General features: G+C 40.1%; 1 protein-coding gene across 1 annotated transcript; it reads left to right on the top strand.

Moving 5' to 3' along the window:
- Positions 1-9,588: 9,588 nt before the first annotated feature.
- Vav (Vav guanine nucleotide exchange factor) lies at positions 9,589-84,618 on the top strand. The gene is made up of 20 exons (XM_080275448.1): positions 9,589-9,795; positions 15,931-16,050; positions 17,809-17,867; positions 19,817-19,891; positions 27,668-27,797; positions 32,354-32,425; positions 34,157-34,315; positions 34,502-34,717; positions 35,511-35,630; positions 38,788-38,904; positions 42,045-42,154; positions 47,383-47,434; positions 52,139-52,204; positions 59,292-59,491; positions 61,567-61,687; positions 74,841-74,921; positions 77,882-78,006; positions 78,701-78,844; positions 79,394-79,559; positions 84,547-84,618. The coding sequence occupies exons 1-20, from the start codon at positions 9,589-9,591 to the stop codon at positions 84,604-84,606; spliced, it is 2,400 nt and encodes a 799-aa protein (XP_080131574.1). The 3' UTR covers positions 84,607-84,618.
- Positions 84,619-127,009: the final 42,391 nt, after the last annotated feature.

The following is a 127,009-nucleotide window of genomic DNA, read 5'->3' as shown; positions in this document are numbered from 1 at the left end:
AACATCACACTCGGTCTTGCATCGGGAGAGCGGGTGTAAATATAGGAGACGTCATGGCGCTGAATATGTTTAGCGGACACAGTAGCTAACCTCTTTGCTAAGACAGACCCGTCCTATTCCAAGTAAAAGTATTCTCACAAGACCAAGAATAGAACCAGAAAACCATCTTACTGAAGGGGTTAGAGTGAGGGATGGCATTGCTAACCCCTTCTCAGTCTCTTTCACCCTGAGTAGTACGCTTTTTTTTTCTTTTTCATTTTACTCCTGCTCCCTCCCGACGATTTTCTTCTCCCCATTATTATTTCTGGTTCTGAAAGGGATAGCAGTGCCGTTTTCTTTCATGCCCTTACCTCTTATTCTCGATATATTCATCCCACCGCCAGACGATTTCATTTAGCCAGATAGGAAAGTGTTAATGAAAACTACAACAAAACCTCTTAAGTTCGGAAAGTCTCCCCTAAGCTGAATAAAATCGTCTGCTGTCAGCAAGAATAAAACTTTTAAAAACGGAATGGTACGCAACGGGTTTATCCTCGTGTTTACCTCTTCTTCCTGACCACACACCCGTCCAACACACCTGCTCTACACACCTGTCCTATCTGTACTCATCTACTCTACCTGTACACATCTGTTCTACCTGTACACAACTATCCTATACACCTGTTCCACAAACCTACACACCTACCCCATGCCCAACACACCTGTCCTATACACCTACCTCACACACCATACCTGCCCTCTGCCCACACACACCTGTCCTACACACCTGTCTCACATTTTATATCAGCCCTATGCCCTACACATCTGTCCTACACGCCTGCAATACACACCTGAACACACCTGCCCTACACACCTGCCTGATACACCTGCATTACACTCCTGAACACACCTGTCCTACACACCTGCCCTACACACCTGTCCTACATACCTGTCCTACACACCTGTCCTACATACTTGGCCTACGCACCTACACACCTGGCAGGCCTTGTATCACACACCTGCCCTACACACCTGGCGAACACACACACCGACGTCACTGGCTGTCAAAACCGCACTGACCCCTCTACCACACGCGACCCTACTAACCACGCCACACCACGCCACACCTGGATGCACCACCACACTTCATTATACCACCCTCACACACCACATCACACCACCACACTTGACTATACCATCTTCACACACCACACCACACCACCACACCTGACTACTCCTTTCTCAACCTACACCATCAAATGCCACGCCTTCTCCTCTCCACCACAACACCTTCACACCATGACATCACACTCACACCACTACATCATCTTCACATCACAGCACCATACCTTTCTCCTATATGACCCTCACATCATACCAGCTCATACCACAACACCACAAGTTTTGATTATGTTACGCTCACACCACAACAGTTAACACCACAACTCTCCTAACCACTTCATAATCACATCAATTTAAGCTTTCCTTCACAGTTTTTACACTACACACCCCACCAGTATTTCACACAACCCTACCAACACAACCACGCCACGCTCACACCAACGCACCACACCTGACTACACCAACTTTACAGCAAATCACTATACCACACTCCAGACTACTGTACCCTTACACTACACCACACCACACCACAGCACCTTCACATCACATTCGAACCAAGCCACACTACTCAACCTTCACACTACACCATTCTCACATCACACCATATCTCAGCTTAACCCACTGATGTCCAGGATCCTTTTAAAACAGAAGGAATTTGGTATATTCAAAAATTAATAAAGGGGAGAACCCCAAGATGCCTACCTATGAGCTTCACGACTGTGAACCGATTGGCGAAAGGAGGTACGCTAAATACCCTTCACGAAAATCCCTCACACATTAACCCTAGGCAAAAATGGGCTAAAATAATATATTTTCCCGTCAACTACACGAGAGTCGTATCCTTGCAGTATTTTCACTTTCAAACCAACATCAACCCTGCTACGAGATCGTTTGGAAATGTGAACCATGGCGTCTCTCTCCTTACCTAAATATAAAAGACTGGCGGTAGCAAGAAAAAAAAAATTGAAAACAAATGTCACCATACTGAGAGAATTAACACTATTTACCTCATTAACCTCATCACTTGTAGGTTGTCTTTTAATTTTCTCACTATCTCCAGACGATTTCTTTCAGCTTCGGGGAGACTTTTCGAACTGGATGGGTTAGATGAACTGTACTCTACCGAAACTCCTTTAGTACAAAAGGTCCCTCTTAGGCTGAATATCATCGTCTGGTGCTGGGCTGAATAAAATATAAAGGACGTCATAGGACTGAAGATGATGATGTACAGCCATGAGTAAAAGTTCGTCTACAATCCATTTCTAGCACTGCATCCTTACTTCCATATTTCTCATATCTCCTCAAGCGAAAATGAGGATTCTTCCTCCTCAACCATTTTATCTTCATATTGATATCACAAAAACAGTTCATGTAACGCCTTTCATCGACACAATCGTCATCGCAGTGTTGTCGAACTTTTACTCACTGCTGGACAGTCGGAAGAAAAGGAATAGCTGGGTACACTGGAATTCAGAATTGCCACTAAGACTTATGTCATCTCGGCAATTGCTAGTATGTCTGGTTACGAGGTAAATCTTTTGATGATTCCGTGGTGGCATGTATGACAACAAAATAGCACGGGGACAGGGCGACATGAAGGCGATTTGTTTTTGGTCACTCCTTGCGGGATAAAGGAGATCAAGGCTTCCGGCTGTAGACATAGATAGAGAGATCGACAGATAGATGGCTTGTCCTTATGGCAGTCACGGTTGAAAATTCCATTCACCTTGGACTCCATATCTTCAACGACCAAGCTTCATAGACTTTCTTTTATTTTGTCTTAAAAGAAACGCGAACAACATCAACTTTCGCTGAGAAACCATCGATCACCTAGTTGAAAATACTCATGTTACAGTGTACCTAACTTGTAAAAAAGACTGGTTTGGAATGCGGAGGGTTGGTTTAAAGACTGGTTGAATTAAAATAGGTCAGGAAGTTGGATAATGCTGGTTTGTGCTAAGGCTGGATGGGTCAGACTGGACTCATCTTAGTTAGCTTGGGTTGAGATTGGTGGGTTGCGGCTGCTTGGGTTAGTTTCGATTCGCTTGGGTTGGGTTCCACTGAGATGGTTTTGACTGGTTTGGCTTGGGTTACACTGGGTTGGTTTGCTTTGGTCTGGGTTGGGTTTTGCTGGTTTGATTTGGATTGCACTGGGTTGGTTAGGGTTGGTTTGGGGTGGGTTACGATGGGATGGTTTGGATTGGTTTGGGGTGGGTTACGATGGGATGGTTTGGATTGGGGTTATGCTGGGTTGTTTGGATTGGTTTGGGTTGAGTTGCACTGAGTATGCTTGGATTGCTTTGGTTTTGGTTGTGCTGCGTTTGCTTGCATTGGTTTGGACTGAATTCCACTTGGTAAGACTGGAGTGGTTTGGACTGGGTTGTGCTGGGTTGATTTGTCTGGACTGGGTTGCACTGCGTTAATTTGGATTGGGATGTGCTGGGTTGGTTTGGTTTTTTATGGGTTGGGTTGCTGTGGGTTGATATTGGATTGGTTTGGGTTGGGTTTCATTAGGTTAGTTTGGATTGATTTTGGTTGGGTTATGCTGGGTTTGCCTGGATTGGTTTGCACTGGGTTGTGGTTGGTTGACTTGCAATGGTTTGAATTGGGTTGTGCTGGGTTGGTAGATGTTGGGCTGCACTGGGTTGGTTTGAACTGATTTGGGTTGGGTTGCACTTGGTTAGCTTGGATTGGTTTTGGCTGAGTTATGCCCGGTTGGTTTGAACTGGTGTGGGTTGAGTTGAGCTGGGTTGTTTTGGATTGGTTTGAGTTGGTGTGGGTTATATTTCACTGGGTTCGGATTGAGTTTCGCTGAGTTGGATCTGGTAGGACTGGTCTGGGTCAGATTGGCTTAGATTGGATTGAAATGGGTTGGACTGATCTGAGTTGGGTCGGATTTCGTTGGGTTGGATCTTCTTTAGTTAAATCAGACTGGTTTGGACTGGGTCGGGCTGGGTTGAGTAGGGCTGGGTCGGCATGTCTCAAGGAAAACCTCTGTAAGTGAACTAATCAGAGTCTATCTCCATTAACCCCTCAAAATGAAGTCTTCTCTCAGTGTCACATTCCACTGCTAGGCAATTTATTCCTCATAGGGAAAAACATAGTTACTAAGGAGCCTCCAAAACCTAAGAAAATTTGACCTACAAGATCGTACTGTATTCCTGGCTGCGTGGGAGGCTTCGTAACACTTTTTCCAGTTATTTGTTTTGTATATTGCACCATGACATTATTCCGTGTGTTATGTATATCACTTCAATATCGATACAGTTTGCATCATTGACACAGACTCGTAGAAGGCTTCGTAGCACCTCTTCCTTGGCGATTAATTTGTATATTACTCCATGACAGAATAAATGGCAACGGAAGAGACGTTACGGAATCTCCAAAGCCATCAAAACTACAAAGCACAGAGTCATCTTCCATTCGTGACCGTGGGCAGTGTTCTCGTGGGCTGAAAAGACTCACAAACAATTTTTCTTTGTTTGACCACGCATTTTTTCAGCATACCATAGGCTAGTAATTTTCGTGTATATTTATGCAACTAGCTTATGTCGATATAAACACGACACCATAAGGGATTAAGTTGGAGAGAGAGAGAGAGAGAGAGAGAGAGAGAGAGAGAGAGAGAGAGAGAGAGAGAGAGATTCTGTGTATATGTGTATGTATGTATGTGCGTATGTATGCATATGTATGTGTGTATGTATGCATATGTATGTGTGTATTCTTGGCATGAACTGCACATTTCTATACGTGTAGTTCTGCCATTTCCCCCTGTAAATATAATCATATGGTGTTACAAAACACACACACACACACACACACACACACACACACACACACACACACACACACACACACACACACACACAGAATCACTTGGTGGTCGAGTGGACAGAACACCCCAGATGGAGTGAATGTGTGTGTGTGTGTGTGTGTGTGTGTGTGTGTGTGTGTGTGTGTGTGTTTGCTATTGCCACCAAAAGCATGATAAACTACAATCATGCGTTAAATCGTTTCGTCTTTTCAGTCACCAGAATTTTAATACATATTTTTCAAAAAGTCCTCGGCCTGAAGGAGTTACATTTTTGGACTCCATTATCCTAGCCTCGGGTCCCTACACCTTGCAAGGAGAAGTAACAGACTGCTTGTTGCTATTTTATCTGTCTTTCATTGTCTATCTAGCCATCTGTGTTTTTATGTCAAGCTGTCTATCGTTTGTGAGTCAGTTCTCCCATCAGTGGTATTAATCCTTCTCATCTGTTTACTTTTCTAGCTCATCTGTCTTTCCATCCATCTATCTAGTTATGTCTGTCTATCTATCTACCTATCAATCTGTCTGTCTGTCTGTCTGTCTGTTATCTTCCTATCCATCCAAAAGCGGGTAAAATCGTCTGGTACCAGCAAGAAAACCATCAAAAAACGCACTCAGACTTAACAAGACTTAGGCTACTAATAAATCCTAACAATTTTCACTCACCCGAAAGGACTTTCAATTATCAAAAGGTTAGGCTAACCCATGTTTCGAGCACATCCGGTTTAGCAATATCTCACTGTTCTCGTCTTTTATTTTTGTAGCAGCAGCAGCAACGGCAGCGAGTAGTAGTAGTAGTAGTGGCAGTAGCAGCTGTTGCTGTTGTTATTATAGCAGCAGCAGTGGTGGTGGCGACAGCAGCAGCAGCAGCAGAAGCGGCAGCAGAAGCGGCAACTGCAGCAGTGGTGGTGGTAGTAGCAGTAGTAGTAGTAGTAGTACTAGTACCTGGTAGTAGTGGTAGCGGTGGTGGTGGTGGTGGTGGTGGTGGTAGTAGTAGTAGTAGTAGTAGTAGTAGTAATTGTTGTTGTTGTCATTGTTGTTGTTGTTATTGTTGTTGTTGTTATTGTTGTTGTTGTTATTGTTGTTGTTCCTGCTGCTGCTGCTACTACTACTATTACTGCTACTGATACTGCTGCTGCTGTTGTACTTGTAGCCCCAAGTTCATCTGAAATGTGAACCCAGTGGACCGCAGGTTATAGTCCTCCTCCTTTCTCAGACCACCCTCTCCTCTGGGGGAGACTGGGAGGGAGCTGAGGGACGTTTGTTTATCCTGGCAGTGGAGCCGCCCACTTATATCGCTGCCATCACGTGAAGGCGTCCCTCTCCACCACCAATGTCGATACAGAGTCTGTTAATATTATGCAAAAGAATAATGATCAGCCATTAAAAAAAAAAAAATAGTAATGAAGAGGTGCTTGAAAATCTCCAGAGCAAAGCTAAAGCCGGTATTTTAGTACGATAACTTTGGAGATTTCGTAATATCTCTTTTTAAGCGATTTATTCTGCACATTAAACCCCAATATCCTCGTGTGTCTTTTTGAGGAAAAAAAATTCTGCGTTTGCATGTACAGTACCAAAGGATGCCAGATGGTTTAGTGGACTAAGGCTCTCCAACTGGTTTGGGCCAATAAGGGTTTATATCTGAGGCAAGTTTGGGATTTACTGCTCACATAATGCCGCTCATGGGAAAGCAGAAATGGTCACCTTCGCTTTAAATGTCAAGGCCGTACGCTCCTGATGGGGAAAGTGGTGATAAATAGGCAGACTACACTTTAACATCAGCATGTATGTTACTGAGGTAAACTCTATCAGAAAGAAAGGGCACAAGAGACAAGATATTAATTACTGATATGGCTTAAAGTAAATAACTGATGGAGAGATGCTAAACTTACGAATTCCTATTCCAACGAGAATAGGAGCAATGAGCCGAATTCTCGCGAGCTTAGTAGGCATTCTAGCACATCTTTAGCCATTAATTTCGCACGTACAGATTATTTTTTCTATGTTATTATTCCCTTCTAAGATAAATACATCTTTTACACTCAGCAGAAATATTAATGTGCATTGTACAGAAAAAACGAGCACTGAAAGAGTTGATCACCAGCACCCACTAACTGGTCTGACTGAATATTTGACATTGCCCTGTGACCTTGCCCATCGGCAGACTACTCTAAATATCGATTACTTCTTTTTTGCCGAGCCCTTAACTCTTCCACCAACTTTGCTGCAGATCAGATCAAAACTGTCTGAGTCGACTTTGCCCAGTGTCCTTGACCTATGGCATTTCCGTGTAACTTTGACCTTTAATTGATTGCTTCCAAAATGAAAAAATATATATCCTTGTTTTAACCTGAACTCTTCGACAAGGTTTAGTCTATATCACCTAAGGCTGATTAAGTTGCCTTTGCCATGTGACCTTGATCTTTGACCTATTGTTCACAAAAACTATAGGTCAACCTCGGAGTGATCCTCAATTCATCCACCAAGTTTGCTTCGAATCATATAAAATCTGCTGCAGTTATTTTGTCCATACACAGACATACGGGTCCAACTTTGAGCTTGCTCTGTGGCTCTGACCTCTAATTGCTCTCAAAACTGAATCCCTTCGTTCATGCCTGATTCTTAACCCTTCCACCAAGCTTGGTTCAGATCAGATAAAAACTGATTTGAACTTACCCTGTGACCTTTGTCTTTAGCCTTTCCCACTGACCTTTGCCTTTGACTTCTCAAAATCGTACCCTTTTTTTCTCCCCTTATCTCCAACCCTTTCACAAAGTTTGGTACAAATCAGCTAAAAACTGTTTAAGCTGACCTTCCCCTGTGACCTTGGTTTTTGTTCTGTTGTTCCCAACGACAATAGGTTTACTCCTTAATTGACCCACAACCCTTCCACCATGTCTGGCTGAAATCAGATCGAGACTTTATTTGTTAAAGACACACTAGGGTTGAGCTTTGCCCCTGACCCATCACTGATTGTTCTCAAAATTGAATCACTTCATTCTTGCCTTACTCTCAGTTCTTCCCCCAGGTTTGATCTAAACTGGATAAAGACTGTGTAAGTTTATTTTACTATGTCAGTGTTTGACTTAGCCTTGAGACCTTGGCCGTTGACCTATTGTTCTAAAAAGAAAAAAAAGTTTACTTGTCGGTCCATCAGTCCCTCCACAGTTTGGCTAAAATGGGATAAAGTGTTTATTTTCACACACACACACACACACACACACACACACACACACACACACACACACACACACACACACACACACACACACACACCACACCGCTCGCTGGTGCAGTGGTAACGCTCTCGCTTGCCAACTGGTGGACGGGAGTTCACGCCTCGCTCAGGTTGCGAAAAGTTTCACTGACGAAGTGGGTGGTTACTGTCCCCCTTGAGCAAGGGGACGGGTGTGTGCATGTGTGAAGGTCACAGCCTTGCCCTTAGATCGGACTATATGAGCTCTCAGCTCCCTTCCGGGAGGGTAAAAGCTGACGATCACGACCATCAAGTGATCCTGACCGACCCGGTGAATTACAATGTGTTCAAAAGTAACATCCACTCCCGTTCCGCGAGCGCGGAAAAGAAAGAAAAGAAAAAAAAGAACAGCACGTGCGCCCTACGAATGGACTAAAGGACAATCATCTGAATTTGCCCTTTTTCCTTGACCTGCGACCGATCGTTAGTAAGCTTGCCTTGATTTTCATACTCTACCCCTAATGGGCACAGAAAGATCTCTATAATTTATGTTTTGCAGTGATTGCATCCAGTCAAGTTGCCCTACTGACCTACACAAACGATCAGTTTCGTTCAGAATCAACGCGAGTCTCACATCATGCAAAAATTCTTTCCTCAGGCATAGGTGAGTGCAATCACTTTTCCTGTTCCGAAAAATGTTTTTAGGTCATTTACTCGTTCCAACAAGTTAGGCTGTTTTATTCAGGTGACTGAACCCTACACTGAATACTCAGATCCTTAGTATTTCAGTGGATGGTTAGAGGGTAATTTCTTACGATCTAATTATTTTTGCAAGGAGATACATACGTTGAGTTAAAACACAGTATTAATGTGGACAGCCAAAGAAACAATTATTCGCAGTTCAGTCTGAGGAAAACTTTTAACTGGTGAAACACAAGTATCCGTTACCAATGTGTGTTTGGGGTGTTTCAATTTTCTGCAGGCATTCGTAAAACCTTAAGATAATAATACGTATTTTTCTGACTGTCCGTCCTTTCCTAGACACGAGAAAGCCAAACGTAACAGCTTACTTGCATACTGTAGGCCTACATTATGCGTTTAACTTACTTGTATAGAAGAGTACATACCGGATGAGATCAGCTTTCAGTGATGCCTTGTCCATTCTTTACCTGTGGAGCACACCCCACCCACTACTACTACTACTACTACTACTACCCAGTGTAAAATGAATGAATGACTGTGCGGGGTGGTCGATTTAAATGCACCTCTTTTCCGCTTGCAGGGAAGTGTATTCAAGAGATTAAATTTTCTTTGGCGAGTACGTTGCCTTCTTACACTGTATGATGCACCGTAAAATCACATGAATATGCTAACGTGAATAGCCACGTCCTGAATGAAAATATACAAGTGTTGCCAACACGTGGCGGCGTGAAGCTGAGGTAAACAAACTGCAGGTTGTGGCAATAGTGATTCAGTCAACATGGGGGAGGAGTGGAGAGAATGTACTGACTGGCTCGCACGAATTGGCCTAATTAGTCGTGATCATGTACTCAACACTCCCTTTGCTAAACTCCAAAACTTGTGTAAATTCCTTAGGGATGGCGTGATGATATGTAAGCTGCTCCACATCATCGACGAGGACAGTATAGATCTCAGGAGTATCAATCAGCGTCCGCAGAATGCTCAGGTATCGTAGTGTTGTGTTTGTTAGTCTTGTTGATGCGTGGACAAACCTTATTCATGGATTATGATGAAAAGATGAACATATGATGATGATCTTTGGACTGTAATATGGCGCAGAAGGTACACTAATGTGTTGACAGCTCATAATGCAGGACTGGTAGTAGGCTATCCACAGTGTTTGAGAGGCCTAAGGTAGTGCTTTCAGAAGTTCCCTTGGTAGGGGAAAGAAGGCGGCTTTGGAAGATATTATGGAGGAATTTGATATTTATGAACTCTGATAGCAAAGTGCAGGAAGCTGAGCCCAGTCAAAAATGCGGTAAATTTTTAGAAGTAACCAACGTTTTCTTTTATAATATTTTTTATGGTTTCCAATGCAAAATACTGTGCTTTAATTAGTTTTGACCCTCATTTTTGGGGGAAAATCCCCCTTTTGGAATTTTGAGTAACATTTCCAAAAGTGGGTTTATCCCCCAAAATCAAGATCAAGATTAATTAAAAATACACTATTTTGCATTAAACTAACCCAAACTAACCTAACCTAACCTAACCTAACCTATGCCTGATCTAGAGCCTGACATAGACCGAATGCACACGCCTGCACCAGCCAATATGGCGCAACATTCATCCGTTACTGAGCGACAGCCTAAGTCACTATATGACTATCCCTACAAAATTTGCTCCCCCAACTGAAACTAGGCTTAAAGGGTAAGTCTTAGTTAGAATAGTTCAGGGACGTAATATAATGAAAATTGGTAACGTTGGTTACTTCTAAAGTTATACCAAAAAATGCACAGTATTCATGCACTTTGGGTTCAGTTAAATGCATCATTATCCTAGTCTGTATGCCATATATATATATATATATATATAGGTGGTGGCGACCATCATCCACTCACTTGATGTAGTGCTGCCTACTTCTTTCTTAGCCTTTATCATTCTTTTTCTGTGCCTCCCCTCCTCTCTTCCTATTTCTTGCATCTTTCCTTTCACTTCTTATTGCTTTTCTTTCCTTTACAGGTGGCTTTACATTGAGTGACAAGCCAAATGGTTTCCTGTAAGCCAAGAAACCATTTACAACGCTGGGTGGTAACCATATAACCAAACCATACGTGCTCCCTATGTGTGAACAAGTGGGTTGGTGGAGGGTTAGTGCCCCTCCCCTTAAAACAAATAACTCAAAGTCAAATGGCCACCCCTTAAGGGATTATGGTGTCTGGCAATAGATATATATATATATATATATATATATATATATATATATATATATATATATACTGTACGTACACACATTAGGTTAATGTCCCTGTAATGAGCATTATTAAACTGTTCTCACAGAAATAATGGAAAATCTATAAGAGTGTACATTCAAGAATTTTGGTGTTTTGATGCAAAGCAATGTGTTTGCTAAATAATATCACTAATTCTTCTTCTGTGCATTACTCTCATAAGTCAGTTTTAATTAATTTAGAACCCACTGTGTAATATGTCAGGTTCAGTTTAGGTCAGGTGCCTGACATCCCTTTTTATTATTATTTGTTTGTGTGTTTTTTTTTTTATGGTACCATTCGTGATATTTGGTGGACAGTTTTCTTCATACATGCTGTACATTTGTCCTGGCTGTGTAATGGCACCTTTGATCAGGTGGCTAGCTGTTGCTAGCAACTATAACAGGAATACCGGTACAGTTTACATGAAAAAATGGTACCGGTACGGTACATACTCTTACTGGTATACGGTTATACTTATTGGCTGGGTAACAGTAAGAAAACATGGTTTGTGTACTTTACAGTAAGAAGAAAGAACTACTGTACTAGATAATTATCTTTTCTTGTAAATGTGCCATCATTTTTATTTTAAATGCTCAAACATGCATGCTTGCTTCGGCCTCGGTCACCTAATGGCGGCTTTTCATGCTGCTTGATCTCTGGCATCCTCCCTGTTCAGTCCCTTATCCCTGAGTCACACTGTATGACCACATCCAAGTCTTTTTTTAGCCTGTCTCTCGCAGCCCTACCCCTGATGTTCACACTTCCCTCCATCCGCACCCAATTGTCATCCTCAATCTCCGCAACTTGTCCAGACCATCTCAATCTACCCCTCCTTGTCACAACACCATTACATTCCAGTCCCATCGTAACAACTTTTCAGTTGTAATCCTAGGTCCCCCAGCCCTTAGAGTCAAGGATGCACTACACATCCATGTAATCATAGTCATTTCTGTATGTTTAATCCTACAAATATCTTCTTCTACTGCTCACGTGACCAAGTCTCACTACCATACAGCATTACACTTCTAATAAGTGCTGCATACAGAGATGCCTTAGCATGGAGAGAAAGCCCCCTCAATGTTAGAAGAGGTAACAGCTCCCTAAACTTTCTCATTCCACTCCATATCCTAGCCACAGAGGTAGCAGCAAACCCACCTCCAGCACATACCGGTATCATGTCCCCCAAACAGCAAAACTCCTCCATACACTTAATCCTTTCATGCCTGACAGTCTCTGTATGCTGTTCCCAAGACAACATAACTACACACAAAATCAGCATTACTTTGCAGTCTGCCTCTACTGCCACTACATCTCTTATTCACTCTTTAATCACAAACACCGCACAAGATGGAGTTGCATCCCACACCATGTGGCAAACTGCACATGGCCACACTCCCTCTGCTTTAATAGCCCACCCCAACCAATTAGGTAAAAGATGAGTTGGCTGTTCCTACACCAGCCATAGATATCATCACTTTTGGTTTTTCCACATTTACTCTCAAACCCCTTGCCCCATTCATCCTTCATTTCCTGTCTTTCCTCTGCCTCCCTTTCTTTCTCTGCAGTCAACCAAGTCATCAGCATAGGCCTACAACATCTCCCATCGAGTCCAATTCTGATGCCACATGAGAGAGTTTTGTGCATCATGATAAACAAAAAGAAGCTCATGACAGACCCGTAATGTACATCAATATTCACAGAAAACTCATCACTCAAATCAACATTCATTATCACCTGGGTGCGAGCGTCTACATACATTGCCATAACCACTCTATCTAGCCATTCCTCAATCCCAAGCTTTCTCATTGTCCACCTCACCACCTCACAAGTCTGTTAAAGGCCTTCTCCAAATCAGGAAAAACAAAGTACGGTACAGCTCGCTTTTTATCCTATAGCTATACCTGTACTTTTCCTGAAGCTGTCAGTAACCAAACCCACTCCTATATCTACTGAGGCCTTCAGCATTTCAGCAGTCAAGCCAGACAAACCTGCTGCCCTCCCCAACTCCATCCTGCCTGCTGTTCTGCTCACAGTAGCAGCATAAATTAAAGGCCAAGGGCCATGTGTGTATGTAACCACGGGAGACAGCTGGAGGAATTTTTGGTCATGCATTGCTGGTCACCTGCCATTAAATGTCCTGAACTATTGTAACCAGTCCTCAAGTTTCATATCCCTACAGCGTGAATGTGAGACAGAACATTACCAGGTACGGTATCATAAAGAGAGAATTTAGGTGAGTATCCATAGCTATTTACTGTTCACTTTTCCTTGATTACTTAATGATGAACTTGGCCTGTATTGTTGGGATAGCTAAATGAGAGGAATACCATAATGATGTGCACCTGGCTGAATGAGAAATCTTGCTCTCTTTGTGTGGATGGTAGATATTGTTTTTGTACATTCATGAGCCATAGGTTTCATCACCTTCTGCTCCTTCCCCTGGCAGAAAGTAAGTTTTAACCAAGGGTTTACACCAAGTGAAGACCTGTTGTTGATAGTTTGATGAATCCCCAGCAGCACAAGTAATTATGCAGTCTAGCAAAGCTTTGAATACTAACTTAACCCCATGAATGTGTGTGATGGCCTTTTTAGCTTATTCTTGCTGCCAGAGTACAGTTTTATTCAATTACAGGAAGGTCCCCTGAATTGAAGGGTTTTGTTAATGCTGTAGCTAATATCTCCAGTTCTAAAAGCTCATACTATGCTGAAGAAAACCATCAGGAAGTGGCAAAAATAAAATGAAAAAGGCATCTCGTGGGCTTAGTGGGTTAACACAGGACAGCAGGTCTTTCTGTGATGTAAAATTTTGGCTGTGATTTTCCTCCATTTAGGAGTAAGATTGGAGGATCAGCAGAAACAATGGCTCACAGATTTACCCACAATGAACATTTGAATTGAGTCACAGAGACTTGTACTTGATAACCTGCATCATGTGGAAAGGAAGAATATGATATTTAAGGTGGCTATTCAGATAAAGAGGGAGAAGAGGGATATCATAGGTGAGCAGTGTGTGAAGAATAATGAATAAGAACAGTGGTGAACAGTGGGGATATTAAAGGTGCATGGAGAGAGCATTAAAACCAGTTGTTGAATGAGGAGTTTGACTGGGACAGGGAAGGCTTAGAGCCAGCAGATCCAGTGTTTCGCCCATGGCCTTTGATTGACACTGCTACTGTGAGCGGGGCAGTAGGCAGGATGCAGGTGGGGAGAGCAGCGGGTGTGTCTGGTTTGCCTGCTGAAATGTTGAAAGTCTCAGGAGATATGGGAGTGTGGTTAGTCGCTGACCTGATAAATACGATTATACTGTATATGAGTGTGTTGTCCCGGATGATTGGTTAAAGAGTGTGACTGTAAATGTGTTCAAGGGGAAGGGTGAAGCCCTGGAAAGAGGAAAATATAGAGGCATAAAGCTTTTAGACCAGATAATGAAGGTACTGTACCATAATGGGGAGAGTTCTAGAAGGTATGATTAGAGAAAGAGTGAATATTAATGAGATGCAGTTTGGGTTTATTCCGGGCAAAGGTACCACTGATGCCATATTCATTGTTTGACAGCTTCAGGAAAAATATTTAGGAGGAAAAAGGGACTACTTTGTTTTTGTTGATTTGGAGAAGGCCTTTGACAGAATTCCTAGAGAGCTGATGAAGTGGGCAATGAGAAAGCCTGGGATTGAGGAGTGGCTGGTTAGAGTGGTTATGGCAATGTATGTGGTGCTTGCACCCAGGCAAGGGTGAATGGAGATATGAGCAATGAGTTTTCCATGAATTTTGGTGTGCACCAGGGGTCAGTTTTGAACCCCTTATTTATCATGGTACTTGACACCCTCTCCCGTGGCTTCAGAAATGGACTCCCGAGGGAGATGTTGTATGCTAATGATTTGGTGCTGATTGCAGAGGATGAAAGGGAGGCGGAGGAAAGATTTAAGAAGTGGAGATATGGTATGGGGCACAAAGGCTTAAGAGTAAATGCAGATAAAACAAAAGTGATGGTATCTAGGGCTGGTGGCGGTGTTGTCAAAGAAGAGGGAGAGTGGCCATGTGCAATTTGCCACAAGGGCATGGGACATAATTCCATCTTGTGCAGTGTCTGTGATTAGTGGGTGCATAAGAGATATAGTGGTATTAGGGGCAGACTGTGAGATAGTGCTGATTTCATGTGTATGGTGTGTCAGGGAGAGCAGGTGGATATTGTCAGGTGTGAAAGGATTGAACTTACTGGTGAGTCTTTTGAATATGTGGAAGAGTTCCGTAATTTGGGAGACATGTTATGTGCTGGAGGTGGGGCTGGAGCTAGCTCTGTGGCTAGAGTGAAGAGTGGTTGGAAGAAGTTCAAGGAGCTGTTGCCTCTCCTAACATTGAGAGGGGTCTCCCTCTGTGCTAAGGGATCTTTTGTGTGCAGCATGTGTTAGGAGTGTAATTCTGTTTGGTAATGAGACTTGGGCAGTAAAGGAAGAGGATATTCACAGGCTCAAACGTACAGAAATGACAATAATTAGGTGGATATGCAGTGTGTCCCTGAGTGTGAAGCCTGGGGGGGCTAGGCTTGCAATGAAAGAGTTGAGGGGTAGATGGGACTGGAGTGTATTGGTGTTATGATGAGGAGAGGTAGATTGAGATGGTTTGTGCGTGTCGAGAGGATGGGGGATGATAATTGGATGCAGAATGAGAGAGGTGTTAATGTCAGGGGGAGTTGGCTTGGAACCCAGAACCAATTAACCTATTTTCCATAGGATCATAGCCCCAACTTTAGCAGTTTCATGGTTTGCAGTACTTTTCACGGAACCAATTAGGCGTGAAACTTGGGGCTTTACTGTATTTGGCAGTATAACTAAAAACTACAGCACTAATATATATGGCATCTATTGTTTCAGTTCTTGTGTATGAAAAATATTGGCATCTTCCTACAAACGTGTGAGAAGAAGTTCAGCCTCAATAAAGACAATGACTTGTTTGAGCCTCAAATGCTGTTCGAGTTCTCGGACTTTGGGAGGGTAAGTGTCAATTCTCCTATGCTGCAGTTGTAATGATAAGCCTAGAGCATGTCATAAAGCTTCATATTTTCTTGGCTCAGTGCATTCCCAGAACTTCCTGAAGTTGTGCTGTATAAGTATGCCATTGAATTTCACAAGGGTTAGGTAAGAGAAAAATTGTGAATACCAAAAACCATGAATACGTCTCACAGCCCTCAGGCAGCTCTTCACTGAATGACAATCCAGATGGTTTTTTTGTACCGGTAGCCCAGGAAACTATTTACAAGTACTGCTGTACATTAGGTGTTAACTGTAATAACCAATGAATGCCAGTGGTCCAGTGGGTTAAGGAATGCCAGTTTGATGTTGCCGTTAAGGATTTGCATCTGGGAGGTGGTTAGGGTTTATTGTTTGCATGATATCAGTCAGAGGGGAGCAGCTGGTCACTCTTGCCTTGAATGTTAGAAGTAAATAATGTAGCTCTGACCCTTTATTCTTCTGCTGGGAATATAAAGGATTGAATGTAAACAGATGGATAGTTTATGTTACTGTAGCACTAAATGAGTTTGTTCTTTAGCTAATGTTTATCTTAATTTCTTCAAGAGTGACATCACATATCAGTACCATATTCTGACCACTGCCAAATAATTATATTAACCTTCGGGAACTTTCTCATCCTCAGTTGGTTAAAGCTGTCAGTGAAGCCATTTTATGAATGATGTGGGACTTAATCCGTTTAATCTGATGATGTGTTTGATACTGTGTTCTTGCAGTCTCGAGACCTTTTTTTTTTTTTTCAGTTGAGGAGAGACTTTTTAGAAATGGAAGGGCTAGACATAGCCTTCATTCATCCACTCAATATCATTGCCAAGTGTACTAAAATCATCTGGAGGTAGCAAGAACAAATTTATAATGATACATCATTGGAGTGAAGAATTAACAGTGTTAGGTATCATGTAGGTGGTGGTGACCATCATCCACGTACTTGATGTAGTGCTGTCTACTTCTTTCTTCACCTTTAGTATTCTTTTTGTGTTGGCCCTCTTCTCTTCCTATTTCTCCCATCTTTCGTGTCACTTTTTACTACTGTACACTTTCCTTTACAGGTGGCTTTACTTTGAGTGACAAGCCTAATGGTTTCCTGTAAGCCAGGAAACCATTTACAGTGCTGGATGGTATCATTGCCAAGTGTACTAAAATCATCTGGAGGTAGCAAGAACAAATTTATAATGATACATCATTGGAGTGAAGAATTAACAGTGTTAGGTATCATGTAGGTGGTGGTGACCATCATCCACGTACTTGATGTAGTGCTGTCTACTTCTTTCTTCACCTTTAGTATTCTTTTTGTGTTGGCCCTCTTCTCTTCCTATTTCTCCCATCTTTCGTGTCACTTTTTACTACTGTACTCTTTCCTTTACAGGTGGCTTTACTTTGAGTGACAAGCCTAATGGTTTCCTGTAAGCCAGGAAACCATTTACAGTGCTGGATGGTAACTATATAACCAACCCATACATGTTCCCTACATGTCAACTAGTGGGTTGGCAGAGGGGTAGTGCCCCTCTTTGTAAATTGACTAACTCAAAGACAAATGGCCACCCCTTATGAGATTATGGCATCTGGCTGTACAGTAGATAGATAGATAGATAGATAAGTATCATATTCAGGCTGATGCAAGATACAGTAATTTCATTTTGAGAAAATTTATGCTCCTCAGATGATTAAACCATATAACTTCCATAATGCATCTTAACAACTTTTGTTTTGTTTTTTCCCCAGGTACTCCAAACACTATCCAAACTTAGCAAATCGCCGAAAGCATTACGGCTGGGAGTGGAGTAAGTCTGACATCCTTTTCTGTCAGTAATTACATATCCTCTAATGACTTGATGTGTTTTCCTTTGTGATTGTACAGCATATCAGGTCCTTTTTCTATGTATCTCTAAATGCTTGCTTAATATGGGTTATTTTAATGGCTTTGGTTTTGAGTCTCATATTATACTTACTGATATAACATAATCCGTGTCAGGTCACTGCATTGTAGTGCTGATTTTATTCCATCATTATATTCAAAGTTCTGTTCATTTCCTGTTCAGTGTTTATACCAGGGTGTCTCAATCTTGGAGAGGGTGGCCACAGATAAAGCACATCCACCTAACCCTGTCCTTCACCATCAGATCACCCTCCCTCCCCCCCCATCTTACAACACCCACATTCAAATACCTCTCCACCCTGTCTCATAATTGTTACAAAGGTAGTCACAGGTGTTACAGGTGGGTTCTGGTGTTGGGGATAAAGCATACTCGGGGGGACAGTCTACTTGTCCCCCTTTGCAACACTCACATACACTCTCCTACTCGCTCTCTCATTCTCTGTGGTATTTACTACACATGGCCACACTCTCTGGGGCACTTCTCCTAAAACTTTGCATCACAACTTCCACATCAACACCACAGTGCTCCTGAGCTTCCTTTTTTGTTTGTCTTCTTCACGTAACTCCACGTTCAACTGTCAGATAATTCATTTCCACTTTCACTCATGACTGAGTGTCCTTCCAGCAGAGTGACTCAGTAAAATTTTCACTTCTTCTGTTTCACTTTCTCTATCATTGCTCAAAAATTTTTGTCTTTCACTAATAGCTATCTCCTCAATCACCTTCTGTTACTTTCTTGACCTGCTTCCAAAGTAGTTTCTTAACATTCCTTTCACCTACACTCAAGCTTCTTCCTCATCCCTTTCCACCACCCCCTTCCCCTTACTGGTGTCCTTACTGCTTTCTTTATCTCAACATACAGCACATTTGTGTTTTCTGGTCTCCTGGTAAACTGTTCTACAACCAAAGTACTGTACTTCGAAGACAGAAACAGTCAAACTTTTCTAACTTTGGATCACTGAGAATGAAAATGATGCTTAAAATGTCTGATTGACTCTAGTTTTTTAAAATATTCTACATGTTCAGTATCTGCGACCAGTGTTAATAGTGTAGGATAATTGAGTACTAATTAAACTGTACCTTAGAGTATATCTTACATGATATAAGAGAGGTAAACAATGGCTGGAGCCCAACCACCATCTAGTCACCACTGTCAAAGATTGAACTCCACACCAAAGGGGTTGGTTGGATTTGGTATTTTGGCTAGTTGCTCAAAGTAAATTGTAAATGCCCAAGTAGTAGGTTATTGACTGCCATCAACCTTTGGAGCTACTACTGCAAGCTATGGCTGTCAGCTTGGTAACTAGTGACAATTGTCACTCCTAGTTAGGAACTTATCCACAATTAAACAGTCCAGATTTGAGATGAGACTGTCACACTATTACAGTTCTTGTTACATGTGTGTGATATCATTCTCCCAATATTTCCTGCCATGTTTTGGGATGTAACCCATAGAAAACTCCAACTGAACAATGGCCAACCCCTGTTTGGGTGTTATATAAAAAAATATAACACTTTTGACTGCACAATACTTGATTTATTCTGGACTGTCCAGTACTGTACCGAGCACTGTTTCAGCACCTCTTAATGCTGCTTTTACAGTATCTGCATCCTCTGTCTCTTGTTTATTGTGATGAATTAGAAGTTTCTGTCATTGGAACAGGCTTTAATAATATTGCAGTTGCTTCATAAAAGGAGCTGTGATTCTGTTGCAGTAAATTTAGATATTCAGACTTATCCTAGAAACTGCCAGAACTGAAGTTAGGACCACAGTATTATTGGTTCGCTTACATACCATTAAGTCAACACTTCTTCATGCCTTTTTCATACATTAAAATTTCTTGTATATTTCAGAGGATTTCCCAAAGAAAGAGCGGAAGACAAGTATGACAGTGAAATCTATGAAACTTTATCAAAGGATATGGCAAAGTAAGTTTTATTCACTAAGACTTTTTTTTTTTTTTTTTTTTTTTTTTTTAGCAAAAGTTACTGGATTTTTTTTTTGTTTCAGTGCTTGAGTCACCTTGCACTAGGAACCTCGCATTTTTTAAGCAGTCGATCCTGGGTGGTACTTTGTGTTTACTTAACCCTTTGAGTGTAGCTGGGACCTTGTGGTATTTTTTACAGAATATTACTAGATTATTTGATATCTGAGGGGAGCTCCATGGCCCCCCCCCAAATTAAAAGTCATAAGGTTATGTTGCATTATTGCCATCAAAAAGAATCAGTATTTTATTATTAGTACTGGATTTTGCAATTATATTAGATGTTATGAATGAGATATCAGTACTGTACAGCATTTGGTTGAAAGGTTTTGTTGATTTGTGAGAATTATTAAGTTTTATTTTGTTGTTGTTCCATTTACACTTTGCTGGAGGAATGGTTAATTAAATTTTGCCATAAGGAAATGAGATACTGATACTTTTTTTTTTTTTTTTTTTAACAGGACACTTCAAATATCCTGTTTAATACTAACCTAGTGCCTTCATGAGAATGTAACCCATTTGACCATGGAAAAAAAAAAAAAAAAAATTCACATCTGTTGTCCTTCATTCCATATCAGTCACCCTCCATCTTATTATTTTCAGCTTTTAGGACAGTGGTATTACAAGAATTGAGATATAACAAACTTGAAGCAGTTTTTGAATGTATAGTAATTAATTTGTATAAGTTATTGGTTAAGGGGTACAGTACATGAATGGTATTCAGGTTTATGCCAGACTTTATTTCTGTGAATGTGTTAAGGAGTCCTTGGACATATGGATTTGCATTAGATACTGCAGGGCAATGTTTGACTAAGCTAGGTAATCTGGTTGATAGTTAAGCTTTAATGAAAAATCAGTAGTACAGAGGGTAAGGGTTATAGAGAAGTCTAATTTGATAAGTGTCTATATCTCCCCCACTCTCTGTTACTGTCATGCCCCACTACTCAGCCACAATGTGGAGAGTGCAGAGGCCCCGAGTATATCCTCCAATGGGAATCTCCACTTCCTTGGGAATCACACACCCCTCAGTGTCCTTCCCCGCCGCCATGCCAGCCCTGAAGAGGCAGTGTACGAGTCTCTGTGTTATGTCACCCTCCAACCTAAGGAGGTACTGACCCAGACTCAACCCACAGTTGTCATGATCCACCACAGGAAATGAAAGTGTTCATATGTGCAGAGCGGTACCATAATCATGACATGGCATCTTCATCTTATTTGTGTGACATATAAATTAAATGATGCTTTAATTTTATTTATCAGTATTGTACACTGTTTCAGTGTACTGTACACATGTCACCTTCTTTCCAGGTACCTGTAATTGTACTTAAATTTTTCTGACTAATTTGCATATCATGTAATTACATATACAGTATACCAGTTTGGAATACTAAGAGTACCCCAGTTCATTGCCATTACCAGTTTACAGTATGCTGCACTTTTCCAACCTTGCATTTCCAGTGGTATTGAGCAGGCTACTTGCCATTTGTGCCATTCGTTGCAGTGCATCGGTTGTATATAACAGCACGGGTCTTTGTTATGTGGTTAGTGTGATTGATGCTTGATCAACATCACACCCAACCTGTTTGTTGCACTTTTGTTTTCACTCGTGTTCATTTTATTTGTGGTCTTTGCTCATGTGTAAGTGCGTTTTGTTTTGTTTGTGCGAAATCGTTTATGATAGTTATGTGTAATTATTTTATCTTACTCTTTGTGGTGGATGATCTCTTGTTATGATGGGCTTTCTGTCTTGGATGCAATTGCTTTTCCAGTGAATTTTGTTTGGGAAAGTTTGTATACCAGTACATTTTTGTCTTATAAATATACCTTTCTAAAAGATCCCACGGAATAAAAGAAAAGGATTTGCCCTTATTGTAGTGTAATGTTTTAGCGAACAGTTTTTGGTAGAAGTTAATTGCTCTATTTCATTTTCTCAGTTGCTTTGTAGTGTATGTTGCTAGTGGCTGAATAGCTTCACCAGTGATCTACAGCAAAAGACAGATAATTAAATCACTTCCTAACATCCTTAAAATTCTTTAGGAGAGACTGAAATGCAAGAGCAGCTACATTTCATAACAGTTTGGAACAGTTAGTATAAGTAACTCCATCTTGTGCAGTACGGTATTTATGATTAATGGGTGAATAAGAGATGTAGTGATATTAAAGGTAGACTGCAAAATAAGGCTGATTTCATGTGCGAAGCTATGTATATATACTGTATATACGGTATATATATTTTTTAATCCATCCATCATCCAATCTTACGTTGCCCCATGAGGAGCGTAGAAGCCCGGGGCTAGGCAGTTGGTCCTGACATTTAAGATGAGAGTGACCAGCCTCACTCATCCCTGAGTGGCATTACATGAGCAATAAACCCCAATCACCCCTTGGATATAAACCTTCACCGGTTCAATCCGACTGAAGCACAATAATTACCCACTAAACCACCAGACGCCAAAATTTGGTTATATGGTTACCACCCAGCATAGTAAATGGTTTCCTGGCATACAGGAAACCATTAGGCTTGTCACTCAGTGTAGAGTCACCCACAGGCAGAAGGGAGAGGAAAGAATGAAGGAATGAAAGACAGAAGAGGGAGTGTAAAGTCACCCGTAGGCAGAAGGAAGAGAAAAGAATGAAGGAAAAAAAGACAGAAGATGGAAGGAAACAAGGATGGAGGAGAGGACAGGGCAGACACCTGAGAGCAGCACTACATTGAGTGAGTGGATGGTGGGTGCCCCCACTTACCTATATATATATATACCCTGGTTTAGTGACACAGTTGGTTAAGTAAAAACCCATCATTAGGGGAGGTATCGTATCTCGGGATAGATTTAAAATGTAAAGCTTAGGGATGCTTTTTTGAGCCTTGGGTTTCTCCCCAGCCACATCCTAAAACCACCCAAATGTGTCCAAAAACAAATTTTAAGCCAATCTAAAAGGCCTGACAGCCGTAAAAGAAGCTAACTTAAGCCTAACATCTGTAAATAACACACTAAAACCAACAAATATAATCTGAAAATCGTCATATATAAGTCTGGAAAAAATCAAGCTTAGTAAACTGTAACCCAAAATGACAATGTTCACCCCACCTGTGGCTAAAACACATTAATCTAAGTTTAAAAACAGTTCATAAATCAACCTAAACACAGAATTTTAGTCTAAAATATAATCAAAATCGGTAAAAAAATTATCAAAACCCATCATTAAACCGGGGTTTGGCCATTATTAGGCAGGGTATGATGGTATTTCTACCCCCATCGTTAAGCCGGGGTATCGCATCTAGGGGTATCATGTATACCTATCTATCTATCTGTCTATCCATCTATCTATCTATCTATCTGTATCTCTCTCTCTCTCTGTATGTATATACAGTATATATATATATATATATATATATATATATATATACTATATATATATATATATATATATACTGTATATATAGATAGATATATATAGATATATATATATATATATATATATATATAGTCAGGTCAGGTGCGGGTAAGGGGATGGGTCTGTTATGATGTGGCAGGGGTAAACCAGTTCTGCTGTCGGGCCATGCTGCGGATGTCACTGATTGCATTGCGCAGTTGACCCTTGTGTGGTGTGGTGCGGTGAGGATCTGTCCGTTCTCCCCTTTGGGGCTAAGATGCGAATGAATGTGTTTAAATGGATGAGTAAATGGGGAGTGTGTCGTCCTGTCTCGGCTACCTCCCTTTCCTCGGGGGAAGCAGCCTAGGTTTATAGATAGATATATATATATATATATATATATATATATATATATATATATATCCATCCATCCATCATCCAATTCTACTTTGCCCCAATAGGAGTGTAGAAGCCTGGGGCTAGGCAATTCGGTCCTGATATTTAAGATGAGAGTGACCAGCCTCACTCATCCCTGAGTGGCATTACATGAGCAATAACCCCAACCACCCCTTGGATTTAAACCTTCACCGGCTCAATCCGATTGGAGCTTTGTAATTACCCACTAAACCACCAGGCGCCATAATTTGGTTATATGGTTACCACCCAGCGTAGTAAATGGTTTGCTGGTGTACAGGAACCCATTAGGCTTGTCACTTAGTGTAGAGTCACCCATCGGCAGAAGGAAGAGGAAAGAATGAAGGAAAGAAAGACAAAAGAGGGAATGTAAAGTCACCCGTAGGCAGAAGGACGAGGAAAGAATGAAGTAAAGAAAGACAGAAGAGGAAGGAAGGAATGGAGAGAGGAGAGGAAAGGGCAGACACCCAAGAGCAACACTACATTGAGTGAGTGGATGGTGAGCACCCCCACCTACCATATATCTATCTATCTATCTATCTATCTATCTATATATATATGCACACACAGTAGAATCCCGATTTAACGGACTAATTCAGCCAGCCCCCATTCTGTTATCTTGAATTTTCTCCAAACTCAATCTCCGTAACCAAGGCTTAATATAAGGGAAACTTTTCCAGCATTTTGAGGTACTTTCCACTAAATCCTTGAAGGCAGCGGTCAAGCCGAGTTCCTGACAATGTGCACCCAAACCTAGCAAGCTATGCTACTTCTCAGTGCTACACACAGTGGTCTGAATCCATAATTAATACCCCCACTTAAATTAATCATTGTGTACATGTTAACAGTGATACATACAGTAATGGCTTAGTAATAAAATATGCACACATAAAGAATAAGGTGAGGATAGTAGTGAGCCACATTGTATAGTAAATAGGGATAGTAAACTACATCCATGCTTACCTTCAAAAGTAGGGGTTCTGCACTTGTTGCAGAAATGTGCCTGGCACAGATAGCCATACTGGCATCCCTCAAACCTGTGTCAGGCCAATGGGTGGTTTAGTCATTGTTAGAGTCTCCCTCCATCAGCACTCGAGGCAGTACAGGGGCAACAGAGGGGCTGGGGAGCATCAGGGATGGTGCTCCATCTTCTCAATTATTCCAGTTTCTGGGCAAGAGAAAGCCTTACCCTCTCCTTCATTTCCTGAACCTTAGGCATGGTTCATAAAAGTTTTGTTTCACAAAAAAATAAAAAAAAAATAATAAGGCCGCAATACCATGGCAAGGCCTCACACGTGCGGAGCAATTGTTTACAGTTGGGGGATTACGTGAAGACTGCATGAGCCGAGTGACGTCGCTGAGTCCCCACTGCTACCCAGGCAGCTTGGCAGGGACATTTGGCAACACTACATACCACCATAATGGGAGTGTTTTCCGGTATGGGCTCGATGACCTGCTTGATTTACCAGACTTTTTTTTTGGTAATTTAGTGGTTTTTGGAACAGAATTTCCTGAATGGAATTATACTCATTTTAATGGAAATTTTCCTTTAAATTGGACAAAAAATACTGGGAAAAAATTATTCCATTATCACGGACTTCCGCTAAATCAATGTTTGCTAAATCGAGCTTCTACTGTATTTTTTAAGTACACTAAACAGTGCTATAATGTGCTCCTTAGTCATCAGACTTTACCTTTATCTTCTTCGTATGAACCAGGCTATCCAATGGTGTTTTGGAAAAATGTCTGGTAGATCATTAGACATTCTACACAAATCTCATACTTATCATCCTAATTACATTTTCTGTTACAGTCTTAAAAAGAAGTTGGGCAGGATCCAGTATTAAAGGAAATACAAAATTTAGATTTGCTCTCAGCAGATACATAATGGATAAAAAGCTAGTGTTTCTCATAAAATCTATGAAACTCAACTATGTTCAGACCTGGGTATATATATGTACGATATGTGTATGTATATAGATTGACAGATACAGTATGTATATTATTGTACCAAATCCTTACTCAATAAATCCATTGTAGTGAAGTTTACTGTACTGTGTTGTACATCTGTGCAAAACAGTTTGGAGAAATTGATGGCCTTTATAAAGATGCCACTAGATAAAGCACTAGTTCTATACTGACATCCCATATGCAAATAATACACTCACATTATATGATCGCTCAGTATATACCAGTAATCATCCATGTATGTGAGTCTTTTGAAAAAGAAACCGAACTTTTAAATAGCGCACCAACTAACCAGTGTAGCATGATTACGATGGGAGAGCTATGTAGCAGCGACTTTGAGATTTAATCTAACACTAGCCGCACCCCACCATGTCACTTAGTCATCAAGGTACCTACACTTGAGTTAATGTGTGTTTTGTGCAATTGGCATATTTTCCTGTCTCCTCAGTTGTCTGAAATTGGCAGCCTTTCAGGGTGGATTTCAATTTTGGGAACCAAAAAAAGTTTGCAGGGACCAAATCCAGAGAGTAGGATGGCTGGGGGACGATAGTCGTCTCATGCTTCGCCCAAAAGTCACAGATATGTAACGCTGCTTGAGCAGGCACATTGTCACAATGTAGCATCCGGGTTTTGTTTGTCTATGCCTCAGGCCTCTTCCATCACACTGCCTCCTTCAAATGCTTCAGGACATCCAAGTAAAACACTTTATTGACTGCCTGACCACGTGGAACAAACTCATTACAAATAGCACCCTTCCAATAAAATGACAGCATCACCTTCACATTTGAGTGACTCTGATGTGCTTTTTTATTTTTGGTTGCAGTGGCGATGTTCCACCCCACTGCGATGACTGTGTTTTTATTTTGACATCATAGCCATACACCCACATTTCATTACCTGGTCTGACATTTTTTGGAAAGCTTTCATAAGCATTCAGACAGTCAAACAGCTCCTGACTGACTATGACATGGTTCTCTTTTTGCTCATCTGTCAGCAGATGCGGCACAGATTTTCTGGCAACATGAAGCATCTTCAGTTTTTTGGTTAAAATCGTGTGGCACGAACTTTTACAAATGCCTCCTACTTCTTCGGAAACTTCACAGACAGTCAGGTGACGATTGTCATGCATCACAGCACACACTTTCTCAGCATGATTGTTGTGTCTTGACATGGAATGCCATTCAGATTTGGGATTATCTTCGGTGGATGTTCTTCCTGATTGGAACAGCTGGAACCACTTGTGATACTGCGTACGGCTCAAGCAGTCCTCCCCATAAGCCTGTTGCAACATTTGAAAACTCTCCATAAAAGTTTTTCCCAGTGTGAAACAGAATTTCACGTAAACACATTGCTCTTCAAGGTCCATCATTGTTCAGCTTGCAACAAATCGCCAAGTGCACTAAACACATGTTCACTCAAGTGCGTGTATCTCGATGACTAAGTGGCATGGTGTGATGCAGTTAGTGTTAGACTTAAGGTCAGAGTCACTGTTAAACAGTACTCCCTTCGTAATCATGCTACGCCAGCTGATTGATGTGCTACTTAAAAAGTTTCTTTTTGGACAAATCACATACATTGTACAGTGAATAGGAATTTAAAACCTTTTCTTCATTTTGCAATTGTTTTCCATTTATGCAATTGCTGTGTTGTCCAGTTTCATGTTATGTAGTCGTTTTCTTGTGTATACGATTACTACATGACTAATTTTATTACACAGTCATTTGTTATATGATCGGCTTTCAAAAACTCCTTCCAGTCATAAAAAGAAGACATGCTGTACAGTACCTCCTTATTTCTTCCAGCACATATTTAGAACACTACTTGATTTTATTTGCAATACATATTTTTTGTATGGGACCACTGTATGGTAGATTAGCTTTGTGCCTGTAGTGCACCTTGAAGGGTTAATTTGGGATTGGCTGTTACTGTTACCATTAGTATAGATGTGTGCATTATTATTAAGTTTGCAGCTGACACACACTGGGGCTGAGGGGGGTAATCTGAACCAGGGCATCAACACATTCGACACAGAGGACGACTACTCCTTCAATGAAATATACGCTGACCTGAAACTTGGTCGTGCGCCCCCAAAGGTAAGTTAATTTACTCTTTTCACTTTAATTTGGCCAGAACTTGCTCCCTCTCCATCTTCATTGCACAGTGGTAACAAGACATTAACACTAGAATGTGTTGCAGGTCATAAAGAAGTGTCATGGAAAGAATGTAGAGCCATAGTATTGTACTGTCATATAATGCCTTTGAGCTATGTGCGATGAGCTGCAGAAAGACAGAAGTCTGAGCCAAGTTAAGGTGAATAAACTGTAGTGGTTTACTGAATTGGAAGCATGAGGTTTGGCAGTTCATTGATGAGGAAGAAGCTTTAACCCTTTCACTTTGATGGTCAGTGTTATTCTGGTTACTCCCAGGCAGTTTTATTTAGTTTAACAGAGAATCCGACAGAAACATAGACTTTAAAACTTTCTCCATCAATCTTCTGTTTATTTCAGTTACTCCCACACAGGCACTGTAAATCCAAAAATATCTTGTATGCCGAAAAGGGCTAAATTTCACAGTTGGATGCAGAAAGTGAGAAGTGTGGATGTAGGAATAGGGTTGCGAGAGGCTGCTCAAAGAATACCAGGGACAAGATCATAGAGTGTGACCTCAGGGATAAGGGACTGAATATGGAGACTGACAGAGATTGAGCAATGTGGAGAGCCACCATTAGGTGATCAAGGATGACGCACGCGAGCGCATTGGAGCCTTTATAAACAATACAAAACGATCTCATGGACTGCCGGGGCTAAATTTCATTAGAGTTTGGCAGACACATTGTTTAGTTTTATTCTTGCTACCACCAGACAATTTTATTCAGTGTATGGAGTGGGGTCAAGAAAAGCAATGTCTGAATCATCCAGTGTGAAAAGTTTATCCAAAGGTGAAAATATTCATTGTGTCATGTAAACTGAAAAATAAGTATCAGCTTGAAGGGGTTAACTGCTCTGTTGCTGGTGTTAAGCAGATGGAAGACATTTATACACCTTAATATAATATAGTAGAGGCTCTCAGACTGGATCACAGACTGTCAGTGGGTTGCAGTTTGACTGAAAAAATATTACAGTTGTGAACAGTATGTGAGAGTGTTTGGAGTAAGCTTAAAAAAAAAAAAAAAAAAAAAATGACTTGCAAAAAATGTTTTTAACCCCTGCTGGGCTGACTAATGTAAGGTAGTTTACCTTCCCAGAGTATTTGTATTATAACTAGTGTAAATTGTACCTCATATGAGGCATGCAGCCTGGCCCATGCAGACCTTCATTGTGCTTCACACGCTGGCTGCAGTTTGGCAAGGGTTATCGGAAATCAGTGGCATTTAACCTGTATTTTATACTGGGATATAAATATGCTGTGGCAAGCTTGATTTGTGGAGTGTTTTTTTAATTATGCTGCTGAGCAAAGATTTCTCCTGAAGACTAGTCTTCCATGATCACAACCCCATGATACCAACCCTAATGTATGGAAGTGAAGCTTGGACCATGTTGGAGGGACACAAGTCAAGAGTGAGAGCAGTGGAATGAGTTATTTGAGAGGAGCATGTGGAATCACATGGAAAGACAGACTGTCAAATGAGAAAGTGGAAGAGCGTTGTGGTGTGGATGTGGATGTGATAGAAAGTGTTAGGAGAAATACATTGAGTTAGTTTTGCCACATGGAGAGGATGGAGAGCGAGAGACTAACGAGGACAGTGTATGTGAGTGAGGTGGAAGGCGGGAGAGGGAGGGGTAGGCCAAGGATGAGATGGAAGGATGGAATGGAGAGGTACAGTATATGAGAGAGGGGGATGTGAACTGGGAATGGGGCAGTGATATGGCGGGGGACAGGGTGACGTGGAGGCGATTTGCATGTGGCCATCCTTTACGGGATTAAAGCTATGCATCGGTTTGAGAGAGGTGAAGTCAGTGAATGTACAGCGAGGTTGGATGGTGAGAAATCGGAAAATGTGAGTACGTTTAAGTACTTGGGTAGTGTGATGAGTAAGGATGGAGGTTTGGAGGGTGAAGTGCTTGAAAGGGTACAGCAGGGAATAAAGGTTGCTGGTTCTTTGAAAGCAGTGATAAGAAACAGGGAAGTGAGCATGGAAGTGAAAAAGTTACTACATGACAGTATTGTGATATCAACTCTAACATATGGAAGTGAAGCTTGGACGTTGTTGCAAGGACACAAGTCAAGAGAGAGAGCAGTGGAAATGAGTTATTTAAGAGGAGCCTGTGGAGTCACATGGAGAGACAGGCTGACGAATGAGGATATAAAGGAGCGTTGTGGTGCAGATGTGGATGTGATAGGAAGCGTTATGAGGAACACACTGAGGTGGTTTGGCTATGTGGAGAGGATGGAGGGTGAAAGACTGACGAAGAGAGTGTATGTGAGTGAGGTGGAGGGGGGAAGAGGGAGGGGGAGGCCGAGGATGAGATGGAGGGATGGGGTGGAGAGGTATATGAGAGAGAGGGGTGTGAGTTGGGAGCAGGGGAGTAAAATGGCGGGGGACAGGGCGACTTGGAGGCGATTTGTTTGTGGCCACCCCAAACGGGATTGAGGCGTCTGGCAATAGATATATAGATAGATCGGTTTGTGATTTATGCCTGGTACATTATTATTCCTCCTCCCACCTATGGTGATGGGGACATTAAGAGACTGATTTGTCTGTGCATGGGTACGTGTGTGTGTGTGTGTGTGTGGGTCTGTTCATCTGTAACACCATTGTTGGCTTGATATCTCCAGAATCCATTGATGGATTTCCACCAGAAGTTTGTCAGTGGTGCAGGATGTGAAGATGATGAACTGATTACGTCAGCTAGGTCAAGAAGTCAAAGGTCAAGGTCATATGGGGTCGATTTAGTTTATTCTTGTGGACGCAATATTTACTGAACCCCTTGACGGATTTGGCCGAATTTTTGTCATTGTTACAGTATGAAGGGATGATGAACTGATTAGGTCAGAAAGTCAAGGGGTGAGCAAGGTTCAGGGGTCAAAGGTCAAGGTCATATGGGGTCAACCTAGTATTTTCTTGTGGGTGCATTATCTCCTGGACCCCTGGACAGATTTGAACCAAACATTTTGAAGGCACAGTGAACTGATTAGGTCACCAAGGTTATGGAGGTTGTATGGCGAGTCTGTTTGCAAGGCTTGGTGGAGACATACCAAACGATGCAAAAGTCGAGAGCTCGGGGCCCGAGGTCTCGGCATTTCATTTACTGTATTTTTGTTCTGATCTTCAGTATCTGCCCATGCAGTGTTGACAGACTGATGCCTAAGCTTTTATGAGTTTTCAACATCAGGCTTCCAATTTCAGGACTCCACTGAAATAAGTAATGTACAGTTCTGTAATGATCCGTTATCTTCTGTTAATCCTCCAGTATCAGATTTTTGTTTCTATGTGTGCACTGCTTTGTGTCATTTCATTGACTGGAAACCATTAACCTGCGAGGTACTACCATGAGAGGGAAATGTGGCTGAAAGTTCTTTGGTAACTAATCACACAATCATTAGTCTTATGCAGGAAACATTCAGCCACAAGGATATAGTCAGAGTCCAAGCTGAGATGTTCACGTTGTTACAGATTTTATTTACGTATATGGTTTATTTTTCTTCTCAGCAGCTTTAAGCAACAGTTGAAAAGTAATTAGCTAATTGTTGTCACTTAGTTTAGCTTTGAGTCTAACGATAACATCAGCTTTATCATGGCCAACCTCAGTACAGGGATTCATTAAGAGGAAGCATTGTAAGCACTGTGTCATTTGATGGCTTGATCATTCATGTATGTGTAGCAGTCTTTTTATTTGTGGCTTTTTTTTTTTTTCATGTTTGTGCAGTGTAGTACTTGTCTGTGTAGTGTAATGTTTTATTATTTAACTAATGTATGGTATCATCATTACCGACCAAGGGATTTTTACTTCTTCTTCGTGTTAAATGCATGATTTTGTAAAATTTCATGTTAAATGCATGATTTCTTTAACATATCTAACAGTTATATTTATTAAACATAAGGTAATGTACTGTTCATCCTTGCAGTAAAAATATTTTCAGTGGCTTTTCTCAATGCATGATTTCTTAAAATTTCATGTTAAATGCATGATTTCTTTAACATATCCAATTACATTTATTTAACAAAAGGTGGTTCACTGTTTAACCTTTGCAGTAAAAGTTTTTTCATTGGCATACCAGTGAGTAGAGCTGCATCACATGGAGTTTTCAGTTATTTCATGGGTCTTATTTTGCATGACATGAACTACATTACTTGTAATTTGAGTGTTAACCTCTTCAACCCAGTGATGTACTCTATCTTCTGTTCGTGCTGTTGCCAGATGATTGAACCAGAGAGGCTTTTAGAAGTAATGAAGACCATACCTAACTCCTCCATTTTCAAAAGTCTCCCCAGTACTGATGAAAATCATGTAGAGATACAATACACTAAAAAATACCAGTACCAGTACATCATGTGATTCAAGGGGTAAACATTGCTCACAAGGTTTGCCATAACATTTTGTAAGGACACAGACAAGTGTGTAAATCATGGTGCACAGTACAGGACTAGGTTTGTGGGAGACTGCAGCCTGCACTGGTAATAGTAATAATGTTGGTGTTTTTTATGTAGTGGTCGGTTGATGAAGGCATCTACTCTGAACCTTTAGAGGAGAGCATATACTATGAAGTGTTGGAAGGAAAGGTACTGGCATATTGTATTCTGTACTAAACCTTGCTTCTGCTTCCTTTTTTAGTTCCTGTACAGTAAGTCCTTGTTATAGATTGCCCCTTTCATCTGCATCATCTCTTTTGCTGTTCTGACCTTGGTAAAGAAAAATTTCCTTGTAAAGTTTCATTATTACAGTGAAGCTGATTTGTCAGTTTTCCATAGTTTATGGTAGCAGTTAGTGACAGAAGTTGTGATATTTAGATCATATCCCTTACTCCTCACAAGGACTTCTTGTACCACTGTATTTCATGTTTCTGCTATCTGTAGTTTGTACGAGTGTGCTGTGTATCAGTTGTATATTTGCTGCTTTATAGTGGTACTTGAAGCACTAATTGTGATCATGCTTCTGGGTCAATCTCTGTCTATTTTGTGGCACTCTTTCATTGATTTTTCATGCCGCTTTCTGGTGGTATGTTGTGAAATACAATCATTATTAACCCTTAAACAGTGGGCAAATACACAATTTCTGCTCATCTTCAACTTTTTTTTTTTTTTTTTTAATGGAAGGGGCACTGTAAAAAACTAGTAATACTGTAAAATTAAAATCTACATTCATTGGTGTACTCATACAATAGACATAAAGAATTCTTCTGTAGCTTTCATCATCTAACTGTGATGACATGTTGAAGTCTAATAACTTTATGCCATTTTGGAGGGGGGGGGGGGAAGCAACTTTTGAGACCAGAGGCCCTCTCATACCTGACAGGGGCAGAGTAAGCCAACTTTATTGTATGCTGGCTCAATCAAGACTGACTAGAACAACAGAAGAGCTCCTGTATAGTGCATATTTGAAGGAAGTGGGAGTAAAAAGAAAGCAGAGAAAAACTGTATCTGTCACATAATGTTCTCAACTTTTTAAGGGTTAAAGTACAATGCCAATACCACTTAAAGACACCTGGAGCTTTGCTTTCTGTTTTGATGATTTGCTGTGTTCATCGCAACAGTGCTTTAACACCACCTAAAGTACATTAAGGTGAGTATCTGAGATGGTCAGTAACAGTTATATATACATTGTGTTTCAAATACTGGTTTATAAATTTCCCGATGTTCACTTTTGTTTGCAGATATATGAATATTATTGCAAAGTTACTCAGAGAGAAAGAGTACTGTAGTCAATTAGTTATCATCATTCGTTAGTATTGTACTGTCGTTAGCAGTACAGTATTACTTTTCTTTCTCAGGAAGAACATGGTTAATAGTGCACTTCAAATCACTTCAAAAAATGTGTATACCTCAGTAATAGTAATTTCTGAAAGCAGTTGTAGTATTATTGTAGACTGTAAGCTCTGATTGCCTTAGTGGTAGGTGGTGGCGACCATCATCCACTCACTTGATGTAGTGCAGCCTACTTCTTCCTTAGCCTTTATCATTCTTTTTCTGTGCCTGCCCTCCTCACTTCCTATTTCTCCCATCTTTCCTGTCACTTCTTATTGCTTTTCTTTCCTTTACAGGTAGCATTACATTGAGTGACAAGCCAAATGGTTTCCTGTAAGCCAAGAAACCATTTACAGCGCTGGGTGGTAACCATATAACCAAACCAAACGTGCTCCCTACATGTCAGCAAGTGGGTTGGTGGAGGGTTAGTGCCCCTCCCCGTAAAACAAATAACTCAAAGTCAAATGGCCACCCCTTATGGGATTATGGTGTTGGGCAATAGATAGATAGATAGTAAGCTCTGATTTGATATATATTTTTGTGGCACAGGATGTCCCCCGAGAACAGCGTGAACTTTGCCTAAAGGAAATTGTTGAAACAGAGGACAATTATGTGAAGGCGCTGCACATGCTGTGCAATAAGTTTCGTAAGCCACTTAAGAAAATAATTCCAGATGACCAGCTCAAGAAAATATTCTGTAGGATACCAGTAAGTACCTTGTTACAAAAAAAAAAAAAAAAAAAAAACTTTTGCATATATGAGTATATTGGAAGCTTCCCTAATCACTAGCTCTTGCAGTATGATATACAGTAGCTCTGTAGGTACTGTATTTGCCCAGGCATTTGTCATAGAGTGATGTATCCATGAACAGATAGTAATACCATCCTGCTACAGGAACTAGCAGAGATCCACAAGCACCTACTGGATGGTCTGAAGGAAGCACAAGGGAACCTGAGCGTAGCAGAGGCAACACAGACTGTAGCACGAGTGTTTCACAATAACCAAGAAAAGTTGTTGATTTATGGAGACTACTGCACGAATCTTACATCTGCACAGCAGACACTTGAAGATCTCATCAGCAACAACGACAAAGTTCGCAGTCTCATACAAGTGAGTTTGGTGATGTGCATTACTTCCACTGCACATTAGTGACCAGACCAAAGTAGATATATACTTGTTCATGTTAGCCAAAGACTCGCAAGTTCTTTTTGAAATATTCATTACTCATCGTGCACTTTCATCATTCTGTTTTTATTTAAAAGGACAGTCCTCACAATATCAGGAGAAGTAACAGTTCCCTAAACTTTGTCCAGCTACTCATAAGCCTAACATTGAAGATAGCATCAGCTCACCTTCCCCCCCAGCACAGGTCATATTGCCCAAATTACAAAATTCCCCTGTACACTCCAGAGAAACATCTACCAATCCTTTGCTGACATGCCTGCCCCTCTCTCCTCACTCATCCCTCCACACAGCACACTCGAAGCTTACCACATCCTACTGCCTACCTCTGACACCATGGCACAACTTGTTTACCTGTTTGTTGCAAACATTAAATAAGAGTGAATGCATATGTGTAAAATTGGATTAGAATAATGATAATTATGATTTTTCTCTTCTTTCAGTCCCTGTTATCATATATAAGGAATATTTGTATTTCATCCATGTTAACTTGGCAGGAGGTTTTTCATCCTTATGCAACTTATTTCCCACAAATTAATGACAGAATAAGACCATACTGTAGCTTTACATCATTTTCATTGCACTGGTTTGTGACTAGCATCAGTTTGTAGTGTTAATCTCTTGTTACAGTTCAGCATTTAAGATGGAGAGATGGTAAATTTTGGCCAAGGTAAAATGGACAGCAAGGTTTTCCATAGCATACCTCTGACTCTGATTTCAGGAATGCCAGTCAGAAGTCAGCGGCGGGAGGCACCAACTGAGGGACTACTTAGTGGTACCACTTCAGCGTATTCTCAAGTATCACCTCCTCCTCAAAGAGCTTATCAACCACACACCGACTGTTAGTTCGATGATTCCATGTCTCATGTTGTTGTTATTTCCATTGATGTTTTGTCTTAATATTGTGCTACCACAGAATGTTAATTCTATGATTTCTTCTCCAGTGTTCTTATTTCCATTGATATTTTTTGTCATAATATTTGCATCATCTTTAAACACACCTGGGGTTTCATTCTTTCGGAAAAGATCATATTACCTCTCTTGTAAAGTCTGCTTCCAAGAGACTCCTTGCCTTTTTTTTACCCCTGCACAGTTGTTGACCTTATACATGGGTTTTATTTGCCCCTTTGTAGAGTGCAACTCTCATGTGTGGGGAGGCTTCCCACGTACAGCTCTTCTCAACAAGGCGAAGTCAAAGGCTTTTCGTCTCATTAACTCTCCTCCTTTTACTGGCTTCCTTCAACCTCTGTCTCTTTGCTGCATTGTTGCATCTTTATCGCATTTCTATGACTACTTCAGTGGTCACTTCTCCTCTGAATTGTCTGCTTGCATCCCTCCACCACTACAGCAGGATTGTAGCAACAAACTCTCATCCCTTTTTTGTTCAGCTCTCTAATGCAAGAGTTAACCATTACTCTCAGTCCTTCATGTATCCAACAGGTCAACTCTGGAACTGTCTTTCTTTGTCTGGATTTCCTACTGCCTATGATCTCCAGTCTTTCAAATGCAGTGTGTCCAGGGATCTTGAAATGAACTGATCTTGAATTTGGGTCTTTGTTATCTTGTTTTAGTTTTTTCTTGGAGGGAACAGTCTTGCAGGCTCCTGACCATTGGTTCCTTCTTTCTTGCTTAAAAAAAAAAAGTATTGTGATTCCTTTTCTCGTGCTGTTGTTTTATCATTTTCTTATCACCTTAGTTCTGTGATTTCTTTTCAAAATTTGAACCTCAAAAGTTCATATACATCTGAAGTTCAGATACCATAATATTTAAAATAACTTATTTAACCACCATTTTAGTTTCCCTCAGATTTGGCCTGAAAAAATATGTCTAGACTATGAGATAAGGATAGCCAGAGCAGTATGAGACAAGGATACAGCAGCAGGCACTGTGGCCTGGCAGATGTATGTCTAGAGCACAAGATAAGTAGCCAGTAAAATACTGCTACGAGTGTAGGACAAGGATAACCATAGGAACCTGCTGTTTGGCCTGCCAGAGGTATGCCTGAACTACAAGATAAGATGATAATAGCCAATTAAATTCTAATAAGTGTATTACCCAAAGAATATCACAGTAATTTAGACCATTTGGCCAGTCAAAGGTATGTCTAGATTGTGAGATAAGTTAAGGATAGTCAGTTGCATACTGTACTACTTCCAAAAGTTCAAGTTTCTCAAAACTTAATTGCCCATAGTCACGTACATTTCAAATTTATATAGGTTGCACTGTATCTTCATTTATGTTTCGTCTTACTTTTTTGCCACCACAGATTGGTAGTTCTATGATTTCTTCATTTATGTTCCCATCTCCATTGACACTTTGTCTTAATATTTTGCCACCACTGACTGTTATAATTTTATTTATCTCTTTCTCTACTTTTTTTTTTTTTTACCATGAGTTGTTTTTATTGCCATTGGTAATTTGTCTTAATATTTTGCCATGCTGTTCTAAATTCTTCTGTGATCTGATTTGCTTTTACTTTTATATTTTAAGAAAGGATAATACTTTAAACGCAACCATGAGTTGCTCAGCTGTTACCTTTTTTTTTTTTTTTTTTTTTTTTTTTTTTAAGTTGATATTCAGTGCACTTCCACTACAATCAGTCCTAGTACAGGTATACCCTGAGATGCAATACCCCGGCTTAGCGATGGGGGTAGAGATACCACCATACCTCGCCTAACAATGGCCAAGCCCCAGTTTAATGATGGGTTTTGATTTTTTTTACCAGTTTTGATTATATTTTAGACTTAAATTTTGTGTTTAGGTTGATTTATAAACTGTTTTTAGATTTAGATTAATGTGTTTTAGTCATAGGTGGGGTGCACATGGTCATTTTCTGGTACAGTTTATTAAGTTTGATTTTTTTCCAGACTTACATTTGACGATTTTCATATTTTATTTTTAGTGCTAGGTGGTGGCAACCATCATCCACTCACTTGATGTAGTGCTGCCTACTTCCTCCTTAGCCTTTATCATTCTTTTTCTGTGCCTGCCCTCCTCTCTTCCTATTTCTCCCATCTTTCCTGTCACTTGTTATTACTTTTCTTTCATTTACAGTGACAGGACAAATGGTTTCCTGTAAGCCAAGAAACCATTTACAACACTGGGTGATAACCATATAACCACACCATACGTGCTCCCTACGTGTCAGCAAGTGGGTTGGTGGAGGGTTGGTGCCCCTCCTCGTAAAATAAATAACTCAAAGTCAAATGGCCACCCCTTATGGGATAGTGGCATCTGGCAATAGATAGATAGGTAGATTTTTGTGTTTAGGTGAGTTATAAACTGCATTTAGGATTAGCTTAGCTTGTTTTAATGCTATTTAGGTGTTTAGATTAGCTAGAAACTTGTTTTTTGACTCATTTGGGTGGGTTTAAGGTTTTGTTGGGGGGGAAACCCAAGGCTCAAAAACGCATCCCTATACTTTACACGTTAAATCTACCCCGAGAATGACACCCCGCCTAGCGATGTGTTTTTACTTAACCAATTGCATCATTAAACTGGGGTATACCTGTAATAGGTAAAAAAATGTGCTTTGAAATACCATGGATCTTTAAATGTGCATGTTACTGTGAATTGAAGAGTATTGGTAAATCAAGTTTTTTACATAGGATTGTTGCTGTAAATTGAAAGGAATTGGTAAATCAGGTTGCAAAATGTAGTGGAAATTGTTCTTTTTATGTGTTGTGTATTTATTTTGATTAACTGAGGACTTAATTTTAAAAAATACAAGAAAGGAGACAAGCATCCATATTCTTGTTGGTTAAGGACGCTTGCTAGCACCACTTCCTTGCCAGTTTATATATCTGTCTGTTACATTATATTCTGGTATGTTATTTATGCAGTCGTTGCTGATAGAGTAAAGAAATACATGACGTAAAGGGGATACGGAAGTAAGTTTTAATACACAAAATAAGCTGTCAGAGATGAGATGCTAGAAAGCCTCCTGTGCTTCATACGACCTTACGATGAGAACCTTCAGCATTCTGTATTTTAACCAGGGGCTGTGTGAGGTAGAGGAGCTACGCCAGGCTCATGAGGATATGATGGACTTGGCTGAGTACATCAATGAGGTGAAGCGTGACAATGAGATGCTACAGATTATTAGAGACCTGCAGGTGATTCAGATTTTTCTGTGTAGTAATTCTGTCCGTCCATCTATCTATCCATCCTTTATTACTTCTGCCATACAGTAGTTAGAGAATAAATTAAGTATGATTGCTTTATTTGCCTGCAGTGTACAACTACTCTCTCAGGGAAAGATGATCATATGTTTGTCTGGGTATTCTTCTTTCTCCCCCTCTCGAGATTGTTCTAACATCACGTTTATTTAACTAATACTTGCTCATTGCATAGATTACCATGAACATGTGTAAAATCTAAACCATTATTTACTGTACATTCAGCTGTACTGCTGAAACTGATATCTTGAAGGGGATTGTATGCCCCCATTTATTTATGGTCATTTTTAGAGTACAGTACATTATGATTAACAGGAGTGGATTTAGGATTATTTTTGAGGTGTTGCCCAAATTACTCTTCAAAGTGATGAACATTTGGTCCACACCCAGTTATGGCTATCTGTAACCTAAGCTTTAATCCGAGAAGTGGTAGCCACTGATGAATTGCCTCCATGTCACCCTGTCCACCACCAGGGTGTCCTTTCTCCAACACACACTGTCTCTCATATACCCCATCACCTCTTCCCTCCAACTTATCCTCTCCCTCCCCCCTTTCACCTCACTGACACACATTCTTCTCTCTTTCTCACTTCTCCATTTGGCCATGTCATCTCAAGATACTTCTCTTAATGCTACCCAGCGATCTACATCAACACACAATACTTCTTCACTTCCTTATTTATCATTCTCTCTCCCTCTTTCTCTTCACATGGAACTCCAGATGCTGCTGACAGTAACTCTTTTTCACTCCTGTCAGTTTTAACTTGTGTCCTTCCAGCAGAATAATTTGATTGTATTTTTAACCCTAAAGACTGATGTCTGATGGTCGTCAGTTTCGGGTTCTGCTATGTAGTCCTAATATCGTCCTAATACTGATGATTGGAGACAGGCTACAAAAACGGAGAGCTGTAACCCCGCCTTTTTGATGATGTAAATGGTATCAGGTCAATGGAAATTAAGAGATATGGTGGTGGCAGGCATGATCCGGCCCCGTAGCTGAGTGGTGGGAAGGCCCCCCCCCCCACGTTGTCCCAGCTACTATCGACTTCTAAACCTAACCAAGTGACTTTATTTTATGCCTATTAATGTATGTTATATCCATATAGTTATTTGTGTAAGGTTATTAGCTGAAAACAATGTTTATTTGTAAAATTTTATTGATTTGTATGATGAATATACTGTACTGTATGCAGTATATTTGTCTTGCATTTTTAAATTTTTTTTAATGCCCATTCCATGAACTTGTTTCATGCCTCGGCACCAAATTCATATTGATTTTATTGATTTTTAGTGATTTTTTAAAGATTATTTGGCAAAAATTATGTATTTTCCAAAATTTGTCTTTTTTCGTTCTAACCGAGGGGTGACTTTTTTTTATCTTTGACAGTCAATAGTGCTGGAACCATTAGACATATGAGAGTGAAATATACATTTTCTGGTGTGTAAATTCAAGCTCTTGAAATCTGTAGAACCAAAATTTACTTTGGTGTAAGTTGAAAAATCAGACCCAAAATGTGGCTGAGGGAAGGATAATCGGGATAGGAGATTTTGGGTCTTTAGGGGTTAAACAATTGGACTGGGAACAAGAAGCTGTGACCATAAATGTGAATCCTGTGATTTGTTAAGGATGGATGAGTTATATCATATGTGTGTGGGAGAAGTAAATATAATAATCAGAAGGTGAATTCCTTCATTCTTTCCTCTTTCTTCTGCCTATGGGTGACTCTACACTGAGTGACAAGCCAAATGGTTTCCTGTACACCAGGAAACTATTTACTACGGTGGGTGGTAACCATATAACCAAATTTTGGCGCCTGGTGGTTTAGTGGGTAATTATTGTGCTCCAATTGGATTGAGCCGGTGAAGGTTTATATCCAAGGGGTGGTTGGGGTTTATTGCTCATGTAATGCCACTCAGGAATGAGTGAGGTTGGTCACTCTCATCTTAATGTCAGGACCAGCTGCCTAGCCCCGGGCTCCTACGCTCCTCATGGGGCAACGTACTGGTAGGATTGGATGATGGATGGATGGATGAAACTAACATATGTAACATCTATATTATTTTCACCATGAACAACAAAGAGTATTGGCAAGGCAACAGAGGCAACATCTATAGGTCTGTCTGTGACTAAGTGTGTTTGGACTTTCTTCTTCTCATAATGTATTATGTAAAATTACATGGAAAGCCTCCAGTCTATATAATTTACTCAAGTTGTCAAATATTGTAATTTTCCAGTACCTGTACACTCTGAGGCTTTAGAAATCAGACAGTTTCCAGTATATTGATTGCCTATATAATATTGGATTACTCTTGGCTTATCTTGGTACTGTGTAACCATAGACTTACTGGGCTGCAGGGCATGGATTGCCCAGTCAAAATCCAGATGGAAAAACAGCTTCTTTCTTGCCATACCTAAATATTTCCTGCCATATTCCAACCACCTGGCTACCATCAGCCTTGGGATGGTATTACCATGGGTGTGATGTGAGGTCAAAAGCACAGATATTATCTGTGTACAACACTTTTCATGGCAGGGAACTAAGTGTTACACAGAGTCTGGGTTGAGACTACTGCTCATACATCAGTATCTCTTCTACACAGCTACAATCTGTTCCCAGGGATAGGCTGGACTTGTTAGCCTCGGATGGCAGGTGGGCTGGATAAAGATAAACTCCAGATTCAAACATGGCACCATATGTATAATTTGTTGACAGTAAGGAGTCTTACATGGCACCCAGTATCACTGGTAATTACATTCAGCAGGTAAAAGAGAAAAAAGACTTACACATCCATACATGGCCATGTTCTTCAAAACATAAACACAACCACTTGCCACTTCAGTTTTGTTTCTCCTCAGTAGTCTTCTACCATTCCCTTTTTCTCTTTATGATAAATACCAATTGTAGTGCAGAGACATAGGTTATAGTTTTGTCTGTCATGTTGATTTTTCTACTTATGCAACTATATCTTTTGCACACTCATCCATTCATAAAATACCCAGTAAAGAATTGCATCATACTATCATGCATATCAGAAGAAGACATGGTAGACCTAATTGAAATTAATGTTTCTTCTAGATGAGTATAATGGAGATGCCTAATGAACTGAGCAGCTGTGAGGACCTAGGGAAATTGAGATACGACGGCGAGACCAGGATAGAATGTCATCCAGAATCCATAAAGAAACGGTGACGTATTTTGCATTACATTCCAGGAGTTATGTAAAAAAGATTCAATCAGTCAATTAATCAGTCATTTCTTGTGGAACCCCACGGGATGCATAGGGCCTCAATGAACTCACTCCACCAATATTTGTCTCTTGCCATCTCCTTCAGGTCCCATCAACACTCCTCTCCTGCTTCTCTTTCCATTGCCCTCAACCAGGTTTCCCTCGGCCTACCTCTACCTCTTCTTCCTCTAGCAGTCCACTCTGGCACATTCTGTATTAAACTGCCTTCTTTTCTGTATATGTGCCCCAGCCACTTCCAGTGAGACAGTCTCACATATTCATTAACTGGTTCCACTCTTGTAATATCCCTTACTCTTTCATTTGTAACTCTGTCTTGCCACTTTACCCCAAGAATCCTTCTCAGTATTTTATTCTCAAATCCTAATACTTTCTGATCTGTTGCAATTGTACTGTACCATGACTCATGCCCATAAATTAAAATTGGTCTAACCATGGTCTTGTAAATTGTCACTTTAGTTCAGAATTAAGAAATGAAAGTAACAGAATTGTTTCCCATTTCTACAAGTGAAATTTATATTAGGTTATGTCAGAAGATATTGTGATCTATGATATTAAAATTGAGGTTGTGAGGGGAACATAAGAACATAAGAAGAGAGGATAGCTACAGTAGGCCAGTTGGCCCATGCTAAGCAGCACCTAGAAGAGTAACTGAACTACTAGAATGAGGTAAGGATAGCAAAGAAGAAGGCTCACCCTCGCCCTCCAAACCCTCCAGCTGAAGCCAGCAGGAAAAAGTCAGAAGGAACTGTCCCGTGACATGCAAGCTGATCACATCTCTCGGTCACATTGTTCCATAAATGACTCGGAGATTGACCCCTGCAATCTGTAACATTTTGTAAATTCCATTCTTGTTACCTTCATAAATTTTTATTCAGCACAGGGAGAAAGTCCAGTTGTGAAGTGGTTAATGGTGACTCTCTGACCCCACCACTACAGATAGTTTCTTCAGAGATATTTCTAGAAGTTTTTGTTGTTATTGATGAACCCCAGTCTATCAGGCTAAGCAGACTGGAAGACTATGTTGCTGACGCCTGTCCAGGATGTAACATAGCACCCCATACTATTAAGCACATTATGGAAGACTGCATTGCACACAATCTCCTATGCCAACAACACAACACACACTCTTTGAGAGCTCTGAGGGAAAGTCCGGTTTTGCCCGTGGCCTTCCTAAGGGACTCGGGGCTGTTCGGCCAGACTGCCTAGGGAACAACTACTACTGCTACTATCACGGACAAGCAGCTGCCCCAGCAGGGCCATCTTGTGCTGTGAACCAGTATCCCCTTACAGCTAACAGCACCTCGCCACAACGAGTCATAGGGAATATTGTGGAGTTTTGGTTCATGGATGGATGCTGCATGGGGGAGGTGGTGGCTGAATCAGTGGAGAGGTGACCTGCAGTCCTAATGGACTCGGCTGCACCGCTGGGGCAGGGAACAGTCTAAGGATTTGAATCTCATAAAACAGACTTTACTGATCTACCCGAAGACCCGCCAACATGTCATAAAAGTACCACCTCATACAAGTACCACCACTAATACCAATACAGCAGTCCTGTATGAGACAGCCCTAGCCAACATTCAATAAGAACAGTGGGTGTTAGCATTGAAGTGGTGACGTGTGGAGGTGTATGGTATGTAGGAGAACTACTGGGCCCTGGGAGTGAGCTATGAAGCCTTTGCCCAGAGTCAGACACATTATTTAAAAAAAAAGAAAAAAGAAAAAAAAAAAAAAGATTGCATCTCCACTCAGTAGGCTTCACATCACCCTATAAATTGGCTATGATTACCGCCTAGCATTGTAAATGGTTTCCTAGGTTATGCGAAATCATTAGGCTTCTCACTTAATGCAGAGCCACCGTAAGTGGAAAGAAGAGTAATCAAAAGTTACAGGAAGAAAAGGGAGATTAACAAGAATTTAAAAAAAAAAAAAAGGTAAATGTACAGTATGCTTTACTATAAGCAGCAGAAAAACCTCACCAATTCAGTTCATATTCTTCCAGTTTGTTTTCTGTATTTTTCTGACTACTTTCAGGGTGGTGAATTACCTTTCCTGCTGAAAAATTTCCCCCCCTGTTATTATAATTGCGTTCCTTTAGCCATACCTACGATTGATTGTTTTCTGTGTGATGGAAGAAACTTACTTGACGTACACAAAGGTGGATTTCGTTCCCCAGTTTCCTAACTGGAGGTTACGTTAGGTTAGATTACCTGTATTAGGTGCAGTTAAGCTAGATTAGGCTAGGTTTAGTTAAACATTTAGGTTTGGATAGTCCCTTCCACCATTACACTGATGAGTCAAACGAGTTGTCAGAGCGGAAGAACTAAAACAACGGGGAAACAGATTTAACAAGAAATATTTATTTCTCACCCCAGGAATAATAAGAAAATGTAACAGAATATCAGGAAGAAGAAAAATTGATTTGGTAAGTTGCTTTACTGCTTAAAAAAAAAAAAAAAAAAAAAAAAAAAAAAAAATAGTGCAATCAAGGGTAAAGGCCTTGCTCACACCTTTATATTCACCGTTTTAACCTGTTTTGTTTGGTGACATATTTTCTGTTTTATTTTCTTGCTACCTGCAGATGACTGTATACATCCTTGGAGGGACTTTGAACTGGAGAGGTTAGATACAGTCCTCAGAAACTCGATCTTTACTTCGATGCCTTCCATAAATCATCTGGTGGCAGCAAGAATTAAAAAAAAATTTACAGCACCAGGGGGAATGGTTTAATAATGTGGCGCTTTCTTTCCTGTCATAAAGAATTTAGGCTTACTCACTTCTACAGTACAGTGAAACCATGTCTTTGTCAGTTAGAATCCTCAGTAATGAAGTATCTCTTCCTTGCCGCTTCGTTTTCGGTTATGACATGGTAATGATTTCATGTTAGTTATTTATCCAGTTTGTCACCCGCAAAAAGATATAGAATTATCATCATCATCATCAGCAGCTGCTGCAGCATCCAGAAACAAAGTCAGAGCCAAATGATGATTAACACAAGACAGTTTTTTTGTCAGTCTCACAAACTTAAAAACTACGGCAGAAATGCAGGAAAGCATCCTAATCTTACAAGAATATGGTCCATGAACCCTCCTTTGTAAATATAATGCATCTCAAAACTTGCTTATCTTGAAGCACAAGATCCAGATTTGAGATGCTTACCAAATTTCACAACATGGATTTCTATGTATTCCTATGTAAACTCCAGGGTTGTTTAGATTTGTTTTACTGTATCTTTATCTAACATGGGCTTTCAAGAGCGTCCACAGTTAAATATCATATACTGTATACAGTACTTTCATTTTCTTAGTTTTTGTCATTTATCCAACATTCCTCAAATTCCTTCAAAGTTTTCAGTACAATGGTCTTTTTCATTTTATTCTTCCAGTTTCCAGATGACATTATTTAGCTTGAGAGATGTTTCAAACTGCCTTTGAGAGATGTTTCCTTCACTACCAGGTGGCGCTTCCTAAATTAAATAAGTTCATCTGGCAGCAGTGAGAATAAAATAAAAATGTCCTTGGGTTGTAGGGGTTAAGGGTTTTTGTACTGTTGATGTAATTTTTTTTCTTCCATTGTCTCTACATATCTCACAGTCCACATCTTATATCTCTTGAATTTACATTCCTTATTAGACATTTTTCTTTTGCTCCAAAATATAATCCTGGTATGCAGTTCACCATCAGTTTTACAGTACAGTGCAAGTTTTCTGTGAGACGCCATTGCTTTTGATGTTAAACTTGTACTTTGCATTCATTTAGAACATCCAGTATTTGATAGGGATAGCAATTAAGTAGTCCCTCAGTACTATTCATATACCCAGCCAACAGCCAAATGCTGTTTTATGGTACCCATTACTCATTACTGTTATGACACAGACTGTTGAATATGGATGCTGCAAGAATGAATTTTAAAACCTGTCCATTTGATGTACTATGCAGGCTTACCAACCCAACCAGCTTAGACCTGGCATGGAGCAATTTCTTATGACTTTACAGCTCTTACAGGACAGGTGACAATGCATGCTGTTGGAGCCTATATTTTAAATCTTTGCACCAGCCATTCTTGTCTTCAAATAGAAAACTCATTAATGCTGTCTTTTCTTAGGTGAGTTCATGTTTTACTGGCCAGTAAGGGAGCAGGAAATGCACTGAGCTTATTGAAAGATATGTTTGGAAGTTTGTTAATAACTGGTAGTTGAGAATGTACTTAGATGCTGTAATCATAAGAAGAGATTGGATGTAGGCAGGATGGTGAAAAGGGTGTGAGTGGGTGAGTGAGTTTGAAGGTGGGAAGAGGCTTTGTAGGCCAAGAAGGTGGATGGATGTGATAAATATATATGAGAGAAAGTGAATTTTGAAATATGATGACATTAGGAAATTGACAAGAATCAAGTTGGTTGGATGAAATCTGTTTAATGGAGCACATGACAAGTGAGTGGTACCTCTTTTTGTAACTTGAGTCATTTTATTGATTCACTCTGGTAGGTGTATGTGTATAGCACTTCTTTAAAGAAAAGAACAAAAAATATGCAGATGGTAAGGTCTGTGAGGTAGAATCAGGATCCCAGACTTCAGTGATGTATGAATGACTGTCTGGTCCATTTTACTGGGCATGCTGTTGATAGCAATCTCACTTTCTTATTTTATCTTTTCTAGTTTCTGGATCCCACTCATCCCATCCTTTGGGGGGAAAAAAGATCAGGATGATGGTAATGAGTTATTGTTTCACTGTGCATAGGTAAGGGTGACAGAAAATTGTGATATTATCACAGATACATTAGTCAGCACACAGTAGAGTGGTGGCAAAGATCCATAAAGAAGTTAAGTGGAAGTTAATGGGCATAAAATATTAGACTGTTGAGTGAATAGTTGAGTGAGAAATTGAAGTGCAAGTTTCTTTTTTGAAGTAATTTTTATGTGCCAGTGTGAGTTAAAATTTTCTCTTAAGAGTAATTATCAAGAAGCACTGTACCATCATGAAAAGGTATAGTTTTGTAAAGTATTAGAATGGCAGGATGGCTGGTTGCAAGACAAATTAGTAAGACTTTTAAGTTCTGTTTATATAAACCCTAGAAAGTAATGTAAACTGAGTGTCACAAGTCACTCATCACCTGATGTCAGTGTTATTCCCTGCTTTACCCTCTTTTTCTCTCATTTGCTCTTCCAGATATGTATTTGTGTTCGACAAAGTTTTGGTGATCTGCAGCAGACAGACCAGGGTAATTAAATTTTATTTATATACTTGTTAGTTGCTAACTGTTATAATAATGGAATGCTAGCATTGAATGCCATATTATTTAGGCAACATGCAGGTAATGCCTAGTTCTAAATGATACATGATAAGATTGCATATATTTGTCAGTTTGAGGTGTACTATATTGGCAAGGGATAAGGCATATCAAGTATTGATGGAGCTTTTACTAACAAAACATCCATTCTAACACTACTTTCCACTCATTACTGCATACCAGATCTTAATTAGTGTTGCTGATTATAGTATTATCCGTGTAAACTGAAATATGTGAAATATTTGTATTTTAGGTTTATACAGTACAGTACTCTTTACATTACTTTATTTGCTGTCATATTATATATACTGTATATATATATATATATATATATATATATATATATAATATATAGTTTATATATTATATATATATACAGTATACATGTATGTATGTATATATACAGTATATATATATACGAGGGGCGTTCAAAAAGTTTTGGCAACAGGGTAATAAAAGCAAAATTAATAGAGATACACATTTATTGAAGTTCATACTCCTTCAACATACTCTCCTCTAAGGTTTACACACTTCTGGAGCCGTGTCATCCACTTAACAAAGCACTCCGTGTACTCAGAAACTGGTATACTCTTCAGTTCTGATTTTATCCTCCTGGCAAGGTCCTGTTCCCTTCAAAGAGGATCCCCGCAAGTTTTTCTGACAATTTAGGGAATAGCCAAAAGTCACATGGTGCCAGGTCAGGACGGCACCCTGTGACTTTTGGCTATTCCCTAAATTGTCAGAAAAACTTACTGGGATCCTCTTCGAAGGGAACAGGACCTTGCCAGGAGGATAAAATCAGAACTGAAGAGTATACCAGTTTCTGAGTACTTGGAGTGCTTTGTTAAGAGGATGACACGGCTCCAGAAGTGTGTAAACCTTAGAGGAGAGTATGTTGAAGGAGTATGAACTTCAGTAAATGTGTATCTCTATTAATTTTGCTTTTATTACCCTGTTGCCAAAACTTTTTGAACCCCCCTCGTATACAGGCATACCCCGGCATAACGATGTACTTGGTTAGGTAAAACCCCATTGTTAGGTAGGGAATCGTTTAACATACATTTCAATGTGGACCATTTATCAGCCTTGGGTTTCCCCCCAAACCAGGCCCAAAACCCACCCAAATGAGCCCAAAAACAAGTTTAAAGCCAATCTAAATGGTGTAACAACTGTCAAGGAAGCTAACCTAAGCCTAACACCTGTAAATAACTCACTAAAGCGAACAAATAAAATCTGAAAATCATCAAATATGTCTGAAAAAAATCAAGCTTAGTAAACTGTACCCCAAAATGACAATGTTCACCCCACCTACAGCTAAATACATTAATCTTACTCTAAAAACAGTTAATAAATCAAACCAAACATACAATTTTAGTCTAAAATATCATAAAAATCGGTAAAAATAAATAAAAACCCTTGGTTAAAATGGGGTATGACCATCATGAGGCAGGGTATGGTGGTATTTCTACCCCCATCGTTAAGCCGGGGTATCGCATCTAGGGGTATTGTATATCAAGGTATTACTGTACTGTGTATATATATATATCACCTTTATGAGAGAGGTCTGGCCTCTGTGTCCTTTTGCCACACCCAGACATAGTGAGAAGTTGGCTTTAACACAGCCTTAAATTGAGTAGAGAGGTGCTATTACTCATTCTATTTATAAAAGTTAATTGAAACTCACCTTAATGTTTTGCTTGTGGTGGTGATTACAAGTTTTAGCACAAGCCAGCGGTGAACCTGGCATCCTGCCTTTTTTTTTTTTTTTTTTTTTTTTTTTTTAAATACAAGGAAGAAGGAACTAAAGGCCCACAAATTTTCCCCTCCAAGAAAAAACAAAAACATGATAACAGAGAGCCAAAATCCAGATCCATCTATTTCGAGATGCCTGGATACACTGCGTTTGAAAGACTGGAGATCATAGGCAGTAGGAAATACAGACAGAGGGAGACAGTTCCAGAGTTGAACTGTTGGATGCATGAAGGACTGGGAGTAACGGTCATCTGCTTGCTGTTTCTCCATATTTCCATCTTTGACAGTGCGTCCATTCCACTGTGGCAGGTTGTACAGTACTTTATGTACTACAGTCCTTGTATGTCTGTTCATTCATCACTCCCCTTTTTTGAGACATTTATTTGATCAAATCCTTACAAATTCTTTTATGGGTTTGCTGAAGTGTGATATGAATGGTTTAGGCAAGTTTTTTTTTTTTTTTTTTTTTTTTTTTTTTGAGAGGAATGAAGTCACAGAGTGTGCAGTGAGGTTGGATGATGAGGATATGGAGAATGTGAGTGCATTCAAGTACTTGGGTAGTGTGGTGAGTAAGGATGGAACTTTGGGGGATGAAGTGTGTGAAAGGGTACAGCAGGGAAGGAAGGTCGTTGGTACACTGAAAGCAGTGATGAGAAATAGGGAGGTGAGTATGGAAGTTAAGAAGTCACTGCATGATAGTATTGTGATCCCTACCCTGACGTATGGAAGCGAGGCATGGACCTTGAAAGAGGGGAACAAGTCAAGAGTGAGAGCAGTGGAAATGAGTTACTTGAGAGGAGCATGTGGAGTGACGTGGAGGGACAGGTTGACAAATGAAGAAGTGAAGGAACGCTGTGGGGTGGATGTGGATATGGTTGAGAAGATTAGGAGAAATACACTGAGATGGTTTGGACATGTGAAGAGAATGGAGAATGAAAGACTGACCAAGAGGGTGTATGTAGGTGAGGTGGAGGGAGGGAGAGGGAGAGGTAGACCGAGGATGAGGTGGAGGGATGGAGTTGAGAGGTTTATGAGGGAGGGGGGGGTGAGTTGGGGGGAGGGTAGTCAAATGGTGGGTGACAGAGCAACTTGGAGGCGTTTTGTCTGCGGCCACCCTTTGCGGGATTAGGGTGTCAGGCTATAGATAGATAGATAGATAGACTATTAGACTGCAGGCCTGAGGCGAACTGGTTTTAAGTCATGGCCTCTCACGGTTCCATTTAATGGTCTTCTGTGACTGCCATTCTTTTCATTTCTTATTTTTGATTTTTAGTTTTAGTTTTGCTGATTTCCACCTGCTAACTTCTTATAGACGTGCAGGCCCTAGTCTCTTAAGTATCTGGTGGCTCCATGTGCTCTGCATCTTGGCATTTTCCTTGACCTCAAGCTTTACCATTCCATGGTATCAAAGGGCATGTGCTTCCCACAATATCACAAGTGGCAGAGGCATGCAGGGTACAGAAGAGCAAGATAACATGCTGCACATTCCTTAGTTCAGGTTGATAGTAATGAGACTGCTGGCAAGTGAATGTGCACATTCAACTGACTAAGTCAGCATTACCTTGACGAGCTGCCACAGTCACTCAGTTGCTCAAGTGAGAGCAGTGTCAACCTTCTTCAGTGCCACACTAGTTACTGTACTGTTCATGACAGTGCAGCCATGTGTCTGCTTTCCCCATTATTGAAGCATCCTGGGTCATGACATAATGATTGCATAACGCAGACCTTGTGTTTGCAGTGCTACAGCCCACTGTCTGGGATATCACCAGGGTGATTGAAAGTGGCATGATGGTATCAGTCAAAGATCCTAAGAGGTTCATCCTGTGAACCATGGGGAACCATTAAGACTGGAAGGCACATCCAAGTTAGTTCCCAAGATAGGGGTTGTCATCATCTTAGATGTGACCCCAGGACTTGTATCGCTGATTGGTGTCCGAACTACGAGGTGTTGGACATGACTTCAAACAGAGAAGTGTTTAACATGGGTTCTGGCATGATAAGAATCCTGTAAACAAAGATTTGCATCTGGCATGATGCTGTTTTGAAAATCCCAGCTTGGTTTCTGAGATGGTGCCAAAAGAGTGACATGTTGGACCTAACACCTGTTGGACAAAACTGGCAACCTGCAAAACATAGTGGAAGGAGCGTCCATAAAGGCTGAAGCTTTGAGAAGAGATTGAAATTAATTTTACACACTGGTGTCATAGGTCTGTTGTAGGTGAGGATGCCTACCATCCACTCATTGTTTGCAGCTCTACCTTAGGTGGCTCCACACTAAGTGGTTTCCTGTTCACCAAGAAACCCATTACTGTGTTGGATGATAACCACATAACTACAGTAGTGGATGCTTGATGGGTTTATGGGTTAGGGCACTCAAGCAGGATGTAGCCCTACAAGGTTAACATCTGTGAGGTAGTAAAAGTTTATTGTTCACAAATGCCACATGGAGATGAGTGACTGGTCACCATTACCTTAAAGATAAGACCAGATAGACTAGCCCTAGCCTTGGTCTTCCTAACAGACCAAAAACAATGATTGGATGATCATGATGATGGCCAAATAGAGTTATAGCACCTCCTTACTTATGACTGTAGAAATAAAGCCTTCCTGTGTTTATTTGTGGTTATATGACACTGAGGCCTAGTCCAACTGAAGGTGCCTCCATGACTTCCTGACAGGGATTTTTTTTTTTTTTTTCTGCACAAGCCTATTACTTGACTCTCAAGAAAAGGTATATTGTAGAGCAACATGCCACTCAATATAATGGCCAATGGCTGTTGGTCTTTCAACAGTGGTATGCATAAATACAGGCATTTTAACCTTGCTGTGTTGCTTTCCCACAGTATGCATGATGGAATTGTGATATAAAACCTTCTTTGGCAGAGATTATCCGAGCTGTTCCTAAGCCTTAATTCCAATAGATGGTCCTTGGGTGAGGTGTCCTTAGAGGTACTAAACTAACAACTTGTCAATGTACATGCTACTTATTTGTGGGCACAGTGTTCGTGTTGGTGAACAGACTCATGTTTCTTAGTACTGTGTGTGTAGAACCAGTCTTCCCCATAACAGGTAGTTTAATATTGTGTAGAATTCACCATATAGAGTATCAAGGCACAGTCATATTTGTGGGTATCTGTTGAGTTTATTGATTTATTCAGAAAGAGCACTAAATTCTTCATATATTTCAAATTTGTGCTTATTGTAGTGCCTTGATAGGAAGCACACTGTAATATGCTTTATAAAATCCACTGCTGTGAATCACTCCCATTGGCAGAGTAGCTTGCTGTGCAGTACGCTGAAGCATCGAGTAATGTGTTGATTTTCTTTTTTTTTCTAATGACTTTCCATTAGAGATGCAAGTAACAGCTATAACATGGGGCTGCACCTCCTCTTGGCATGAGCCGAAGGTGACATAATTCAAGTCAGGTGTGGTCAGCATCATATAATTTTACATTATTTTGGGGTTTGAAATCTTTTACTGTGTCTTATGTATGCTCATGGTTATGTGGCAAGAAGTAAAGTAAAAAATAATGTATATATATACACTGTATATATATCATCATCATCAGCCATTTGAGTATCCACTGCAGGACCGGCCTATCCCGACCGAAGTCGGGACGATACAGCCAATGTATCTCTACCAAGTGGCTTAGGCTGTTTGGTAGAGATTGTATGTAGGGTGAGAATTGCTTGTAAGTGTAATTTTAGTGCTGGAGTGGCTTTGGATGTGTGTGTAGTCTGTGAACCAAGTGTAATCGGCCCGTGCAAGCCGACTGGGTGCAAGCATACTTTACAGTATGCGACGCTGGTTCAACCACAGCACCCCTTGTGTCCGCCAAGCAGTACGTGGCCAGGAGAACGCTCCCAAAGTTTATTACCCTGGCGGGGCGCGAATCCTCGCTCTCCAGTGTACGGAAATGCACATTTTACCACTGTACCACAGAAGCTCCATACATATATATATATATATATATATATATATATATACAGTATATATATATATATATATATATATATATATATATATATATATATATATTCCGTAACTGGAGTTGATAGTGGGGGAATATCAAAGTTATAGTGGTGTGTTGAGGTTTAGCATGGTTGCCTTAGTCACACCCAGGCACCTCACACTAGTGGGGCAAAGTTAATATGTGTCAACTGATTCTTGCTGTTTATGCACATTCTTGTGCTGATAGCAAAGAATATTGTTTTTCGATCACAATACGTTAGAACGTATCTGGACCAAAATTTTCTTAAGAACATATAAATAGCAGAGTTCTTTCTAACAAAAACGTGTAGTGGAAGACAAAAGAGTGTTGAGTGGTGAGTCGATGTCTCAGTTGTAGTCAGCATCGTTACATCCTTTGACAAAAAGTGAAGTGAAAAGCTACATAAAAATCTATGACAGTAGTTGCTATTGGGGAACTGTGTGTAGTTACAGAGGTGTGGTGAGGTGTGAGGCAGGTGCCTTGGTAACAAGTAGATGACTTACACCACCCAGGGCTGAGTGGAGTGTACATTGCCCACTGACTCCTTCAGTTTGTAAATTTTGCCCTTTCCTCTCTTCCTTCCTTGCTCTTCTGTCTTTTTTTCCTTCATTCTTTTCTCTTCCCTCTGCCTATGGGTGATTCTACACTGAGTTACAAGCCAAATGGTTTCCTTTACACCAGGAAACCATTTACTGTGCTGGGTAGTAGCCATATAAACAAGTTATGATGCCTGGTGGTTTAGTGGGTAATTAAGGCGCTCCAGTTGGATTGAGCCTGTGTAGGTTTATATCCAAGGGGTGGTTGGGGTTTATTGCTCATGTAATGCCACTCAGGGATGAGTGAGGCTGGTCACTCTCATCTTAAATGTCAGGACCAACTTGCCTAGCCCCGGGCTCCTACACTCCTCATCGGGCAACATAGGATTAGATGATGGATGGATGAACTCTGCACTATTGCTAGAGTTGTAATTTCTATGACAGCCCATTGTATTATTGCCAATAGCCAGAGTTACAGTTTCTGTTACAGTTCATTGTTGCAGTATTCCATTTATGTGATGACAAGGTGTTTTGGGTAATTACCTGTGAGATATAGGGGCAAATGGGTGACTTTGGCCAAGTGGCTAGAAGCACTGACACAGCAAAATACCAGAAGTATTTAGCTGCATTATTCGAGGCTTCAGTGTGCGTAATATTGAGACTGACCACTACCAAAATTTCCAGCTCAAACCAAGGGTCAAAAATAGTCTCGGGAAAAACAACAGTCGTCTTTAATTTTGTCAGGTTCTTATGCTGTGGATTTTATTTACCAGTCTGGTACTATTATGACTAATCTGTGATGATACTTTTTGATTAATTTTTCCAGTACATAATTCATATCATATACTCGTATATATAGTCAAGTCACCTAAGGCACGGTTAATCGGTTCTGGACCAAGCCCATGCCAAGGAAAACCGTGCCATACATATAACTAAACATATGGAAAAAAGGGAATTTGGTTCTGAACGTTCACCCAAAGTCCCCCGTTTCACCCTACTTGTCCCCATTTTTCCCCACTGTACACATGCACACAATCAAGCAATCAGTCAATGCATGTATTTCACGTAACAATAGGCACAAAAAAGGGGAGAGTGATCAGCCTTGTGTCTACTTGGGCAATACCACGCGCTGCAGATTGAGGGAAAAAAAGCTCGGCCAAGTAGACACAGATCAGCTGACCGACCAAAACATTAAAGATGGCGGAGGCTGCCTGGTCAAGCACTGATTGAAGAAGTTTATTTGATAAAGTTTGTATGCTCACGTGTCAACAAAACTCACATTTAACACATTAATAATCATTCTTATTTACGTGACGATGATGATGGGAGGCATTATACTTCATCTTAGCTCAGAGGTAGGTGCTTCTTCACTAACCCGTTCATAGCGGTTTTACGAACAAACCTATAAACTAGTCGCAATACCCAAAGAATCTTCATTGTTTCATTACTTAACACAATGAATTTGGTGAAGTTTAACCTCCTCATAAGAGAGAAAAAAGTCCACAGTTGGAGCACTCGTAGTATGGAGCTGAAGTGGTCGCCATCCTCTTTGTTTACAAACAGGGGAGCGTGCTGTCAGGGGAATTTGCCTGCGCATTTCAAACCTTGTTGTGCCTGCACCATAGGTAGTTTATGCGCATGGTTCATTTTGGGGGGGGTCTGGCACCTCTCCGTGTCATAGATAACCGTGCCATAGAAGTCTGCACCATAGGTGACTTGACTGTATACATACATATATATATATATATATATATATATATATATATATGTATATATACATACTTACATACATACACACACACTCAAACCTCGATTTAAGAGACTAAATGGGGAATCAACTTGTCCCTTACTTAAAAATGTCCCCTACTTGAAAAAGTCCATTGTGTTACCACATATAAAGACAATCTTATCATGAATATCATTTTACGGGTGCCGTATAAAGAAACGTATTAATGTGTATAACCTAGACATTACGTATCACTTTTGAATGGTCTTGTCCATTTGTTAGGTAGAATATAGAGTCCCTTAAATCTGAAATCCCCATAAATGGAGGTCCCTTAAATTGTGGTTTGAGTGTATATATATTACCATACCATTTTTATCTGTATTAAAACTTTTTGCTGTTTTTAAAGTTATTTCCTTATTTTCATGCTGCAATGGTAATTTCCTGTACATCCCACAGATTATGGAAAAATTACTCGGGGTAACTTAACTGCATTGTTGGCTAATGCATGCTTTAAGGCTTGATCATATAGGAATATTATCAACTTGATGTTAAAATGATTATTAATCCCATCATACCTTAGTTATGGAGACAGTATGATACATTTTAATATGTTCCTTAATATAAGAGTTGCATGGATTTTTATCAAAATTTCTCCTGGTGTTGTGCACATGTGTACAGTAAGTACAGTAAACTCTTAATTATCCATCATAATTCAGCCAAGCCCTACTCCGGATATTGCATTTTTATCTGTCTCAGCTTTCTATCCTGAAAACTTTCCCATGAGTAAAAGATGAAAATAAGCATAAAATACAATAAAGTAATGATAAAATACAGTAATACAGTGCCAGTTGGCTACCATTTGCAAGCTGGTTGTTACACCTCGAAGCTGGATATTGCATAGAACTGCCAGTTACGTCCCATTTCTGCGCCAGATATTGCATTAATGCACAATAGCCAGTGCTGGCTATTGTGACGCCAGATAAATGAGAGTTTACTATAGTTCCAATTTATTTCCTTCTGGGTATTATTTTTTCTGTGGATTTTTTAATGCGTGTGTGTTTTTCTTCACTGCTCTACTGCTTTTTTTTACTTGTGTGTTTTTCTGGTGTATGATCTTTCATAATTATCTTTCAAAAACATCATCCTCTTCATCATCATCATCTGATCCTCTGTTGTATATTTCTCATTTTCTTTTTAGGGACTATGGCTACATTACTCAGCTGTGACCACTTTGCTTTGTTGAATTAATAATTTGTATGTCTTCATATCACACCAAAGCTAAATCACTATAGAGAAGTACAGCATTACATTTTCTTATTGAAATTGTTAATCAAGCACTCAGACATAAACTGTGGATTAGTTATGAGAGAAATGCACAGTAATGGATAATTCCAGATATTTCATAATTTCTTTCATCACCAGAGTTAGAGCCATATCCAGACCTCAGATTATTATTTTTCATCAGAGTAAGGCCATATCCAGACCTCAGATTAGGCTGATGCTTCCCTTTCTCTCATTTTAAGATAAAAGTTTCTAAGTACTGTTACCATTTGTCACTGTTCAGTATACTATTAACAGAGAAATAATGGGGAAAATTTAAACAAAAGTGATTTAGCACTTTTCTTCTGGCCAGAAAATTGAATAGTACATTATCAGTACAGTATTGTATTATATGTAGCATGGACAGAGTACTGCATGGAAATATTTACGGTATTTATAAACAGACAAGGTAGGGTAGTGGATGTTGGAGTGGCCCTGGTGAGAGAGGATAGTGTTTGGAAACTCCCTGTACTGTTGTTTGCAGATGATACTGTGTTGTTGAGTGAAGACGAAGGGGAGCTGCAAGGCTTGGTGGATGAGTTTGAGAGAGTGTGTAAGAAATGGAATCTGAAGGTGAATGTAGGGAAGAGTAAAGTGATGGTCTTTGAGAGAGGTGAAGTCAGTGAATGTACAGCGAGGTTGGATGGTGAGGAATTGGAAAATGTGAGTACGTTTAAGTACTGTACTTGGGTAGTGTGATGAGTAAGGATGGAGGTTTGGAGGGTGAAGTGCTTGAAAGGGTACAGCAGGGAAGAAAGGTTGCTGGTTCTTTGAAAGCAGTGATAAGAAACAGGGAAGTGAGCATGGAAGTGAAAAAGTTACTACATGACAGTATTGTGATACCAACTCTAACGTACGGAAGTGAAGTTTGGACGTTGTTGGAAGGACACAAGTCAAGAGTGAGAGCAGTGGAAATGAGTTATTAAAGAGGAGCCTGTGGAGTCACATGGAGAGATAGGCTGACGAATGAGGATATAAAGGAATGTTGTGGTGTTGATGTGGATGTGATAGGGAGTGTTATGAGGAACACACTGAGGTGGTTTGGACATGTGGTGAGGATGGAGGGTGAAAGACTGACGAAGAGAGTGTATGTGAGTGAGGTGGAGGGGGGAAGAGGGAGGGGGAGGCCGAGGATGAGATGGAGGGATGGGGTGGAGAGGTATATGAGAGAGGGAGGTGTGAGTTGGGAGCAGGGTAGTGAAATGGCGGGGGACAGGGCGACTTGGAGGCGATTTGTTTGTGGCCACCCCAAACGGGATTGAGGCGTCTGGCAATAGATAGATAGATAGATAGATAAACAGACTCATGGGTGTTTTTATATTACTCTGTGCAGTAGCTGTATAGTAGTGCTAAAGAAAAGAAACAAGATTATATATTTGCTATTAGTATTGATCCACATACAAGTTTGACAAAAGACATGGATTGTTATGCAGGATTGATGTTTGTTGGTTTGGATATGGCTCAGGGAGTAACTCTCTGCATGCCATTTATGCAGTATTAGAATATTGTGCTGGATAATGGCATGTACTCTAGATGTAAAGGGAATGTAATGAGTGACCATAAAATCCTGTTACTTCCTCTTTAAGTTATTCGAGTAAAAACTTTTTATTTTTTTTTTATTCCCAAAAGGACACATGTTTGATCTCAGGCTGGTAGGAAACAGATTAATGAATTGAAGTCCATTAAAAGAGACTTAACTGAGCAAGACGCACTAAGATATAATAAAAACACCCCTGCTAATAACCACCACACTATTTATAAATGAGACAACCCTAGCGTGTATTCACTATGGATAGTGGGTATCAGTACCTGTACAGTACTGAAGTAGTGGCATGTGAAAGTGTGACCCATAAGAGGATTGTTGGACGTAGGGAAATGAGCTGTCAAATCTGTGCCCGGAGTTGGTCACGAGGGAGAGAGAAAGAGAAAAAGAAGAAACAGCCAATAACTTGCAGCATGTGTCAATGTGTAAACACGTTGTTGTGTGTATTTCCTATTAAAGATTACATTGCATTGTATTTTGTCATATGAATCATTGATCATGGCGTAACTGGACATTGTGGCCACTCAGTATTATTACTTCACTGATAAAAATGTATTAACTGCTGGTTTCCACTATCAGCCTAGTTTTTTATTTATTTATTTTTTATTTTTAGCATGGTATCATGTAATGTGTTACAAATCATTAATAAAATGTATTTGTTTTCCCTGTCTTGGATGATTGTGGGTGTGCCTTTGACTGTGTGTGTGTCATTATTGTGTTTGTTTTTGTGAATGTAATGGTGTGTGTGTATGTGTTGGTATGCATCTGCATAAACCTGGATATGAATTTACACAACTGTGTATATGGGTATGCATGTGTATGTTTGAATGGTATGCATCTGCATAACTCTGGGTATGAATATACTCAACTGTGTATATGTGTATTTATGTGTATGTCTGTGTATGTATGAATATGGCAGGATGAGAAGTATGTATACAAGGACTTGGTGCGTCTCGAGTCATGCAAGGTACAGAATTCGACGTCGGGTGCCGGTGGCAACACCAAGAGCAAAGCGAATAGCTTCTACCTTGTTCTTAATGGCAACAAAAAGGCCTATACCATCTACGCAAAGGACAATGACACCAAGGAGAAATGGATGAAGAATATCAGTCAGGCAATGTAAGTAATTCTCATGGGTTATGCCCAGAAACATACATAACATTGTAGCTTAGCAAATAGACAATTTTACTGTGGCATGTAAATTAGGGTAAATCCTAAGAGCCTTGCTGATGCATCATATTTTCAATACAAGTTTCTCTTGTACATTCATTTTTACCATTAGGTCCATAGTAAATTACAGGAACAAAGTTACATTGCTGCCTGTATAGCCAGTTTGATGTCCATGAATTTATTGCACCAGTTGTTTAGAAAATTTTTTATATTTTGTACCACATTCCTTTCATGTGATGAACACTGCCTTCTGCCACATAACTTCATCAGTGGCATAATTGATGGGTGAATATCTTAATGAAGCAATTACATCATGTCTGTTTGAGATTGTACTGTACTCCCATGTTAGAGTAAAGATTACCAAGTACTGGTAAAGTTTGTGGAGCAAAGGCTATGACAATACTGGAAACAAATTGGCATCGCAAAGTATTATCAAAAGGCATAGTAATATAGAGGTTTTAAGTACAGGTAGTCCTGACTTACTTTAATTCCTCTAAGATGTGTGCAGGCCAAGTGCTACTTTTGGTGAAACTGAACTAGACATCTTTCTTATGACCAAGGGCTTAATAGCACAAAAATAACACATTTTTCTGACTTCAGAACTGGCATATAATAAATCACAAGTAATTTTGAGTGAAATATAGTGTTACTTCATCAGCAGCTTAATATTGAAACAGCTTTAAGTGAAAAAATTCTAATCAAGGACTAGCAGTAGAGTGTACATGAATATACAGTATGATAAAATAGAGAGTAGCATTATAATATCTGTCCTTATTCCACTTTACACCTGTTTATGCATATGACCCTCCTTTGATCTCTGTCTTTTCCTGGACACTATCATGATTGCATCTGCACTGCAACTGCACTGTTGGAGACAAAAGTTTTTATAATAATTCATCTTATATGCCTCTCACTTTCCCCTGCTGGCTAATATTCCTAAGCTGAGAGAAGGTTAGTATGTTTCTTTGCCCACAGATAGTTATGTTTAATTGAATGCATCAGGGAGGAAAGTGACAGATGTGCCCTGAGACTGAGGTAGATGCAGTGGAACAGTAGAAAATATTTTGTCCCCAGGTATACCTTCTCCTGCCTCAGTATTCTGTAGTGATATTGGGGTGAATTCATATCAGTTTTGGAGGTACAGAACTGTGGTACCTCTTCCTCAGTGGTTTACTCTGCATATTACACCATAACTTGAGAGTCTCCAGCTCCTGTTACTCACTTGTCTGAATCCTGCAGGATGACGATCAAGTTCACTGACACTTCTCTGTCACCTGTGGCAGTGGAAGGTGTTACATGAAATATTTTTATTTGATAGCAGTGTGAGGCATGTAGAAAAAGAATATGAGAAGGAGGAATACTTTGTGATGTCCGGGGAGAAATGAAAAATATGAAAGAGAGGACATGATGTTGGCATGGAATTGTCAGTAAACTTTAGACCATCAGTGTACCTGCTTTTGCCTCTCTTTCCATATATTACCATATACTTTTCTTCTTCTTTTCCATGTTATTGCACTGGCATTTGTATCTGTGTCTGGTCTGCATTTACCTCATTATACCTGCCCCACCCACATTGCCATACCCTCCATACCCTTTTGTGTTTTTACCTCTACATTATTGTACTGTCCTCCACCTCTGACCTCTCCTCATATGCCTACCCTACGGACATTGCCATACCCTTCTGTGTTCTTTTCTCACGTCACTGTATCAAACTATGCCTTTACCCCTTCCCCATCCTTATCATACCCTGCCTACCACACCCATACAACTCACAACTCCAGTTATTTCTTCTGTTATCCATGCATTAGTGTATATACCTTTGCATCGTCCATACTGTGCTTTTTTTTGCTGTTACCCTCACATTATTGTACCTACATCAGCCTCTGCCTTATTGTGCTTTTTCTTCTCATTTCTCACAATTCTGTACCTACTATACTATACCTACTTTACTTTCTTTTCTCCTGCTCATACATTATTCTGCCTGCCCCTGTCTGTACCTCACCCTAGCTACCTCACCCTGACAGCAAGTACCTGAACCCTGAGGAGAACCAAACACTGGGCCACACCTTCACTGTCACCACCTTCCCCAAGCCCAACACCCGCTGCAGCCTATGCAACAAGCTCCTGAAAGGCACTATATTCCAAGTGAGTTTTTTTTTTTCCCCTTCATCTTCCAAGTCTGTTAATGGCTCAGCTAACAAAAAATATCCATTGCCTTGGTTAACATTTTTATTAGCTGCAATGAATGTGGCATACACTTATAGCTACAGTAAATTTATTACTTTTGCATTTGATGAACATAGACTCTCTTCAATTTATCTTGTGATTAGTTTCCCATGTATGTTTGAGAGTAATATGATTTAGGTTGAATCTTCTCATTTATATTTATGCTCAGGGATTCATTTGTCCATACCCTGAAATGTATCACCAACTTAAACTAGATTACAGTCCATGAACAGGACACTACACACCAACCCTCTGTTTTCCATGTTATTTATTAGTCTTTCTCACCAAACTCCCAGTAGTGACCCTCACTTTTCTCATAACTTCTGCTCCTGCCATGTGCATACCGTATATATATTAAAAAATGTACCAGCAAATGCTTTGCTAGGTGGCACAGTTCTCTCACTTAACTTTCTTATGTACCAGAAATGCTTTGTTAGGTAGCACAATTCTCTCACATAACATAACTTTCTTGTCTGTGGAGTGGCAAATACACTCAGTGAAGCTTTCTTCTTGGATTTGAAGATGTAGTAATGAGTAGGAAATCCATGTATGATTTAAAGATGTAGTCATAGTCATCTTTCAAGGACTCCTCGGGACAGTTCCTCAGAGTCCTAAGGTAAAAGCCTTTGGGAACACCTTGTTTTGTCCTGTTAGTTGCATAAAAATGTGCGAGTTAGGTACTCAAAAATTTCCGTAAGTAATGAAAAGCATACAGTAAGTCTATCTATCTATCTATCTATTGCCAGACGCCTCAATCCCATTCGGGGTGGCCACAAACAAATCGCCTCCACGTTGCCCTGTCCCCTGCCATTTCACTGCCTCGCTCCCAACTCACACCCCCCTCTCTCATATACCTCTCCATCCCATCCCTCCAGCTCATCTTCGGCCTCCCCCTCCCTCTTCCCCCCTCCACCTCACTCACATACACTCTCTTCGTCAGTCTTTCACCCTCCATCCTCTCCACTACTAATTTAACATTTTTAATTTCCTCATTGCTCTCGAGTCCACTGTATAGTGCAGAAAAATATCCTGTTAAAGTTGCATTGCTACCTATAAAGCTAATTGGCCAATATCTCCTAGTTAGCAGTACCAGCTGAATTGAAAAACTCAAGATACTACTTTGGAACACATCCCTGGCTTGTAATAAATACTCCCTGTATGGGGAGGCAGTGCTTAGCTCCAAATCCACATGAAACTGTGGGGAATGATGCTTCTTTGTTCATAAGTCAGTCTCATTTTACCCTCTTTGGAGAATAGAAGCCCAAAGCTAGAATACTATATTCCAGAATATTAAAGCTGTAGAAAACCTGTGCCCTTGGAAGCATTTCATGTAACAGAGAAATACCCAGTCATCCCCTGGGTTTGAAATGCAGCATTTAAGGCACAGCCATTTCAGGCAAAGCTCTCTGCCACTAGCCCATTAGTCATTAGGCATCTTTGTTGACCCAACATAAACAGTCTACACTGTATAACATTGTCTGGTGCCATGCAGTGTATACTGTGTTTCACTACTACAAATTAGCCCTCATTGTGGCACATACTAGATAAATTTTAATTTTTGTTCAACCTTGTTTAACCAAAGTTTCCCATGATAGATGTATCAGCATTTGTGATACCATAATCTCATTTGCGTCATCAGGCTCTTTGAGACTTCCTGTTACACAATCTGAGATGCTACTCTCACCCACTACATACACATTTTGTATTCAGTACTTTGTATCTTGAGTAGAATAATTGTGTATAATTTGTTGTATTATTGTGTACATAAGTACTTTCAACACCCTGCATGTGTGGCAGTTCAAAATCATACTTCATGATAATTAGACAAATCCCTTTCTTATATTCAAACAGCTACTGGAGCTGTAACTAAATTACTTTTGTGCTTGCTTCAAAGTCCTCTGAGGTATACACTGAAGAGAGACCAATTAGTTTTGAAACTGCTGGAAATCCTAAGTACTTTTGACAGCTGTATTGTTACAATACACAGCATATCAAAAAGGAAGCCACTTCCTGCCTCACCCAGCAGATAACGTCAGTTTGCTTAGCTTCAAGGTTGTGCGCATGATGTGACATACCTGCTCTTGTTATGATACTTTCATATTATTGTGACATTATGGAAAAATCTGGGTAGATTTCCTGTGCCTTCATTGTATAGCATCAGCTCAGCATTATGGAGAAGAATATCATGTGTTCAGCGGGAAATGATGAATCCGGATGTCATGATGGGCTAGAAGGCGCTACAGCTTTATCCTGTTCCCCATCAGCACCTGAGTTACCATCTACAGAAGCCCATCCTTCTTCCTCTCCACACTCTTCAGACTCCCCTTGCTCTGACTCTAGCTTTATTGGCAGGGTCAGAGACAGGTTAACTACATCACTTCGACGCACTTTCTCCGATCCCATTACAGCAGAGGCACATGGATTGAAAGGAGAGAAAGGCAAAGAGGGAGCAGTGAGAAACAAAGACTCAGAAGATAAAAACCTTACTAGTACTGAAAAACTCAAGTTAGAGGAAATGGAATCTGTGAGACTTAGACACAAAAATGGGCAAAAGAGTTCAGAGAGTAGTACCAACTTCAGTTTTGCAGACTGGGGAGAAGAATGGGCAGAGAGGCTTACAGACTATCAATTTTTGTCTGGAAATGAGCATCCAGAAAAACATGTTTCCTTCATAATGAGGCAAAAAACTCCATTAAAAAACAGAAGGCATACTGTAATTGGACGATACAAGACCAACAGAAATAGTACAGCTGACGAAGTATGTATTCTCTGTATCTTTCAGTTGCAGCAGATGTTGAGAACAGAATATTGTATATTTTTAAACAAGCATAGGTTAAGAGAATGTAAACTATACTTTATGCTTTTTTCTTTTTTTTTCTGTCAGAAAACATTGAATGAATGATTCATTTTTCACACCTTGCACTCCTCATATTGGAGTGGCTACGGCATTGCCCCCTCTTAAGAGGACAGGTTTATGCTCCCTAGTAAGAAGACATTAATTGGTGCTCCTCATCAAGCAGACTGATTGGTGCTCCCCATTTGGAGAACTTTGGTAGGTGCCCCCCATTAACCCCTGGCAGGCTGATTCATTGTAAGGTAGTTTACCTGCCCTGAGTCATTGTGTTATAACCAGTGTAAATTGTACCTCATGTTAGGCTTGCAGTTTGTCCCATGCAGGCCTTCATTATGCCTCATATGAGGTCTGCAGCATGGTAAAGGTTAAGAGAGCTTTGGTAGGTGCTCCCTGTTTAAAGGACTTCTGTTGGTTTTCCCTGTTAAGAGAACATTGGTAGATGCTCTCCTTTTAGAAAACTTTATGAGATGTTCCTCATTGAGAAGGCTTTGGTTGCTGCTTCCCAATTAAGAGAACTGTGATTGTTCCCCATAAAGTGGATTTTGGTTGATCCATGAAGCCCTTTGTGGATGTATGCTTTTTCTGATGTTAAACATTTATCTTTCAGTAAGCTTGAGCAATTTGCCTTTTGGTCAGATGTGCGCTTTCTGATCTGTGAGGCCATGGGAGCTTAAAAGGAAAATAAATTACCTTACAAGGTTTCTCATTTTCCTGACTCAACAGACATGGAGTATATGACCATATTCTTCATTAAATACAGTTGAAGTGCTGCCTACAGCCATCTTAAGACCAAGATTAACCGGAAGCCAGTTCATGTAAGCTAGAATTAACAGCTTACTGGTAGAATTCAGCTGGAGCCATAGGTCATGATTTTAGTTCCCATGAAACCCTAACAATTGCATCCTAGAAATGTTGCCCTAGGCTTTCATATTGTAGATCATATTTTAAGCATCCTAGCATCATTATTAAACTTAAATTGCTGAGTAACAGAATTACATACAGTACAGTTGGGGACAAACTTTTACCCAATTAAGCGGTAGGTGGGGGTGCTCGCAGTCCACTCACTCGATGTATTGCTGCTCTCGGGTGTCTGCCCTTTCCTCTCCTCCATCCTTCTTTCCATCCATCCTCTTCTGTCTTTCTTTCCTTCATACTTTCCTCGTCCTTCTGCCTATGGGTGACTTTACACTCCCTCTTCTGTCTTTCTTTCCTTCATTCTTTCCTCTTACTTCTGCCTGTGGGTGACTCTACACTGAGTGACAAGCCAAATGGTTTCCTGTACACCAGGAAACCATTTACTGTGCTGGGTGGTAGCCATATAAGCAAATTTTGGTGGCTGGTGGTTTAGTGGGTAATTATGGCACTCCAATCGGATTGAGCCAGTGAAGGTTTATATCCAAGGGATGGTTGGGGTTTATTGCTCATGTAATGACACCCAGGGATGACTGAGGCTGATCACTGTCATCTTAAATGTCAGGACCAACTTACCTAGCTCCGGGCTTCTGCGCACCTCATGGGGCAACGTACGATTAGATGATGGATGGATATTTCACTTCTGATTCTCACTTTCATCTACTGGCTAATATACTCCCAGAGGCTTGATGTGTTCTCTGCCAGCAGATGATTTTGTTTGATGTGATGTGTCAAGGAGGGAAGTGACAGATGCACCTTAAGTGTGAAGTACAGAAGACATTGAGAAGTAGGTGAACTCCTTTGGGAGGAAAGCGATATATACATGTTCTAATTGTGAGGAAGATGCCCAGGAATAGTAGGTAAACGTTGCCCCTGACCGATGTGGGAGCTAGGAGAATTAGCTAGATGTCCCTGAGAGGCGATTTTGTTGGGCCATTTTGATGTGGAACCCTTTTCAGTTTTTCCATTTGACCATCTCATCTCTTGATAACATACAGGTTGTCTTCATTATATGTCAGAAATATGTTCCAGAATGTCAGCTTTTTTCTTACATTTGGTGTTGTAGGGCAGCTGGTGTTTGTGGCATCATTGTGGAACTGATCAAGGTCATGGGCGTGACCATGATCTGGGGATTACATGTAGTCATAGAAGTCATCTTGTGGGCTGGTGTCATTGTATATGACTGGAATGGGGGTTTAGTCATCCCTGTCTAGCAGGACAAAAAAGACCAATGTGATTGCAGGTAATTACTGTGGTGTTACAATGCTCAGTCAGCCAGACAAAGTTCTTGCCTGTGTGCTTATGATGCCAGTACAAGGCCCTTTGGTAGAGGTTCATTGCCCTGAGCAATTAACATTAACATTAAAATTTACTGGGTTTCCAAGCACTTCAAGAACTTATGGCAGTGGTTTCCAAACTGTGCACTGCCCCATACTGGAGCGGTGTATGAGAATGTCAGGTGTCAGGAAGATTCAAGGCAGTAAGAGATTTAGAGACATTTCTTAAAATGTATTACACTGCACTTGCCTAACTCACTGTAATTTCCTTCTGAACTCATGCCATGAATTGGAAAAACGTGAGTTAAAAAAACACACCTTATGGGAAAAATATATTTGATTCTGCCATGGTGTCAGGTAGCCTAGTATAACATTAACGGAACCCCTCTTAACACCAGTTAACACTAACATCCTGTCTCAGAAGTATGTACTGCATATCTTATAATGATAATAAACAGTATTAAAAGACATTACATATCCTTGTATCCATCCATCCATCATCCAATCCTACGTTGCCCCATGAGGAACGTATGAGCTCGGGGCTAGGCAGTTGGTCCTGACATTTAAGATGAGAGTGACCAATCTCACTCATCCCTGAGTGGCATTATGTGAGCAATAAACCCCAACCATCCCTTGGATATAAACCTTCACCGGCTCAATCCGATTGGAGCACAATAATTACCCACTAAACCACCAGGTGCCAATATTTGGTTATATGGTTACCACCCAGCATAGTAAATAGTTTCCTGGTGTACAGGAAACCATTTGGCTTGTCACTTAGTGTATGATAATAAAAAATACTGAAAAGCATTTTCCTAAATCCTACTGATGACAATGCTTACGTCGACGAGAGACAGGTAGTGGTTTCGGCACACTGGCCTAGTTGCAGTACTAGCCACTAGGTGTAGGTGGCATGGATGGAGAAAGCATTGTTCTGATTGGCTACACAATCACAATGACTGTGTGCTTAAATATGATTGGCTTCCAGTCGCGAGTTGTGACTACAATACCATGAGTTAAACATCTCCTCAGAAATAAACCATTTTCTAGTGGAAAAACGCAAGTTAAAGCATTTTCCATGAGTTTGGTGATAATGGTGACTTAGATAAGGGCACCGAGAGTTAGATAATTCGTTAGTTAGAAGTCCGTGAGTTATGCGAGTGCAATGTATTTAAAATGGGTTTATAGTTTTTAAGAAGAGAATTCGCTGATATTTTTTAGTAATTTCTATGCAAGGTGAGTGGCAATGCTTTCAGTTTTATTATAGCTAATGTAATTAAAGTATTATGATTAATGCAGTGTAAAAATGATGAAATTAAGATGAGAATTAGTGATTTATATATTAAATAGTGCAAAGGTGTCATTTCAGTGTATCAGGTGCAGTGTTAAAAATTCTGGTGTGTTACTTTTGCATGGCAGTGCCCATATGACTACAGACAAACTTACTGCTTTAAAAAAAAAAAGAGTTGACTCTGGCAAAGAAGAATGATACAACAGCTTTGAAATGTTCTTAGTGAAAAAGTTTTAAAACAAGTGTATGAATTGTATGGCCCCATACAGGATCATCTTGCAGCACTGGTAGAAAATATTGATCAGTACAGTACTTCCCATTATTGTTTATAGAAAAACTTTACTGGGTTAGAGATCCCCTTGCAGTTTCCATCTGTTTAGATCCAACATTAGATGAGGAGAAGGAAATAGCATACACTGTAAGTGATTGCGCCATGAAACTGAAACACGAGAGTATGCCACTGGGCTCTCTTTTGGATATGCAATCAGAAACAATATCCATGCATCTCATCAAGAGCTTTAGTCATTTTTCTGCAGTCTTCTATGACATTTTTGTGAAGAGGGATTTTCAGCTCAGATAAATATCAAAGACCAGAGAAGAGACAGGCTTATTTGTGTTGATGAAGAGATGAGAATTTGTTTGTTTCAAATTAAACCTGATATAAATGAGATTACCACACAAAAACAAGCTCACACTTTTCATTGAATTTGTGTACAGGTATTTAGTGAATGAATCATGTTTTCATGTACCTGCATTGGTTTTTTTATTTTCTGGATCCTACGATCATACAGTATTATAATGTTTTGTTCTATGCCAGTATTATAATTATTTTTTTTAAAGTATGTCTCATCAGTAAAAAATATTGTGGCATGTGCAAATTTTCATTCTGAAGAGGTGGTCCCCAGAAAAAAATTTGGGAACCGCTGAGTTATGGAATGCCAGTATGAGTTGTTTCAGGAGGGACTGCTGGTAGCCTATATCAGTCTTGAGAAGTCATTTGATTCCCTAAATTGGGAGTCACTGTGAGAACTATGATTCTGGGCTTTCTGCAGGGATTATTCACCTCATAACTGTTTTGTATTCAAACACTAACATTGCTGTTAAGTGTTGGGGGAGCAAGTAGTGGAGTAAAATAGGGGTGTGTCCTTACCCACCTCACTTTTCAGCACATACATGGACTGGGTACTGAATGAAGCTGTGCATTCAAGTCACTGTGAAATATCAGTTTACAATTTTATGGTTGCTAACTGTGAATTTGCTGATGAAGCAGTTATTTGCACATAGTTGCAGAAGACCCTCCTGAATTTTCCTAAGGCAATTCACAAGGAGGCAAAACCACTGGGGCTAAAAACTTGCAGGCTAAACCCAAGGTTTAGGCATTTGTTGACTTGTAGGATGAAACAGTGCAGTCTCTTCAGGCATTTGGTGAGGAAAATATAGATATCTTGGCGAGACTGACCGATTTGGTGTATTCCATGGCAGTGGTTGGTCAGATGATGACATTCTCACTGCATTGGTCAGGCTTATGGTGTTATGGACTCACTCAGTTCAGGTTTTTGCCTTCATCACTGTAGTTGTAGTAGTTGTTCCCTAGGCAGTCTGGCCGAACAACCCCGAGTCCCATGGGAAGGCCATGGCTGAGACCGGGCTTTCCCACAGAGCTCTCAAAGAGTGTATGTTGTGTTGTTGGCGTAGGTGATTGTGTGCAATGCAGTCTTCCATAATGTGCTTAATAGTATGGGGTGCTGTGTTGCATCCTGGACAGGCATCAGCGACGGAGTCATCCAGCCTCTTCTGGTAGCTTAAGAGGGCTGGATGGTGCCCACATCTCAGCCTGGCCAGGTGGACCCTGTCCTCACAAGGAAGATAGGATTCAGAAGGGTGGATGTCAGGAGGCCGTGCATGCAGCTGTGTGTTGTCTTTAACCCTTTAACCGCGGGCATTGTTTTGCCCCGACTGGCCTCTCCCGCGGGGGTTCCAGCCAAAATGTACACAAACTTTAAACCTTTATAACTCTGCACAGAATAAATCTAGAGCGAAAAATAAGGTACCATTAGAAAGTACTAACCTTCAGCTTTGCAATGATGTAAGTTTCATGATTTCGTTGACTATCACTGGATGGGCAGTGCCATTAGAAGTGAGCAATCTAAAATCACTATTTTTCGCTCACACACCATTACCAAATGCCAACCTCATTCTGATAATAATACTGTAAACATATATGAACACTACACATATGATAAACACCCACTCTGTGTTCACTGAGGCAGGTAAAAGGCACTGTAATTGCCCGCACTTCACTGCCACATCAGCGGTGTTGTAATCACTACTTTTCGCTCACACACCATTACCAAATGCCAACCTCATTATGATAATAATACTATAAACATATATGAACACTGCACATACGACAAACACCCACTCTGTGTTCACTGAGGCAGGTAAAAGGCACTGTAATTGCCCGCACTTCACTGCCTCATCAGCGGTGTTGTAATCACTATTTTTCGCTCACACACCATTACCAAATGCCAACCTCATTCTGATAATAATACTATAAACACATATGAACACTGCACATACGATAAACACCCACTCTGTGTTCACTGAGGCAGGTAAAAGGCACTAATTGCCCGCACTTCACTGCCACATCAGCAGTGTTGTCATTCACACAGCTGGACAGATACTGATGCGTGTTTGGTCAGGGCTGGGGTGGGGGGCCCGGGGGGGTGGGAGGTGGGGGCCCGGGGGGGGAGGGAGGTGGGGGTCGGCTGGAGTGAAAGAACTTAATAGCTACTCTCCCTTGAAACAATTGGCGCACGGAAAAAACGCGCGGTATTCAAAATATTCACAAACATTCGAGAATGACACCCGTGGTTTGGTCCAGTTTTTGCAGTGTCATTCTGGGATGACACCCGCGGTTAAAGGGTTAAGTAACTGAATGGAGTAGCAAGTGATCTGAGTGTGGATATGCTTCTGGAAGCTGGTCTGAGGTGGGCGAAGGGGGAGAGATGATAGTAATCCCTCTAATATCCGAACATCCCCCACTAACCAGACATAATCATCCTGGGATCCAATATTCCCAAAATGGGCCAAAAACCGCAAAAAATCCAAAAAAAAATGTGACTTTTTTCCCACCCGTAATTTGAAATTGCCGCCTGGCGCCGAACAGCTGTTACACCATGGTCCCTTCACCCCTTCCTTCCTCCCCCCTCCCCCCTTCCCTGTCAGGGTTGCCATTTGGGATTTTTCATTACCAAGTGTGGGCCAATTTGGTAATGAAAAATTCGTTTGGTAATGAATCAGAATAATGCATTACCAAATGGATTTTTCACATGTATGAGGATACACAGGATGAAGATGGTGGATTGTTTGCTCTCTCTGAATAATCTGCTACCCTACATAGCTTGAAAATAATCAACATGGTGTTGACTGTAGAATTTAGAGTGCAGAGGATTGACTGTGGACTGCAAACTGGCGGTTCAAACCAGTCCAGGAGCCAGGGACTTGTATGTACCCAGAATGTTTAATATTGTGTAAACTCACCTCTAAAACCTCATTTTATGGTTCTTTTGCATTTATTTCAGTCTTTTATGTCCCTTATTGGTGTGATTTGGGTCTTAAATAGGTGCTATGCATGTCCAGAGGGAGTTGTATAGGTGTTTCTCTGAGTTAGGGTCCATAAGTACAAGTCCATAAGCTGGGGCTCAATATCCGGACAGGACCACTATCCAGACCTGCCTATGGCCCTATTACGTCGGATATTGGAGGGATTACTGTATTTGTGTATGGTATCGTGTGCTGGGTGTTGTTTTGATGTTCCTTGGTGTGGGTGGATGTGCTGCCATGTACTGTAGTGGATGTTGTGGGTTTGTGGAAGCTGCAGCAAGAAACTGGGTGCCTGTCATGTCTAGGTGGTCTTTGACTTTGAGGACTTTGGTTTCTTTATGTAGGTGGTCTGTGGGTGTAGTAGCTGTGCAGCCTGTGATTATTTTTAGGGCCTTGTTCTGTATGGTCTGTAGAGTGTTGTACAGTAGTGTGTTTTGGTGAGGTTAGAAGCCCAGGCAGGGCTTGCATAGTTCCACACTGAACGTATGTAGTGATTGTATACTGTGGTGGTGGTTTCTTTGTTGTGTCCGAATGTTGTATGGGCAAGTGACCTCAAAGCATTGAGTCCTGGAGTTATTTTATTTTTAATGTTTGTAATGTGTTGTTTAAATGACATTGAGGTATTGTATGTTACACCAAGGATTTTGTGTGTGTGTTTTTGTGGTAGTGGAGTGTTGTTTATGGTGAGGTGTGGGATGTGACTGTTCTGCTGTCCAGTTTGTGAGAAGAGTCACAGTTGATTTGGCTGGGGCTATTTTGAGCCTGTTTGTGGTGAACCATTCGTGTAGTGTGTCGAGGTAAGGTTGAATGATGTGTGCAGCTGTGTTTGCATTTTGGTGCTTACATGTAAGTGTTATATCATCTGCATAGGAAGCTATGTGGTGTGTGGGGTGTGGGTATGTCGTGCGTGTATAGGTTAAAGAGTGTAGGGGACAAAACAGATCCTTGGGGGATGCTGTTTGTGAAGTTTCTGATGTTAGAAGACTGACTGGCAAATGTTACGTGTGCGCATCTGCCTTCTAAGTAGTTTGCCAGCTATCTTTTTGTGTTATTGTACATGTTTGTGTTGAGTATTTTGTTTGTGATGTTGTGGCGGGGGATGGCATCAAAAGCTTTGCTAATGTCTAGTGTGATTAGGAGTGTTCCTCATCACTGGACTGTATGTGTTGATGGATAAAGATTTGCGTCTTTTTACTTTATGGTTGTGAGACATGGAACAAATTAATTCCTTTGGTTGTAAGTGTCTTCACAGTATCAGACAGTATTGCTGGTACAACTGGATGTGTAACAAGTAGATTCCACAATGAAACCGATTCAGAACCTATTACTGTCTCTCTGTTTGTCTACACCCAGATGCCTTAATCCTGTAAGGGATTGCCATAAACAAATAACCTCCATGTCACCTTGTCCCCAGCATTTCACTGCCCTTCCCCCAACTTACACCCCCTCTGTCATATACCTCTCCACTCCATCACTCCATCTCATCCTCGATCTCCCCCTCCCTCTCCCCCACCCTTCATCTCACACTCTCCTAGTTAGTCTCTCACACTCCATCCCATTTCTGTACCTGCATAATACCTGAACCCCAACTCTAATTATAAGGACATGTGGCATGTTCCCCTAAATCTGATTGTGCTGATAGGGTGATATCTGAAAGAGTTCAGTCATGATGGAGATCAAGAGAAAAACTGCATAACAGATAACTGACTGATTCAGCTGTTCCATCCATCCATCCATCATCCAATCCTACGTTTCCCCATGAGGAGCTTAGGAGCCTGGGGCTAGGCAGTTGGTCCTGACATTTAAGATGAGAGTGACCAACTCACTCATCCCTGAGTGACCATCCCTTGGATATAAACCTTCACCGGCTTAATCCGATTGGAGCACAATAATTACCCACTAAACCACCAGTCTCCAAAATTTGGTTATATGGTTACCACCCAGCTTAGTAAATGGTTTCCTGGTGTACAGGAAACCATTTGGCTTGTCACTCAGTGTAGAGTCACCCATAGGCAGAAGGAAGAGGAAAGAATGGAGGAATGAAAGACAGAAGAGGGAGTGTAAAGTCACCCGTAGGCAGAAGGACGAGGAAAGAATGAAGGAAAGTAAGATAGATGAAGATGGAAGGAAAGAAGGATGGAGGAGAGGACAAGGCAGACACCCGAGAGCAGCATTACATTGAGTGAGTGGATGGTGAGCGTCCCCACCTAACCTGTTGAGAATTAGTGGGAGGGAGGGAGTGGAATAGTTGCCTGGGGGCTTGCACAGGGGGAGCCCCGTAAGTGGAGTTGAGAGGTGAATAAGGCTATGTGTTGGTGCAGCATTCACCCCATGCATGATGATGTAAATTTCAGGAGTTGGCAGTATAGGCAGTAATATTTCTGTAATTTACTCAAGAAATTATAGCAGAAACATTTTTTTAAAAAATGTGACATAGATTGAGCACTTTGTGTCTCAAGTTGGTGACCACTAGTGGGTATTAGCACAAGGTGCATTTGTGTAAGACAGCTCTATAATGTGTACACAGGTATTCAACGACTGCACTATTGAGAGTTGCCTTTCAATATTCAGTCAGGGATTGCACTGCCAATCGATAGTGTCACAATTTGCTATAAAAAATAATTTTAGGCGATAGTTTTTAAAAAATTTGTGATATTTTAAAAGTTAAAAATGGTGGTTAGGTAGAGCTTTGCTAAACCTGAAAGTAGAGACTAATATTGTGTAATGCAATATGATATAGAATGAAAAACAAGAATTGAAAATAGAAAAAGTATATTTTATTTTTCTGATATAATTAAACAAGTATTGCATGTTGTTATGTAAAATAATTGGAAATATAAAAATTGGTTCATTGCACAGGTATGGAATCATTTGAAAAAATTGGCTACACTTTTTTTTTAAGGCAAGTGCTAACCCTGCTCAGTATTCTGTGACATTATGACCATTTGGTTTTGTACCAAGAAATATTGTATTTAAGAGAGGCCACTGGATACCTAAAACATAATGAATGAGAAATGCAGTACCATAGATCCTAGATGAATAATCAGGAGTGTACCTTTTTTCAGTTTCCTCGTGTTTCTTTTGGCCCTGTTTTTTTTACACAGTGTACTTATTGTAGTATTTTGTCCACAGGGATATCAGTGTGGAAAGTGCAACATGACCGTACACAGGGACTGTGTTAACACAACTAGTCGTTGTCCCATCCAGCCTGTAGTAAGTCTGTTATTAATTCATTATTGGTTTTCCACATAATGACTATTTCCTTGTTTTATGTTGAATGTAAGTATAATATACAGACACCCTCACACTTATTTGAAATAGTTATCACATTATAGAAGTATGCATTAAATGCATTGTAGGGCCATATATAGTACAGTATATGTCATTCAGTAAGGCAGTAATCAGTTCAAGCTTGATGAGAAGCTTCATTTACAGATTCAGGTGTTAGGTAGTGGTGACCATCATCCACTTGGTTGATGTAGTGCTGCATACTTCTTCCTTCATCTTTACAGTTGACCCCTGCACAAATGGGTGAAAACCACAAGTAATCCATACCTTCCGCAGAAATCACTGGTTTCACTGTTTTAACTATTCCCATTACCTACAGACGTACTATGAGACCTGTATATGCATTTTGTGGCATATTAATATATCTAAAAAGACAGTACACGATGATACACAAGCCTTTCTGGGTACAGTACACTGTACTAACCCATGCGATGATAATGCCACAGTCTTCTTGCGGCAGTCCTCCACCTACCCACTTAAGGTCGATTCCATTTGCACACTGCTCTTATCTCACGCAGTTGTCACCATCTTTGCACTACCAATTACACCAGCTGCAACAGTATTACAAATGACCATCTCATTTTTCTTGATGTAATGCACCGTGCTCTCGTTCACATCAAAATGTCAGCTGAGAGTCATGAATGACTGCCCCTCATGTGCCATGTTCAGAAGTTCATTTTATCTTCCAGCATGATCACTTTCTTCTGTCACTTTGGCTCCATAGCAGCAGATGCATCCTATACTTAGGACCCATTTTCCACAGGGATAAAGTACTGAGATTATTAATGATGCCATAATAACATGCAGAACACATGCAGGTGCACAACCTGTGAGATTAACTGAGAGAAAATGAACATGATGGCATATGATTGGGCCCCCTCTTTGAATGGCCAGTAGGATAGGGAGAAGGAAGACACATAGACAGATAGTAAGGGACGGTACCCTGGTAGCCAATGACAGGCAAGCTCTTATTGCGAGGAAGGAGCAGGAGCTTTTTGTTGTGAAATACCAAGTGTCGTAGAGTGCTGATGCCCTGTGCTGAACAGCACATACGTATACAGGGTAACTGCACAATTTAACTGTGCATGGTTAGTATTTCTCTCAGAAAACATGCAAGAAAAAAAAAAATGTGAACCTGCTGTGGAAAAAGCAGGAAATATCTTCCTGTGAATATTTAGAATAATTTCCCTAAGAAATCTGCGAATATGTGTGCCTGTGAATAGCGAGATTTGACTGTACTGTTCTGTTTTGTGCCTGCCTCCCTCTCTTCCTATTTTTCTCTTTCCTTCCTGTCACATTTTATTACTCTTTCCAGTACAGGTGACTCTACACTGAGTGATAAGTCTTATGGTTTCCTGTAACCAAGGAAACCACTTACAACGATGGTTGGTAACCATATAACCAGATGACAGGGTGAAGTGGAACCTGCTATGATGCCCCTGTTGACTGGGTGGAGAGACAAAAGTGGCATGCACCTACCCAAGAACCAAACCTTCACACTTTCCATGTGTCTTGCTTTAGCATGGTGCTTTCAACCACCAGGTAACACCACTTCATTGCACAGTATTACCCTGCAGCAATGGTTGCTTGCCTGTAATTGATGGGTCTGCTCAGCAAGACAGATTTGGTTTGATCAACAACAACTGCTATTTATTGATACATTTGTAATATCAGACTATATCAGGCATAGGCATTAAACTGAGAATGAGTGTTAATGTTAAAGGCAAGTGTGGAATACCGTCGTTCTACAGGTATATGCAAATAGAATAATACCAAACTATATACTGTGCATTACAGTAACAACCAGTCTGATATTACCCCCTTTTGAGATGTAGGGGCCTAACGGTAAGCTGCCATACTCTGCAACTATAACAGTAGGGGATCATCTTGTGCTTTTATTAGCATCACATGATTGAAAAGCTTCCAATCTCCTTAGGTGCATGCAAGGCAATACCTAACACCAGCTGGTGTATTTCTGTCACTGCACCACCAGACCTCTTTTAAAAATATAGTGTACTTTAGAAGTTGAATTAACTTCATGCCTTGCTGTACCTGATTTTCCAGAAGACTTCCCCCCCACCTCTACTCTTGTATCCAACTCTTTCTCATAGTGCTGGAATGGTGATTTGACTACTGTATTACAGTATTCGTACTGTACTCATGTGATGGTAGCACAGCTATTTTGTTGCTCCAGCAGATGAAGGCAACCATGAGCTCATGCAGCCAAGCATGAATTTGAATGACAGTATGGTTCTCAGGTGTCTCATTTTCATCCTGCCTGATAAAGATAATTCCATATGAACTACTTATGGTGGTGAAACTTTGTAATACTGGTTAACATCCTCCTGTTATGTTATTTATATGCCTTTAAATTTTGTCAATTTTCATCAGTAATGTACAGGAAGATGTTGAGGTGTAATTTACAGAATAAATAACTAAAAAAGAGGTGTTGCAAAATCTCCAAATCCACTTAGAACACAACCAAAGGAAGAATTTCAGCATGACCAGGAGTGGTAAAATCTGACTCTCTGAAATTCAAATAATTGTAAAACCTTCAAGAACAACAGTAATTAATCTGTGTGGCTAAATATGGGCTTGATATAATTGAATATACTGTATTACCACTTCCAAGCGATACAATCACCTGGTGTTCTAACATATGGAACACACCAGTCAGTGTGACAGCCTTGCTTTGCTTGTAGATTATATCCTCATTAGGCGACTGTAGGTTTTCTGATCATGTAATGCCATCAAACGAGGTAGACTTGTCAGCAGTACACTTAAATATACTGGACTACAGTAGTCTAGCCTCAGGCCCCTACACTTTAAAGGGAGTACTATGGACGTAACTGCTGATGATTTCATAACTGATATGCCTTCTGCAGGAATATCCTTGGCTTGCTGATTGTATGACTCGACGGGAGGCGGAAGAGCACCTGGGCCTTGCACCAGAGGGCACCTTTCTGCTGCGCTGGTCTGAACGCCACAAAAAGAACATCCTTTCACTTAAGTCAGTCTCTTAACCTTGTCAGTATATTTTTTTTTCTCTCTTTTTTGCAGTCCTGAGAATATTTTATTTAGGTTAGGAGAGGCGTTTGGAAATAGAGGGATTAAATATAGCCATTATTTACCCCTTGGCTATGAAAGGGTCTTATAAACTACATGTAATTGTCTGACATTAACTAGAACAGTGCAGAAAAGACATCAATGAAATGAAGAAGTTAAGAAACAGTAAGAGTCTGATTCTCATTATAGATAGAAATTACTTGCTTCTGTCTGTTTGTATGTGATTGCATGTAATCTCATGCCATATGGCCATACCATATAAGCACACACTCTTCAGCTCTAGTGTCCACAGACTTCCTACACAATATCTTTCACAAATGATTTAAATTTGTTATTCTGTCAACACTCCACACATATACCTTAATATTTACCCACATAAATTATTTTACTGCACCGAACAAACTGCATCAACATTCAGTATGCTTCAAACCTCCTATGACTCTTAACAGTCCAAATCCAAACTCCATGCTATATGCTGGTTGTGGATATCTAATCTGTATATCCTGTGACATACAAAACACAGTACATCTGTACCCACAATACTGTTCCATAAATCATCACATTCTTTACATCAGATAGTTGTAGCTATATTGTCCATCTCAGGTTTCTCGGTTTGTAAAAGTTTGCTTCATTCACAGAGCCATGGGCGAGGTGAAACACATGCGGGTAATGCAGCAAGAAGAGACAGGATACTTCTACTTAAGTGAAGCTCGCTATTTCAAAAGTATTGTTGAACTCATTAACTACTACCGACATTCACTTCTCTCTGAATGTTTTGTTGGGTAAGCATCCATCATTGTATGAATTTTTCTATTTATACGGTACCAGTATATATTTATACAATATATCTATCTATCTATATATCTATCTATATATATATACTGTATATATATATATATATGTATATATCACATCTAGTATTTTATTCCAACTAATTCCTGTACCAAATTATATGGCAGGGAATGAGTACAGGAGGATAAGAATATTAATGCTGGTATCATTAACCCTGTCATGATCACATCTTCAGTATTTTATTCTATCTAATATAAAACAGTTTTATTCAGCTGAAAATGAGTCATGGGAACCTTATGGTGGTAATACTGGTACTGTTAACCTTTGTGCCTCAGGTGCCATTCCTGTATTGCAGCAGGTGTGGCACCAAAATTAATACCATTTTGATCAGTTTGGGTGCTAAAATCTCCTGTAGCCATCCCTACCTCCACTTGTCACTCATTCTGGTTCAGTGATGTTGGAATTTCTCCCTTTCTGTCCACAATGAACACAGCTTTCACAAGATATCCTAAATATTTATGTGTTTATCCTCCCCGTAGACTTGACTGCTGCCTACGTCGGCCACTGTATGACACAGCGGAGGTGAAATTCAGGTATGAGGGAACCGAGCCCAGCCAGCTCCCTCTTGTGATCGGCCAGAAGCTAACCATCCTCAGCAGGGAGGGGGAGGCCAGGGGTTGGTGGAAAGGCAGGATAGGCAGGAGGGTGAGTTCATATTGTTGTGTATATGAAGTAGGTCATCATTATATGTTGCATTTATTTCATGTCATATTTTGTAATTGAACTCACAGTAAATTACAAAAAAGATTGCTTATTGAAAATTACGTTGCTACCTATAAGCTGGTCTGCCTGTTGTATTGGGTGGTCACCAAATAACCAACATGGATGCTGGTGGTTTAGTACATTAAGGTGCTACAGTGAAAGGTGGCCCATAAGGGTTTAAGACCAAGGAATGGTTGAGGTTTTATCCTGACAAAATGCCACTCGGGAGTGAGCGATTGATCACTTATTTAAATGTCTGGACTGAGTAGTCAAGCACTGGGTCCTTATTGATGAGACAGTACAATTTTAGATGATGGATGGATGGATGTGCCTTTATCATCATTGTATTACCATTATTATTTCTGTTATTATTATTATTATTACTGCGCCTGGTGGTTTAGTGGGTAATAACGATGCTCCAGTCGGATTGAGCCAGTGAAGGTTTATATCCAAGGGGTGGTTGGGGTTTAGTGCTCACGTAATGCCACTCAGGGATGAGTGAGGCTGGTCACTCTCATCTTAAGTGCCATGACCAACTTGCCTAGCCCCGGGCTTCTACGCTCCTCATGGGGCAACGTAGGATTAGATGATGAATAGATTATTATTATTATTATTATTATTATTATTATTATTATTATTATACAAGAGAGTATGGATCCATCAGCTCAGGGATTGTGTGAGTAAGATTGAAAGTTGGACTATAAATGTGGGCAATTGTGTGTGTGTATGCACCAATGCAAGATTGTGCAAGTAGAGTGAAAGAAGAGTTCTGGACAAACGTGGAAGTGTGCAAGGAAAAGTTTGAAAGGAATGAGAGAATGTTTTTGAGTGGTGATATGAATGGAAAGCAGGGAATGTGAAGGTGGATAGAGTAGTTGGTGAGTGGGGATGAGAATGGCAGTGCTGTAGGGGACATTTGTGCAGGGAGGGGGTTGGTGATAGCCAATACCCTCTTTAGACACAAAATAATCCACAAGTATATATATATACAAGAGGGTATGGATCCGTCGGCTCAGGGATTGTGTGAGTAAGATTGAAAGTTGGACTATAAATGTGGACGATTGTGTGTGTGTATGCACCAAGATTGTGCAAGTAGAGTGAAAGAAGAGTTCTGGACAAACGTGGAAGTGTACAAGGAAAAGTTTGAAAGGAATGAGAGAATGTTTTTGGTTGGTGATATGAATGGAAAAGCAGGGAATGTGAAGGTGGATAGAGTAGTTGGTGAGTGGGGATGAAAATGACAGTGCTGTAGTGGACATTTGTGCAGGGAGGGGGTTGGTGATAGCCAATACCCTCTTTAGACACAAAATAATCCACAAGTATACGTGGTGAGTGATGAGAAGGGAGGGTGGTGAACTGAATGAATGGAAGGCAATGATTGATTATGTGTGTGTGGATGATAGAATGAGAAGGTCTGTAATGGATGCAAGAGCATACAAAGGTTGGGGGAGTGGACTTCCTGACCACCACTTGGTGGTGGTGAAAGTCAAGGTTCAGATGAAATGGAGGAAGAGGAGAAGGGAAGGACAGGAGGAAGTAGTCCATACAAAGAGGGTAGAAAGGTTGCAAGAGAATGGAAAAAGGCAGAATATAAGAGAGAAGTGGAGGAACGATTGGGTAAATATGATTTGGAGCAAATGCGGGATGTGGAAGGTGTGTGCAAGATAATCACACAAGAAATCTGTGCAGCATGTGAGGTGGTGTGTGGGGTGAAGAGAAGATGAAAGAGAGTGCAAGGAGCAACACGGTGGAATGAAGAGGTGAGACAGGCTGTGGCGCAAAAGAAGAAAGCATATACTGTAGTGAGTGGATGAGAAATGGGCTTAGAGGAAGCTGAGAGTCAGAAGAGAGAGTTGTATGTAGAGAGGAAGAAAAAAGTGAAAAGATTAGTAAGAGAGAGTAAGAAGAGAGTGGATGAGAAATTTGGAAGGAATTTCAGTGTAAAGAGGAGAGAACCTAATAAAATGTTCCGGAAAGAGGTAAAGAGAGTTAGACAGGGTGATAAAGAAGTAAGTCGGAAAGTGAAAGACCAAAGTGGCATATTACTAGTGGAGAAGGGAGAAAAAGTGAACAGATGGAGAGAACACTTCAAGGAATAGTTGAACATAGGGAATGTAAGTTATGTGAGTATAAGTGACTGGGGAATGGCTGGGAGGAGGAAAGAGGTGAGAATACAGGAAGGAATCAGTAGGATGGAAGTAGTGGAAGCAATGAAGAAAGTTAAAATGGGGAAAGCCCCAGGAATTGATGGAGAGTATAGTGAAATGCTGAAGCATGGGGGAGAGGTAGTAATAGAATGGATATGGAAGACGTGCAGATTGGCCTGGGAGGAAGGTAGAGTCCCAGAGGATTGGAAGTCATGTATAATTATTCCCCTGTACAAAGGAGAGCGGGGAAAAGAGGTTTGTGGTAATCATGGGGGCATTTGTCATCATGGTGTAATAGGAAAAGTATATGGTATGATACTTATTGACTGAGTTAGGGAAATAACAGAGGAATTAGTTGGAGAAAAGTAGGGAGGTATTAGGAAGGGAAGAGGTTGTGTAGATCAGATATTCATTCTTAGGTCTTTAGATCTGAATGTTGGATTGAAACAGGGATATGTCATGTCCCCACGGTCATTCAATCTGTATGCGGATGGGGTTATGAAAGAGATACAAGGTAGGGCAGTGGATGTTGGAGTGACCCTAATAAGAGAGGGCGGTGTTTGGAAACTTCCTGTACTTTTGTTTGCAGATGTTACTGTGTTGTTAAGTGAAGATGAAGGGGAACTGCAAGGCTTGGTGAATGAGTCTGGAAGTGTGTGCAAGAAAAGGAATTTCAAAGGTGAATGTAGGGAAGAGTAAAATTATGGTCTTTGAGAGCAGTGAAGTCACTGAATGTACAGTGAGGCTCGGTGAGGAGGAAATGGAAACTGTGAGTGCATTTGAGTACTTGGGTAGTGTGATGATGGAAATTTAGAGGGTGAAATGCTTGAAAGGGTTCAACAGGGAAGAAAGGTTGCTGGTTCTTTGAAAGCAGTGATAATGAACGGGGAAGTGAGCATGGAAGTAAAAAAGTCACTGCATGACAGTATTGTGATATCAACTCTAATGTATGGAAGTGGAGCTTGGACTTTGTTGGAAGGAAACAAGGCAAGAGTGAGAGCAGTGGAAGTTAGTTATTTGAGTGGAGCATGTGGAGTTACATGGAGAGACAGATTGACAAATGAGGAAGTGAAGGAGTGCTGTGGTGTGGATGTGGAAGTGATAGAAAGCATTTGGAAAAATACATTGAGGTGGTTTGGCCATGTGGAGAGGATGGAGAGCAAGAGACTAACGAGGAGAATGTATGCAAGTGAGATGGAGGAGGGGAGAGGGAGGGAGAGGCTGAGGATGACATAGAGGGATGGAGTGGAGAGGTATATAAGAGAGGGGTGTGTGAGCTGGGAGCAAGGTAGTGAAGTAGCATTGGACAGGGCGACATGGAAACGATTTGTTTGTGGCCACCCCTTACGGGATTGAGGTATCTGACAATAGATAGATAGATAGATTATTATTATTATTATTATTATTATTATTATTATTACATGTATTTATATTTTTATTAGTACTGTTATTATCATTATTATTATTATTATTAATGTTGTTATCCATTATCCAGTCAGTAATTTACAGCAAAATAATGCTGATTTCATATGCGCAGTGTCGAGGAGAGCATGTAAAGGTTGATATGTGTGATAGGATTGATCATACTGGTGAGTCTCTTGAGTGTGTGGATGAGTTTTGTTGTTTTGGGGACATGTTATGTGCTGGAGGAAAGACTGAAGCTAACTATGTGGCTAGGGTAAGGAATGGTTGGAGGAAGTTCAGGGAGCCGTTGCCTCTCCTGATATTGAGAGGGCTCTTCCTCCATGCTGAGAGGTTCTTGTATGCAGCATGTGTTAGGTAATACTGTATGGCAGTGAGACCTGGACAGTGAAGGAAGAGGATATTTGTAGGCACAGATACAGAAATTAAATTGATTATATGAATGTGATGTGCACCTTTGAATGAGAGGCCTGGGGGGTTAGGACTGTGATTGAAGAGTTGAGAGGAAGGATCAGGCTTGAATGTGTTAATATTATGATGAAGAGGGAAACATTGAGATGGTTTGGGCTTCTTGAGAGAATGGAAGATGACATCTGGGTGCAGAAGGTGAGAGACATAAACGTCGAGGGTAGGGATGCGAGCAGCTTACCAAAAAAAGACCTGGGACGAGGGTAATCCAGGAAGGGGTGGCCCCAAACTAATCATCTCCATGTCACTCTATCCTCTGCCATCAGATCATCCTCCCTCTAACTCATTACTCCCACACTCATATTATCTCATTTTGTTTTGTTTCCTTTATAAAGGCTGTAACACACTGCATGAGTCAGCCTTGGTTGATTGATTGATTGATAGGTCGAGGGTTGATACAGATAGGTCGAGGGTAGGGATGCGAGCAGCTTACCAAAAAAAGACCTGGGATGAGGTCATAAGGTGTGATCTTAGGGATAAGGAACTGAGGAGTGTGGAGAGCTGCCATTAGGTGACCAAGGCTGACTCATGCAGTGTGTTACAGCCTTTATAAAGGAAACAAAACAAAATGAGATAATATGAGTGTGGAAATAATGAGTTAGAGGGAGGATGACCTGATGGCAGAGGATAGGGTGACATGGAGATGATTAGTTTGGGGCCACCCCTTCCTGGATTAAGGCATCTAGCTGTAGATAGATAGTTTGATTGATACAGATAGGTAGACAGATAAATAGATAGGTAGATTTAGTTATGAAAACAACTTTAAAAAGGAGTTGCATAGAACAGGTGTTTATTGTAGCGATCAAAAATTTCCCGACTCACCTATATGTTAACAGTTGCCAAGTATAGCCATGTAAAATGGTCTTTTATATGTAAAACCTTTCTTTTTGCAGGTTGGCTACTTCCCTAAGGATTATGTAAAAGTAGAAACTAACTTCTTCCAGAATTGGTAAGAAACAAAGGGTTAAGTAATCAAAAATTTATGGGGGCATAAAATGGCTCTTTTCGTTTTGCTGTAAATAAATTGTTTGAAGATCTAACATTATTATAACACAACTTTAAGGAATTACAACTTGTGTATAGCTTAATATACCTGTTTGCATGGGTTGTATTATCAGATGCTGTGGAGATTTCATAACACCTCTTCTTTAGTGCTTTATTCAGCGCTCACCCAGTGGAGAGGATGGAGGATGACAAGTGAGTGTGAATGTTGAGGGTAGGGTTACAAGAGGCAGACTGGAAAACTGGGACAGAGTCATAGAGTGTGACCTCAGGGATACAGGACTGAATAGGGAGGCTGCTAGAGATTGAGTAGTGTCAAGACCCACCATTAGGTAAACAATGCTGACACATGCATTCATGTTGGAGCATGTACTATTAAAGAAAAAAGAAAAGAAAGTACACCTCAATATCCACTTGCATGTTACTGATTAATTGTTAATATCAACACACTATAAATGGCATAGAGGGAATGTTCAAGTGTAATATGCAAAATAAATAATTTAGCAAGAGGTGCTATGAAGCCTTCAGTGTCACCTAGAGTACAGACTTATATTCCAATCCCAGTAACTCGCAGCTTGTAAATGCCACACAAATTTTAAAAGCTTCATATTAAAAGAGCAGAGTAAATTACATAATTAATGTAGAAAAGTACTATCCTATTGGTTGTGTTTATGTGGTACCTGACATTGAAAAAGATATACAGTTTTGAAAAAAGTTACTGGTTTAACACTATCTGTATGATGATATCTTGTTTTGTTTTATTCTCGGTGCCCCAGTTTGTTTTATTTTTCCCGCTTGAGTAAGACCTTTTTGACTGAAAGTGTTAGTACTGGCTTGGAAAATCCCAGGCTGATAAAAATTCTGCAGAGATAGGAACAGTAAAATAAATTATGTCATTGTCATGAAGAGATTAAAGTTGTGCATGAGCCTTTACATTAGCCCCTGAATATTAAAAAACAGTAATAGTAGAATCATTATGCGGGAAGGGAATTCAAAATGAATTACGAGGGCCTGTGGCCTTAGTAAACTTACATTCTCATCCAGCCTCATTTGAAGTCATGGCTTTAACTCTCCTCACGTGATAAAAAAGGTACATGTAATACACTAAAATGCAGGTATTTATATATAAACCTTTCATCATAAAAAATATATGTGTGCCAAACTCTTTTTTTAAGTAGGTAAGCTGTAATTAGTATGGGTGGTTGAGTGTACAGTACAGTTAGGTACAATATGTCATTCATTGGCCACAACTCAATTTTTATATAGACTGTAATGAAAATGCATTAATCACGCTATATGTTCTACATTTTGTACTGCTCTGTTCTTTTTGTTTATTTGCTGTATGATGCCATACTTGTGTTTTCCATGTACTGTCACATCTACATCTTAATTTCTCATTAGTATTGTATCTCCCAATAACTTTGCCAGGTTATTGTAGTAGTATGCTGTCCAGTATATTGTTGTTCCTTCCATTGATCTGTTTGCTTTTCTGAGATGCACCTATTAGTCTGTGGTGTACCTATGACATTTAGATACTCAGAGTTTTGGGTCATTTTGAGTTAGTGATCTGAAGTAAATGTTTATGTTTAACTTGAAACCTGTGCTTCACTCGTGGATACTGAATATTATTGGTACAGCATTTGTAAATAATTTTGAGACCTGAATTTTCAGGGTTTGAATGACGAGTGAATGGATGTATGGCTCAGTTCTTTGGGCATTCTCTTGATTGCATTTACAGCTTTGTTGTCCAGTTTGCAGATATTATCCATCCCAGTTATAATAATGAGGAAATTGTTCTTGGCTTCCTTTAATGTTGACAATTGTTTTCTCTAATGACATGCTTAAATATTAGATGATAAAAAGGTGCAATGGAAGATAATTATATTTGAATGTAGTTGTCATGTTTCTGTATTACTCAGTTTCCAGTGATATTCAAGGTTCAAGGAATGCTATTGGTAACAATATTTTGTAAGATGGGGAATACAAAACTGCAAATTGATATTAAACATTGCAAAACAATGTTATTTATATATATTATAAGTAACATGAAAATGTGGATGTTGTATACAGTAATTGGAGAAACAAAATATTTTTTGCATATTTTTATAGCAGTACAGCACAGTAATAAGATGCTGTATATGTTGTATTTGAGGTGATTATTTGGCATTACCCAACAGCTTTGTAATACTCCCTGAAACAGTTGGCTCAGTTCATTTGCTGACATCTGCAAGTATATGGCAGAGCAACCTATGTAATATTGGTGTAACAAAATTCGCTTCCAGATGCACATTATAATCACATCATTCAACCTAACATCATCAGATATTTAGAAGAATTGCATTTGCATTGTTATCAGATCAGTTGCCTAGCCCTTCACAGTAATTACTTTATGCTGTTGATTTATCATGAACGTGATCTGTATATCTGAAAGCAACTTATAGTAAATGGAAACATAAAAATTTTCAATTTATAGCTAATGTATTTCCAGAATCCCAGAACTGGTCCTGGCTTCTCTGCACAAACTGTTGATCGTTTTTATACCTTTCATTACTTTAATGATGTCAGGCATAAAGACTTATACTATAGAGATTAAACTGATCTAAAGCAGTGATATTTGACCTCAAGGCAAGAAGTTGGAGCTTTGATGTGGTGTTTAGTTGCTAGAAAATAACCTTAACCATGAGGTGACTGTCAGCTAGGTAGGCTGGGTGATTGGAGCAATTATTTAAGGAGGAAAGCTTGGTTCTGTGAGGCACATTACAGCTTGTCAGTAAATACAGACATATCACACTTTTTAATAACCATGACAGTAGTTGCCCACTCCTTCAAATTCATTTTCATATGTTGCTTGGATATCATAACTACAGCAGTAGTTGTCCACTGCTTCAAAATAATTTCAGAATGTTCCTTGGACATTTTGCCAGTTTCATTGTACATATACAGTGTGCATATTCTGTGTAAACAACATATGAGTCATGGTTAAAGTTACCACATAAGTCTGACCAAGCAACCTAAGAACTTGCAGAGAGGGTTGCTGTTCCCGCAAATAGCCGCAAATTATCTGAGCCAGTTGTACAGTGCACAGTAATGTCTACTTCTCTCTTGACACAGCACACAGATGTTGTTATTATTTTTGAAGGGTGTATGGTCAGGTAAAGTATAATTTGGTAAATAAATTATCAAGGTGTGCAATAGGACCAATGGTGCTGTATTTTTTATAAGGTGATCAGAGTTCAGCTGTTGGTACTTGGAATGTTCTGTAATTCCTCACATACATAGTTATATTACATTGTTCATTAAACTTTTAAGTCAAAACTTTGAATTTATTTATAATTGAGAAAGTTATCTCCCATGTTATAACATAGTCTTGATTTAAAGTAATTTTCACTTGATACAGCAGATTTTAGGAACACATTAACATTTGTTAAGTGAGGAAGAATTGTATACCTAGGAAATCATTAAAATAATTTAGTCCTTTTATCATGCAGTTGGATTTATATATTGCAGTGTAACTGTATACATGTTAGTTTATATACTCTTCAGATTGATTACATAGCTAGTGTAGTGTAGTAATGCATTGTACTACAGCATGAAGTAGTTTTGTAATTGGCATGGTGCATTTGATAGAATAATTTGTCTGGCCCATAAGGTTAACAATATTATTTTGAAATGGTCCAGTATGAGGCAGTTCTTGTACAACTATCTTTTTCCAGATTACAGTAGTTGTTATACAGTGTCCACTTTAACTTGGCCTAAAATTGCTGTATCTCTGTGTTTAATGCAGTGGTATAATAAGTCAGTACTAATTTATGGTGCTAGTCACAAAGAAGTGCTATGGAAAGAATGTAGAGCTGTAGTACTGTTTATTCTGCAGTTGAGCTGTGGAAAGTACACTGCAAAATGACAAAAATCTCTGCCAAGTTACAGTAGACAGACCATAGTGGTTGTTACATAGTTGCTGTTTGCAAAGTGATATAATGGTATTCAGTATTATGTAAATTGCTTGGGTACAGTTATCCCAACATTACTGCCTGCTCATAACTTACACTGTGACTGAATTTAGAATTTCCTGTACAGTACATTGTGAAGTACTAAATATTGTAGTTTTATATTTCCGTACCAGACTAAAGTAGAAATTAAATTACAAAGTCTTGTGCTTTGATAGTGACTGGTTGTACTGCTAGGTAGCATAAATAAATTAACTGCACTATTCTGAGTATATATGGTACAACTTCTTTATTTGTTAGAATAAATTTTCATCATGCTCTTTTCAGAGAATATTCATATTTCATTTGGCAGGGTACAAATGTGATATACTCCACAATTTTCTCCACACATAGATATCAGTTTCACAGTTTTATGCAGGTGCTTAAGGTAGCCTAGTCTTGGGCCTCTACACCTCAGAGCAGTTAACATGGGATTAGCTGTTGTTTTATTATATATTTGATCATAGGTAGAATACTAGTGCCAGTTTGAAGTCTTTAAGTAAGGGAGCATTAATTTACATTAGATGTTTTCAGTTTTGAAATGAGAGATTTTTCTACATACACGTCTGTGACAGAAATTTTTTGGAACATCATTATAATTCATGGAAGATTGTAAAGGAGGTTCATACTTTGCTTTCCAAGGACTTTGTTTCTCACACAGCATGACAGAATGTAATGAAAATTCACTGTACAGAAAAAAAAATGTTTCATTGGTAGGTGTCTGGAATTACCATATGGATAGTTTGAGAATGGTGTTAACTGCTGCTGATGTATTATGATGGTGTTCTTTGCCCCTTCCTTTATATTTGTGTGCCTAATATTATCTTTCTATTTATTATCATATACCTTTCTTCTGTATTTTCATGTGTGCTGTACCATTGTCAGATTTATGTAAATCCCAGGTTATTAGTGTACTGTCGGTGCTGCATTTGACTGTCATGCTAAAGGAACTTGAGGTTACTCAACAGTATTTATGTTAATGTATTTTAACTCTTTTTTTATAGCCTTATACTCTGATACTAAAGGTGTTACATATTACTGTGTTTTGGGGAATATAATCCACAAATTTGATTAATGCAACAGTAAATCATAAAACAATTTCAGAACATTGTATTTCCATTATATATTTGTGATTTTCTTTCTAGTGTCATCCCCCCTCCGTCAGAAAATAAGGTTAATTTGACAATAATAATGTAATAATCCTGACATTATACAGCAGCAAGTACTGTACCTTATTATGCTGTGTTATGAAGTGGTCCCTGTAATATTTACTGTACATTTCATTTCCTAACTGCATTATAAATAATGAAAAGCATCCAGTGAATCCCCTCAACCAGAGAATGTCATTTTATTTTATTCGTGCTTTGCTCCAGGTGATTTAGTTAATCTTTGGAGAGATTTTGTAAACTTCAGAGGTTAGATAGTCATCAGCAATTCTTTCACCACTACATATCCTTCCAAAGATGAATTAAATTGACTGGTAGTAGCAGTAAGCAAATACTGTAATACATCACCAGGTTTAGTAGGTTAATATTGATATTAAGTAAGCATTTTACTCGTCATATGCTGAAGCATCTGTTGTTAAGTAGTGCATAATCACATAAAGACTCGTTATTGCGACCCATTACTTTGATTCTCAACTTGCCAGAAGGGAAGGTAGAGTTGCATCTAGCCAGGGTCATACTTGTCATCCTTACAGTCCTTATTGTAAGTCCCTTTTTTTTTATTTATTTATTATATTACTGTTCATCCATCCATCCATCATCCAAACCTATGTTGCTCTTTGAGGAACGTAGGAGCCCGGGGTTAGGCAAGTTGGTCTTGACATTTAAGATAAGAGTGACCAGCCTCACTCATCCCTGAGTGGCATTACGTGAGCAATAAACCCCAACCATCCCTTGGATATAAACCTACACAGGCTTATTCCGGTTGGCGTGCCTTAATTACCCACTAAACCACCAGGCACCATAATTTGGTTACATGGTTACCACCCAGTGTAGTAAATGGTTTCCTGGTGTACAGGACACCATTTGGCCTGTCTCTCAGTATAGAGTTACCCATAGGCAGAAGGAAGAGGAAAGAATGAAGGAAAGATGGAAGAAGGAGTGTACAGTCACCTGTAAGCAAAAGGACAAGGAGAGACTGAAGGAAGGAAAGACAGAAGAGGAAAGGGCAGACACCCAAAACAGCACTACATTGAGTAAGTGGATGGTGAGTGTCCCCACCTGGTGTTACTGTACCGGAATTGGCTGATGGGTGGGTGGATTATTGTTATTATTATAATTATTTATTTATTTTATTCAGTTGAATTTTTTTCACTATTAATTCTTCTTTGAACAACAGAAATAATCCCATGAAAAGTATCACTAATATCTATAAAGCTGATTTGCCAGCTCCCCAAATTCACGGCATGAAATGTAGCTCTGCAAAAAGTTTTGACATCTCGGAACACACCCTTGAAATGTAACAAGAACCTCCTTTATTATTATTATTTTTTGACACTACTAGTAACACAGTGGTAAATAATAATAATAATAATAATAATAATAATAAAAAATCTGATCTAGTTGCATTGTTACCTGTAAAGTTGGTATCCTAATTTACAGGATCAGTTGTGCAGAAAAATTTATGAAGTGGAACTGTTCCCTAGCTTATAACGAGGGCTGTCCTACTGTCTGTTGTATAATATTCTTGCAAGTGCATACTGCATGTTTGGGAGGAAGAAGTGTAATGCAGATGTTTTATATTCTGTTGATGTTAATGTACTCGTATGTACAGTGGTTTATGCACTTCATTTATTCTCCATTCAAAACTATGGTTTACATTCTGATGCCCTTAGGGATGCTTTCTAGCACCTCGTCCATACTAGCATATCTCTGCATAAAGCATGTTAATATTTATATCTATGTTATTTAAGCCTACTATGTCAATAGTAAGCGTATATACAATACAGTACAGTACTGTATATGTAATGCATAAGTGAAGACTGTATTGAGGTGACATACTATGATCAAAATATATTGCTAAGAAAGACGTTCTAGAAAACCTCCCAGCCTCACAAGAATATGGGCCTGTATCTTGTTGCAACTGAACACAAGAGCCATCTGGTGCTTAAACTGTGTGTATTGTCTGACAAGCCTGTTATTGTAACTTACCTTCCACCACACGTCACAATCAAGTTTACTGACACTTCCCAATAGCTGTAGTGTAAAAAAAAAAAAAAAAAAAAAAAAAATCACCACCATATGAAGTACATACCAGAGTGTATGAGAAGGAAGGTAAGTTTTGCAGTAAATATTTTTATGTGGTGGCAATGTAACTTATATGACAAGAGTATGAGAAACAAGTATACTCACTGACATTCAGGGAGGAAGGCAGGACACAGTGCTGGCAGTGGGATGTCAGCAAACAGTTGCCCGTGACGGTATGCCTCATATTGTTGTATAATTGTGTAAGATGTGTTTTTCAGGATGGGAAGGGTATATTCTTGGTGTCATGAGAAGTGTAGAGAATGGTGTAGATGCATGCTGTCATTGCTGGTAGTTACACAGTGTTGCTGAAAATTGTCAGTATTATATATTGAGTTATACCTATTCAGTACCATTATATCTCCTTTATTTTGTTCATGCTACTGACAGGTATATTTATGAGCTTATTAGAGACTGCTTTAATTGAAGGGGTTAATGAAGGATATATCCAACCTCATCAGTTTGAAACATAAATTTGAATAAAAATCATTCGGCAATAGCAAGAATAAAGTAAGTGGCATCATTGTACTGAAGGGGTTAATTATGCCTTTGATTTGCCAAGTCTTCTCTGAAATCAGTATAGCAGTAAGTACTTGTGAAGACTATATGATTACTGTATTGCCAAACTTAGCATCATTCCACATTGGCTTACCGTATATGAAATTTTCCTTTGGTTGACCTCTTCATCCTAAGACCATGGTTGTTATGTTACTGCTACCAAATAATTTTATTCAGATTATGAGAGCACTTGAGTAGTGAAGGCATAAATAAAAACTATATCTTACCCCTCCAGTTAGAAAGTTTATGCTAAGCTGAATATAAATGGCCTGGGATAAAAGTTTATGCTAAGCTGAATATAAATGACTGGAATACAAGTTTATGCTAAGCTGAATATAAATGGCCTGGGATAAAAGTTTATGCTAAGCTGAATATAAATGACTGGAATACAAGTTTATGCTAAGCTGAATATAAATGGCCTAGGATATCAGGGTGATGGAATACATCATCATAATGAAGGTATTAATTCCCTCCATCCAGTGACATCTTTTCTATTATACATCATCATAATGAAAGTTTTAATCCCTTCCATCCTGTGACATCTTTTCTAAAATAGTGTTGGTGTGTCCACATGATTTTCACTCAGTTAGAGAGAGACTTTTGAAACCTAAAGGATTAGCTATAGCTTCAACCCTTTAAGCACAAGAGGTCAGGACTGATAAAAGCATTTGGAGATAGCAAGAACAAAATGTAAGAATATGTCATTGTTTTGAATGAGTTACAGAAGAGCACACCAGTTTCCTTAACCACTTCACTTGGATGATGTATTTTTAATATTCTGGGTGCTATCAGATGAGTTTCTTCACCTTAGGAGAAGCTGTACACAAGATGCCTTTCCTAAGGTGAATCAAATTGTCCTTAAATAGCAAGACTTAAACGGAATGAGCTGACATTAGATTGAATGGTTAAGGAATTCAGGTCATGCAAGAATTATGTGTAAAATTGCGTTCGCTTTTAATTCATTTAGAGGAACTGTTGCTGTAAGCATAGCTCATCCAACCTTGGCTTATCCTTTTCATTTTATAGCCCTCCTATCAATTTTATCCAGTTTAGGGTAGAGTTTTTGAGTGGGAGAGGTTAGATAAAAAAAAAAAAAAAATCAATACAAAAGGTCTTTTCTGAGTTGAAGAAAATCATCTGGTAGCTACAAAAATTAACTAAAAAGGACACCAACTGAATTCATTGGATCAGTACAAAATTTTGTGCAAGTGCAAATATTTCACCGAGTTAGTACTGTGTCATCTTTTTGTTTTGATGTTGCTACCTCTAGACTGTTATATTCATTTTTGGATAAACACCGTTTAATGACTATGTCTGCTGTAGTTGTGAAAAGTTTTAGAAACAGTCTCCATTAACCCTCAAATACAGAGATCTCTCCTGTGTGTAAAGTTGTTTTGTGGTAGGAAGAGTAAAATTGTCTGGCAATAGTAAGAATAAAATTGTCTGATGATATTAGGAAGAAAATTATCTAGTGATAGAAAAGATAGAATTGTCTGGTGTTAGCATAAATATAATTTTGTGGCAGTTGCAATAAGGAAGCAAAAATGATGTCATTGTACTGCTGCTGTTAAAGACAAGTTATTTCAAGGGAAACAGTTCCTACATGGTTACCTGATGACCAAAACTTTTGCTGTCCAAATGACTGACAATACTTTATGGGGCTTAAGTGTGACAATAATGGCGATAACAAAAGGTCCTGTCCTGAGCTGTAGTGGTTCAGTGCTCATATTGCTTATTGTAGCACTGTAGTAGTTGAGGTCCCACTTGTTAACAAAACTGTATATTGTAATGGTGCTCAAGTATATTGAATAGACTAATATGATTTGTCATACTCTTAATTAGCAAGGGCATTCTCTTGTATGCATGTGAAGATTTGGATTGTAGGCTACAGTCCAAGATGTATGTAGTGAATGTATTTTGTCACAGTCTTGCGCATTTAGCTCCACAGCTCGTGCATTTATTAATCTTAGATACTGTAAATCTGGGAGAAGTAAACACTGAAGTGATTTGCTGCTGGGCATCATATTGCATTATTGTAAATTTGTTATTACTGAGGGATGTTTGTAGAACACTGTAGCATAGCAGGATGTTGGAGTGAATATCTGCAATGCTGGCTGATGTCCTGTAAATTAATTATACAGTTCAGCATTGGAATGTGTACACTCTTTAGATTCTGTTGTAATATAAGATTATTAATATTAAGTTTAAATTCTGTATTTGCTCCATATTACATTAGTATTTTTTACATTTTGCTAGAGGACTGATTGACTCAGTCAGTAAACAAGTTATAGTCACAAAGGCTTTTTAATATGACATACTGGATTGATGTCCTTATGTTTATTCATGTTATATAATTAATATACCTCATACATTTAACATTTTCTCTCTTATTTTTCACCTTTCCTGTGAATAGTTTACCATTTGTCATGGGGAGAAAGATAATGTTATCTCTTTGGATGATTGGCATTAGCCAGGAAAACTTATAGAAAATATAATCGGCACGACCGTTGGTTTTGAAGTAAAGAAGTTTATGCGATTAACACGGTGCAGGCATATAGAGTCTGTCAGACCATTTAACAAGCAGTTCGTAAAAAAACATTTAAATTCAAACTATTTTCTAGTATACTGGCACAGCAATTGATACTGGCTGATGTTTACCAAGGCTGTATTAGTGAATGTCAGGTGATAACAATGTACAGTATCAATATTGATACTCTAATTCAGTATGAGAAACTGAGTTAACTTCTTATGAATCACATCAGTGACTCTTCAGTATGATTTGAAATGTAGAATTCACACAGTTTTTAATATGGTAATCCTACTGTATTCCTTGTGTATCCAGTTTGTGGCAGGTGTTTCAGCTCTGTATCTTTTTCAGGGAATTCATTTGTGAGGTTACAGTACAGAACAGTGTTACTTGTCTTTGTTCTGTTTCTTGCCATTATGGCCTGATTTAAATGAATGTTCAATGGATTACCAGTACCCAGTTACCAGCATGTCTCCAAATGTTCAGGTACAGGTATTAGTGTATGAATAGTGGGGAAATGTACTCATTGTTTTCAGTATGTAAATCTGGTGTTGACAACACATTTGTGTGCTGTGTTTGTAATGCTATGTTATTGTAGCTTTTCAGTGATATTAATCAGTGCATGCTGTAATGCTTCTGTTGTCTATGCAAAGGTAACACATATTGTTAGTCCTTATTTAACAGTGAACTGTGTCTCTCGTATGCAGTATAAACTGTTCAGCTAATAATTTAGAAGTAACTGAAAGCTGCCCTAACTCATGATCTGTGTTGGATGAAACACATGATTCCCTACCAGTGTGAAAAATTGAAAATAACTGTAAACTACAGACCAACACAGTAGTTTTTTATTGCCGTTTGTCAGAGACATACAGTACAGTACTAGTTTTTTATTGCTGTTTGTCAGAGACATACAGTACTTGAATGTGACATGAGTGTTTCAGGTAATACAGTACAGTACAGTTAGTTAATGGCTAAAGTCAAAGTCAGTATGATAATTGCTTTCCTTCTGCATTTAATATTGTATTTCAAATAACTGCCTTGTATATCAGTGCCCTAGAAGACATCTCTCAGTACATATAAGAGTATAATAAAGTTTTCTCTGTGATGAAGATGCCATTGTTTAACCATGACTTTATTTTTATTTTAATGCAGTACACATGAAATGTCAGAGGTATGTTCCAAAATATCACAACTTCTCCCACAAAACTGATCTTGTAAATTGGGAGAATCTGGGAAATCAGGTTTACTGGAGCAGTGGAACTACCAGGCAATTTAGTGTGAACTTCCTTTCCCCAGTCCAAAGACATATTCTTGTAGTTCATTCTTGCTGTAATTAGCCAGTTTTTATTTGTCCAAGGGGAAACCATTTGTAATGAAAAGGTCAGTGAAAATATCAAATTCTCTGAGTACGAAAAGTCATCTCTAAACCTAGCAAAAGTATATAAAGGTGGCAAGAATGATATGAAGAATACATCATCTGACTGAGGGGTTAAAGTCTAGGATGTTTGCAGGCAAAATCCTACTTTAAATGAAACAGATTCAAGTAAAACATGCTTCTGGTACACACACACACACACATTCTGAGGAGAGAGAGAGAGAGAGAGAGGTAGTTACATGATATTCAATAAGTCTTGGTTACTAGTCAAACCTCAAGTCTGACTACCCTTTGCCATCAGCTGAACTGAGTTGCAGCAGCAGTAGTATTAGTAGTCATCATCGTCATCGTAGTAGTACTGTAGTAGTAATATTCCCTAGTTCAACTGAAATGTGAACCCAGTGGAATGCAAGGTGAAGCTGCCCTCCTGCAGTCCACCATTCTCTTTTTGGGGGATAGGGAGGGAACTGAGGGACATTTATATAACTGGATAGTAGAGCCATCCAGCTATATCGGTGCCACCACGTGAAGGCGTCCCTCTCCAGCACCAAACTGAAAAGGAGTCATACTGTATATAGAATTGGTCAGGTGAAAGCAAACCGACTGTGAAAAAGGTAGGCCATGTGCAGAAGATGGAGAGTGAGAGACTAACTAGGAGAGTGTATGTGAGAGGTGGATGGGAGGGGAGGAGTTGGGGGAGAGCGAGGAAATGAGGGAGGGATGACATGAAGTACAGTACTGTATACAAGTAAGGGCGGCAGGCAAGAGAGAGAGGGCAACCTGATGGCGGTGGGCAGGGTGACTTGAGAGACAGACAGAGAGAAAAACATGCACAGATAGATCTGTATAGACATAGATAGATAGATCTATATAGATAGATACATCTAGATAGACGACAGGTATGGATAGATAGATAGATGGATATAGATAGACATGGATTGATAATGACATTTGTATATGTGCTTATATTGTTTATGATGGCGAAATATTCATTATTAACATATATGTTATCTTTTCAGTGCCCACAATTTTTCCTTGTTACCATAATTAATCAGACTTTACTTTAAGGTCGTAAAAAAAAAAAAAAAAAAAAAAAAAAGTTCTGCATTGCAGCAACATATGACGCTGTTTTATTCATACTCTTGGCTAAATGTACCCCATATAATTTGTAGAGCTAGACAGGAAAAAGCAGAATCTATATATATATTTGTAATATGGTACATATGTATATATAGAAGCAGCATTTAGAGAAAGAAAGAACTAAGGTGGAGGTGACGAGTGCTGGTGTTTCAATATGGCGACCGCAAGTTACGATCGCTGCGGAAACATATAGAGCTTAGTGGTCGGCAGTGGGTCAAATTCTTTCTCTTATTAATATACCTCTACATTATATGATTAATATATTGCATGAGATATTAGCTGAGAAGATGAAAAAAAAAATCCGATAATTAAAGTGATTCAGCTTTATTATTAAGTTATAATGAAATGAGTGAAGATTTTAATTAAACTCGCACTCTTTCTTTTCATCACCTGTTCTCAGCGCCATATTGTCAGGTAGAGTATTTCTAGTACTTACTGATATTTTTCCATGTTATCGTACATATTAAGCTGGTGTGAGTACTTGTACCTGTTGTGAGAAGTCTGGGGAATATATTATCGTGTGATGTTTTGAGAATAATATGATACAAATGCTAGGCTTACATTGGGCAGGTAAGCTGAAGTCCTCATCAGGCAGTACATATACCGGTATTTTTGGTGCTGGAGAGGTACGCCTTCATGTGGTAACACATATATCCGCGAAATGGATCTGCTTGATTATACAGAATATGAATAATGTATATAAGGCAATGGTTCACTGTGATACACACACACTTGTTCAAGCCACTATTTTTTCTGTGAGTCCTTACCCCCCTCCCCCTGGAAATTTTTTGTCCCCCTCAGGGCCCTCATGTTAAGAACCACTGCCTTAGCCTGAGAACCCCTTATCTCAGACCCATCTCAAGGTCTCTGTGGTATGTTTCTTCCTTATTTTGTCTTTTTTATCACTTTCTGTTAACCTAACCATCCCAGTGTTTCTGATACCATAATACCGTGAATGTATTTAACTTAGTTGGTTTAAATTATTGTAAAAAGGAAAATTTAGGATTTCACTAAGGATGCCCGGTACCAATTTGGATAAATCTCATAAGTTCTGTACTTTTCTTATTGTGCAGTTTCATTTTCATGCACCATGATATATTAAAAATGGTAAAGCGTACAAGGGATAAAAAAAATGGCCAGTGAAAAGCCTGTCAGGAATGATGCAGGAAAGCAGGCTGTTGCAATGGAAGGCTTAACACTTTTTTTTTTTTAATATATATAAACAGAGAAAGGAAAAACAAATATACGGAAAAACATTCCATACGCTTAATACACAAGGCTGCAGGTGTTCTCTATTCCTAAAAAATCTGCAACAGTTGAAGTGCTGTGGGCTGAAGTTTGGGGAGAGGGGGGTGTCACCATTCTGGGAAGAGAGTTTCAAAGAGAACCTGAATGAGAGAGTTGACTGGAACAGGGCAGGGCTTAGTAATGTTGAGCCAGTGCAAGGCTGTTGCAAAGGAAGATTTAACACTGTAGTTTTATTTTTGTTTTTCCTATGAGAATATGAACAGTGAAAGGAAAAACAAATACAGGAAACAAAAATTCCATACACTTCATACACAGGGCTAAAGGTGTCCTCATTCCTAAGAAATCTGTAACAGCTGAAATGCTGTTGGTTGAAATTTGGGGGAAGGAGTGGGTGTCACAATTCTTGGGAAGAGATTTCCAAAGAGAACTGGAATGAAGGATTTGGCTGGAACAGGGTAGGGGTTAGCAATGTTTAGCCAGTGCTAGGCCACTACTATAGTTGTGGCGCAGGAGTCTGAAGGTGTCATTATTGTACCCTGGTAACCTACCAGTCTACCATGTGTGCGATATCATATTTTAATGTACACAAATCATATTAGACATGCATATTATTATACACGAACATATTGTACACAAATCACATGCGTATCATATTACAGTAGTCCCTCAATTATCAGATGTAATAGAACCAAAGGCATGTCCGGGTTGTGGCAGTGTCTGGATAATGAACAATATTCCTCCTACTATACCCAGACCCAACCTATACTGAACCTCCAACCATTACCTAACCTATTTGTACAGCACCTCTGCTTACTTTGCAGTGTTTTCCGGTCATTCAGGCATATTTAAACATCAAGACACACATAGGAATATCGAAAATAATTTTTAACACCAAGAAAACCGTGCAAAAAACACACTGAAAGCCAAAAAACTTCCTACCTCTACATTACTGTATATACAGTACCCTTCCTAATTTTGGCACTGTTTTAAGGTCAATCTGCCATACTTAGACATCAAAACACACATAGGAATATTCAGAATAATTTTAAACCAAGAGAACCATGCTAGAAAACCATTGAAAACAAAAAACACCCTACCTATACACTACTATATGTACATTACCCTTCCCAATTTTGGCACTTTTCAGGTCTCTTTTTTTTTTTTTTTTTTTTTTTTTTTTTTTTTTTTAATGTGAGGAAGAAGGAACTAAAGGCCACGAGCCCGCAAAATTGTTCCTTCCAAGAGAAGAACAAACTACAAGAAAGTGCCAAATTCAAGATCCGATCATTTTGAGATGCCTGGACACATTGCGTTTGAAAGACTGGAGATCATAGGAAGCAGGAAATACAGACAGAGGGAGACAGTTCCAGAGTTGACCTGTTGCATAAATGAAGGACTGGGAGTAACGGTTAACTCTTGTATTAGAGAGTTGGACAGAAAAGGGATGAGAATTTGCTGCTAGACGGGTGCTACGCGCCTGTCGTAGAGGTGGAGGAATGCATGCAGACATTTCAGAGGAGCAGTGACCATTGAAGTTTCGTTTCATTTTTAAAGGCTCCAACATGCTTGCATGTGTCGGCCTTGGTCACCTAATGGCGGCTCTTCACGCTGCACGATCCATTGCAGCCTCCCTGTTCAGTCCCTTAACCCTAAGGTCACACTTAATGACCTCGTCCCATGTCTTTCTTGGTCTACCCCTCATAACCCCACCCCCAATATTAACACTTCTCACCTTCCTCACCCAATTATCATCCCCCATCCTCTCCACATGTCCAAACCACCTCAATCTACCTCTCCTCATCACAACACCAATACACTCCAGTCCCATCCTACCTCTCAACTCTTCCATTGTAAACCCAGCCCCTCCAGGCCTTGGACGCAGGGACGCACTGCACATCCACCTAATCATTGTCATTTCTGTACGTCTGAGCCGGCGAATATCTTCTTCCTTCACTGCCCAGGTCTCACTGCCATTCAGCATTACACTCCTAACACATGCTGCATACAAAAACCCCTTAGCACGTAGGGAGAGCCCTCTCAATGTCAGGAGAGGCAGGAGCTCCCTGAACTTCTTCCAACCACTTCTCACCCTAGCCACAGAGCTAGCTCCAGCCCCACCTCCAGCACACATCATGTCTCCCAAGTAACGATAGAAAAGAGATAGAGATGACACAGTGCAGCGAAGCGATGCAACAGTGCAGCGAAGAGAAAGAGGTTGAAGGGAGTCAGTAAGAGGAGGAGAGTTGAGACGAAAAGCCTTTGACTCCACCCTATTGAGAAGAGCTGTATGATGGGAGCCTCCCCACACATGAGGGTTGTACTCCACACAGGGGCGGATAAAACCCCTGTCTAGAGTCAACAATTGTGCAGGGGTAAAGAAGGAACAGAGTCGGCTTAGAACACCTAATCTCTTGGAAGCAAATTTTACAAGAGATGTAATATGATCTATCCAAGATAAGTCCTGAGTAAATGAAACCCCAAGCATGTTCAAGGATGATGTAGGATTCAGCTGGATATTATTAAACTTTAGTGGGTATACCTGTGGAAGATTTTGTTGGGTTGATAGGTGTAGAACTGAGTCTTTGATGCATTACGAACAACCAGATTATTTTTACCCCAGTCAGACATACGAGCCAAGTCAGTCTGATTTCTTTGTATTGAAAGGCACATTAATTAATTCAACATATGGTGACATTTTTAAAACTCTTTAATATGTAAACTCTTTAATGCAAGACTTAACCATTACTTCGAGTACTTCTTGTATGCAACAGGTCAATTCTGGAACTGTCTTTGTATTTCCTACTGCATATGAACTCCAGTGTTTTAAATGCAGTATGTCCAGGCATCTTGAAATGAACAGGTCTTGAATGTGGCTCTGTGTTATCGTTCTTTTATTTTTTTCTTGGAGGGAACAACCTTGCGGGCTGGTAACCATATGCTCCTTCCATGCATTAAAAAAAAAAAAAAAAATGATGTTCTTGATGCCACCAGATACTTTTATTACCAGGTATCTGTGGTAGGTGGGGGCACTCACCATCCACTTGCCCGATGAAGTGCTGTTCTTGGGTAACTGTCCTTTTCTCTCTCCCATCCCTCTCTCCTTCCTTCCTCTTCTGTCTGTGGGTGACTCTACACTGAGTGACAAGCCAACTGGTTTCCTGTACACCAAGAAACCATTTACTTTGCTGGTGGTAACCTTATAACCAAACTATGGCACCTGGTGGTTTAGTGGGTCATTAAGGCACTTCAGCCATGTTAAGCCTGTGTAGGTTTATATCCAAGGGGTGGTTGAATAATGCCACTCAGGAATGAGGCTGGTCAGGACCAACCTGCCCAGCCCTGGGCTAGTACACTCCTCATGGAGCAACACAGGATTTGATGATGATGATAAACTTAATCATGGTTCAGAAGGAAAGGACTAATGTGTAATATATTTTTCAGGTGCATGAGTTGATTATCAGCCGTAGAAGCTGCCTAGAGAGAGGGGGGAAAGGAGAAGATTAATAATCCCCAGCACACTTGATAGTGTTTTGGAAGTTAACCCCACCACCTGCCCGTACACTCTGGTAAGTGTGTGAATGTGATGCCTCTTTGTTCTTTTATGGCTTCAGGCCCATCTGAATATGAATCTGGCAGACTGCAGGCTGATGTTACCCTCTGCAGTCTACCATCCTCCTTTTTTGGGATAGGGGATTGAGGGAGGTTGTATATTAGTGCCAGAGGGTGAAGCCATCCCTTTTTTGTCAGTTCTTTTTTTATTATATTTTTTCACAATTGGTGGATTTATACAAGTCAAGGATGAACATTTTTTTTCCCATCATCCTCCTTGCAGGGGATAGGGAAGGTGTTGAGGGATGTTTAAATAACTGGGCAGCTCCACCACTCACATCAGCGCCACAACATGAAGGCACCTTAGGCCAAGTAAAATATGTCGAGTATTGGACCTTGTAATGTGATATGTTGCATATGTTCTGGTCAGGAAATTTTATTCATCTTGGACATATGTTAGGAGTTTAATGCTGTATGGTAGGGAGACCTGGGTAGTAGAGTGACAAGGAAGAAAAGTAGGTGATGCTATGAAGGCCTTGATAAGAAACAGAGGCTTGAGGGTTGCAGCTGCACGAGGCTTACATGAGGGAGTGTTAGTGCCAACTCTAACATATGGGTGTGAGACTGTGGTGTGGCATGAAAATGAAAAGTCAAGAGTAAGAGCAGTGGATATGGGACTGCTGAGGAATGTATGTGGAGTACAGAGGGTGGATAGGATACGAAATAATGTGATTCGTGAAAGGTGTGGAGCAAGGAAGTCGGAGGACACCAGAATCGAAGAGAGTGTCCTGAGATGGTATGTGGAAAGAATGGATAACAATAGAGTGGTGAAGAAGGTATATCTGAGTGAATTCGAAGGAGGGAGGAGGCGAGGTAGGCCAAGGAGAAGGTGGAGAGATGTGGTGGATGAATGTGTGAGGAAGAGAGGTTTGGAAGTCAGTGAGGCTAGGGAACTGACAGGAGATCGAGCTGGCTGGATGAATTTTGTGAGAAGTGCATGATCAGGGATTTTTGGCACCCCTTTTTAATGTGGCAGTGTCTGGATTGACTCTGTCGGATACGATTGTGTGAAGCTACAGAACGTGGTGAATAATGTTTTTGACGTATCCGATAGAGCCAGGATTCCGGTGGCTTGAATGATAGTGAATGGAAGCATGGCCCATTGGATTGGGCAATTTTGGGCTGTCTGGACATTGCTACTCCTCACTCTGCCCTTGGGTGGGAAAGGAGGTTCGGATGATGATGATGATGATGATGATGATGATTTTAATTGGAGCTTACCTCCTCCTACATGGGTGGGGAAAAGGTGCAGGATTTTTTCTTCTTCTTCAGATGGTATATCTTTTATTTTGCCAAAGGGACATGTAGTATGGGGCCTTCTGCTGGTGTCATATAGTCTATACTTGCTACCACCAGATTCTTTCATTCATATTAGGAGACAGCCATCATTGTGAAGGAATTAAATCTACCTACAGCCCTGTTTCCCACTGTCTATCTGTCTAAACTGCCGTCTCTCCATATTCAGTGTTCTGTAACAAAAGATTAACACAGGATAATGTTAGTCATGAAGTAAATTAAATAATGCAGAACCGTAGGATTATCTTGTTCTGCTGCAGTCCGCCATCTTCCATTTTGGGAATAAGGGAGTACTTGAGGGATTATAACCAGGGAACTGAGCCAGACAGATGATGTAAAATGGATTTGTTCATCTAATAATGTCTTGTGTATTAATAGCAGGGTTGGAAAAAAATCATTTTTTTTTTTTTTTTTTATAAAAAATCTTTTTTTTTTTTTTTTAAATGGGATTTTTTTAAATCAGATTTTTATTTTTATTTTATTTTTATTTTTATTTTTTTTTCCCCAACCCTGTTTGTGCCTTTGAGAGTTGTCAAAAGAGCACCATACTGGGTCTTTTTTCCTCCCACTTGCTGCAATGCGTCCATTAGGCATGATTATATATCACTGTTCAAATAAACAGACTTACAAAACTGAAAATAATAATGTGAATGGGAAGTGGGAGTAAGACAGTGCACCACAGGCTAGTACTTCATGGTATGGGGGAGGTTACTCACGCTCAGGGTTGGAAAAAATAGCATATATATATATTTTATCTGTAGTATTTTATTTAAATCAGATTTTTAAATCTAAATTGATTGTTTTACTTTACTGGATTTTTTTTATTATTTTTTTTTATGAAGACTTTTTTTGTACTAAGCCTTTATCAGTGTTAAAAGCTATATATTTTGTCAAATTAGGATCATGATCATTAGGTTGAATCATGTTGCTCTGTATTCAAAGAAGAGTTTGGTTCATATGTTTACACTCGGTATAATCACATTATTATCAAAGAGCCTTCTCTCCTCTGTTTTTTAATATTTACCTTGTACGAAAGGCAATCACTGGTGCCTGACTTGATCAAGATCAGTACAGAAACAGTACAGGCCAAGTAGACTTGATGCATCTGTACAATACACATCGATCACATGCTTTGTCTTCTTCATTTTTACTGTTTTTATATATATAAAAAAAATCCATTTTGATTTAAAGCATGATGTTTTCACTCTGATTTAAAAAGAATTAAATCACATCATTTAAATCATAACAACCCCGATTAGTAGTTGTAGTAGTTGCAACCCCAGGCACATCAGAACATTAACCCATTGGACTGCAGGCTGAGTTACCCTTCTGTAGTCCACCATTCTCTCGTTGAGGGATAGGTGTGGGATTGAGAAGTGTAAATGTAATCAGGCAGCCCCCTCCTATCCTATTAGTGCCACTCCAGCACCAGTAAACTAGGGGTTAATTAAGATCTGTATTGAACTCCTCCACAGACAAAGGGTTAAATTATCAACAGACCTGAGATTATCTCCTAAAAACTTGCCATATTTTCAGTGGCTGCCTGTGCCACTCATGTACTGTTCCTGCTACTGCTGTGTTGGTGGTGCTGCCTTGCTGGAGGTGATGGTGCTGCCTTGCTGGAGGTGGTGGTGCTGCCTTGCTGGAGGTGGTGGTGCTGCCTTGCTGAAGGTGGTGGTGCTGCCTTGCTGGAGGTGATGGTGCTGCCATGCTGGAGGTGGTGGTGCTGCCTTGCTGGAACTGGTGGTGCTGCATTGCTGAAGGTGGTGGTGCTGCCTTGCTAGAAGTGGTAGTGCTGGCTCAGTGTTTTTTTTTTCTTTCTTTCTTTTTCCCATGTGTAACTGGTCTCTAACGTCTGGGGAAATACCTCTGAGCACTCTGAAGAGGTTCCTCTAGGCCATCAGTCTTGAAAATTAATATCTACACCTTGGCTTATTCTACAACTACTACTACAGCTACTCCCACCCTTCTGAAATGTGAGTTAACAATTTTTTGGTTCGTCCACCATGACTTGGCAGAGAGTTTGTCCTTTGGCAGCCTAATCCCCAAAGCAGAGTAAGACAAGGATGGCAATACTTTGGTTCTGCATCCTTTCCAGATCACTTTTCAGCCAAGTTGAGATGGACAGAGTATAACAGTTGCTCCCCTGCTTCCGAAATTTTAATAGAGAATTCCTCATTCCATCATTGGGTGGGAAAAGAAGTTAGGACTGAGGATGATAATACCTAATGATAATGATCAGTGGCAGTGCTAGGCTCCATAACTAGATCATTCCACCACTAGGTTAGGCCAGTTAACTGAATCGAGGTACTGATTTTACTTGGCAATCAACGACGATGACGACAACGATTATGATGAGAGGATAGGATGATGCAGTGCCAGGAATCAGTCCCTGGCACTATCGGGCTCGCAACCACAAAGCCTAATGAAATCTCAAGCTGGTAAGTCTTTAATCTCAACAACAATAGTTCTTAGCTCAGGTGTTCGTAAGTGGGAGAGTAACTGTCTTTATTCCAACTAACACCAGATGGTTTTATTCAACTGAGAGGGATGCGTTGGGGTCTAAGGATGCTAATGATCTTTAACCTATTTATATTAGTCTGTGCTCAATTATCATAGTTCTTGCACCTTAACTTGGCCCAGGATTTGTCCACTCACCAGTTTTTATCATGTATCTCAGTGGTAGAATAACACAGTACAGCAGGTCTATATGCATCCGATTGCACTTCTTCATGACTAGCATTGTGCTTGATAAACTATTGCTGAGATGCTTATTTTATGCCAGGTTAGAGTAACAAGAGTACAGAAAGTAAATTCTCCAGGTATACCAGTAGCAGATAGTTTTGAAACATTTCCATTGCACTTCATGATTAGCATGTCTCCTTGCTAAGCTATTGCCTCAGCTCAGCATTATTTCAAGTTGATAGATAGATAAAGCACACAGATAGATAAACATTACACAGATACACATAGCAGATAGATTGCAATAAGTGTTAGCTAGATAAATATACTGCAAAAATTTTGTGATAGACATGTTCCCCCTGTTATTTTTTATGCCATTGACTGCTAGTACAGCGTTTCTCTCAGTTGAACAATGTCTGGTGTTAGTTCAGTCAAAGTGGCTTGTCTTCTTTGTGGCCTTGGTGATTTCCTAACGTGATTTCTCAGCAATGATGATTTTAATAATAATGAATGATGATTATTTTATTGATTTTGTTGATTGTATTGATGATGATTGATGTGATGAAGGCTCAGTCAGCATTACCATCTCTGCCCTGCATCATTTTCTGTTTCCCATAACCCATTCTTACTTTATAGTGGTTGCTTGTTTGCATTTTTTTTTTCAAGTAATTAAATATCTCCTCTTGCATTTGCTTCAGTAATTGCTTAAGGTTCACTCATTTTAGTATGGAGAAATGTTTACCTTCCTCTGACTTTTATTTATCTACTGCCAGACATCTTAATCCCATAAAGGGGGGCCCACAAACAAATTTACTCCATGTTGCACTGTCATCTGCCAGTTGACTGCCCTCTCTCCAACTCACACCCGCCCCTCCCTCGTATCTCTCCACTCCATTCTTCCATCTCAGCCGTGGTCTCTCCTCCTCCCCTCCCCCCTCCATGTCATACATATACCTTCTAGTCAGTCTCTCATTCTCCATCCTCTGCATGGCCAAACTATCCCAAAGGATTTCTCCTAATAGCACCACAGTGCATCTTTACTTCCTCATTTGTATATCTGTCTGTCTGTAAAACTCCACACACTCCTCACTTCATTCCCACTGCTCTTACTCTTGTGTCCTTCCAGCAGGATCCAAGCATCACTTCCATGCTCACTTCCCAACTCCTTATCATAGCTTTCAGTGATCCAACAACCTTGCTGTCCTGCTGTACCCATTCAAGCCCTTCCATCCATACTTATCACACTACTTAAGTATGTGGATGCACTCTCATTATCTATTTCCTTACCATCCAGTCTCACTGTGTATATTGTGACTTCCCTCAAGACCATAACTTTACTCATATATACATTCACTTTTAGATTCTGTTTCCTGCATACACCCCCAGACTTATTCACCAAGTCTTGCAGTTCACATTTCTCACAATACAGTGTCATCAGCAAGCAACAGTTCAGGAAGTTTCCACACCTTACCCTCTCCCATTAGACACTCCAATATATTCACATCCCTGCCGATTCTCTCTCTTATACCTCCATCCATATACAAATTGAACAGCCACAGAAACATGACATGCAGAAATGTGACACAAGGAGACATGATGCACACAGACATGACAGACAAAGACATGACACTAGAAGCATGGCACTAGGTATGACTTAGAGGCATGACACAAGGAGATATGAGATTTTTGTCCTTATGCAGATTCATTTCCCATACCTCACTGGCAGAATAAGATAGCACTGTGGCCCAACATCCTTTCCATACCACTTCTTCATGACTAGCACCCTATTAGTCTTGTTTCAACTAGTATTTACAAAAGAAGGATGGTAATTTAAATTCCCAGTTAAACATCATAATTGAAGAAAGTCGTCAAAATACATGCAGCTCCCATACCCGCAGACTGAGCCGACAACACACCAGATATATACGGTCAGCCCTGTATTATGGTTTAGTAAATTGTGGGCTGCTGTTGCTGTGGTCCTGTATTCCTCTGTAGTAGTGGTGTAACCAAACCACTTCTGTGAACCAATATAGCATCAATTTCTGCATTTTTGCCGATACAGTAATTGCTCCCAAAGTAAAACAATGTCAGTTGTTTGTAGCTTGTCTGTGTGTGCTGATCATCTAGCTTCTTAAATGAGATGTTGCTAAATGAACTGAGAAATTTTGCTAAGAATATATGCATGTCATATTCCAAAGTAGGCTGCAGAAAGATGCACACATGTGTCTGAAAAAATTATTAGAAGATAATTTTGGAACTTATATCATCCAAAGGCTCATATTGCCTCTTTTCTTTCAGTAAATTCCAGTATTTAGTTTCTCCATCATTGACTCTGAGTCTTAGTAGTTAAAATGAACCTGGGATCACCACCACAGCACGTATCATCAGCCCAAAAGATCGTAAATAAATGTGGCAAATAAAAGGACTTTGCAAAAGGCTGTAGTGCTTTTTTACCAAACAATTAAAATGGGTGTTTTGCATAATATTCTCCTTCACGAAGTATTGATTTAGGTTGTTATATTTGTATGCCTATTTTTATGTATTTTCTTGTAATGCTGTTATTTTTGCATTATTATTATTGCCATGTCATAATGATGTTCTGCACAGTCTGCCGCAGGAAAAAATATGCTGAAAAAAATGTGTACTCTAGTCCTTGTTGGAAGATTTTAATTGGCAACAGGTCATCTGTGAAATTGTTTTCCTCAGTCTGTATTTCCCCCAGCCTATGACCTCCAGTCGTTTAAATGCAATGTCAGCTATGCAATTGTCTTCTTCAATTTGTATTTCCCCCTGCCTATGTCCTCCAGTCTTTTAAATACATTGTATGCAGGAATTTCAGACTTAATGGATCTTGAATTTGGCTCTCCTTTGTGTATTATTTCTTGGAGCCTTCATTTTTGTCATCTCTGCTTTAAAAAGAAAAATGTATTGCCCTAAATAGCACTGAGAATTTAAAACTAACAAGCATCCTTAGTTAACATTCATTTATGTCAAAGACTAATTAGCATCTTGAGTAGTGTCCCTTCATTTATATCCAAGAATAACAATCATACTGAGTTGATTCCCTTCATTAAACATCCCTAGCTAACTCCCATCATTTAGGTGAGCGATTAATGAATTAAGATTTTTCGTTGCATATATACGAACATGTCGTTATTACGGTTTATGTTTTTTGTTAATATTTTTTTTCCTGTGGCTGACTGTTTATATATTGATGTGGGTGTGTTTTTTTTGGTGCATGTTTATTCCTGTTGATTTATTTTATAGTCAGTTTGCTTTCGCCTGACAGAGATTCAAAACCTCTAGCTTGGATTACAGCCAAGTGTAGTCAGACTGGAGAGTAAATTTGAATAGTAACCAAGGAGTCTCATCCCTACTTCATCACTAAGGCTTATCAAATTTTAAGTAGTCACAGAGATTCATAACCTCTTAGCTTGGATTATGGCCATGTGTTGTCAGACTTCAGAGTTTGAATAGTAACCAAGGAGGCTCATCGCTACCTCATCACTAAGGCCTATTGAATTATATACACTAATGATTTAGCACTGAAGTTATAAAAGTTGCCTCGTTTTGTCAGATGAAAATAAACTGACTATAGTTATGTATGTGTTGAATTGTAATATGTTATCTTTATATCTCTCTTCTTATTTGTAACACAGTGGGAAAATGTACCTTTGGAATGTCATTTTAAGGTGTTTAAAATTATATAACCATATGGGAAGATCCTACGGTGCCCAATGGACTGAACTATTTTGATATGCTGTTTCATATCACACAGTCATTTGCCATATTTTCCTAAGATTATGGAAGAACTAATTTGCGTGTCAGGTCCCTATCGTCTATTAACCCATGGCATCTCAGAAATCGGCAACATTATGTGGTGAGCAGATTATTTTGTGTAGTATCCAATATTAAGGTTGGCAGACTATGTTGTGTAAAGTTGTAAGCTCTCCAACATCACTGCCAGTTGTTTATTCATTTTAAGATTTGCTATCATTATGCTTATTCTTAGGCTATGTGTGGATATTTCTCCTACTTTGTTGATTTTTCTTAGTCTTTGGATCTTTGGTTATTTGTGATGGTGTTGGTGTCTGTTGGGTTTGGTTGTGGTGGCTTATGATGAGATAGAGAGAGAGAGAGAAATATGTAAATGATAGTGGTTTAATATCAGTGTTGGAGTGAGCATGGATGTGTGATGTCCCCATGGTTTGTGTGTGTGTGTGTGTGTGTGTGTGTGTAAGATACCAGCATTTGAATGGTGTAATGAGTGTCAGAGTCATTTCAGTGGGATTGCAGTTGGCTTGTTTCTCCCTCTTTTGGGTTTCTGCTTTGCTTTATGGGCCCTATACATTTCATGCATATGTAAAAAAAAAAATGAATAGGGTGGTAATGACTTTTTAACAAAGAATGAAAATGGTTATGATGATGATTGACAAATTGACAAATAATTGCATATGATGATGATTTTCCACTTCACTAGGCATGATACTGATAGTTCCCCCCCTCAGTTCTTGTTCATTCTTTGTTCTTTGCTCCCACCTCAAATATTTCTATCAGGAGAGAGAGAGAGAGAGAGAGAGAGAGAGAGAGAGAGAGAGAAATTGGTAGAGACCCCCTGTTGTCGTAGTGCTAAAAATCATTACAGGCCTCTGACCCTCCCATCATCTGTATTGAGTCTTTACCCCCACCTTCCCTTCAAGCAGACAATTTAATTCTCATGATAAACTTAATTCCTTTATCAGTAGTTAATAAACCTATTAGATCAAGATTATGCTGTGTTGAAGAATATCTGCTATGTATTAGTAAATCTTGGCATGTAATCCCATTTGACTGACTACAGAAATTTTGGCAGCCCCAAACTTATAGGTTGAAGCATTGTCTGTTGTGGTAGTGTGATGGGTGTGGTGTGTGGGAAGAGGCCTTACATTGTGGTACATGAGGTGTGTGTTTTGTGGTAGTATGATGTGATAGTGTGTGTGGTGAGTGTGTTGTGGTGTGGGAGGAGGGTTACACTGTGGTAAATGTGAGTGTGTTGTGGTGTGGGAGGAAGCATTACACTGTGGGCATAGTGTATTGTGTGAGTTGTATATTGTGTTGGCACTGAAATAGAGAAAGAGGATGACTGTGTTGAAGTCTGGTTATCCTCATTTCACTCTGATTTGGCACAAATTTTCATGTTTTTGCAGCCCTTTTTAACATTTCCCACAGGCAGAAACAAAATATTGCAGACCTACATTCTTTCCAGGCATCATATTTTAATGCCTGTTTACTTTAATCTTACAGCTCAGCATTCATGAGAGAGTGTAAGCCATTTTTAAACCAAGTTAAAGAGAGAGAGAGAGTATAGTTTTAATTGTGTTTCTCTGGGTATAGTCGTGTCTGAAGGGTGGGTGTCTCGTGATGGTTTTTGAAGGCTTCTGTTGTGTGGCTGTAGTGGCCATGTATATGTAGGTGGTAGCCATGTACCGTCCGGGGGGGGGGGGGGGGAAGGTGGATGACGGCCACAGCCACTGGCGGACTGTACTTAGGCTACAGGTATTGCAGATGGTCGGAGCCGGTGACCTGTATTGTGAAATTCCATGTGCTTTTCAGAGCACAGTTCCTTTGGAATGGGGACCGTTTTAAGGGGGTAGGAAAAAAATATGCATCCTTGTGAAATTTAATGTTGGCTATAGGAGGAGAACATTTGTTTTTGAAGCACTCTGTGTAGTGTAGGTTTTGAATACATTATTTCCAAAGCATTTCTTCAGAACCAGCATCATATATTAGTGCTTATATACTGTATTCTTGCAACTCAGCATCCATGAGAGAGCACAAAGCATTTTTAGACCAAGTTAAAGTAAAGAGAGGGAGAGAGAATAGGTGTATTCATGTTTCTCTGGGTAGGGTTGTTTCTGAAGGGTGGGTGTCTGGTGATGGTTTTTGAAGGTTCTTGTTTGACTAGAGATTTTTGGATGGCTGTAGTGGCCTTGTGTGTGTAGGTAGTAGCTATGTACAATCTGGGAAAAAAAAAAAAAAAAAAAAAAAAAAAAAAAAAAAAAGGAAGAAGGTTGACGGTCACAGCCATCGGCAGCCTGTGAATAGTGCAGGTGGTCGGAGCCGATGGCCTGTACTGTGAAATTACATATATTTTCACAGCACAGTTCCTTCTGAATGGGGGCCGTTTTAGGGGGGAGGAATATATATCAGATATATCTTTGTGAAATTTAGTGCTGGGTGTAGGATGAGAACAGATGTTTTTTAAGCACTAGTGTAGGTTTTGAATGGGTGTAGGTGCTGGGTAGTGACTATACACAGTAGCTAAAACAAGTATCTGTGTGTGTGTGTGGGGGGGGGGGGGGGCAGTGTTCCAAAAAGTCAAAATGTAATGAGTGGTATATCAGGAGGGTTGATATACATGATTTCACCCACCTGTCTTTAGTAAAAACAGTATTACATTTGATTACTGTCTCTTAGTATAGGGAGACAGATCTTACCACAGCCAATATTTGGTGTACATAGTCTATCTGTCCATACTCGGACACCATGATCCCATAAGGGGTGGTCGTTTGTCTTTGAGTTGGTTATTTTACGGGGAGGGGCACTAACCCTTCGCCAAGAGCTTGTTGACACACCCGGAACATGTGTGGGTTGGTTGTATGGTTACCTCCGAGCATTGTATATGGTTTCCTGGCTTATTAGACACCATTGCATGTCACTCAATGTGAAGCCACCTGAAAAGGAAAGAAGAGTAATAAAAGTGACAGTGGATTTATAATAACCCTGAATTTTGTGTATACAAATTGCCTTGACACTGAATGCTGCATAATAACTGAATCATAAGACCAAGTTTGTTATTCAGGAATCTGATTCACAAAACTTCCTACTGCAAGTTATGAGCTCTTGTGGCAATATCACATTTCACAGTATTTACACTTATTCAGGATGCCATATCAGTACAGAAGATATTGCAAATACTGTACACACACTGTACCTATACTGTTTAGAGAGAGTGTTTACTATTTATTGGAAGATATAAGCCACTATTGAAATGGAACTTCACGCTTTCACAAGGTTGACATCATAAATATATTATTGTGAATAATATCATAAAGCTTGTGGTAGGTGGGGGCGCTCACCATCCACTCACTCGATGTAGTGCTGCTCTAGGGTGTCTGTCCTTTCGTCTCCTCCATCCTTCTTTCCTTCCATCCTCTTCTGTCTTTCCTTCCTTTATTCTTTCCTCATCCTTCTGCCTACAGGTGACTTTACACTCCCTCTTCCCTTTCTTACCTTCATTCTTTCCTCTTCTTTCTGCCTGTGGGTAACTCTACACTGAGTGACAAGCTAAATGGTGTCCTGTACACCAGGAAAACATTTTCTATGCTGGGTGGTAACCATATAACCAAATTTTGGCGCCTGGTGGTTTAGTGGGTAATTTCAGCGTCCCAATCGGACTGAGCCAGTGCAGGTTTATATGCAAGGGGTGGTTATGGTTTATTGCTCATGTAGTGCCACTCAGGGATGAGTGAGGCTGGTCATTCTCATCTTAAATGTCAGGACCAACTTGCCTAGCCCCGGGCTCCTACGCGTCTCATGGGGCAACGTAGAGTTGGATGATGGATGGATAATATCACAAAGCTGTTTACAATACTACAAGCTTGATGCCCTAGAAATTATCGCCGTAAATTTTCAGTTTGAAGGCAGTGAGTCCAGCCATCTCAAAATGGATCTTGATTTTTTTTTTTTTTTTTTTTTTTTTTTTTTTTTTTTTAAAGGGAACAGTCATGCTGGCTTCTGACCTTCAGTCCCTTCTTTGCCTTAAAAAAAAAAAAAAAAAAAAAAAAAAAAAATCCTCATGTAGTATGCACAGATACAGTACTTGTTTTAGCTACTCTGCAGTACAAATAAATAATATGCTTTTCACAACACAGTCCCTTTAGGATGGAGGTCGTTTAGGTAGGGAAAAAATTTTGTGAGGTGTGGTGTTGGGTAGAGGAGGAAGAGGAAAGTATACTGTAGTGTGGGGTAGGGGAGGAAGAGGGAAGTGTACTGTAGTGTTGGGTAGGGGAGGAAGAGGGAAGTTTACTGTAGTGTTGGGTAGGGGAGGAAAGGGAAGTATACTGTAGTGTTGGGTAGAGGAGGAAGAGGAAAGTGTACTGTAGTGTTGGGTAGAGGAGGAAGAGGGAAGTGTATTGTAGTGTTGGGTAGAGGAGGAAGAGGGAAGTGTACTGTAGTGTTGGGTAGAGGAGGAAGAGGAAAGTGTTCTGTAGTGTTGGGTAGGGGAGGAAAGGGAAGTGTAGTGTTGGGTATAGGAAGAAGAGGGAAATGTAGTGCTGGATAGAGGAGGAAGAGGGAAGGGTAGTGTTGGGTAGAGGAGGAAGAGGCAAGTGTAGTGTTGGGTAGAGGAGGATGAGGCAAGTGTAGTGTTGGGTAGAGGAGGAAGGGGGAAGTGTACTGTAGTGTTGGGTAGGGGAGGAAAGGGAAGTGTAGTGTTGGGTATAGGAAGAAGAGGGAAATGTAGTGCTGGATAGAGGAGGAAGAGGGAAGTGTAGTGTTGGGTAGAGGAGGAAGAGGCAAGTGTAGTGTTGGGTAGAGGAGGAAGGGGGAAGTGTAGTGTTGGGTAGAGGAGAAAGAGGGATGTTGTTGAGGCAGTACATGCAGTGTTGTAGGCTTTGAATGGCTGTAGTGGATAGCCAGTAGGTATGTACAGGATATAAAGTTTGTAGAAGAAATTTTTAAGAAAAGGGGGACCAGAAAAATGGTCATACATTTCATGTGGATGAAGGTCACATCCATCCATCCATCATCCAATCCTACATTGCCCCATGAGGAGCGTAGGAGTCTGGGGCTGAGCAGTTGGTCCCGACGTTTAAGATGAGAGTGAAGCACTTTTTAATTAATTTGGGTCAGAGGTTAAGTGTAAGCTCTAGTACAACTTCCTTGGTGGTTTGAATGGCCATAATGCTTTTATTTTCCTCTGACAAAATGGAGCCAGACTGGAGGGTCAGTTTAACTAGTAACCAAGGAGACCTATTCCTGTCTCATTACTAAGTTTCACTATGTTTCATGGGATTGGTCCAATTCTGTCAGATAAAAATAAACTAACTTATTATGAAGAGGTGCATAGTGAGGCTGGGGGAAGGAGGCAGCCTCATAAGTCTGTGTGGAGGTCTTGGGGTGTGGTGATTGTTTACGATGCTTATGAGTTCGTGTTTTTCTGGATTGAGAGTCCCTTGGTTGTCCTGTGTCTGTGTGTTTAGCCGCGAGGGATCTTTGGCACTGGGAACTCCAGCTGGTATTGTATTGGTTTTGATATTGAATGGTGAAGTCTTGGAGTTGATAATTACAAAGCACTTATGTAGAGAAAAACATGAGGGCAGGATTCCAGGGACTTAAATTTTGGTCAGTGAGTGAACATTTGTCCCTTTTTACTGGACATGGCTTGGTTATATCAGTGGCACCACATGAAAGTGTCTCCTCAGCACCACATTTTTTTGTAACAGTTGGGTGCAGAAGGTGAGAAGTGTGATATGTCGGGTGTAAGGTTGCGAGAGGGAGAGTGAAAAAGACCCGGGATGAGGTCATAATGTGTGAACTCAGGGATAAGGAACTGAATAGGGAGGCTGCCAGAGATCAAGCAGCCATTAGGTGACCAAGTCCATTGCAAGCATGTTGGAGCCTTTAAAAATAATGATTTGAACAACCCAAAAATTACTTCTACAGGCCCATCATGTACTCAGAATTTTAAAGGGTATTACAGCAGCCATGTATATATATATATATATATATATATATATATATATATATATATATATATATATATGCATAGAATTGATATATATTTAAACATCATCTGATATCTAAAGGCACATTTTCCACGCTGTTACAAACTGAATATGTGTAAATTGTGAGTTTTGTTTGTGTATAATGCCAGCAAAAAGTAATTGCTCATTTAAAAATTGATATAAATTCCTGTAAGTTGCTGATAGGTGAACACTGTGTGAAGTTAGGGTTAGGTCCAAGCAAGAGGGACTTTTTCTCAAGTATTTAAGGATCATATGCAAGACAGTAAATATCAAGATATGTATTTGTGTTAAATTTAAATTAATAGTATTTTTCGATCAATTATTGTTGCTCTTTCACAGCACACCTCTGAGATTAATGAAGAAGTTTGTGAAAAGTATTTGTATTTTGACTGACAGATTAAGAAAGAAACTGTGCTGAGTGAAAGTATCTTAAATGGGGAATTGTTGATAGGGGTTTGGTAGTAAGTTATTATTATTATTTTTATTATTTGACTAACAAGCAGTTTCTGAAGCTTAAACTAATATTATCCCTTGTTGGCATTGTACTACAAATGAAAACATTTGAGTGTTTATTTGCTGCGTGTTTTAGCATTTCATGTAGTTTATATTAGGCTTCCTCCCTCCATCTGCTTCCTGTTCTCCTCCTCCTTGTTTTTCTCTTCCTTCCTGTTCATCCTTCCTCTTCCTCCTGACCTTATCACCCATCCAACCTCTCAACCACCAGCACTCTGCAATTCATTCTTCCACCACCACCCTGCAACACACCCTATTAGCACCATTCTGCAACCCACCCTTCCACCACCACTCTGCAACCTACCCCACTACCACCACTGTGCAACCCACCCATGCTATGCCCTGCCAGGTATCCCCTGCTGTTCCTCCCATCCTTGTCCTGTTCTGCCATCCCTGTCCTGTTCTGCCATCCCTGTCTTGTCCTTCCATCACTGTCCTGTCATCCATGTCCTGCCATCACTTAACTGCCCTGCACCCTTCCACTGTCTTCCCCTCCCCTCCACCCTTGCAGTACACAGCCGTGCCCTCCCCTGCACCCTTGCAATGCAGCCAAATTCTCCCCTACACCCATGCAATACACAGCCATGCATTCCCCTGCAATACAGCCATATTCTACCCTACACCCTTGCAGTACAGCCATATTCTCCCCTACATCCATGCAATACACAGCCATGCACTCCCTTGCACTCATGCAACACACCCATATTCTCCCCTACACCCTTGCAATACAGCCATATTCTCCCCTACACCCTTGCAGTACACAGCCATGCCCTCCCTTGCACCCTTCCTATGCCTTGCTGTTCCTGCTGTCCCAAACCTGCCCTGTCCTGTCCTGCATCCTTGCTATGTCCCATCGTAACCTCCCTTGGGCCCTTGCAGTAAAGCCCTGCCGTGCACCCTTGCGGTACAGTCATAGTCTCCCCTGCACCCTTGCAATATACAGCCATACCCTCCCCTGCACCTGTACAATACAGCCATATTCTTCCCTGCACCCTTGCAATATACAACCATGCCTTCCCCTGCACCCACACAATATACAGCTATGTTCTCCCCTGTACCCATGCAATACACAGCCATGTCCTCCCCTGCCCTGCTGTTCCTGCCATCCCTGTCCTGTCCTGCCACCCCTTGTGTGTCATGTCATCCATGTGTCCTCTTCTGCCATCCCTGCCCTGTCCTGTCCAGCCATCTTTTACCTGCCCTGCACCCTTCCATTGTCCTCGCCTGCACCCTTACTATGCCCTGCTGTCCCTGTCCTGTCCTTCCATCACTGTCCTGCCATCTCTTACTTCCCCCTGCATCTTTGCTATGCCCTGCCATCCCTGTCCTGTCCTGCACCCTTGCTGTACCCAGTCATGCCCTCCCTTGCACACTGACTCTGCCCTGCCATCCCTGATATTCTTTCCTTGCTCTGTCCTGCCTTGCCATCTCTGCTATGTTCTGCTGTCCTGCCCTCTGCCCTGCCATCTCTGCTATGTTCTGTTGTTCTTGCCTTGCTGTCCTACCCTGCTATTCTTGCCCTGCCATCCCTCTGACATAGTCACCTTTATCTGCAGTGCTGTCCTTACTTTGCCTTTCTCTCGTCTGCTGCTCTCTCCTTCCCTCCCATGCCTTGCCCCTTATGTAATTTGTTTACTCTTTTTTTATATCATTTATTGTACTTCTATTTCTTTGCATCTGCAGTTATCAGTCCACAAACTGAATTGTCTCATTATATGTATGTAGTACAAAGTGCTCTAGTCCTTCGTATGCGTACAAAATGTGGACTTTGAAAAAATATCAAAGAGAATAATACCAAGACATACATGAATAGTACGAAGTGATGTCTCCTTCATACTGTTCATATATGTCTTGGTATTATTCTCTATATCAAAGTCCACATTAAAATATATATGTAAAAAAAATATATATGTAAAGAAAAGGTATTTAGTAAAGACATTGTAATAATACTTTGGTTTTATTTCCACTAGGTATACACAAGAGTGGTGGATGTCAAAAAATAACCTGTCTCGATAATTGGGCCAGATAAATACGGACTGGTAACCCAAGGTGTGAGGGTTGCCAGTCCGTATTTTCGTGGGCCCATTTATCGAGATAGGTTCGGCGCCCTTCCCCAAGATGCTTCCAAGAGCGTGCCCTGCTCATCACTTTCTATATGCCATGTCTCGTATTGCTCTACCCAGCTATAAGCTGAGCAGAGCTATACAAGTCAACATGGCAATCAACAAAGGATGAGAAGGGCTTTGTTAACATGCACTGCTAAACACCCTGTGCAACCATGCAGCCTGTGTTTGCATTAATGCATGTTAAAGATCAATACAAAATAGTTCCGTACACAAAAATCAGTCAAAATGGCATATCGATGGACTGAGTAGGAACAATTCTTCAGTACAGACATTTTATGCCTGCAGACACCACACGATTTTAATCAGCTTTAGGGGGTAACATACTGAAGGGGAAGGGAATGGCTGGGCAGGGCAAGGTTGGGTATAGCAAGGGGGTGACATACTGCAGGGGTAGGGCAGGACATGGGAGCACATGTCTGGGTATAGCATGGGTGCAGAGTAGGACAGAGCCAGGAGAGGAGGGCAGGGATGGTGAGAGAATTCCTAAGCTGAATAAAATAGCATGGCAGCAGCAAGAATAAACCTTCATAAAATGTTGGATGTAGCAACAACAAACGGAAAAAACATCACAGTACTGAAGGGGTTCAAAGATACTAACATGCACTGGTTGTGATGCATATTAATTATCCATTAACAAAAGCACCTTTCACTGAACCTAGCAATTTTAAACACACCACTGTAATTTGGCCCAATCTTTCATTCTTTCCCAGCTGTCACAACTTGAGGCATGGAGATGCAATGCTATGCCTCAAAATCCTTTTTGCAGTGTTTGTGACAACCATCATGTTTTAAGACTATTAAAACTCTTAATTCAGACTGGAAAGGTTCAAATTTTAGGCTAAGTTAAAGTTCAGAGTATTAGCTCAACAAACAAATTAATAATAAATAATTCATGGCCATATTACTATAACCGAGAATGTGAAGGTGTGGACAAGCTATCTACCTACACCTATCGCCTAACTCTTTAATTTGTAGGGGTACAAAATGCCTCCTTGTCCCCTGCCATTTCACTACCCTCCCTCCAGCCTACACCCCCCCCCCTCTCATAAACCTCTCCATTCCATCAGTCTCATCCTCGGTCTCCCCTCCCCCTTTCCACCTCAATCAATACACTCTCCTAGTTAGTCTCCTTCATTCCCCCAACTCACATTCCCCTCTCTCATATACTTCTCCACTCCATCTCATCCACAGCCACCCCTTGCCTCTCCCCTAACCTCACTCAAATACATTATCCTAATTAGTTTGTCACTCTCCATCCCCCCAGCTTACACTAGTTTCTCATACCTCCCCACTCCATTCCTCCATCTCAATCACATTTTCCAAGTTAATCTCCTACTCTCCAATCTCCCAACTTACACCCCCCCCCCTCATTTACCCCTCCACTCCATCCCTCAGTCTCCCCCTGCTTCTTCCCTCACCTCCACCTCACATACACTCCTAATTATTCTCACTCTCCATCCCCCCCAACTTACACCATCATCTCTCCTATACCTTTAGTTAATCCCTCCATCTCATCTTCGGTCTCCCCCTCCATCTCATATACACTCCTAGTTAGTCTCACTCTCCATCCCCCCCAACTTAAAGCATCCTCTCTCCTATGCCTCTACTACATCCCTCCATCTCATCCTTGGTCTCCCCCTCCACCTCACTCGCATACTCTCCTAATTAATTCTCTCTCCATCACCACTCCTTCCTTTCATATCCTCGGTCTGCCAATTCTAATTTTAGGAGCAAAAGCCAACAGAAGTACCTACTTCTGACTGGACCAAGATGTGGTATGCAGGCATAACATACCTACCGTTAAAAAAAAAAAAAAAAAAAAAAAAAAAAAAAAAACTGATAATATATATGGCCCCTATACTGTACTCGGTTTTTTTTTATCGAGGCAAAGATGCACTGGACAGGTTGGTGATGATTGGCTTAATCCAACATTGCTTCATAATCTCTCTACTTGTTAGCATTATTAACTGATAACATACATCTGAGGGGGTATTTTGGGTTAGTAAATGTTATTTGGTCATGTTGCATTTAGCCAATCATCACCAACCTGTCAAGTGCATCTTCGCCTCAATTTAAAAAAAAATGAGTATAGTTTATGTTTTACAAGTTATAAAGTAACATTTCTCGCCTTTAAGACTGTTCCCTTAAGAAACCTTGGGTAAAAAACAGCACCCTATAGTTTAAACCCCTCATTAATTTTTTGATCATATAATAAACGTCTGGCAATAGACATAAAATAAACAGACACGCATCTTAACCGCGATGGGCTTAAGTTGAAACACTCATGGTCTGGTGTAAGTAGACAACTAATAAAGTATATATAAAATTAGTATGGTGTTCCTGGCCTAGTCAGCCACTTCATACCTATGCAACTGGTCTGAAGTCCAACATGGTACATAAACACTATAAAGTAGCAAATTTTTAAGAAATGTTCCCTGAACGATTTAAAAAAAAATTTAATGCTAGGAACAAGGAACCAAATACTACTGAGCATGAAAGATTTTTCCCTCCAACAAATACGGTAATAAAAAGCTAAGAGCCAAATTCAAGATTCGTTAATTTCGAGACGCCTAGACACAAAGTGTTTAAATTACTAGAGGGTCATAGCCACTAGGTGAAAAGGAAGGCAGTTCCAGAGTTTACCTGTTGCATACATGAAGGACTGGGAGTAACGGATAACGCTTGCATTAGCTGGACAGAAATGGGATATATGTTTGCTGCCAGACAGGTGCTATGCACCCGCCGTGGTGATGGAGGGATGCAAACTGACAGTTCAGAGGAGCAGTGACCACTGATGTAGCAACAGAAATGAGATAAAGATATAACAGTTGTGGTCAGACGGAATAAAAATTGGCAAGCTACATCAAGACGTACCACTAAGCAAAATGTCAAGTAGTTTCACAATTTTTTGTGTGCATCATGAGCACATTTTTTTTAGCTGCAGTTCTCGGGTTACCTGTTGTAATATTTTGTTTAAGAGTTGAAAAAATACTTCGCTCATTGGCAAAAAAAAATGACGTACAATATTAAAAAGCACAATTAATATTACTACCTCCAAAACATCGGAAATTCTGCGACCGCTTTGTCAAATTGAAGCCATTTATCATCTTACAAAAAATTTGTCTTAAAGGCGAAAACTTGTGTACTCCACTAGATAAAATATTGAAACATTTATGTAAAGCAATCATTTATTGGAATTAAGAAAATATTATATGGTAAGCACATATAAATATAAAAGTAATGGATGTGGGATCATGAGGCCCAAGATATACTTAAATCTACACTAGTGAAGAAATGTTGAAAAATAAAAGGGTCTCTAACTGAACGGCCAAGAGACGCTCCCACATCCACAACTACAGACAGTGCATATACAGATGTCCTCGTTTAGTGACAGGTATGGCCTAAACTAACAGTATTCACTCCATACAACTGGTAATGAAACTTTTGTACCCTGAATAAGCTTAATTGCAACACTTTTCAACTGACAGAACATGGTCCCCAAAAAAACAGGGGGGGGGGGGTGTATTGTTTGATAGTTATGAGGTATGAATTAGTCTCCTTGGTTACTTTAATTCTGTATTGCTTACAAAGGCTCCAACATGCTTACATGCTGGGTGGTAACCACATAACCAGATAACGGGGTGATATGGAGCCTATTATGGTGTCCATGTTAACTAGGTGGAGAGATGAAAATGCAGCATCCATCCAGGAACCAAACCTCCACACTTTTCCCCACACCTTACCATTGCAGGACGCTGTCAGCTGCAAGAGAACATTGGTTCACTGCGTGGGGTGGCCCTGCAGGGGGCTGTTGTTTGTCTGTGCTTGATGGGTGCTTGGCCAGTAAACTGGGGTTGATCAACTAGTCCCTCAATTTACAAAATCCCATTAAACAAAACTTTCTTCAATTTCCTCCCTATGGATGGTGGACTACAGGAGTCTTCTTGGTTACTAGTCATATTAATCCACTTTATAAACATTGGAGAGGGTTGCCTTCATGAGTATCCTTGGTTACTAGTCATATACCTCCCTATTCTCCCAAATGATATGGGTGGACTACAGGTAACTGGCAAATTCAGCCTGCAGACCACCATATTCATATTTAGATAAACCTGGAGACAAAATAATTCAGCACCTCATGACTATCTTACCAATGAGCCTGGGGACAAAATGAGTAAACTACTTGAATTTAAAAACAGGTAAACAAGCACTTTCTGTATGTACAATTCTTTCACTAAATTTCCTCAGCACTTCCTTGAGACTGCCATATAACTAGGACTTTCTGTATATACAACTGCTGTACATTCTTTCACTTTGCCTTGGCCAAGATTTATCTTTTAGCAGATTTAGTTCATTAAAAAAAAAAAAAAAAAAAAAAAAAAAAAAAAAGCTCTACATCCTTCCCACCGCACTTCCCTGTGACTAGCATAACTAACTTTAATCTACTGTCATAGCTGAAAGCTTAAGATTCAAAGATGGCAATTTTAGGCTAAAGTTAAACCATTCCCACAGCACTTCGTGACTAGCATGGTAATCTTAGGCCAAGTTAAAGCAGAGAGATGCATTTTTAACACATTACCAATCATCTTGAAACTGGGCGTTTCCACAGCCATCTTGATCTTGCCGTCTTGATATGTTCAACCATCTTGTTAGAATTCACCTTACCTCCTGCAAATACAGAAAGACATTAGCTGGTCTGCTTTCATCTCATAGAACTGAACCACTCCTAAAACTGAAACAGTAAGCTATGGTTGCTGTGGCACCAGGCACCCAAACCAACTGGACCACCAAGCACCAAAAATGACTAAGCCACCAGACACCCAAACCCAATGGACCAACAAGCACCACCTAAACCCACAGGACCACCAAGTACCACCCAAACCAAGACCACCTGGCACCGTAACCCTCAAGGTCATCAGGCACTTAAACCCAAAAGATCATCAGGCACCAAAAGTCCAAAACACACTAACCTAACCTAAACATACACCTAACATTCAAACACCTGCCAACTAGATCTAAACAAAATCAGAAGTTTAAGTTCCGGCAAAACTTTTGCAGCCCATTTTTATGTTTCTCTTTGAAACTCACAGAATGAAAATGTTTCACTAATATGTCTCCTCATGGCCAACATTGCAAACTGCTAAATAATCAGCTGATGCAACAGCTGATAGGTCAACTCAAAATTTCATGCTGTCAGCAACTTTATTTCATAAGAAGGTCTACTGTAGCTAAACTTCCTTCTACCCGAAACTGAAAATAAACTACAGTACGAGATGATGCATCACCTTACACAACAGCAGACATGTTAAATCTACAAAATTTCAAGCTGAGCAACTTTGTACCAGTATTTCATAGCAAAATAGCTCAGAGCTCTCCAAGAGCAGATACAGTATATATTTAATCTATCCTTGGAGACAGGGAAAAGAAATGTACCACTTACTGACCTATTGGCTTTGTCATTGGTGAAAAGACCAAATATCTCAAAGCATACCTACCTGGGCCACTTTGACCCACTAATCAGGCATCTACAGTAAATACAGAAGCACACACACCCACTTAAATTCCAAATATCAGTCAACGGAAGCACCACAACCCACTAAACAAAAACCTAATATATCTAAAGATAATCCACCATACTCCCTGTGGGCTTTTTCTATCAATCTGTATCTTCTAGAGTACTCCTAGAGACAGCATTTCAATGTCTGGATTAAATGATAAGCTAGAATAGTTTTTAAAAACCTTTCAGACAAAAATTGACCAAAGTCAAGATCCAGCCTGGACACCATTTAAAATTGTCACAGGCACAAGAAGAAACAGTTGCGGGCACAGGAAGAAACAGTCGCGGGCACAGGAAGAAACAGTCGCGGGCACAGGAAGAAACAGTCGCGGGCACAGGAAGAAACAGTCGCGGGCACAGGAAGAAACAGTCGCGGGCACAGGAAGAAACAGTCGCGGGCACAGGAAGAAACAGTCGCGGGCACAGGAAGAAACAGTCGCGGGCACAGGAAGAAACAGTCGCGGGCACAGGAAGAAACAGTCGCGGGCACAGGAAGAAACAGTCTTGGGCACAGGAAGAAACAGTCTTGGGCACAGGAAGAAACAGTCTTGGGCACAGGAAGAAACAGTCGCAGGCACAGGAAGAAACAATCGCAAGCAGAATGAAAATTAGTCTTGCAGAATGAAAATCAGTGAGGCAGAATGAAAATCAGTCACAGGGATGAAGTCAAACCGAGGTATACAATTACTTTAATTCCTTAACTCCCCAAGCACCTCTTTCTTGGTGATTTATTTTTGGTTTTACTCTAGTTATCAACAGTTAACTTTACAACTTCAGGACATATGGCACTGATGAAGCTAATGAAGGCTAACTCTTCCAGTTCCAACGGTGTAAGAGAATTTTCCTAAAATAATAAAATTTAAACAATGTGAGTAAAGAAATTAATGATACCAATGGAACAATATTACACAGAAGACAATGTTTTACTATCAACACTGCTGTCCTTTTTAAATGCATGGATCTACCTGATGCAAGGGTCACAAGCTGCCTTTGGTTTAACCCATAGAATCCTCTCATTTTAATTCATTCCTGCCAACCCCAAATTATTTTATCAAGCTTTGGGGTTATTTTCTTTAGTGATGGGGTAATCATGGCTATATCTGAATTCTGTTCCAAGTCTCCAAAGCTTATCAAAACTACAGTATATCGAAATAATAATAAAACAAGGCAGAAGGGGTGACAATTATCATTTTCAGGGATATGGTTGTTAGTACCGGTACTCCCAACTTAACTGCTACACCTAATGCAGAAAATTCCCCTTAGCAAAAGTGAGTTAAAATTCTGGAAGGTTCTTGTAACTTTGCCTTCCCCAGCCACTTAAGCCAGGTTTTAGTGCATTTTAACTAACCTAAGGCAATTTTTGCAACCACATGACAATTAGCAAAAACTAGTACAGTACTATGGCAAGATTTAAAGAAAACTAATGTATACATGTTGACTATTACACTCCACTAGGCCCATCAATGGTTATTTCAACAGTCTGGCATCTAAGTGATTAAGTAGCTAGAACACATTTAAGAGTGCTCACCTTTTTAGTACCCATCTGAGTTGCTCCCCTACATCAAAGGTGGTGGTAGTAGTGACGGATGTCTAACCATACACCATCCCAGCAGGGGTGGCCGCCTCTGCATTGAAGCTGCCCCTTCGAACTGCCCTGAAGTACAAACATGCTTTAGAACTCCTTAACCCTTTAACAACAATGGCACTGCTGCCTTGACACGATAAATTTTATGGTGAAGGATATAACTGATGGCAATAACCCATCCATCTCAAACGCTTTATCAGTTAATATTCATGCCAAACACCTATGTACTGTGCCTATTCCCCCAAAGGGAAGATGTTGCAAATAGGTAATTTAAGTCCCCAGTCCACCAGATTCACATGCAGATAAGCATGAACCCACAACTGAGCTATAGGCTCTAAAGTTTTTATAAGTGAAAAATAATCACACCACAATTTGCAATGTAACCATTACATCAATCAGGCAGTATCATGCTACTTCCCTATTCAAGCTAATGCAAATAGTTAACTATCTAGTGAATTTTAATTGTCCATCCCGATCTTTTCCACCTAATGATGTGGTGAGGCAGGGTGCAGATTGAAGCAATAAAGAAAATACAGGGTGTAGTCTAGATCACCTTCGCCTCTCCTTTCCCCCTTCCCTCCACTCTCTCCCTCCCCATCAACCTCTCCTTCTTCCAAACTCGTCATTCTAGAACGTTCGATATTTTATGGAGACACACACACACAATTATCTATTTGATTATGAGGATTCCGTTAATACAAATGGTTGTATGATCTCAAACATGATAATCACCACAGCAATCATTACCATAATCCACTTTTTTTTTTTTTACCGGATTTAAGTTAATCGAATGAACGTATATGGTGTTAAAAACTACATTTTCCAATTAAAAGTGCAGATCCGGTAAACGCATGCCGATTCGGTGATTCATCGCACTCCTAAAATACTTCTCAGGAACGATGTTTACAAATCTTAAGGCAAATGGAGATCCTCTTAACTTCCCACTGCCTAATGCAAGTAATCTAATCGGAACACACCCTATTTGCTTACCTCAGATTTTTCCCTGAATGGAGCAGAGGCAGAATCACGTTCAAGAGCAACCCGAGGAGCCACCTTCCTAATGTATGGACGGAAAAGAAATAAATGGAATGACCGCAAAGACCGACCACCGCCATG

The sequence above is a fragment of the Coenobita brevimanus genome, chromosome 61 (assembly GCF_032717465.1).
Source record: "Coenobita brevimanus isolate Jiangsu-jjx chromosome 61, ASM3271746v2, whole genome shotgun sequence".
Lineage (NCBI taxonomy): Eukaryota > Metazoa > Arthropoda > Malacostraca > Decapoda > Coenobitidae > Coenobita > Coenobita brevimanus.
The sequence above is the reverse complement of the archived record's forward strand: the minus strand, read 5'-3'. Positions and strand labels throughout refer to the sequence as shown.

Excerpts from the sequence above, each read along its gene's own strand:
- Vav (XM_080275448.1), top strand. The coding sequence starts at position 9,589 with ATGGGGGAGGAGTGGAGAGAATGTACTGACTGGCTCGCACGAATTGGC. Across the intron at positions 59,492-61,566 it reads AAGAATATCAGTCAGGCAAT|CAAGTACCTGAACCCTGAGG; the intron begins GTAAGTAATTCT and ends TCACCCTGACAG. Across the intron at positions 61,688-74,840 it reads TGAAAGGCACTATATTCCAA|GGATATCAGTGTGGAAAGTG; the intron begins GTGAGTTTTTTT and ends TTTTGTCCACAG.